General features: G+C 49.7%; 11 protein-coding genes, 1 long non-coding RNA gene, 1 other non-coding gene and 1 pseudogene across 25 annotated transcripts in view; 6 read left to right on the top strand and 8 right to left on the bottom strand.

The window, feature by feature from the left end:
- Positions 1-3,703, top strand: part of LOC141917488 (solute carrier family 25 member 36-like) — an 8,857-nt gene extending 5,154 nt beyond the window's left edge. The window contains exons 2-7 of the mRNA XM_074810696.1: positions 26-202; positions 656-733; positions 1,054-1,154; positions 1,699-1,765; positions 1,940-2,223; positions 2,323-3,703. Coding sequence (XP_074666797.1) covers positions 26-202; positions 656-733; positions 1,054-1,154; positions 1,699-1,765; positions 1,940-2,223; positions 2,323-2,522 — 907 coding nt within the window. The 3' untranslated portion in view covers positions 2,523-3,703. The remainder of the gene's footprint in view (positions 1-25; positions 203-655; positions 734-1,053; positions 1,155-1,698; positions 1,766-1,939; positions 2,224-2,322) is intronic.
- A 63-nt stretch (positions 3,704-3,766) lies between these two features.
- CLSTN3 (calsyntenin 3) lies at positions 3,767-18,897 on the bottom strand. The gene is made up of 18 exons (XM_074810456.1): positions 18,698-18,897; positions 15,932-16,054; positions 14,788-14,983; positions 14,098-14,306; positions 13,635-13,784; positions 12,800-12,985; positions 12,050-12,319; positions 11,672-11,784; positions 11,430-11,592; positions 10,550-10,606; positions 9,611-9,768; positions 9,280-9,428; positions 8,748-8,974; positions 7,471-7,641; positions 6,542-6,687; positions 6,276-6,411; positions 4,555-4,772; positions 3,767-4,470 (listed from the first exon to the last, which is right to left on the bottom strand). Exons 1-18 carry the CDS (start codon positions 18,789-18,791, stop codon positions 4,300-4,302), a joined length of 2,937 nt encoding a protein of 978 aa, XP_074666557.1. The 5' UTR covers positions 18,792-18,897; the 3' UTR covers positions 3,767-4,299.
- A 601-nt stretch (positions 18,898-19,498) lies between these two features.
- Positions 19,499-21,285, top strand: RBP5 (retinol binding protein 5). The gene is made up of 4 exons (XM_074816807.1): positions 19,499-19,747; positions 20,012-20,190; positions 20,652-20,753; positions 21,117-21,285. The coding sequence occupies exons 1-4, from the start codon at positions 19,675-19,677 to the stop codon at positions 21,168-21,170; spliced, it is 408 nt and encodes a 135-aa protein (XP_074672908.1). The 5' UTR covers positions 19,499-19,674; the 3' UTR covers positions 21,171-21,285.
- Positions 21,286-27,715: 6,430 nt separating this feature from the next.
- Positions 27,716-35,312, top strand: C1R (complement C1r). Its single transcript, XM_074810432.1, has 11 exons — positions 27,716-27,803; positions 28,582-28,810; positions 29,040-29,232; positions 29,414-29,557; positions 29,706-29,902; positions 30,378-30,525; positions 30,610-30,731; positions 31,325-31,403; positions 31,814-31,951; positions 33,710-33,784; positions 34,018-35,312. Exons 1-11 carry the CDS (start codon positions 27,796-27,798, stop codon positions 34,818-34,820), a joined length of 2,136 nt encoding a protein of 711 aa, XP_074666533.1. The 5' UTR covers positions 27,716-27,795; the 3' UTR covers positions 34,821-35,312.
- Positions 35,313-39,006: 3,694 nt separating this feature from the next.
- On the bottom strand, positions 39,007-48,270 carry C1S (complement C1s). 5 transcript variants are annotated; one of them, XM_074810395.1, is made up of 12 exons: positions 48,140-48,270; positions 47,616-47,680; positions 46,986-47,190; positions 45,546-45,723; positions 45,157-45,282; positions 44,293-44,492; positions 43,920-44,073; positions 43,569-43,684; positions 43,258-43,336; positions 42,870-43,007; positions 42,288-42,359; positions 39,007-40,250 (listed from the first exon to the last, which is right to left on the bottom strand). In XM_074810395.1, exons 2-12 carry the CDS (start codon positions 47,618-47,620, stop codon positions 39,457-39,459), a joined length of 2,067 nt encoding a protein of 688 aa, XP_074666496.1. In that variant the 5' UTR covers positions 47,621-47,680; positions 48,140-48,270; the 3' UTR covers positions 39,007-39,456. The 5 variants fall into 5 exon arrangements, with proteins under 5 accessions (XP_074666496.1, XP_074666489.1, XP_074666509.1 ...); XM_074810388.1 differs by having other exon boundaries at positions 42,288-42,362; positions 48,140-48,269; XM_074810408.1 differs by lacking the exon at positions 45,157-45,282 and having other exon boundaries at positions 42,288-42,362; positions 48,140-48,269.
- Positions 45,749-46,494, bottom strand: LOC141917312 (large ribosomal subunit protein eL39 pseudogene; annotated as a pseudogene).
- An 8,873-nt stretch (positions 48,271-57,143) lies between the features above and the next one.
- On the top strand, positions 57,144-72,144 carry LPCAT3 (lysophosphatidylcholine acyltransferase 3). The gene is given in 14 exon segments (XM_074810561.1): positions 57,144-57,185; positions 57,187-57,340; positions 66,201-66,308; positions 66,429-66,535; positions 66,687-66,780; positions 66,892-66,929; positions 68,000-68,178; positions 68,584-68,692; positions 69,402-69,488; positions 69,790-69,956; positions 70,598-70,745; positions 71,263-71,421; positions 71,536-71,662; positions 71,795-72,144. Coding segments are annotated over 13 exon segments (1,509 nt in total). The 3' UTR covers positions 71,653-71,662; positions 71,795-72,144.
- LOC141920111 (uncharacterized) lies at positions 61,545-63,932 on the top strand. The gene is made up of 2 exons (XR_012622209.1): positions 61,545-61,665; positions 62,236-63,932. It is a non-coding gene; the product is annotated as an uncharacterized LOC141920111 (long non-coding RNA).
- Positions 72,145-72,368: 224 nt separating the features above from the next.
- EMG1 (EMG1 N1-specific pseudouridine methyltransferase) lies at positions 72,369-74,653 on the bottom strand. The gene is made up of 6 exons (XM_074810776.1): positions 74,462-74,653; positions 74,280-74,381; positions 73,794-73,935; positions 73,360-73,418; positions 73,036-73,185; positions 72,369-72,693 (listed from the first exon to the last, which is right to left on the bottom strand). Exons 1-6 carry the CDS (start codon positions 74,594-74,596, stop codon positions 72,580-72,582), a joined length of 702 nt encoding a protein of 233 aa, XP_074666877.1. The 5' UTR covers positions 74,597-74,653; the 3' UTR covers positions 72,369-72,579.
- Positions 74,654-74,789: 136 nt separating this feature from the next.
- Positions 74,790-81,624, top strand: PHB2 (prohibitin 2). The gene is made up of 9 exons (XM_074810711.1): positions 74,790-75,000; positions 75,084-75,168; positions 75,270-75,349; positions 76,137-76,321; positions 78,165-78,294; positions 78,776-78,879; positions 79,317-79,394; positions 79,948-80,024; positions 80,240-81,624. The coding sequence occupies exons 1-9, from the start codon at positions 74,874-74,876 to the stop codon at positions 80,247-80,249; spliced, it is 876 nt and encodes a 291-aa protein (XP_074666812.1). The 5' UTR covers positions 74,790-74,873; the 3' UTR covers positions 80,250-81,624.
- A 6,423-nt stretch (positions 81,625-88,047) lies between these two features.
- PTPN6 (protein tyrosine phosphatase non-receptor type 6) lies at positions 88,048-103,116 on the bottom strand. Of its 2 annotated transcripts, XM_074810526.1 has the most exons (16): positions 103,005-103,116; positions 102,739-102,839; positions 97,519-97,641; positions 97,027-97,221; positions 93,636-93,858; positions 92,843-92,959; positions 92,564-92,677; positions 92,052-92,148; positions 91,558-91,637; positions 91,318-91,467; positions 91,067-91,198; positions 90,630-90,784; positions 90,261-90,328; positions 89,729-89,880; positions 88,893-88,990; positions 88,048-88,778 (listed from the first exon to the last, which is right to left on the bottom strand). In XM_074810526.1, exons 2-16 carry the CDS (start codon positions 102,750-102,752, stop codon positions 88,670-88,672), a joined length of 1,827 nt encoding a protein of 608 aa, XP_074666627.1. In that variant the 5' UTR covers positions 102,753-102,839; positions 103,005-103,116; the 3' UTR covers positions 88,048-88,669. The 2 variants fall into 2 exon arrangements, with proteins under 2 accessions (XP_074666627.1, XP_074666635.1); XM_074810534.1 differs by lacking the exons at positions 102,739-102,839; positions 103,005-103,116 and adding an exon at positions 97,863-101,047.
- Positions 103,117-104,042: 926 nt separating this feature from the next.
- C2H12orf57 (chromosome 2 C12orf57 homolog) lies at positions 104,043-104,867 on the bottom strand. Its single transcript, XM_074810377.1, has 3 exons — positions 104,719-104,867; positions 104,468-104,644; positions 104,043-104,372 (listed from the first exon to the last, which is right to left on the bottom strand). The coding sequence occupies exons 1-3, from the start codon at positions 104,765-104,767 to the stop codon at positions 104,224-104,226; spliced, it is 375 nt and encodes a 124-aa protein (XP_074666478.1). The 5' UTR covers positions 104,768-104,867; the 3' UTR covers positions 104,043-104,223.
- LOC141920349 (U7 small nuclear RNA) lies at positions 104,859-104,918 on the bottom strand. Its single transcript, XR_012622293.1, has one exon. It is a non-coding gene; the product is annotated as a U7 small nuclear RNA (small nuclear RNA).
- Positions 104,919-105,519: 601 nt separating this feature from the next.
- Positions 105,520-133,161, bottom strand: ATN1 (atrophin 1). 8 transcript variants are annotated; one of them, XM_074810345.1, is made up of 11 exons: positions 133,018-133,159; positions 115,050-115,177; positions 114,641-114,834; positions 114,306-114,443; positions 113,833-113,946; positions 110,480-112,518; positions 110,002-110,224; positions 109,177-109,894; positions 107,759-107,902; positions 107,317-107,497; positions 105,520-106,770 (listed from the first exon to the last, which is right to left on the bottom strand). In XM_074810345.1, exons 3-11 carry the CDS (start codon positions 114,716-114,718, stop codon positions 106,737-106,739), a joined length of 3,669 nt encoding a protein of 1,222 aa, XP_074666446.1. In that variant the 5' UTR covers positions 114,719-114,834; positions 115,050-115,177; positions 133,018-133,159; the 3' UTR covers positions 105,520-106,736. The 8 variants fall into 8 exon arrangements, with proteins under 8 accessions (XP_074666446.1, XP_074666435.1, XP_074666449.1 ...); XM_074810334.1 differs by lacking the exon at positions 133,018-133,159 and adding an exon at positions 132,532-132,825; XM_074810348.1 differs by lacking the exon at positions 133,018-133,159 and adding an exon at positions 132,532-132,825 and having other exon boundaries at positions 115,050-115,172.
- Positions 133,162-136,524: the final 3,363 nt, after the last annotated feature.

Raw genomic sequence — 136,524 nt, 5'->3', positions numbered from 1 at the left:
CTGTTATGCCCTTGTCATGCCCTAGATGTGGTGGCACAGCTGGAGCCATCCTGACCTGTCCTTTGGAAGTGGTGAAGACACGTCTGCAGTCATCCCAGCTGACACTGCGGCCTCTGTGTCTCTCAGAGGTGCAGCTGCCAGGGATGAGCGTGAGGCTGATGAACCCCACCCCACCATCTCCTGGAGTGCTCAAGTTGCTGAGGTGAGTAGGATAGGGCAGTGCATGTGTTAGCACCAGGGAGGTCAAGGTTTGGCCATTGGGTGGAGAAAGAGGGGTGGGGGGAGAGAGAGATGGAAGCTGAGGCTCTGGAAACCCCAAATGCAGTAGGAAGTTTCATCAGAGCACAGGTACATCTACTTCTCACAGTTGATCTGTGCTTTGAGACTACAAGGCAGCTTTTGGGACTGTGAGAAATTTCTCAGCTAGTGGTTTGATCAGACCCAGAGTGATAGTGTCAGCAAGAATAGGAAGAAATTACTGAAGGAAAGAGAAGTGCTTGAAGAGAAAATGAGAGTAGGGCAGAAAAAGGATAACACGGGAGGTGAAGAGAGGATGGTACAAGAAGTACTAAAGAACGAAGAAGGAGGAGGAACAGGAGAGCCCCCATCTTAGTTATTCTGATGATTTCTCTGTTCATTTCCTTCCCTTCTGCAGGGCCATCCTTGAGAAGGAAGGCATGCGATCCCTGTTCCGAGGTCTGGGTCCAAACCTTGTTGGGGTTGCTCCTTCCCGGTGAGTGTTGCTCTCTGAGGACAGCTCATGCTGTACACTTTTTTTAAGACCTCCGTGACAGCTATTGCTCCACATTCTGAAAGCAGTCTGGGCCTTGTGCTCATTGTGCCACAGGACCCCTTCACACAGACATTTTCTGGACCTTCTGATCATAGTTGTAAGATAAGATGATTGCTGTGGGTCTAGTATAAATGGTATCTGATGTCACATTAGACAAACCTATGCTGGGAATAAGAGAAGTTGGAGTGAGACCCCACAGCAGTACTGTCTCTGCTCCTCGTAGGTGAGCTGTAACCTATTCTGTATTTCTTTCCAAACAGGGCTATATATTTTGCTGCCTATTCTGGTGTTAAGGAGAGACTCAATGCTGTCCTTGTACCGGAGTCCAAGAAAGTACACATGCTATCAGCAGCCTGTGCAGGTGAGCCTCTTCTGTCGCAGATCAGAGCCAAGGGGTCCTTCTGTCTGTAAGTGTAAATGGGTTTCATCCTTCCCCTTTGCTGCTCCCATCAGTCCTGCTCTCTCTTCTGAAGTTTTCTCCCTTCTTGCCTGGACCAGTGAGTTCCTTGGGTAACCAAAATGTTTTCTCACTCTTTGTTCTTCTTAGGCTCATCTCTTTAAGTCGTGGATCTAGTCTTTACCCCTTCAGCTGCTATCAGGAAAAGAGCTCCATTCAGCTGTCAGAAGGAAAAGGCAGTGTGTAATGTAGACCATTCACAGGATCATTTCTCTAACAAAATCTTCCACTCTTGCAAGTTTAGCCCATTGTTTCCTGCCCCTTTTAAACACCAGGGCCTGTAGGAGGGTTATGTCAGCGGCAGAGGAGCTAATTACCACCAGACATTCTCAAATTGCAAACACCTGCGGTTTGCCAAGCAGAATTCAGAGCTGATGGATCAGCACCTCTTTACAAACTGTCAGCCTGATCCTGGTGCTCATGGCTGCCTTTCTCTTCTGTTCTCCAGGCATTACCTCTTCCACGCTCACCAACCCTATCTGGTTAGTGAAAACCAGGATGCAGCTGGAAGCCAGGTAATTCCATGTCAAATCAGGACTGGTTTGGGGGTGGGGGTCTGTGACTTAGTATCCTAAGTCCAGAACGTAGGTCTTCAAGGTGTGCTGGGGAAGAGCCATACAGTTGTGTTCACGGCAGCGTTTTAGGTCAGTGGAGCAGTGTGCCGTTCTCACCCCCCCTCCTCTTCACAGGGTGAAGGGGGAGATGGCCAGCAACGCTCTCCAGTGTGCCATGCACGTGTACCGCACTGAAGGCCTTTGTGGGTTTTACCGTGGTATCACCGCCTCCTACGCTGGAGTGTCAGAGACCATCATCCACTTTGTCATCTACGAAGCGCTGAAACAGCAGCTGAGGAACAGCCATCATTCCCTTTCCCCACCACTCACACTGTCAACGAACAGCCACGATTTCTTTGGACTAATGGGAGCTGCTGCTGTCTCCAAAACGTGTGCTTCATGCATCGCGTATCCACACGGTGAGTGGGTCCACTCTCCTTCCTTCTGTGCCCCTTGATGGGAGATGCTGTGCCTGTAGGATCAATCTACTGATACCACTTCCCTTTTTGTCTCTCCAGAGGTCATTCGGACACGGTTGCGAGAAGAAGGGTCACGATACCGTTCCTTTATACAGACACTGCAGCTTGTGGTCCGTGAAGAGGGACCCTTGGCTTTGTACCGAGGGCTCCTGGCTCACTTGATCCGCCAGATCCCAAACACAGCTATCATGATGGCTACCTACGAACTCATTGTACACCTGGCCTCTTCCACCTTGTAAGCACACTGTAGCACCTGGCTGAGACTCGGTCTTTTTCCATCCTCTGAGAGGTGGTGCTTTTTATTGCATATCAGAACTGGTCAGGCATAGCATTCTCAGGACATAAGACTATTTTGTGCAAAGTTTTTGGCTCCCGTGTGCACAATGTAGGCTTTCCAGAGACTTGAATTATTCCGGTGCTTCAAGATGTCAGGGCACTGGTTTGACAGTGCCTGCTGTAAGCTCCCTGTATGAAATAAGGGCATGGAACTTACTGGGAAGGAGACAAAGAAGAAAACATAAGAGTATCTTAGACAGCCTCAGCGTATTCACTACTTTTGGACCCAGTAACAACCATACATGGGCATAGTTGGACATGAAGACAGGCTAGAGCTGAGACATCTGAGAGAACTGCAGCAAGCAGAGATCTTGTGCTGAGGCCTTTCACACCCTCAGAGCAGCTCTTCCACTCTCACCTACTGTGCTGCCTTCCTGCCAACAGGGATTTCTCAACCCTGGCTGCCAGCAAATGTCCTATCGCAGAATCTTCTTTTGGGTCCTTAACATGTTGCAGCCACTGCCCTGAGACATGTCAGGCAGCTGACAGCCTCTTTTTGTCTGGCAGGGTCTAAATAATCAGACCAGTTAGATCAAGGGAAGAAGCACAGCCTGCTGTGAAGCACTACCCTAACAGCTCATGGTACTGGGCTCACAGCTGTGCTTTGCCAGTATCTGTTTTGTTTCCATCCCCTCTAGAAAGAGGAGGACACCTCCTTCCCTTAGAAGTGCTGAGGCTGCTCTACAAGCTGGCATCCCTGGTGTGAAAAATACTGTTATGCTGATAAAGTGGATCATGTGAAAAGATGGATGGAGCTGAGGGTTTGGCCTGTTTCTGTTGATGATACACTAAGTGTATGGAAAGAGCCTTATTTTTTTTCTGTTATCAAGAATTCAGTGTGCTGCATGTGTTACACTTGCCTGTGACAGGCTGGCGTGCCTTCTGTTCCTCTGGGTTCCTAGCCCCCTGTCCTGGGGAAGGCTACATTGTGTTTACAAAGAGTATTTTGACTCTCAAAAGGGCGGGTGTAGTAGGGGTGATGTGTTTTTCTTGTTCCAACACGCACACTAAAAAATGTAACCCTTCCCCTAGACGAGGCAGTAATTTCAGTAAATACATGCTCTGGACAATCTCCTGTCTCACATTAGAGGCTACACTGACTCTTTCTTTCCCTGATTGTTGTGAAAAACTGCAAAAGCCCTGAACATTTTATTTGAAATCCATTTATTTTAAAATCCACTTTGTTTCCTTATCCTTCTTACCTTCATTCATTTAGTTTAGGACTATCGACAATTTTACAAAGCGACACAAGCTGCAGTGGGGTTTTTTTTGCATGAAACGAGAATAAACCTCAAACAACAACATTGAAAAAATATACAATATATATATATAATATCTGGGAAGGGGTTGTGAGAGACCCCACTCTAAGCCCTATAGCTGGCTCCTTCCAAATTTCTGTTCTTTCCAAGCCCCTCCTTCCTCATCATAGTTTGACCTGTGCCGCTGGCGTGTGCAGGTGCCCTCACACGTGTTTCTAGAGAGCCAGATGGGGGGGTCAGCAATGTGGGGAATGTCCACAATGAGGATGGCAGAAGATGAAGGACCAGGGGAGGCAGAAATGACAAATGAGGGAGGAGCACGTGTGTACATGGTGAGGAAAGGAAGAAGTTAAAAGTAAGACACCTCCTCCTTCCAGCCATATGTTTTGGGGGGATCCATCGGACTGGTGTTTTAAAGCTCCTAGTAGCAGTGAGAGCCGTTGCTTTTGCCAATGATGTGTCGGTCATCCACGTCATTGCTGTCCAGGGAGTCCGATGTCTCCGAGTCGGTGCTGTCGTCTTCGTCCTCCATGCCCTCGGTAGCTCTGCCCTCGCTGCTTTCTCCTGCCCTCTCCTGGCAGCTCTGGTAGGACTGGGGGGGTGAGACATGGGGTGAGGGGAAGGATCTGGCAGCCCAGCTGCCTGCCCAGCCCCGGCTACTGAGGCTGCTCCTCACCTCCATGGGGTTGACAATGATGGTGAGGGCTGAGTCATCCCAGAACATGTCGCTCTCTTTGCCTCTGGTGCTCGTGTGCCCCCCGTCAGCAGCCCCAGGGACTTCTTGCCCCATTCCCCGCCGGTGCAGGGAGTGGATGCGCAGGATGCCCAGGATCACCATGAGTGCCAGGAAGCCCACACACACCACGATGATGACAGTGGCAGCGCTGGGGACCACTGTGAAGAAAGAAAATGAGAAGGTGTGGTTAAGAGTCTGTCACAAAAACATGCATTTCCAACCTGACCTGCAGGAACTGAGGTTTGTGGGCAGAGCTTGGGTTTTTGGTCTAGGCAGGAACACGTCCTGACTTTGCTGCTCCCCTGGGCACAGGCAGCTCCTGCCTTCAGCTGCTGTCTCTTCACTTAAGGCCTGCATGGTCTTCCAGGATGCCTAGGTCCAGGCGTCCTCGGATGTCAGCCTAGCCTGTAGACTCTGCACATCTTTACAGAAATCACCAGGACATGTTGCACAGCAGCCATTTGTATCCCCCTCTTGGGAGGAAGAACCGTATGCTGGGGAGGGCCTCTAAGGGCACGAGGATGACTTTCAGAGGGTGTGATTTCTGTGCAAGCAGTGGACAAGCCAAAAAAAATCTGCTTTGCACATGAGGCAGAGGTGAGGGCTACGATGGCCTTCTAATGAGTGCCACAGTCAAAGCCTGGCTTTTCCACAGGAGAAAGCTTGAAATTAATCAAAGACCCTTAGCCCAACTCTCACCCCTTTGTTCTAGGCCTGTAGGCCGAGCCTTGACTCCCCAGATAACCCCCTTCCCTACAAAATCTATCCAGGCCTCCATGGATTTGTTCTGGGTGATTCCATTCAGCAGGGACTTTTCATTTTCTGCTGCGATGAGGCAGAGCTGGGGAAGGGAGCGGCAAAGGCTGGTTTTTGGTGCTCTCCTAGCACATACCTGGGCTGCCCCTGCAGTGGCTCAGTGCCAGCTGCAGGACTGGACCAGCCTGGAATCAGCTGCTGCAGGAAGCCACAGCAAAAGCTGGCGCCAAAGGTGTTTTTCCATGTTCCCTACAACAGGGGACCAAAACCAACACAGGGTCCTCTGTAACAGTCCTAGAGCTTTCACAGCCCAGGAGGAGCCAGCTGGACTGCAGCCACACTTGTGGCACAGGGCTGCCAGCACAAACCAACAAATCTCATCTCTAGCCTAGCTTTCAGGCTTCTCTCCCCTCTGTTTTGGGGACAACAATCCTCCTCTTGTCTGTGTGGTGCCGTCTATATTTTTCTGCTTTGCTGGCCACCTCCTAGTCCCATCTCTTTTTTTTAGAGCAGTGGCAGTCTTGATTCTCTTGTTTCTCTCCTGCTGTTGAAGCTTCTTTCTGAAATTACAGTACCCAAGCCTCCATAGCACTCTTGCAAGGTGCACAAATGAAATCGTACCAGCTTACAGTTGTTCTTTTAAATCAGGTGTAGATTTCAGACTGCTTTTACATCAAGAAAACAACACACCAGAAGAGGATTGTTGCACCAAGCTCTAAAACACAATTTGACACAGACTGCAGTCGATTTGCTAATGACAAGTGGGACAGGACAGTATAATAAGAACTTGACAACATGGGTATAGAGAGTCTGAAAGGAATCCTCTGCTATAGGTTCTACCAGGGTATCAGAAAATCAGCATCCTGACTTAAAGGAATAAGCCCGAAGGATATAGCGTGACATACTTGGGTTTTTATGGGTGCTTGCCAAACTGTGCCCGGATAGCTCTGGGGGTAAATGATGGCCTCGGTGCATGAACTGCTGGGAACTCAGAATATGGTTAGGATGAGCAGCTCGGTTCATGTTGTGGAGGACATTCACCTGCAGAAAGACCAGAGTGAGAGAGACTCAGCCCTGTGTTCATGGTACATTCTGCATTGTGTGCATTCCCATCCACTACGTCCTCTCCACGCGTGCACAAGCACTATATGTGCATGTACTGATCTTGTACCTCAACAGTAAACTCGTTGCTGGAGTAGCGTCCGTTCATCTCAGTGCAGGACAGGTGAAACTTCCTTTCATAAAGAGCAGCGCCGTGGTTGATGTGGTATGAGACCTGGCGTAGTATTTCCTCGTAAACTGCAATGCTCTCCACACCTGGGACAAGAAGAGAGAATTGGTGTGGGGGGAGACTGGCTCTTAGGAAGTATTTCTTTCCAGAAGGGGTTGTTGGGCGTTGGAATGGGCTGCCCAGGGCAGGGGGGGAGTCCCCATCCCTGGAGGGGTTGAAGAGTCGGGTTGACCCAGCGCTGAGGGATCTGGTGGAGTTGAGAACGGTCAGTGTGAGGTTCATGGTTGGACTGGAGGATCTTCAAGGTCTTTTCCAACCGAGATGATTCTGTGATTCTGGGAGGAAGCTCCTGCTTCAAACTCATCTGGCATCATAACCCTGTAGCAACTAGGAGCCGTAGATGAATCCAAGGCAATGCTGGGCTCATTCATTTTAGGAAGGGAGCAGAGATAGAGCTGGCTGCAAAGGACCTGATGAAATCCCTGCCTGCACTGCTAAAACAAGTGGAAGGGAAGGAATGATCAAGAGCAACAGCCCTGTTAAGTTCTGGAGTACAATAGTGTTCCCCGAGTCATGTCACACAATGTGCACCTGAGAACACCAAACCCCATGGAATAAGTCAGGAGGAGTGATATAAGCCTGGGTGGGAGCTCAGACACCATGCCCTAGTACTGTGTGCTGGAGGAGGAGCCACCTCCCCAGGGAAACGGCCTGGGACTTCCAAAAGTTCAAAAAATGGTTACACCTCAGTCTCACAAAGTACGCCTACACATCTCTAATTAGCACTGGGTCCTGTGCTTCTCCCAGCAATGCCCGACAGGCAGTGAGAAAGGTGTGATCAGACCGCTGTGGCCAAGGGCAGGACATACCTGTGATGGTCAGGTACGCAGAGGTGTTAACAAGCTCCAGGCCCCGCTGCTGCAGCAGTGCCCCATCCAGGAGCAGGTACTCCCTCTCCGGGTCCAGGTCATCTCCTACCAGTGAGATCTCGCAGCCGTCCAGGTTGTGCACAATCTCATCTGACATTCGTGTGTCTGTCACTGAGATGCAAACGGAAAGAAGACAGGGCCAGGAAGCCAGTCAGCCATCAGGGAAGGCAGGAGCTGCTCAGACTGGTACTCACTTACTCCAAAGTGCTCACATCATATGTAATGACTTCTCTTTCTCTGGCTAGCACTGACCTTCAGTAAAATCACTGTCAGTCTAATTACTTGTTGGAGGAGGTCCCCTGGTTCTAATGACATTATTTATGCACATAATAAAGTCACTTTATTTTGGAACAACATACTGTTATCAGACTGGTTCATGATAACACATCTTGGCTGTAAGGACTCTGTTGACAATGACAATGTGCAAATTAGGAACAACTCTATCACACATTCCCAGACCCTGAGTGCTTTTGAAAGCTTTCCCCTGTCTCACAGCTGCTGGTTACCATGGTTGAGATCTTATCTTCTTTAAAACAGCAACCACATTCAATGACTAACTGCTTTCAGCAGGGCTAAGACCAACCTGCTCTAAGTCAAGAAACTCATCATTGTGTGAAGAAAGGCAAAGCTACTAAACAGAAAACTGTGAGCAAAAAATCCCATTACCAGAAGAGATATGAAAGAAGTGAAAGGACACGTAAAGCATAGAGTGCAAAGAAATAATCTGAGGATGATGGAGAAAAATTGAGGGACAAGCTCTTATAGGGTGTGAGGAAACTGACTGGGGAATTCACAGGAATAAGTGGTGCAGGAAGAGATGGGACGGGGTGAGAAATAAGGAAAGCAGGAGAGAAGGAAGCAGGAGGAGATTGAGTAAGTGCAGAAGTGGAGAGGGTAACAGGCTGGACATCCATCCAGTGCTGGCTTCAATAAAGGGAAATGTAGGCAAAATGTAAAAGGGATTAGGAATAAGCAGCCTGGGAAAGGAGGAGGAGAGAGTGAGGCAAAGGAAATGGGTGGATAAAAAAAGTCCAGGGAGGAGCAGAAAGGGATAAGAGCCGATTAGCCTACATATTGACAGACAATGTGCCTTGCTCCTATATTTGTAAACTCTCTCCTATTTCGGGTGTATTGAGAGGCTCTACTTCTCTGCAGGACAGCAACTCTTGGAGGTGTTCCCAGTTTGTCTCTTCTGCCTCGCCCTGTACTCCACTCACCGGTACCGTGCCAATTCTCATCCTTCTTGGCCTCCACCTGGTGAGAAATAGAGCAGGTGATCTGAAGGTTGGGGAACAGGGGAACCCCATCAGGAGCCTCAAAGTCAGATGCAGGATGAGCAAAGTGGGCATCGCCACTCAACAGGATCTGGGGGGCATCAGGCTGTAGCACCACCACATAACCTTCCACATCAGGAATGGAGACACAGGACTCTTCACTGAAACACCTGAAGGAGAGCAGTACAAAGCATCAGTTGGCCCAAGCTTCCACCAGCAACACTGTAAAAGAACACCTCCTACCCATTACTGCCAGTGAAGGGAATATCCTTTTCCTGGTAGTCTTCCATTTGGATATTGGATACTTTAACATTTATTTTCAGGAAGACTTTTACCACTTTTGAGACCATCAATTAGAATTAAAATACAGGGTGAGGGAGTGCAATTTTAGTCAAAAGAGAGGTAACCCTCTTGCTGAACTTAGCCAGAGGTGCTGCTCACCCATGCGTGCACTCACTCACAAGTGTCCACTCACTTGACAGTAGTGGTGAGTCTGAGTGGCCGGACTCCAGGGGTAGCAAAGCGCAGTGAATTCATGTAGGCCACGTGCTGTATTGCATGGTTGAAGGTTTCCACATCATCACCCTCCAAGGTGAGCAGGGACTGAGAGGGGTTCACATGAACCTAGGGGTGGAAGAGAAGAAAATACTCAGGGTTCCTTGGCAAATGCCAAGAGTCGAGGCTAAGAGAGACACAAAGGAGAAAGGTGGGAAGTTGTCTGAGGTGGGGGAGCAGGCAAAGTCCTGGGAAGCAAGGCTGGGGAGAGGAGTGGAGGAGACCCATGCAAGCTGGGCAGATGGGCATACCTTCATCCCTTTTCCCAGACTGTCGAAGTCACTGTAATCAAGACCCTCACGGCAGGCATAGAGGCATTCAATAACCTCCCGGCTCTCCAAGCTACCAGGGCGCACAGTGAAGCCAGCCAAGTAACCATGGAAGTAGTGGTGTATCGACAGAGGATCTCCTGAGGGAAACATGGGAGGTGAAGGGTGTGAGAGACACGGCGAGGAAGAGAGCAAAAATGACAAAAGCAACACTGTGAGGGACATACAGATGTTAAGGGAGGTAGGGAGAGACAGAGAGGGGTGCACGGGGCACGGAAAAGCCAAGACAACAAAAGCAACAGTGTGAGGGACATACAGATGTTAAGGGAGGTAGAGAGAGACAGAGGGGTGCACAGGACATGGAAAAGCAAAGACAACAAGAAGACAGGGGATGCTGAAGTAAGGAAATGACATTTTTTTTAATTCCAGATGGTGGAAAGTGAGAAAAACAAACCAACAGAAAGACTAGGGCAGTGAACAGTGGGTAGCGTAGAGAAGTTTCTGCCAAACTGCTGAATGCCAGCTGGAAACAATTTCTTCTCCCCTTCTCACTCTGCTTCCTGTGAGGGCTTTTAAAAGAAACTGTATGTTCCATAGATAGTTAGGGATGAGGTGACATCTCCTGATGTCTCTAATGGTTGTTGTGTTCTTCAGAGACCAATTTTAATGATCAGGCATGAGGATTCTTTCTCCACATGAAAAGCATACTCCATCTCTCAAAGCAGACTGTAGACCTCCTATCAGCCTTTTCATGCTCCACAGATTATCAAGGACCAATCTGCCAGATAAGGGTTTCCCTCCCAGGATGGTGGGAGGAGGCAGGACAGGATTAGGGGAGCTGTATGAGGAAGGCACCATGCAAGAAGTAGTAGTCATGCACGGTGAAGAGAGGAAAAGAAGCATCCTCTTTCTTTTCCCTACCTTGTACAGTGTCAGTGGAGTTCTCGTTTTCTTTGATTTTCTCTTTGTTTTTCTCTTCTGCAAAAGGAGAACATTCAGACAAGCAAAAAAGCATTGGAAGAGAGTAGTTACAGGGTCAGGCAAGTATCTATACAAGCACCTGTACTGGCCAGTCCAAAAGAACAGCTCTGGAGTCATGTGCCAAGCAGTGCACCCTTCAACCCCCGAGACCCTCTGCCCTCCAACCCTCTGCCGAAGGAGGGCAGAGACCCTCTCATGAAGGGCATGGTGAGACTGTAGGATCTGTAACTGATACAAGGGAGAAAGTATAGGGGTTTTTTCCTCCTTTCCCAATGATATCAGTTTTGGGAATTAATTGCTTCCCATTTATGGAATGTGGTCCTAGCCATGTTTGCAACAAGCCATGTTCTCAACATCCATTCAAAACTCAGATGGTTCCAGGAGGGTGTCCCAAGCTGATTAATATTTGTTTGTTGCAAAAGGCCAGTTGAGAGCACAGAGCTGTGGGAGAAGCAAGATTTGATCTTGCTAGAAATTTCCACTGGAGTGAAGGCAAGCAGCTGGCAAATTCTGTCCTGCTTCAGTCTTGCAGAAGAACTGAAAGACCTGGGAAATGCAGCCTTACATCTCCACAGAACAGGTTTTAATCTGGTAATGGCTTAACTATGTTCCTAACCTGAGCTATTGTTACTGTGGCCTGTTTGCGTGGTCCATAAGGAAGGAAGGAGCCATGTCGGCTTTGGTGCCAAGGAGGCAAGATGGATGCAACGTGGTTTGCATCAGTTAGTACTGGGTGGTGTTTCTTCTACCTCTTCTGGCTCTCCCTCCACTCCCTCATTTCCCATATGGGAAGAGCACGGTTCAGGGAGTGGGCACTCACCGGTCCAGCAGGCTCCAATCATGAGCGAGGGCTCCTGCCGCGGGGGGTGAATGAGGCCATTGTCATGGATGAGGGCAGGGTCGTAGGAGACACCATCCACATAGAGCGTGACGGTGGGGAACTCCAGGTTGAGGGCATAGTGGTGCCACTCATCATCGCAGACCTACGGCAGACAGCAGAGGAAGGGATCAGCGACGGGCAGACAGAGGAAGGACACGGGGAAGAGGCAAACGCTTCCTCACCTGCTCAAGCTTCCAGAGGAATTTCACAGGCCTTGCACTTTCCAGCAACGGCCAGTAGAGAAAAGCAATCCGGCAGCCATGCACAGCCAGAGAGTAATGCGAGTAGCCATCCTCTGCCAGGGACAAGCACAGGAGTTACATATCCCACCTCGGAGCAGTCTCACTAGCCAGAGCACAAGTTAGTCTGCAAGACTGGTGCTCAGCACCGCACGCTCACAGCGGGCTTCACTGGTCCCAGAAAAAGTGACACCTGAAGAAGCTGTGTTCCCAAGGAGGGACCCCTGCCCACATGAGAGATTTCCCCCTGGACAAACAATCCCTTTTAACAAGTTAGAGGTGGCGGGCAGAAGTGTCACCACCCCAGGAAAAGTGTCTCACCACTCTGCACTGTACTGCAGATGACCATCTCCTCTTCCCGCCTGCCTTTGCCAGGCACCACCGCGTGCTTCATCCACACAGACAAGGTGAAGTGGTCACTCAGCCCCTCGTGGGCATTCAGCCCATTCACCACAGGCACCTGGGCAGCCTGGCTGCCGTTGAACCAGTAGATGAGGCTGCTGTCCTGGCTGTAGTGCACCGACAGCCGCGCGGTCCAGTTCGCCATGGGGCTAGGCACCGGCAGCAGGTCAATCTCTCCTGAGGCAGCACCTACCGAGAAGGGAAGGAGTCAGGAATGTCAGCACCAGAGAATTCTGACACAGGAGTCAGAGAATAAAGACCCCGAGAACTGGGGAACAGATGGGCAGGGTGCTAGAGGGCCCAGACCGCAGGGAAAGGAGGAGTTGCCTACAGGCCTTCTCCTGTCTGGAGGATGGTGACTTTTCCATCTGTGCCGAGGGAAGTCCCACAGACTCTGCGTACTGGGGCAACGCACAGAAACCTCTGGCTCCCCAGCAAGGAAAGCACAGGGGGCCTCTTGTAAATACAGGCAGGGTGCCCACCGCTCCTCGATGAAGCATATGAGCTGGGCGTTCCCCCAGCCCCACGGACTACAGCAGAGGTGAGGGATGTGTACCCCAGCATCGCTGCTGTGCGAGGCACAGAGCTGCCACCACTGCGAACCCCTCCAGGGGAAGGGGCAGGGTGCTGTGCCACAGCTGCCCTCAGCCCAGGAAAGAATCGATTCACCACAGAGTTTGCGTAGCGACTTCTCGGAGTAGTTATCCCGGTCGCAGCCCTTGGCCACGTGGTTTGTCTGCAGCTCCACCGTGGCCTGAATGTTCCAGAGGGGCTCATCGCAGGTCTCCAGGTGAATGCTGGGGAAGAGCGCGAGGCTGCCTGCACCTGGGGTGTACTCAATCCTCTTGTTCCAGCCTAACGAAGAAGAGTGAAAGAGAGAGGGTTAGGTCTTCCCAAGGACCCAAGGCCAGAACATTTGGCACACACACAAGCGGCATCTATGGACTAGCCCAGAAACAGAGATTTTTGGCCCTTTCCATGTTGAAAAGACAACTTTATGCAGCTGGCATCAGTGCAAGGGAAGACTTCCTACAAGTACAGAGTCCAAATTCTCATCTTCTACAGCTAGTACCAGTGTAGCATCTCTCCTTGGATTGTCAACCTCTTATCAGGCAGAACAGATATTTAGCTGTGTTGACTTCCCCTTAATTCTGTTGACTAAGGTGAACCTGTCGGCATGCAACACCTCTGGAGAAGCCAAACATCCTCAAGATGAGCAGCCCCAAAACCAATCGACATTGAATATAGTCTGCAAGCCTCATCAAATACACAGTAGTTCACAGTAATGCAAGGAATGATTTTCCAACGTTAGAATCGTTTTTTGGTGGCTTTGCAACAGACTTAGATGTCTGCTGCATCCCCTTAGATGGGACTGATGGTTGGTGCCAGAACTGAGCCCTATGTATGGGCATACAAATTCGTATGCGTATATACAAACATTTGCATAGAGTAGTAGTTCAGCAAAAGCAAAGGAAAGACATAACTGTGTTTGGAGGTCTCATACCCTGCCAGCTGGGCTTGCAGGTGGGTTTCACCTGGATTTCCACTTCAGCATCATCAGAAGCCCGCTTCTTCCCACAGTCATAGGCTGTCACTGTGAATTTGTAGAGACGATCTCCACTGTACTGCAGTTTCTCCGTGTTCTCGATGTTCCCTGGTTAGCAGAACAAAGAGATCAAGGGAGAGGAAAGACAGTGTCCTCAAAGATGTTCCTTCTAGAAACCACTCTTATTTTTGATCAGCTACAAAAACAACCAAAAAGGGGTTGACTCCCCCCTCCCCCAGTGCCACTCTGAAACAAGCTATAGCATCCCACAAAATGGCTGCTGCCTCTCAGCACCAGGAGAGACGTATCAGCTGTGCTAGAAAATTCATATAACACAGCTCTGCCAGCAAATGGGACTGGCAGAGAGGGAGCAAAGCAGGAAAGGGGGAGTGATGTGCTTACAGTAGGTGCGAATTCTTACCGTCATTGTCAATCAGAAAGGGAATATTGGGGGTCAGGATCTCATAGTAGCAGATCTGGCTGTACTGTGGTGAGCAGTCTCCATCAATGGCCTCTACACGCAAGATGCGGTCATACAGCTTTCCCTCAGTCACCGCCACACGGTACAACTTCTCCACAAAGACGGGAGCAAACTCATTCACATCGTTTACTCGAACGTGCACTGTGGCCCTGATGCAGAGAGACATCAGTAAGAACTGATCAGCTGATTAAGAACCATACACCAGCTAAATTTCAGTGGAAGTCACTCCCCTAAAGTGCACCAGTCTGATTTCCAGCTGTCAAAATCAAGGATAGGGGAAGAGACCTTGGTTTCAACACAGCAATGCTGGCACACAGGAGCTTGGACAATGATTTCCCACCCCAGAGAAAGAGCAATAGGAACGATAACGTAATCTGGACCTCCCGCCTATATGCAGCAACATAAAACACCACCCTTAGACACAGCTGTCAAGCAGCTCTCATTTCTAGTGTATTCACTCATGTGACTCAGTGAACATTTCTCTTTGGATCTTATTAACACGTTAAGTTACAGTATCAGGGCTAGAGAAAAATACTTCTGGCTAAAGGAAGCATTCCCACAGCAATTTCCATCTGCGTTCCTGTGACAGATCACATTTTGTAACACGCAGCAATGACTGCAGGGACTTACTTGTGTGATTTCTTGGTATTTACTCCATCAGGTCCCTCTCCACAGTCATAAGCCTGGATGGTGAATGTGTGCTCCTTATGTGCCTCACAATCCACTGGTTCCTTGGCCCGGATCAGCCCCTCACCTGTAGCTTTGTCCAGGATCACAGCTTCAAAAGGTACCCCTGCCCCATGGATCCTAAAGCCACAGATTTCACCTGGTACCCACAAAGGCAGAGAGGAGAGAAAGAAAAGGACTGAAGAGAGCACATTACGCCCCCTTGCTTCCCTCTCCCATATTTTCTTCCCTTCTAACCTACACTCTCCTTTCTCCCCCATTATCACTTCTCATTTGGAGCAATTTTTTGTTCTCTAGGAGTTCCTCCTGCCATCTCTTACAGCCATTAACGGTGCAGATTGCCCTCTACAGGAGACTGCTCCTAAGGCAAGGAGTCTTGACCAGCATCAAGAAAGATTAAAGGTTACAAGGCTCCAGCTGGATTCAGTACTACACAGCCACAGCACTGAGGGAGCACCTTATTTCTCCTCTGCATCCCTCAGGAAGGCAAAACAGGCCATATATAGATAGACAGCCAAAGCATGAAGCTCCACGATGTCTCATCCACCCACCCACGCAGGATGTGCACAGTACCGCAGGGAACTGCAGATAGGGTCACCTAAATCCTAAAGTTCAGCTCACAGGGACCACTTTTCCTCTCCCAAAGCTGAGGGAGGAAAGCTCCAGGCATGGCCGAAGCAAGCACCAGGAATACAACCCTTGTAAAGCCTCGTCTGAGGCTTTGGGGATTTGTGCTTACTGTGAGGGGATGTAGCACTGCCAACGAAGTGTGCCCTACCAGCTTTCTCCAGCGCTCACAGACACAGAGCTGTGCATGTGATCTTTGGAAATAGCAGAACTGCGTCAAAAAGTAGCTGGCTCCACCCTCAATTTCTCTCCCTAAGGGAAACAGCTCACAGCATCCTAAATCAAGCTGTGCCCAAATTGCCTGAAGACTTCACTGAGGACCTCCTCCGGAACAAGGTTTGGAGGTGATCATTTCCTGGAGAGAGCTAGAATCCAGTGCAGGGACAAATGTCACTCCGTCTCTGCCTCTTTGGAAGTCTCTCCCTGCCTCCCACCCTGCCCAGAGCTGTCACCCACCTACCTGCATAGCGCAGCGGAGCATCTTTGTCCAGGGCAAATAGCGGTGGGTTGAGCAGGACTGTGTTGTCATTCTCCATGACAATGCCCTGATACTCAGCTTCGATCCAGGGTTTGTGCTTGTTTGCTGAGATGGATTTGTGGTAAGGGATAGAGCACAGGAGTGTATTAGCCACCAGTGACAGATGCAGTAGGACAAGAGCAGAATATCATCCAGTGGCAGGTAACAACCACCCCTCCCCACCTTCTTCTCTGGAAAAAAAGAAGTCTAAAATAGGCTGGGAGGAAGAAGTTATCTTTCTTTAGTTCTACTCTATATGGCTCTTGGGAGACCTCATCAGAAACAATGTGTTCCTTCTGGCCTCCTCATTACTATCTTATTAGAAATAAGTGGACAGGCATCTGGGTGTCCAGGAAGGCTGGAACAGTTAAAAAAAATAAAATTAAGAGGCAGAAGTAGCCTGATTCTGGAGACAGATTCCAAATGCTAAATCTCACTGAAGCCATAATTAAAGGATCCAGGATACATCTTCCCTTGGGATGTCCCCAGGGGACAAGTCTTGCCTGCAGATGTTATCACTTATGCCTCGCATCCTCGAGACTAAGGCCCAGGATCTACACACATGTACCCAGGTACACTTTCAGTCACTCAACCTGCACATATAACGACCTACTCTGAGAGCCCCTTGCTCCTTCCTTCCCCAGTCCATGGCGAGCACCATATTCCCTTGGCCCCTCCTTGCTCATCCCGTTGGCTGGAGCCCAGCCAGTCTTGGCATGGAGGCAGCAGCCAGCAGGAGGCTCTGAAAAATGTCACAGGCCCAGAAATAGCAAATTAATCTTTATCGCACAGGCTCCAGGGCAGGGAAAGGGAGAAATAAAGGGGGTGGGGGGGGAGGGAAGGGGAGGGAAGAGGGAGGTAAAATCATTACAAATTAAAAACCCCTCCCCCATGCCCACTCCCTGCCAAATGGGCCTCAGAGATTACATTACATGGCCTAGTTACAACCACCCATTCCCAGATAATCCCCCACTCTCCCACCCCCTGGAGAGCAAGATTTATTACAACCAAGCAATACTTTGAGCACAGCATGGCTGAGAGCTGGTGGGGAGTAGGATATCGAGTCTTTCCCCTCAAGGGCACGACTCCTGATATGTGAATTCATCCTCTGCAGCACAGAACCCTCTGAAACCATGGCGTGATGCGTTCCCTCAAGAGGGATGGCACCCCTTACCACCAAGCCCTTCTGGAAATGGGGGCCAGGGGCTGCTGCTGGAGCCGGGGGGTGGGCAGCGGACAGGGTGACAGGTCAGAGCGGGGACGCACCGGCAGGGCCGAGCGGGCAGCCCCAGCCTGGCGTAGAAGCGGAGAGCGTGGGTTGGCGTTCCTCCCTCACCGTAGTGATTAAGATTATAAAGCATTGCGTAGGAAATCCAGAGAAACATCCACCCTGCTCAGTATGCAGGTGGAATCCTCCCTCTGTGCAAGTGCCTGTGTTTCACCCCACCCCTCCGTTGCCCCCACCAGATTCCACTCTGTGACAGCTCCAGTGCATGCACCGCACCACCGAGGTGGGAATCCGTAGCTACAAATGCCAAATGTGCCCTGTTGCTGAGGTAACAAGCTGGTGGTAGAGAGAGAAATCCTTTGCTGCATCCACCTGCAACTTGGGAATCACCAATCTGATTTCTCAGGAAATGAGTTCCTGGAGATTAGAAAAACATTTTGCAACTATTTTTAGGCTAGAGACTCTTACCAGCTTCAAGAAATCTCCTGTAAATCTAAAATAATTTGCCAAAGGTGGGTAGATGTTTCAGAGTGTAAATTCACAAAGAGAGAAAATCCAGAGTGTAAGGGGCCTTGCCTCGCCGCTGGGCCCCTTGGCACCGGAGCAGTACAAATAAACGCCCCTGCCAACATCAGCATACACAGCTCCGCATCACGCTCACCCTCTAGCCCTACCTCTTCCGAAGCACAGAAAGCACCCCAAGGTGTCACAGTCCCTAACGACCCCCAAGTCCCTCGCGTGTGTTTTCAGATTCTCCCACCCTGTCAGATTATCGATGCGCTGGTTCCCCTTGGGTGAGTTTCTCACGCCTGTCTCTACAGCCACAGATCTAGAAACCTACATCTTTCTCCATTGCTCTGCGTGTTCAAAGAACATCTGCATTCAGAATGCTACTGCTGTAGCGTTGGGTTTTTTTTTTTTTTACATATTTAGCACATAAAATACTGTTTTATATAAGCAACCTGCATAGTTAACACATAACGGTACAGTAATTCCTATTGGCAGATTGTAGATGGATGAACAAGAACTGGAAGATGGAATTAGGGGATGTGTTTTGGGGAACCACAGGGGTCTGTGGAGAAGCAACACATTCTCTCTCACACACCAAGGGAGGGAAGAAAAGCAAAATCCACACAGAGACAACTGAAACAAAAGCAAGAGAAGCGGGTGGAAAAGGGGAAAGACGGTGGGAAAAAGGGTGGAAAAGAGAAGAAAGAACGGAGAAAAAAGCGGTGGCAGGAGGCAGATGGAGAAAGTAGAGAGAAGGGCTGGGACGAGGGCGCCCGGAGGGGCAACGGGAGCCGGAGCCGCCGGGGACCGCGGACATCCCCGACAAAACCGTGCGGGATGAAGGCGACGGGCAGCGCGGAGCCGCACCGCCGCCGCGGGGGCGGATGGACGAGCCCCGCCGCGACCGGAGGGTCCCAGCGAAGGGCCCCGCCGCCGCCCGGCACCGGCACCGGCCCCGTGCCCGCGCTCACCTTTGTTGGAGGCGCCGGCGGGCAGCGCGGCGCAGAGGCAGAGCAGAGGCAGGAGGACGGCGGCGGCGACGGCGCGGGGCCGAGGGTCGCCCATCGCGGTGGCGAGTCCCGGCCCGCCCGGGGCTACTGACCGGGCCCTGCCCACGCCCTCGCTCCCGCGGCGGCGGCGGCAGCGCGCGGGGACGGCGCGGTACCTCCGCCAGCGCGGCCCCGCCCCGCCACTGCAGCATGACGTCACGGGCGCGGCGGGGGCCGGTTCGGGGCCGGTAGCCAATGGCGAGGGGCCGCCGCGCCAGGTGCGGCGCGGGGGGGGGGGGGGACACGGGTACGCGGTGCGGTGCGGCCGCTGTTTTCCTTCTCACTGCAATCCGGGAGAGGGGCGAGGGCTCGGGGGCGGGGTGCGGCGGGGCCTGGCCTGGCCTTTGCGGGGGGCTTCAAAACCGTGGAAGCGTCCTCGCGGGCGCTGGGGGATGCGGGAGGGGATGGGGCTGTGGGGGCGTGGGTGCCGGGACCCGCCTCCGGAGCCCGCCGCCGTCCAGCCGTCGCCGGGTCTCCTCGACGGCTTGGCCGGGCCGGGGCACCGCTGTGAAGAAGCTCGCAGCTACCGGCCCCACGGTGTGAGAAAGGGCCGGCGGGGTGGGGGGGGCTGTGATGGCGCTGGTTGGCAGCCGAGAGTTTAACCCAAGCAGCCCCCGAAGAGGCGGAGGGTGAGGAGGTGCCCTGCTGCTCTCACTCCCCCGCCCCCGAGCCGAGGTGGAGGCGCTGGAAGCGGGGGCAGGCCCTGCCTTTTCCGCACCCCCCGACGCGGGGACTCTTACTGCGGCGGGTAGTCCGGGAGCCGGGCTGCCCCCCAGACCTCCACCCACCGCGGGGAGGGCACCGGCCCGCCCGGCGAGCAAGCTGGGTCCCAGCCCCGCGCCTCTCCCGCTCCTTGCCCGCTCTCCTCCGCGCAGCCGGCCCCGTCCCTCCGCCCCGGGATGCCTCCCAACCTCACCGGCTACTACCGCTTCGTCTCCCAGGAGAACATGGACAATTACTTGCGCGCTTTAGGTAACTCCCGCCTCCTCAACCCGCTCCTTCCTCCCCTTTCGCTCCGTTCTGCCTCCAAAAATGTCAGAAATCGGGAAGGGGAGGAAGGGGTTTGGGAACCCCCTGGTCCTTCTGTCTGTGCCCATCACTTTTGTGCTGTGGTGGAAGTGGGGAGGAGATATCACGGCTGGGGCTCCCTGGCCAAAAGCGGAGGAGCTCCGCGGAGATGCTGCTAGAGGGGGTGCCCAGGTCGCCCACAGATCTCCCCTCCCTCTCATCCTCCAGATATCAATGTGGTCCTGCGAAAACTGGTTTGCCTCCTGAAGCCCGATAAAGAGATCATCCACACGGGAGATCACATGGTCATCCGCACCATCACCTCCCTGCGGGACTATGTTATGGATTTTGACCTGGGAGTCCAGTTTGAGGAAGACCTGGGACCCGTGGATGGACGCAAGTGCCAGGTGAGAAGCCCAAACGGTGGGTGCAGTTTGGCATCGGACGGGGCTACACTAGAAGTTCAGGGACTTGATTAGCTTTTGTTTCATGAACCACATGAGAGCCCAGCCCCAGAGTTGGCGTGCCCCAGCAGGTCCAGGAATAAGTGGTTCTGCAAGTAAATCACTCACAGCAAAGGGTATGAGCACCAACAGCCAGAAACCCAGTGGTTTGGGACCCAGAGGGTGCTATCCTCTGGAGCAAAGCCCTGAAAAGACTCAGCCCACTTGGCAGTAGCACTTGGAAGCCAGAGGGTCATTCACCTCCCATGGAGAGCATCGGTCCCAACGAGGCACCAGAGACACCAGATCAGGGACTGCATTTGAAAATGTGTCTTAGAGGAACAGTCTGTCATCGCTGGAAATCTGTATTGCCAGCACCCTCTTGTCTTGGGACCGTGTCTTCCCCTCTCCTGCTTTCTTTTCAGACAACCGTCTCCTGGGAGGGGGATCAGCTGGTGTGTGAGCAGCTAGGAGAGAAGAGGAACCGAGGCTGGAGGCACTGGCTGGAGGGGGACCAGCTGCATCTGGTGAGGAGGGGTCTGGCGCAGCGTGCTAAATCCCAGTCACAGTGAGCTGGGGGGGGGACACACACACCCAGTGCGGGCGCTGCGGGCTGTGAGCCAGCTTCGCAGCTTCCTTCCAGCTCCTCTCAGACTTCAGCCCCGGCTCCTCGGGGGCAGCCAGCACTTCACACAAACATCCGCCTCCAGGGTTTAAAAGTTAACACAGCTCAACAAAGGCTCTGGCCCTTCCCTGCCCCGCAGCCTGACCCGCCGGGCCTTTGGAAGGGTCGGGAAGGGGCAGCAGCATGGGTCTATGACTCCAGCCAGCACCGGGAGGGCAGGCAGGGATCCAGCCTAACCTCCTCTTTCGCCCCTCCTTTTTCCCAGCGCATGACCGCTGAAGATGAGGTCTGTGTCCAGGTTTTCCAGAAAGTGAAGTGAGCGCTCCACCGGATGGATGCCCAGACGGGACCCCCCCTGCTCCTGAGTGCAAACTGCCCAGGATTGAAAAAGAAACAAGACCCGAGGGAGCCGAGCCCCCCCGCCCCCCCCCGCCCCGAGCCTGTAGCAGTGTGGTTTTTTTCTGCCTCGTCTGTCGCCCGACTGCGGGATGGGACGGGATGAGACGGGGCGGGCCGGGACCTCCCGCGGCCGGGGGTCACAGCGGGGCCGGGCCTGCGGGGAGCGGGAGGCGGGGAGAGGAGGCGGACAAGGGGGGGCCGAGGCGGGGAGGGCGATGGGCCGTCGGCTGCACGGAGGCTCCTTTCAGAATAAGAGCAGGGCGAGGGCTGCCCCACGGCCGGGCCGGCAACCCCCCAGCTCCCGCGCTTCTCCTGCCCGCCCCGCCCCCCCCCCCCACCCCCCCACCCCCACCCGACGAAGGGAAACCCGGCGCTCCCCCGTGGCTGCTCCACGGCTCACAACTCCGGGAAGCAGGAGTTGGTGCACGAGTGGGCAAGGGTGGCTGAGGCTGTCCCTTCTGTGGCCACCAACACCAGCCATCCTCTCCCGTCCCTTGGGGATGCCTCATTCTCAGGATCCTGGGATCCTCGAGCAGGATGCGGAGGAAACAGAACTTCGTCCTTCCGAGTCATGGATTTTCATGTAATGCTGTGAAATCCAAGGGCTGGGGCAAAGGAACTAGCTTCATTGTTCACTCCTGTGAAGGTCCCGAGAGTGAAGAAGGCTCAGGCTCTCCTCCTGGTATAAGAAACCTGTTGCATTTAGGGTGAGAATAAATTTGGTAAGAGATGAATCCCCTTGTGTTCTAGCCGATCCTCAAAGATTAGAGAGGCTAGGGGCGGCTGCACTTACCCCTTAATAGGTATGCCAATTGGGGCCGTAACTATAGGTCTGACTCAGATGCCCGAACAGCCCATATGCTGTAGGTCCGGTTGCGTTCAAAAGAAGCCGCCAGATTCATGAATAGAGCGGATTAGTGGCCGTCACTATAGGTCTGACCCAGCCCAAAGAGCCCATACACTGTAAGTCTGGTTGCATTCAAGAGAAGCAGTCAGATTCATGAATAGTACGGTTTATTGTTATGCAACATCTACAGATTCTTTAAGATTGCCTGCGATAAGTGCACAAACTGCAGGTTGGCTCTAGAGCACTACACAAAAGATAAAGGATTGCAATCACACACACTTAGTTCCCAGGTAAACACTCAGCGTAGCCAAGGGCTCAAATCTTACCAAAAGGCGTCCCTTCTGGGGGGGGCAAGAGCACAAACCCATCAATCTGTCCCTCCAGTTTGGTGTCGGATTATCGTCCCTCCGATTTGGGTACAAACTCAGGGTAGTATTTATCTTGTGTGAGCGGGTGGGACTGTAGTCAAGCCATTATCTTTTGAGTAACGACACAGCATGTTCCTTGGTGCGAGGGGTGCAGCTGGTTTGTGTGAGGGAGGATTTTTTTTTTTTAACGAAAAGGGAGGATGAGGAACAAGGCCGGCTTGCTACTGCAAAAATCATCCCTTGAGAGAAAAGGGTAGAGCAGGAGATAAATCTGTCCTTGAGAGGAGTGAAAGAATGGCACTGTGCGGCCTACACCTCGCTTCGCATTCCTCCTTGGCACCACAGCAGACACAAATCACTGGACCTCGATCCTATCCTGTGCTTGCTCTGGGCACCCTGTGTCAAGGAAATATGTGTGTTTACAGATTTCTCACTGTTTTGCTTTTCTCACGCTTCCAACACCTAACAAAACCCTAGCCACCGCCTCTAGCCCCAGTGCTCCTGGCGTCCCTGGAAGCATCTCCCCATGGCCATCATAGCTCCCCTGGTTCACAACTCCACTCTACAACTGGAGACCAAGGGGCAGAACTATAGGAGGTGAGTTCCCCTAAAAAGTCAGACCAGTGCCAAAGGCGTGGGTGTCCTTTACTGGAGACACCTGACGGGATGTGCACGAGCCCACTAGCAGTTATTTTTGAAGAACACTTGTGGTTGCCCCCTAACAAAAGGTTGAAGGGCAGGGTACACAGAAATGCGTAGCTACTGACATCACAGAGAATCAAAAGGTAGACAGATGTTGAAAACACAGGTCCTTTTCAAGCTGAGAAAACGCATTTTTTTCTTCCAGCAGCTCATCTAAAAAGTAGTCTTTTCCAAAGAGCTTCTTTTCAGAGAACTGCAAAGATGAGTGCTGTGAGAAAAGCATTACTTCAGAACATGTGATAAGGGGCTGGGGAGCTGCAGCTGTACCTATCATGCCGACCTCTGGCTCCTCAAGGTTGTCTCTGAGGACATTCCAGCCTGTAGCACCCCATCAATATCCACACAAACCCAATGAGCAATCATAGCCATGCCATACAGCATGTCATTTATCTGCTCTCTGCAGACGTCCACAACCCATCATTCCTTCTATCATAAGGAGCCTCTGCGTTATCTTTGTTGTATCACGAGGTTGCAAAAGGCAGAGCTTTGACTGACAGCAGCTGAAGTGGTTCAACTGTTGCCCTCTTCATACCGCTCCATACAAGGAGAGCCCTTCCGAGCTGCTTCTGATCCCCAACACCAAGCTCACTTCACCGTGTCCAGACTTATATCTTCCAGACTGTGTGAACAACAGCTAATCAACTCATTTCAGGCCCTGCACTAAAAGCTGATACGAACTTTCATTTTTGGAGCTTACATTCTGGTTTGATGGCAGACAGGTATTGCCTTGAGGTGGTTAGCCAGACTCTTCCACTAGCATGGCAATGTTACGGAGGCTTCCAAATAAGCAACCCACCACCAATTTAAAAAAATAAATAAATTTCTTTTTTTCTAAAACCACCAATCAGCCCTCCGTAGATTACAGATCTGGATGTCCGCAAGAGGAGGACAGAATAACTTTCTGGGGTTTAACAATAACCCCAGAAACTTTACAAAACCCCACTCCCCAGAGGTTTAACGAAAACCCAAACGCAAATTTCACTTCCTGGGGTTTAACAGGAACCCGAAACGTAAACAAAACCTCACACCCCAGGGGTTTAACGACAACCCCAAACGCAAACTTCACTTCGTGGGTTTAACGAGAACCCAAAACATAAAACAAAGCCTCACAGCCTAGGGGTTTAACGACAACCCCAAACGTAAACAAAACTTCACTACCTAGGGTTTAACGACAACCCAAAACGCGCTATCACTCACCTGGAAAGTGAGGGCTCTCAACCTCGAGGACCTGCTCAGGGCAGCGTCCCGACCCAAGGCACCTCGAGGAGTTTCCCTGGGCGGCGTCCTGAACCCAAGGGGAGAGTCCTCTGACCACAGCGTGCAGCTCCAGGGGACGAGCTCAAAATGGCTCCCCCAAGGGACTCCGTTTATACCCAGACCGAATCTGACCTGTAGTCAATAGTGGCTCCCATTGGTCAAAGGTCTCAACTACCGCGAGACCCTAAAAACAAAGACAGCCAAAAGCTGCCACGTTTCAACAACCAGGAAGCTCTGTTTTCACTGGGCGGATGCACCTGCCACAGGCAAACACCCACATAATTGTCATGTAAGCCTGTGAGGTGATATGCTGAGTCACAGAATCATCTCGGTTGGAAAAGACCTTGAAGATCATCTAGTCCAACCATTAACCTCACACTGACCATTCTCAACGATTGCTTCTGACCAGTTGCCAGCCATCATATATCTGTGACAGCCTCTTGTCTTCATGAAACATCCGGTTGTGCCAGAACCATAGATAGGAATCATACCCACTTGATGTGGTCCACAGTCATAATAATCATAAGGGATAGTATTCCAACCTATTCTACGGCTTCAGTTAGTAATTACCAGCACTACTAATTCTCTGGTTTTTCTTTTGTAATCATGCTGCAGGTGCGATGCCTAAGTCAGATGGTGAATTTGCACAACAGTACTATATTGCTGAGACATGAGCCTGTGGGAGGTGAGGATGCCAGCGTAAGGCAGGGGATAAGGTGTGATACTGGGACGACACTGTCTTCGCTCTTGCCCCTTGCTGAGTGGCTAGTGTTGCGGAGCTACACCCCTTCTGGTGTATTACATTTGGCTTTGATCCTTGACTTAGAAGCTGCAGAAACAGACTACCAAGACGATGATGCTTCTCACAATCTCACAGCAGGGGGAAGACCCACTCTTAGAGTCCTAAGCCTTCCTTTGGTGCAGGTCATCTTCCTATTGGTCAGAGCTGCAGGAGTGGCATGATTTGTCTGAAAAAATGGTAAGCCATTGGATAGCACAGGCCTGGCTGTGTGAAGCCAAGCCCTATGACTAGTGGTGGAGTCTCCCCAAAAGGCTGTGATGGGTAGTCAAACCAAAGGGTTGAAGGTAGAGTGCCCTGGGAAAGCAGCTCAGTGTTTACAGCTGAGCCTTGGTCTGTGGCCCTGGTGTACTGTAGGGTAGGTGGTGTAGCTGTAGGAGGCCCAAGAGAGGTATTTCTCTGTCCTCCTTGCTTCAGGTTTGAGGATAAAGTATCCAAGTCATCTTCTCCTCAGTGGGTGAGAGGGTCTGCACATCAGAGGATGATTCTAAGGCTGTAGAATGTCTTTCCAATGACCTCCTGCAACACACTGTATTCAAAGCAGGAGTCACTCTCCATGAGAGGATGTTGGCACCTTTGGCTGTGCTGAAGACCTACAGTTTCTTTACTTTGCTCTGATATTATCTGGATTTATTGTCCAGTCCTCTTGTAATCCAGCTGAGTCACACAGACAGCAAACAGGAGCTAGTTTTGGCGTTCTGTAGTCCTACATGTATTCCATGGTCCTACATGTATTCTGCCCTTAAGCAAAGAAAGACAGACATCCTCCCAAGGAAAAAATGGTACCAGGTATTTCCTCGCTCCTACCTATGCACAGAGCATCTGAAGGGGAACGCCACCAGTGGGAGCACTGGAGCAGGACTGAGGGCATTGTCCAAATCAGGTGGGTCTACGGGCCATGTATTAGAGGTGGGCTGCTCCAGTTAGGCATATCCCCAGCTAACCACCCTTGCTTTACCAGCTGAAGTACTCTCCCTAGTAGCCCAGATGATGTTATCGGGGTGGGAGGAGGAAATGAAGACGTGGGAGATGCGCCTTGAAAGCGCCACAGGGGGCTCCCAGTAGTGCCCTCTGGATAGAAGATTCCTTGCCAAGAGCACATGGAAATGTTCGGCTTCCTTACAAACGCTCCTCAGTCACCTCTGTCCACCCGTGCTTTGCCAGAGAACACTCTTCCCACCAATGACCTGCCCGCAGCAGATCTCTCAGAGAGTAGTTTCCTGTGCTTGCCGGCTACTTTCCAGATGTGGTCTCTGAGTAAAAGCTTCCCTTCTGGTGGGACAGTAAGCCAGCAGAACCTGCTCTGGCACAGCCTGCTCAAGGATGTTCGTCATGCAGGGGAGATATTTGGCTGTCAGGAAGTACTGGGGTAATGTCCCCCCTTAATCTTAATTCCAATGTGTGGGGCCATATGGTGTTATTCCAGAGCCACTAATTACATGTTGATGTGATCTTTTGCAGATAATAATTCAAAGACGTTTGATGAGCAGGTTCGCTAGCACATTTCCATAAATATCCCAAAGACGTTTTCTTCATTCTTTTTAACACTATTTTCATTCAACATATTTTTGTAGCTGTGAATTATTTCCTATGATTTCAATGCAAGAAACTTGCTAATTTCTCCGAAGCCACCCATAATTCTAAGGGAAAACATGAAAATGGTGGTTTACCTCTTACACCAAAGTCTGAAAGCAAAGAAATTTTAAACCTCACGAAGTTGGTGGCACACAATAGATGTCTTGGGCACTATGTTGATAAAAGCCTGAAATGTGTTTGAGGGTTGCTATCTTTTCTCATTTCCCCATTAAATACTGAAGGCCCTATCTGTATTGTTTCTCTTAAAAATGCTTGCAGAACAGCAAGAAGGGTCTTTCAAAAGGGACTTTTCTCAGAATGCTTTTAATTCCATAGGTTTGTTCACTTTTCTTAGCATCTATTCAACTCCAATGCCTGAGGTTTCTTGCTTTTCCTGAAGAAGCTCCCAGTTCCCACCCCAAAAAACCTCTGAAGTGCTCTTCAGCAAGCCAGAACTGAGAAAGCTTGACCTTTTTGACAGTTTTGGGGGGTTTTTAAAGTTTAAATTAATTTAATTTCTGGTCCTCCTACACCAGAGGGCTGCCCAGAAGGAGTGGGGGAGGCTTGCTGGGGAGGAGGTCTTTTGGGGGGACCAAACTCAGAGCAGCTGCCAGATTGCAGCTCAAACCCTAGGAAGGATCTCCAGCAATCCTTTTCCTGCCTTCTGGCCCAGAAGAGACCGATGGACCCTGCCTGGCTGGGGGGTAACAGCCCCCCAAAAGCACTCCCCGGCGCCCGGGTTTGCAGGGACGGGGCGCGGGGCGGCGGCCGGCGGCTCGGCAGCAGAGGGCAGCAGGCACCAGGCGGCGGGGGCTGCTTCCACCGGGCAGCTCTCCCCTCCTTCCCTCCCTCCCTTCCTCCCTCCCTCCCTCCCTCCCCCCCTCCGGCTCTCCCCTCCTACCTGCCCGCCCCCCGGGCTCGCCGCTGCCCGCCGCTCCGGAGCTCCGGCCGGGGCAGCGGGAGGACGGGCCGGGCTGCGGGCGCGGCAGGAGAGCGCATGGACATGTGAGTGGGGGGCGTTGGGGGGGGGGGCACATCATTGCGGGGCTGGAACGGGAGGGTTAGACCCCTCCAGGAAGGAGAAGAGGTCAAAGGGGTGAAGCTCATGCTCGCTGTCCCTCCATTACTTTGCTGACATATAGTATTGAGGAGGAAGGATCTTCCTGGCTGATGTTTTCATGAGATGCGGGCGGTGAGCTTGTCTGGGAAGAGCACTGATAGTCCCGTTCCCCAGAGGAGAAGAGGGCAGATCTGCAGAATGAGGAAAAAAATGAGTGCCAACTTCTGGAGGAAAGAGATCGAGGCAGGACTGGGTAGAGGGCTGCCCAGCACTCATGGCAGGGTTGCTCCTCAGCAGACTGAGCTTGAGATCTTCAGATTCTCACCAAATGAACTAGGCAATGGTCCTAAACTAGCAATAACCAGAAATGAACCCTGGCCCAGAGCCAAAAGGAACCAAACTTCCTCTGGTTGTAAGGGGTCCAGCCCCATGACTGCTGGGAACAAGCAGATGTTGGTCAGGGAATTCACCCATGCTCCTTCAAACTGCGTCCTGGGTTGATGAATATCTTTGGCTGGGTCACAGTGCCTTGCTGGAACCTGGGTAGTGCTTCATTTCAGCTGTCCTCCTTGTTCCTGAGTGATCCGAGCCAGAAGTTGGACCTGCAGCTAGGCCTCCCTTGTTTGGATTCCATTAGACAGTTCACAAGTCACTTGTGCAGTCTCCCCTGATTTCGGATGACCTGATTTTGTGCAATGTCACAGTTTCCTTCCATGTTCACAGGCACGTTCCTTTTCTCCTGTGGGCCTTCCTCTTTTTTGGAGTGATCAGTTCCAGTCCAGTCCCAGGAACGCTTTTTGGGGAGATCAGATCCCCGAGTTATCCCAAGCCATATCCCAACAATAACGTCAGCACCTGGGATATCCACATCCCAGAAGGCTATGTGGTGAAGCTGACCTTCAGATATTTTGACCTGGAGCCATCTGAGTCCTGCTTCTATGACTATGTTAAGGTATGTGCATAGATACCTGGGCCAAGGGGTGGCTGGAGATGGGAATCTAGTGGCCACCACACGCTCTTTGTTCACCATGGCTCCTCTCATGCTTTCCACAAAGGAAAGGGAAGGAGTTAAAGATAGAAATGGGTGGAGCAGATACTGGCAACTCATGGCTGGGTAATAGTGATGCATGGAGCAGACTAAATTTTATGAGGCTACAATGATTTCCCCTTAACCTTGACAGATCAAAGCAGACAAGAAGGACTTGGGCCGATACTGTGGCCAGCTTGGGTCAACCATGGGCAATCACCCAGGAAGAAAGGAGTTTGTATCCACAGGGAACAGGATGCACCTGGCGTTTCACTCGGATTTCTCCAACGAAGACAATGGCACAGTGATTCCCTACAGGGGCTTCCTGGCCTATTACCAAGCTGTGGGTGAGTAGGCAATACCCTCAGCATGCAGAAAGAAGCTTGTGTGGCTCCAACCAATTTTCCTCCTTGTCAGGCAAATAAAGAGAAGCTGCAAGCAAGGGTATGGATCTCTATGTACTTTTAGTGCACAGCAGAGAGGTTTAACACTTTCCTCCCCTTGCCCCTGCCTCTCCTATGTCTTCAGATCTTGATGAATGTGACCCTAAGAATGCTGTTGAGAAGGATGAAAGGCCTCAGTGCCAACACTTCTGCCACAACTATGTGGGTGGCTACTTCTGTTCTTGTCGGACTGGCTACCAGCTTCAGAGCGACCACCACTCCTGCAAAGGTAAATTGAAACTTTGAAAGATGAGAGGGTTCCAGGAAAGGACCCCTTCAGCCAGGAAGGGTGGGAGAAGTGACTTAGGGAGCAGCTGACAGGGCTGCAGAAGACACAACTCCACACTCCTGACCTCTACTTTCTTCCTGTACACCAGCGGAGTGCAGCAGTGAGTTGTTCACAGAGGCATCTGGGTACATGAGCAGCCCTGACTACCCCCAGCCCTATCCTGAAGACCTCCGGTGTAACTACAGCATCCGTCTGCAAAAGGGTCTGTCTATCATCCTCAAGTTCTTGGAACCCTTTGAGATTGATGACCACCAGCAAGTCCACTGTCCTTATGACCAGCTCAAGGTACTGGAGATTAGCAAACTCTACTTCCAACCCTGCTGCCAGACCTGGACAGGAATTGTGGGGACACCACTATTTGGATGAGAAATACGGGATCCGTACAGGGACAATCCCCCAGCGTGAAGGACTGAGCATTTCCCTAGTCCCTCCCGCAGTGCACTTAATTACCATTGTCCTGAGGTCAGAGGCTCTGGGTCACAGGCCCCTGTGAGTGGAGCCAAATAAATTGTCCTTCTCCCAGTTTTATTTCCTGTTGATTTAATCTCAGGATTCGAAGGGGTTGATAGCTCTGATTGCCATGATAAGGAAGAAGCAGAGCTCATGGTAGGTCAGCCCCTTGCTCTGATCAGCAAAGATAGGTCAGACAACCAGCCCTGTTCACCATCATAAGCACTGTGGCAAACTTGCCTGAAACAGGGATACTGGAGCAGAGAGGCCTGTGTGTTTCTGTCCCTGTGATATATGTTTTCCTCATCAGATCCAAGCACGAGGGAGAGAGATTGGTGAATTCTGTGGCAAGGAGTCACCTGGCAGCATTGAAACCAACAGCAATGAGGTGGACATACTCTTCCTCACCGATGAGTCAGGGTTCAGCCGTGGCTGGAAGATCCACTACACCTCAGAGAGTAAGACATTTCTTCCCCAGAGGCTACTACAGCCTATCTACACCATTTGTTAATCCCAACTTACTTTGTCCCATTCTCTAACAGAAATACGGTGCCCACAGCCTGTCCCACAGGATCAGTTTACTGTCATCAGAGACCTGCAGCCTGTGTATCAATTTCAGGACTATTTTGTTGTCAGCTGCAAGACTGGGTACAACCTGATGGAGGTGAGATCCCTTCTCCCACTCCCTTCAGCCATATTCTGACTTCACTTCAGTTTGTGTAAGTCTCTTACCTTTCAGTAAAACTTTCTTTGGAGATTTCAGTCTTGGCAACGTCTTGCAATTTCTGTTTCTTCCTTGCTTCTGTCGGCTTTCTTCCAGTGGTTTCTCCTTTCCTAGCTCCCTTCCTTATGTAGTTACTGTTTCATGAAGCCCTGGTAGAAGATGAGAGACGAAGATCCCAGGAAACATTGGTAAACAAGAATATCTCTTTGGAAGGATATGAAATCAGACTTGAAGCAGAAGATGTCACCTGCCTCCCTTGCCATCCGATTGCCAGGACTGGGTAGCACCCCAGACTTGTCATGGTTTTATGGTTGCTGGCTGCTGATACCTTGGCCTGCTATGAAGAATTTGTAGCCTGTGGCAAACACAGGATAGAGGGAAGGCAGCAAAGGGAGAGAACAGCAACTGGAGCAGACTGCAGAGGGGCAACTATTGGACAGTAGTGAAAAGATGGGCACGGAGAATATTTTAATATGGGGAAAGGAATGTAAGGCTCTGTACAACCAACAGAGATGTTTTTCTCTTCCATGCAGGGCAACCGAAAGCTGCTGTCCTTCACGGCTGTCTGCCAGGCTGATGGGACATGGCATCAATCCATGCCCCGCTGTGAAAGTGAGTGATCTGAGAATGGGGATTAAGCCCCCGCCATGGCTTTCCCCTTCCAAGAACATGGGGAGTTCAGCCTCTGACTCAATTTCTCTGTGGCCATAGACTCATGGATATGCTGGTTGGAAGGACCCATGGCAGTCCGCTGTTGACTTTCATTACATTTTTCTGCTTGCAAAAACTTAAATCTTTTTCCTCCCTTACAAAAATGCATAAAATATCGCTAAAGATTTGCTATGTTGTTGTAACATCTAAAAGCAAGAGATCCCAGTCCAGGATCCATTTTGGAACAATTTCTCTGTGCCCGCTGTACTAACTGGTCCTTCACATCATTGCTACAATTCAAGTCGAGCCTAAACCTGTAGGCAGTAAGGCTGTCATTGATTCATCTCTTTTTTTTTTTCTCTTTTCTGTAGTTGTAAACTGTGGCAACCCTACTGAGCTGACCAATGGGGCATTCAGCTATGTTAACAAACCTGCAAACGACTACCAGTCAGTGATCACATACCGATGCAATGAGCCATATTATCACATTGTCACTGGAACAGGCGGTGGTGAGTCCTAATCCCACACAGACATTGAAATCTGTGCGTGAAAAGCCCTCTCAGATTTCCAGTTAGAACTGTCTCTGCTCCCCAGGCTTAGGGCTCATGCTTTCCTCCTGTGAGGGCTCTCCAACCTTTCCTCAGCTCTGCAGCATAGCTCCTGAGGCTTGTTGTCTCAGCCTGTTCCCAGAGTCCCTCACATCCCTCCTCCATGCTCTCCTTAACTTTTGCAGAAGGTCTTACTCTCTCATCTGTAGTCATGATTTATTCTTCTCTCGTGGATTTCATTCTTTCACTGAAATTTGAGGCATAGTGTCTGGAAATCACCAAAGTTCTGAAACCTCGCCACAGCAGTCCTCCAAGTTGCTGCAGATGCAGATAAATAAACTCTCACTCCACTCCACTGTAACACTGTTTACCTCTTTGGGATATTGTTCAGCAGCAGAGACATCTAAGGGCAAAATAACATACAGACAGAAAAATCTATTTTTATGCATCAGGTCAGAAAAATTAAGGCAACGTTCAAAACCATTCACATGCCGCCTTTTTGCACCTGAGACGCAATTTGATGACACAGGAGCTTTGGTTACAAGAACAGTATAAGGAGTTCATTATTTCCTCGCTCTGGCTGCTCTTTTAGCTTCCACAAGAAAATGTGGATTTTTAAGCTGAATCAGTTCTGGATACAGTTGCCAGCATGGACACACAGTTGTTCAGCATGCCTAAGAGAGGTGACATGCTAGCACTGGGGCCAGGAGCAAGCAGCTATGGAGTTCTTTAAGTTGGTACTAACGTTTAATTTGGTTATTCTTGCATCTGAGTTTAACTCCTTCCTAAAAAAAGTCAGAGCTCAATCTCATCAGAAAAAATCAGGAGCAAGTAAATATCAGCACCAGACAAATTCTGATGGGGAGTCAAAAGAGCAAACACTTTCTTGGAAGCATTTGCTACCAGTATAAATTGTATATAAATTACTTTTAGTCACCAGCACAAACTTTCTAAGAAAAGCAAGGATGTTGGAGGTAGTGGAGTTTGTGTTGAGAGGTGACATGCAAATTAACTGACCTGCAATACAGCCTCAGAAAGAGATACTGAGCGTGTACAGTAACTAACTCATCTTTTTCCTGTTTCTGGAAGAAACCATCTTGTCCTACTCTCTGCAAACTACAGAGACCAAAAACTTGAATCTAAAATCCGTGTCTTTAGTTCTCTCCCTTCTTTGGGCTAAGTAAGATGAAACAGTGCTCCATAAGCACGTGGACTGAGTGAAGTTAAGACTTCACTCAGATGGCTCCTCAGGCTTTTCTTCTACAGAAGCAGTGTCTGAGCTTTACTGGTCCCCTGGAACAGAGGTGCTTCAAGATGTACTTGCTATCCCAGATGGAGACATTCCTGACTGTACCACAGGCAGCTTTTCCTGGGAAAGGGTGTCTTTGGGATGGAAGAGCTGAGTGCAGCATGTGGAACACCTTACAGAGAGGAACCCCTTAAAAACTCCTATTCTATTCTATTCTATTCTATTCTATTCTATTCTATTCTATTCTATTCTATTCTATTCTATTCTATTCTATTCTATTCTATTCTATTCTATTCTATTCTATTCTATTCCATTCCATTCCATTCCATTCCATCCTATCCTATCCTATCCTATCCTATCCTATCCTATCCTATCCTATCCTATCCTATCCTATCCTATCCTATCCTACTCTTTCTTCCCACCCCATGCCTGCAGGCCTGGGTCTCATTCATTTTCCTCTCATCCTATAGACAGATTCACCTGCTCCCCTGAGGGAACTTGGGTGGATCAAGATGGCCAGGTGAGGATTCCTGCCTGCTTGCCAGGTCAGTAAAAAATTTTGACTTTGTCTGGTATTTACCAATTTATGCTTACACTCAGTACAAAGCCAGTACAACATACGGGAAGGGGACTGAGGATAATGGTATCAGTGAGGGAGGACAGGGAAATCTGTCCAGGAAGGCAAAAATAAGGTGAAATCGAATAGCGATGGTATAGGAAAGAGAGAGACAATCCAGGGCAACAGAGGGTGTCATGATCTCCTTGCATTTCTCCACAGTGTGTGGGAAGCCTGTCAATCCTGTTACTGAAGTCCAGCGGATCTTGGGTGGGAAGTCAGCAAAGAGAGGCAATTTCCCTTGGCAGGCTCTGACCAGCATCCACGGACGAGGGGGTGGTGCGCTCCTGGGCGATCGCTGGATCCTGACTGCGGCCCACACCATCTTCCCCAAAGGGGCGGGAGGGAACAATGTAAGCCTGGAGCAGCTAGCAGAGGAGGCGAACATTTTCCTCGGCCACACCAAGGTAGAAGAGCTCCACAAGATGGGTAACCACCCTGTACGTAGGATCTTTATCCATCCAGATTACAACCCTAAAGACGAGCACAACTTCAATGGGGACATAGCCCTGCTGGAGCTGAAATACCCAGTAACCCTGGGCCCTACAGTCCTGCCCATCTGTCTCCCGGATACTACCAACACCACGTTCTACATGGATGGGCACATGGGCTACGTGAGTGGCTTTGGTGTGGAAAAAAACTTTATTTCAAATAATTTGAAGTATGTGAGCCTACCGGCAGTTGCTCAAGAGAAGTGTCAGAGTTGGCTGGACAGTAAGAAGGGAGATATCCCTATGGTTTTCTCTGAGAACATGTTCTGTGCTGGCTTCCTCACAGTCAAACGGGATACCTGCCAGGGGGATAGCGGGAGTGTCTTCACGGTATTAGACACAGCAAGTGGTCGCTGGGTGGCTACTGGTATTGTTTCTTGGGGTATCGGCTGTGCTGAAGGTTATGGCTTCTACACCAAGATCCTCAATTATTTGGACTGGATCAAAGGGATAGTAAGGGAGGATAGGCTCTGAATATTGCTGTCCTTCTAGCTCAAGAATCACTGATAGCATTTAAATCTCCAGACACAGCAAATCATATCTAAAGCTTTTGATGATATCCCAAAGGCTTTTCAAACATGCAGACCATGTAACCTTCATCATGAGCACTTCTGAAAGCCACCATACTCTTTGATGAATTCTTGGTGGTACCATCAAAACTTACCAAAGCTGCCGTACCATTGGCAGCTTGTAGGATGCCTTTGTGGATGTTGTAGTTCTTCCAAATCTTATCACTGGATGAAGCCTTAATAATATCAGGAAATCTCATGACAACAAACATGTTGTTGTTTGAAGTGGTAATGATATCATCGGACTACTGCAGTCTACTTTTGTACTCTATTGTGTGGGGAGGTGGCAGGGCAGCAGATTTTCTTGAAGGATGTGATACTTTGTGCAGAGTACAGCGTGAATATTCCCACTGGTACCAGTGAGATTCTATGAATATTAAAATCATTGCTGGAGAAACCAGGTGTGTTACGTTTTTCTGTCTTCGTTTTTAACAACTACTAAATATTCCCTGTCACTGAAAGCAACTTACAGACTTTATATAGGGATTGCTTTACCTACCACTGAAGTGTTTTCAGTTCTGCAGTGGCATGTGGCAGTTGCTCACCTGTCACAAAACTACCATTAGATTACCCAGTCTGAAACTCCAGGTGGCTTCAAGGGAGGCAAAAATAAGTTGTCTGTGTGATGACACATTCGAAAGACAGGGAAGACAACAACCAATCTCATGGAGAAAAGAGCCCAGGAACTTTTACTGATCAGAATTTGAGGACGCATTTTTTTATACTATATGAAATAAAGCTCTGACTGCAGGACAGCAGCTCTAAAATGATGCTGACTCAGAGAGAAGATTACCCATCTTATGTTGTGGCTATGCTCTGGAGTTGTCTCTTGATCAGTTTTGCTACTGCAGAACAACCTGCCTATTTCTTGTGAGTTACTGAGAGAACTGAAGTCTGCGAGAGCTTGACAGGGGAACTCTGGGGTTAAGGTCATAGTTGCCTTCTCACACTGTTTTCTGTGAGATCCAGCTCCAGATCTTCTCAGGTGTCAGTATCTCTCATTTCCTTTTGAGATAATGTACGCTGGGGAGTGATCTGTGAAATTGCACATCTGATACAAGTTCCTCCATGATCTCCAGGGGTCAGAATTCTGTTGATTTTTCCCATTTGTAGGGGTAAGAGGGGAGCATGAGAGACAACAAGATCATGGAAAAACAAGGTGTCCAGTTGTACAGGAGCAATGGATAAACCCTGGTCTGGGGGAAGGAAGAGAGAATGAGGTATTCCAGGTGAAGAACAGGGAATTTCTGGGATGCTCAGTGAGTGCAGGTGACAAGAACAACAAAATACCCAACTCTTCAGTCCCTGTAAAAATTGTGAAAAATTACTGAGAAGCCATCTTAAAGAATCTCCTGCTTTGCAGGAGACTAGGAAACTTTGGGAAGCTGAGGCATGGAGAATAGATGATTTGCCAAAAATCCCTGTAGGAATCTGTGACCCTCCTAAGAATAGCAATCCCAGCTAAGTAAGTGTTTCCTGCATCCTACTTATCAGCCATTCAGCCACACTTGGTTTTCTCTTCTCCTCTGCTGTCCTGAACTGATTTCAGCAGTTTGTCTTCCTGTCCTTTTCCAGAAAGACTGGAGTTAATCAGTGAGCTAGTGAGTAATAATTTATAGCTACTTGCCTGAGTGGCTTTGTGGTCACAGAAGCTAAGGAAATGTCTTACCTTAGTTTGAAGGTCATTTTTTGCAGAACCTTAAACGGGTTAATTTTCCCCAAATCGTACTTTGTTGAGCTATTTCTACTGCTGAAGTATCCATCACATAACCAAAGCAGAAGCTTCCTGATAGCCAGACATAGCAGTCTATAAGATTTCCAGTGGCATTTGCTCACGATTACTACAGATGTTTGGGCACACCTATATGATTATGAAATTCTAAAACATACTGTGAACTTTGAAAATACAGTTACAATGGCACCACTGCATCATTATTCTTTGCAGTATATAGTCACTTCTTTGCCCAAGAGGAACATGGGCCAAGATTGCAGCCTGGACTGGTTACCAGGGATGGATACTTCCCTTTTGTGCTCCAAAAGATGAAAGCTGACATGAGCCCACCTACTTAGCAACAAGAAGAAATGACTATCAAACTTCATACTAGATTAAAGTTGGCACATACAGATATAAAAGTAAAAAGCATTCAACACCCTGTGGGTCACGGTTCCTCAGGAATGTAGTATAAGATCCTTGGTTACTAGCCCAACAACAAAATAAACTTTTGCTTGTTACACAAAATTGAATGTGCTTGAGCTGAGGGCAGGAATCTATATGAACTCTTTCAAGAGCTGCACACATCCTCCTCACCATTTCCTAGACTCTCAGAACTTAGGCTGGAAGAGGAGGTCTCTAGTCCAATCCGCTGCTGACAGCAGGATTAACTGCAGAGCTTCAGGGCCTTGCCTGAGTGTTGTGGTTTGAGCCCAAGGGCCACTCAACTGCTTGCTTACTCCTTCCCCTCTCAGTGCTGGGAAGGAGAAAAATGAATCAAAAGGCTCAGGAATGGAGATAAGGACAGAGAGAGGTCACTCACCCATTATGGTCACAGGCAAAAGACAGGCTCCTTAGGGGAAGAAAAAAAAAGAACATCACTTTAATTCAAAACACTGACAACAGCAACACTTAACAGACAGAATGGGACAGTGAGAAGTGTTACCATATCTTAAAAAACACCTCACCCCCACCCCTCCCTTCTTCCCAGGCCCACCTTTGTTCCCGATATCTCCACCTCCTCCCCCAGTGGTGCAGGGCAGGGGATGGGGGCACGGTGCAGTCAGTGCTGCTGCTTCTTCCTCCAAGGAGGGGGCAGCACTCTCCTGCTCCACAGGGCGTCCTTCCCATGGCAGACAGCCGTCCGCAGCCTCTCTCCGCTGTGACTCCTCCCCACAGGATACATCCTCTGGAGATGCTCCGCCATGGGTCACCTCCACGTTTTGCTCCTCCCAGCACTGAACTACAACAGTGGGGTCTGCTTCTTCCCACAGAGTCCTGGGGGTCCCGCACAGGCAAATCTCTGCTCCTCTGCTGACCTCCATGGTGGTAGGGAGGTCCCTGCCGTCTCACCACGGGATACAGGGGGGTCTCTGCTCTGGCACACCTCCCCCTCTTCCTCCTCCTTCCTTCCACTGACCTCAGTGTTCGCACAGATGTCCTCTTCACAACTTCTTCCCACAAGTCCCAACCCCCTCCCAGGTTCCCCTTCTTAAATACGCTATCACAGAGGCGCAGCCACCATCGCTAATTGGCCCGGCCTTGGCCAGAGGTGGGTCTGACTTGGAGCCAGGGGAGCTTCGAGAAGCTTCTCACAGGGGGACATGGCTGTATCCCCCTCCCCTGCTACCAAAAACCCCACCACACAAACCCAGCACACTGGGCAAGTATGAAGATGTCCAAGGACTGAGATTCCCCAATCTTCTATGGCACTTGTTTCAGTGCTGACCCACACCCTGGAAAAAAGCCCAAATGGAAATTCCCTTATTGCAATTCATGTCTATTGTCTCTTGTCCCGTCACTGTTCACTTCTCTGAAGAGTCTTGCTCTGTGTTGTCTCTAGCTCCCCTTTAGGTATCTGAATACAGCAATTAGACCCCCCCTCTTAGTTTCCTCCTTTTAAAGCTGAACAAACCCAGCTTCCACCATCTTTCATCATATGCCACCTGCATCAGTTCCCTGAAGGATATCTGTGAGTCATATAGGACCTTCTGGAGCAGAAGACACCCTAATGCATGTCAAGTAATCTCCCACAACACTACTTCTCTAAATCAAGAAAGCTTTATTTTTTATCTAACACAACGTTTGAAAAATAAAGCCCTGAGGATAGGTGAATTAAGGGATTTTGAAGATGTCTCTTCTGCTCAGCTTGACTCAGAAGTCTTAAGTTCTCACTGCTAGCAATGGTTGGTCAATGAGATGCGACCATCTCAGAAGAACTTCATAAAGACTCTTAGGTAGGGAAGAGAGGTAGCACAAATTAAAGCTTGCTAAAAGCTGGCAGTGTAGTGGGTCAAAATGTCACTAGACATTTGATTTAGGGACTTTCAAGGAGAATTTGGTCTAAACTGGGAAGAAAAAAGGCAACACACACACAATAGCACATTGCACAAAAGGCAATTTGGACATTCTTTAATGCTGTTAGATACTCTGAACAATACAGGAAATACATAAATCAGAAATAGGGCTCTGAACCTACCCTGGGAACCAACAATTATTCCCTCTTGTCTTCATTGAAACCTGTCAGGTGGGGCATGGCTAGGTCTTCTCCGGGTGGGAAAAAATGGGATAGAAAAAAATGAGAGGAAGCAGAAGGAGCCTGTTTATCCAGAGTAGCATCTTACACTGATGCTACGACAAGTGGAAAAAAGAGAATTTCCCTTCCCAGATGCGATGACAGTGGGAGAAACAGATACATATTCCTGACTCTCCACTCAGCACAGACACAAAGAGTAGGCCCATTAAATACACAGAGCGAACAGGATCACAGCCAGCCTGAACGTGTAACCATCACATTTAGAAAGGGTGACTGTGCTGAATGGAGAAAGAGCTAATCCTGCCAAGCTTCTGCATCCTCATGCTTGCTCATGGTCTCTGTAATCCAGTCCAAATAACGCACTACCTTGGTGTAAAGACCAAAGGTACCACATCTTGGTCCCCAGGAGATCAGCCCAGCCACATAGTATCGTCCGTCATCCAGAGGATCTTGGATAGCGTAGGCTCCACCACTATCCCCTTTACAGCTGTCCTTGTCACCTCCAGCACAGATCATATTGTCAGTGAAGCGGTAAGCACTGGAATCAGCAGAGCCCTCTGGTTTCACAGATCGGCACTTATCCATGTCCACCACAGGAATCTGGGCCTTCCAAAGATAAATAGGCAGTCTTCCTTTCTCTCTCTGGCCCCAGCCAGCAATGTAGCCCAGAGTCCCTTCTTGCAGCTCATATTCAGCTGATTTACCAGGAAGACAGAGGGGTGAGATGTTTGGGCCCATCTTCACAGCATCCCTCAGCTTCACTAGCGCGATATCGTTATCAAAATCGGTCCTGGTTTCTATGGGCTGCTTCTTCCAGCCAGGATGGATGAATGAAGCCTCTGGGATCAGCTGCTGGGCCTCCCGGTACAGAGATTCTCTACCAACATTGATTACCCCAGCATACATGTTGGGTTTGTCAAAGCCCTCCAGCACATGAGCTGCAGTCATTACCCATCTTTCAGAGATGAGTACGCCACCTCCTCTTGGGTAATCGAAATACACCTGCCAGGGAAAGTTGCCCTTCTCTGCACGAGTGCCTCCAAAAATCTTTGCTTTCTCTCGGATGGGATTACTAGGCACCCCACAGACTGGAAAGAAAATAAAAAAAGAGAAACCAGATGGGAGAATTAGCAGTTACAAATAGGTGGGGGTCTTTGGTACTGCTAAAAAGCCCACAGTCCCCTCCTTCCTGTGTCCTCTAAATGATTTTTGATTCTGAGTAACCAATGTTTATATTCTATGTGATAGAGTTAGCAACTAGTGTTTACAAAGAAATTCAAGAAAATTCAAGCAAAACTACTATCAACATTCAATTTAGGCTGAAAATACTCATTCTCAAATTCTTGTTCTGGAAAGCAGTTGTCACCCTGCCACTGATTTAACTGCATTCTAGTCAGCATTTTACCCTTGCTGAATTACATCCTGTAGGTGAAAGGATTGTCTTTGAAAAAATATTTGCTTAAGTTCTTAGAAATATGACACTGCTCTTTAAAATTATTTTTTGTGTGTGTGAACTCCAGATAGTCTCAGGTCAAGTGTTCAGGTTTGCCACTGATGTTTTACCATTTTATCCTCTCCATTCTTTTAGTATGTAAAATCTTAAGCAGTAGGTTAATGGAGATCTTATCTGTGGGTTTTGTGGGTGCAGAGATGCTCCGTGCTCTTTGAGTAAAATGTTCTATAAGGTTTTGCGGAATGTGATCGCTAAGGGCATAAATAAGGCTGGACAATCTGACACAGCTAGGAAATTGATTTCTTATCACATTGTCTTGCTTATATTGAACCCTTAGTCATATAGTCAGATTAAGCAACTATATCCAGTAGGTAGTTTCCAATTTAAATGAAGCAGAGTTTGTTAAAGGTCTGTAGTTCAACCTGTTCATCCCTAACTGCACTTCCCCCTGCCCTCCTAACTGCAAAGCCAGGTTGCTCAGGGGCTTTGACAGATGACTTCTGATCATCTCCAAGGGTCATGATTAGCCAGCCTCTCTGGAAACGAGTTCCAGTGCTCTGGGGGAACACTTTTCCTTAAATACTGTCAGAATTTCCTTTGTTGCAACTTGTGCCCATTGCCCTTCAATGTCTTTTATTGCTGTGTCCCACTGAGAAGAGTCTGGCTTCATGTTCTTTGTAAACTCCTCTCGGGTAGTAAATTCCCTGAGCTTTATCTTACAATTTGCCTTTTCCACTGTACGCTTGTATAGTCCAAGTCACTGACTGAGCTGGACCTTAAGAGGGCTGAATCATCTTCAACTGGATCTTGTACTTTGCCAATGAGGATTTGGGGATTTGGAGTTAGTGAACAGGCAGCATGTACAACTAGCCCTAGGCATGCTGCCTCCTCTAAGAGGGTAAGTTGAACAGTGTGCAGAATATATAGGATTTAAAATTCTCTCTATCAGCTGGAAGTTAAGACCCAGCCATAACTATCAGCAGTCAGGAGCAGGAGTAGTACCCACGCACTTCCCTCCTCAGTGTCTCCCAAGTACACAGAGAGGATTAGAAGGTCCTTGACACGGATTTTGCTTGAGCTTTCAGACACAGTAAGTGTAGCTGAATACTGAAGGACACATAAGAACCTTAAGGGTTTAGGCTATGACTCCAGTGAGAGTAGTGCAAGACCTATCCCTATAGTGCTGCATTTGCAGTGCCCAGTGGATAGCTGGGCACTACCCCCAGGAGAGGTTTGAAGAGAAGCTACAGCTCTCGGTGTAGCTTGGGAGGGACCAAAGACAGAACGGTCCAGCATCGCTGGACATCTCTTCTGACCTGTCAGTCTTTTTGCTACCTGCAATGCAGACAGAGACTTAAAGCACTGAACAACTTGAGAATGTACACAATTGAAGGTGGGAAAACTGGTGCAGAAACACACACTGATACTTGAAGAGGTCCTATCATACCAGTTATCTTATTATGTTGCCCGCTTTTGTTTCCAGTTTCTTTCTGCTGCATCATTTGACCTTTCTTTGGGGCCCACAGCTTTCAGAAATACCCTGTCCGATGTGATTCAAACAACACAGAAAGTATCAACTGTACTTTCAGGCTTAACAGTTTAAAGACAGAGAGATGAAAGAAGCAGTGCTCTTCATATGCCGTGTGTACACATACACAGTTTTTGGTAGTACCTGGGACACATTTTGGGAGCTTTGTTCCCATCTCTTTGTTGACCCATTCTCCACTGGCTGAGCACTGATACACTGCTTGGAAAACACAAGAAAGAGGGAGTGCCATAAGGATACAATCAAGATTAAGAGAAAGTAGCATTACTGTATAAAATGATGTGTTAACCTTCTCATTTCCAAGGCAAGCACAGCTTGGTAAACATTGCTGAGATCTCCCCAGAACTACCCAACCCCACCAGGGTGCTTCTGCCCTATTTTGGAGGGACCCCATCTATTATATTTCTTGAGTCCATTACTTCTCCACCAGAACTGTGTGCTAGATGTGACAAAAATATCCATGGTTCACACACCAGGCAAATGGAGAGAGGACTTGCTAATGCATTTAAGGTCAACAGCCCAAGTACAGACATCATTAGAGTGTATTCAACACAAAAAGCATCACAAAACTACTGCCTGCAAGCCCACACCAATAAGATCTTTTTCCCAGTCTTGACCTGATATAATCCCAGCCCCATGACGATGCCGGTACAATTTCTTAGGCCTCCGATCAAAGAAATATGTTTGTATAGCAGAGGCAATGCTTACCATCCCCTTTGGTTTTTAGGGTATAGTAAGGTGCATCACACTGATATCGGAAAGCAGCTTTGTACAAAGGCTCATGAAGTTCGGAGACGTATACAGCTTGGGCATTGTCAATAGGAATGGGATCACCACAGTTCACGGCTGTAGAGAAGAAACAAAACTGATCAAATATAATCAAAGGGGCATCCTCACCCAACAATATGATTATTCTGTATGATGGGGAACCACTCAGCTCCTCCGGTCCCTGTACAGTCAGCGCTCACTTCCTCTGTCCCTTCAGCATGCTCACATCCAGTCCTTCAGCAGCCTCCTAACCTGGAGATACAGCGGATCTAGAGCCTAAAGGCTCCACTCCAGTCTGCTTCCCACAATACAGAGACAGTTCACTTACGAACACAGCTGAAATGGGAGTTGCTCCATTCACCATTGTCCTGACAGCTGGAGTGAAAACTCGGGATGCTGTCTCGTCCCTAGGGAAAAGAACACATAATCCATGCAAGTCACTGGCCATGAAATATATCTGACACAGGCACTCTAGTAGGGTCCTCAAAAGGCTGCAGTGGCTAGAAGAAGTTTCCAATTACTACAGCTGTGGTGAAAACTTTTGAGTCCCCACAGGTGCTCAGGACACCTGATGGGAAATGGCATCAGGAAGCTGCTGAGAAGGCCAGAGAGGATATATATTTTTTTTATTAAACTTACCCTCACAATTTCGTAGCCTTCCACACAGGTCACCTTCACACTGTCCTTGAAGATATACCTGTCCTTCTTTGGGTCAAGAACAGAGTTGGGGATGACACTTGGGGGACAGGTTACAGCTTTGAAGAGACAGGTGGAAATCAGTGATGAACTGGTTCAAGATTTACCCTCCTTCCACCTTCCAAGTTCTTTCTCCCCAGTGAGTTATTTTCCCCAGTAAACAGGCATTCTCTGTTTACTCAATACTAGTAGCTGTGAACATGTTGACATGCTGCTGTACCATGAACCTGACCTGGGACAAACTCTCTCCCTACCTCAGCAGCAGCAGGAATGCTTTCCCATGTGTTTACTCACGATCCCCGTAGTAGCGGATTTTCCAGCCTTTGTGCTGTACTGCATGGTCTGTCAGGAAGACTATGTCAAGAATGTTGTTCCTAGTTTTGATTTCAGGAGGACCTGTGAATTTGCTGCCACAATAGGGACCAAAACGCTGCTTTCCAGATACAATCTGGGAAAGTAACAAACAAGAAGAAATGAGAAATACCAAATGTATTCAGAGAGATATTCAAATATATATTCAATATATACATATTCAAATGTATTCCCAAGAACTTCAAAAGGCAACATAGCTGGAAATAAAGTTAAGCAGTCATAGAGTCTTCTGAACGTGACGACACTGAGAGGAGATCTAGAGCATCCTAACTCCCTTCCTAAGCCCCACACTTACTGTTAAGCTGTCGTGGCAACTCCCTTTTGAGTCGGCTGGTTCAATATCAAAGTCCCCACTGCGTATGGTCAACACCACAAAGTAGCCTGTCCTCAGAGCCACTCGGTACTCACACCGCGAGTTCTCTGGGTACTGCTTAGGATAGTTGGGGCTGGCAATCTCCCCTGATGGCTCAGTGAAGACCTTTCCACTGCAGTTCACTAGGATTAAGGAAGGAACACAGGTAGGACTCAGAAAGGAAATGATCCATGGATGAAGCTGACAGGCTTTCCCTCTTCCACTACATCTCCAGTCTCCCCAGTCACCTGCATTAACCATATCACAACACTGAATCTTTCCAAGAAACTGAAACCAGGGCCACTCTCTATCCAATTAGTCATGGACTTTAACTTCTACTGGCCTTCCTTTTTACCTTTCACCTGTGATTTAAGCCCCCTTCCCTCATGCTCAGGTCCTCATATTACACCCCTTTCTACATGCACTTTGCAATTTTTCGATTCAAGCCAAGCAGCCCCTTGGCCATTTTCGTGTCTTTATTGAACTGCCCTGTTTTGTCAGAGATTAAAAGTTTCACAGATATCAGTATGTTAAGAAGGGTCTCCATCACAGTCTTTAAAGAATGTCATTTAGTAGTTCCTTAACTCTCCTGACACAAAAAAGAAGAATGTTAAGAATATGTTAATAGAAATCCCCCAAAATCACAGTCTACTGCCAGTTCAGATTTGCACTGGGATGTGTTTTTCCCCAAAATATACCTGTCACAACTGGTTGAGAAAGTTGACAGAGAAGGTCTTCCATCCACAATACCTCACTTGGACTAAATTAAACTCTTGCTGTTGACCACAGCTCATGTAGATCTCTTACCTCCACATGTTTTCTTATCCTCATAGAGGAAAAAGTCTGGTGGACAGGTACAGAAGTAACCTCCTATATAATTATTACAGTAATGACTGCAAGGTTCGTCCACAAAATCCGTGCACTCATCCAAGTCTGCAAGTGTGAAAACATGAATCAGCCAAGATTAGGAGAGGGCCCCAAGTGCAGGAGCAAGATGAGAAAGCGAAGCAAACACTGGTGGACAACAAGGAAAAGGTATCTCTAAGACAGTGCTTATACTGGCCGTGTTGAAAGCAGTCCTGTCTGCTGGGATCTCTTTTCGATAAGGTATTCTTATAAGGAAAATCCTTCTCTCAGCTTTCCTCCCCCCTAGCCTGGACACTACGGAGATTCAGAGAAGACTGTTTTAACCTTACCCACTGCAACATAGTAGGCTGCAAAACCAGTGAAACGCTCCTCATTGGAAAAGTCTGATTGGAAGCTCATAGTGAGGGTGTTATAAGGGACATGAAATTCCTCCACAATCAAGGAGCCAGGGGCACGAGGTTTCTTCCGCCCACAAAGCAAGCCTTCAACATGGCCACCAGCCAGGATCTGCAAAAGAATGCAGAGAGGTCTTACCTCATTACTGGAATATGTGTAATTACCAACACTTGAGTCTTTTAGCTTACAGGTGGCTACCCAAAGGCTCCTGAATTGCATCCATTTCTCACAACATTCAGGTAGCTCTCCCAGGGCACAGTTATGTCACACAGCCAGCAGGAAGGCCCAAGGCTGCTGTGCCATCCACTGAGCTGGCCAAGGGTGGAAGACAGCCAGACAAGGTACGGCCAAATGGAGCCCCTAGACAACTGGTTCCATTACATTTGTAAGACACTTGAGGAGTGTTCCCTCCTACTGACTTCCCAGCTGTGAAAGACCTGTCTTAATTTCTCAGATGCAAATTAATCCAGAAAATTCTCTGTTAACATCTTTTCCTCAGGCCCACTTGTACAAAAAATCAACACCACGGTTCAAAATGGCAAAACCAATCACTGATGGTCTGCAAAGCAGTCTAACACGTTCGTCGGTTTGTTGCAAAAGGACACATGTTATTACAGCTCCCAGCAGAGCACATCCATCCTACTGTCCCACCTTGGTCCTTCTCCAAGGTCTCCTTCTGGTGCTGCACCTGATCTTATTGCCCCTTTTCACACATAGCTGTTGCAGGATAGGATGGTCTTGCATCTGTCTGTTTGTGTGGAAATGCTTGATCTTTTGTGCCTTGTGGGACAACATGAAGCAGAGCTAGTGGGTCTCAAAGTTTAAAGAAATCTGTGGTGCATAGATCATAGATCATAGAAAACTATGGTGCAATGGACCACAGCACTGAGTGCCCACTATTCATACACAGATCGCTTGTTTTTAACCTTCATCATTTCCAAGCAATTTCTGATTGCATTAAATCATCCATGCCCACTCATGGATTAATTCTGAATAATTTCAGGGACAGAAAAGCAATGCCCTAAGAAAATGGTCCTTTCATACCTACAGTTCACTGGCTAAGAATATGTCTTGCAATAGGGAGGTGTCGGTGACGGCTAAGAAGAATTTTCCTATGACTGTAGGAGAAACATGGGGAGGGAGGCATAGATGGGATGCTCAGTTGTCAGACAATGCTCATGTGGTTATGAGGCAAACAAATCGATTTAGTGACTGCTAGTGCAGATACACTCAGTCATTTGGGCTTCTTGGAGCTCAGAACAGGAAGGATGTGTGTATCTCCTCTTCCAGCCCCAAGCTTTGTACACAGCTTTGCTGTTCTGTGCTCTAATCTGCATTCTTGTCTTCTTCTCACTTGAGGATGGGGACAGTACCTTCACAAAGTCATACTCGCAGTTCTGCGACGGTTCAAGATCCATATGGGTGAAATAAAGGCGAATGCCATATCCCGAAGGGACCTGGATTTCCCAAGATTGCTGCACATCATTGGGATACACCTGAGGATAGTTGGGTGACAAGATCTCACCATACATGGAGGCTGCATCAGACCAGACAGGGAGACAGAAGAAGATAAGGTACCTGAGAAAAGAGGAAGGAAGATGACATTGCAGTAGTCTTCTCTGTCCGCATACACACACAGTCCCAAGTGACAAAGCTAGTTTGGCTGTACATAGCATGCAGCATAGCTCCTGGCTTTGGAGTTTTAATGACCAACACTGTGGCTGTGTGGGGCTTGTCTTTCTTCTGTAGCCTTTCATACAGAAAAAGTACAACCTCAATCATGCTCTCTGCCGCTCTCCAGCTCTACAGGAGCTGGTAATGCTGCAGGAGTTGAACACAGGGGTCTTAAGTGCTATTCCCTACTTCACTGCCTTGTTCTGGAGGCTACTTGGGCTGTAGATATCCGGATTTGAGAATCAGTGCAGTACTACAGGAAAAACACCTAATTTATAAAATGAAATTATTAATAAACCTGAATTTCCCTTGGAGATTCAATAACTCACCACATCTGGAAAAAGCAGATCTTCCTTTCTGAAAACTTTCAGGAATTGGACTTTGGAGCTATGGCCTGGGACAAAAAACAGTGTGATTGATTAATGTTGCCTGTGCTTCTGCGTGTCTGCTAGGCAGGTCAAAGACCCTAAAACCCCAGCTGCTGGAGAATACATCCATGTTTTGCCTCAAAAGCAAGTGTATATCTTTGTTCCTTCCTGCATACAGCAACCCCAAGCATCAAGAAGGGATACTACGCTCTGTACTGACAAAATGGAGACATGGTCTCTATCTTGGCACTCACTGGTACTCACGTTCTACCCTTATGACCACCAGTGTCTCCAAACACCAGCACAGCAAATTAAGACACAAAGCACCCCCCCTCCCCAGGGTATGAAATCCATTCTTCCCAGCACCTCAAAAATTATGCTCAGACCCTGGGGTTGGGGAGCAGCTTGTCCTGACACTTCTAGCTGTCAGACAGGAATGCTCAGGACTGTTTTCCTTTCTCATTTCTAATGCTTGCAATATTTACCTTCTCTCCCTAGTTCGTGCCTGGTTTTCTTCTCTCTTCCCTTCTCTTCTCTCTTTCTCTTTCTCTTTTTCCTTCCTGTGCACACCCTCCTCCCAACCTACCCAAGGCTGGGGTCTGGGGAACAGAGCCCTAATTTGCAATATAGCAGCACCCTCTGTCTGTGGGATGCAGCTTGCTAGCCCTCCCTCTCGGGTGAGATGCTGGGCTTGCCGGGTCTAGGCAGGACGGGGAATTTCCAGAAAGAAGTTGCACAATCCTGTTGGCTCAGGCTGCGAGGGGGAGCACGCAGATCTGGTCCGTATGAGGCATTTTCGGGAAATCAGATGACTTTTGGGAAAAGGGAGGGGAATCGAGTTTTCGGCTGCCTCCCCTCTCCTCCTCCTCCCCCTCCCTTTTAAAAGTTAGGAACAAAATTAAAAGGGTGTAGAAAAGGGAGAGTTCACATGAGAACTGGCCCAATGCTTTTGCATGGAAAAAAACTGATTATCCTGTCCCGAGACCACTTTGCCAGAGTCCACTCTGTTACTGCAACCTGGTGGCCACAGGGCTGCTGCTGCTCCTCCTCATCTGATGCTTCAGAGACCCTTTTTTAGGGGGAAAAAAAGGAAAAGATAGCGGCCAATGTTGTGCCTCTCTGAGGTTACCAGCAGGAGTTAAGAGCGCATTGTTTTGCTGGGTTTTGTTATGGGAGCACTCCTGTAAGAACTTGACTAAGAACTCATAACTATCTCTTTATTTACCAAGTGAACTCCATGTAAGAGCAACTCTTCATCAGACTTAGCCCTGGAGCAAGTTAGATCTTGAATAAGTTTCAAGACTTATGGCACGTAGGACCCTTAATCCATCCAGCGCCCACAAACCAAGACCAAAATACCACCGTACAAGCTAAAAGACCTGTCACTAATACTCTAGAAACCCCCTCCTCCTCACAAACCAGATTTGCTGGGACTGGACTATAAGTGAATGTAAAACTCATTATAACCTCTACCCTTTACAATCAGCACGGCACACTCCAGCTTGTTTTAGCCAGGAAAAAAATTATTCAAGTTTCAACAGGCCATAGGCAAAGTGTGTTAGCAAAGCCCAGCTGAAAGACTCCTTCATATTGTCAAGTGAGAGAAACACCTACATATGAATCATAACCGACTTCATTACAGTCAGGATAAAGGCTTTACTTGAAGAACATGCCTAGTCTGTTTTCGTTGTCAAACTGAGGATGGATAGAGAAAGAAAATAGAGTGTCATTTCACTTCTGATGTCTCTTGGGACCACAGCTTGATGTTTCTAACTGGAATTTTGAGAACCAGGAAAACAGTGATGAAAGATCCACAACAAATCATGGGAAAATGTTTCCTCCTCTGAACTGGGCAAAGGAAAGACCCTGCCGGTGACTCTTCAAGTCACAATCATATTTTAAAATGGTCACAGCAGAAGTAAAATGAGCGTGGGCTGATATATTATGCATGTCATTTCATTGCAAGGGAATTGTGTATTTTCATATAAACCTGACTCAACTTGTCTGTAGCAATGGTAAATTAATATGTGTGTGAATATTAATAATTCTTTAGAAGACATTCACCTATTAATTAAGAAAAAGATTGCTGAAGTTAAATAAAAAGGTAGCTGCATTTTGTCTGGGCACATATCTGCATAATTCTAACTATTTATGCAGAAGACCAGTGATATTGATGTCTATATTTACATTGAATAGACATAGATCATTTGATTGCATTTGCCTAGGTCTGTATTGTTTTTACAATTCATAAGATGAAACAGCTAGGTAATATATTTTACAATTCACTGAAACTGTGTCAGAAATTTTATTAAAATAATAATTTAAAAGAGGCAAAATCATGCCATTAAGGTTAATAAATGATAAAATTGTTTGCCAATGCAATATAATTCTGCTCAGAGGCACATGCATTCTCTTAAATTCCTAAATTACATGACCACATACTACTTTTCCCAAATTGCATAACACAACCTTTTTTTAAAATGACTCAGAGCTGCGTAGCTGTAACCTTTCTGCCAGATGTTATGAAGAACAGTAGTGTTCTGGTTTTCATAAAATTACCATCTAAAACAGGCTTGACTGGCTTGTCTTCCCCCAGGAAGCTGGGAGAAAAAAAGCTTTTCCTGAGTTCTTAAGAAAAGCCACACTTTCCCATCTGGAAACACTGAGTCAGTGCATAAAACAATGGGAGTAAATACCAAAAGAGAAAACATAACATTAACTAGGTTGAAATCCATCAGCAGGGAATCAAGGCTATGTAAGCAGCTAGTGAAATATCCTTGATCTACCAAGACCTTGGCAGTAATTTGCCTGTTTTGCGTTCTGCCAATAAGAGTATTCGGTGGGTTTCTTGCATGCCACACTTCCCCACCTCTCTCTTGTGACCCAGGCTGGTTGCGCTGCCAGTGGTTAAATTCAGAGCCTTGGGTAAGCCCAGGAAAACCTGTCTGTGCACTGGCTCAGAACTGCTTGGTATCACCCACTGATACCGCTGCAGACTGCACCAGGGGGCTTTTCACCAGAGTCTGTTCACCTCTTTTACTCCCTCCAGCACCGAGTCTGAATTCAAAGCTCCCCCAGCCTCCTAGTAAAACCTGGGACTTGAGACCATTCCACTCCGTGCACTGTACCACATGGAGACGCCTGCTGCCTTCTGAACTCCCTTCCCCTACACCCCTGGGGTGCACCACCTTTCCTACAAAACAGAAGCCTTATAGTCTTGTTTTCACCCCAGGCCTTCTTCCTGCGGTTAAGGGGCTCTGACTCACAGCTGGAGATGCCCCACCGTGGGATAACCGGCATGGGGTCTACCATGACCATCCCAGGGATGCCCATCCTCGCCACACGCATGGCTTCACCAGTGGTGAACCACTGGCTGAAGAGGAACAGTTTAGAGTTCCGCCTGTTAGAGGAAAACATTCCTGAATGCTTTGGCTTATTTTAAACTGCAAGGCTGTAAACTGCAGTGCCAGAGCAGCTGCACTTATTTGCCGCACCTCGATTACTGGGTTCAGTTTTGGGCCCCTCACCTCAAAAAGGCCATTGAATGACTCGAGCGTGTCCAGAGAAGGGCAACGAAGCTGGTGCAGGGTCTGGAGCACAGGTCTGATGGGGAGCGGCTGAGGGAACTGGGGGGGTTTAGTCTGGAGAAGAGGAGGCTGAGGGGAGACCTCATGGCCCTCTACAACTCCCTGAAAGGAGGGTGCAGAGAGGGGGGATGAGTCTCTTGAACCAAGGAACAAGCGATAGGACAAGAGGGAATGGCCTCAAGCTGCGCCAGGGCAGGGTCAGACTGGCTCTTAGGAAGTATTTCTTTGCAGAAGGGGTTGTTGGGCGTTGGAATGGGCTGCCCAGGGCAGGGGGGGAGTCCCCATCCCTGGAGGGGTTGAAGAGTCGGGTTGACCCAGCGCTGAGGGATCTGGTGAAGTTGAGAACGGTCAGTGTGAGGTTCATGGTTGGACTGGAGGAGCTTCAAGGTCTTTTCCAACCGAGATGGTTCTGTGATTCTGTGAAACCAGTGACTTCCAGAAGATGGCTGGCCTGGGACCGCAGGAGGAAGAAGATGCTCCCGCCACCCGGGGCAGAGCTGCCAGGCCAGGAGGGATGAGCATGGCGCTGCGGCCTTCCCCAGGCCCCAGGGACGGACGAGGGCCTCCTGCCCGCTCGCCCCGGTCGGAGACTGACGAAGGCCCAGCCCGCCGCAGCCATTCGCGGCGGCACCGAGAGGCGGCAGCAGAGACCGGCCGGCCCCGCCGAGCCGGCGCGTGTGGGGAGGCCCGGCCTGGCCTGGCGGGGGGCTGCCCCGCCCGGGCCTCCCGCGGACAAAATGGATGCCAGCGGGGTGTCCTGCCCGCCAGCCCTGGGCCCCCCGGGGGACGCCAGCGAGCGCCTCGTGTGCCAGCCACGGTGTGTTCGCCCACCGTAAACTGGGGACACCAGCGGCAACCTGCTAATTTCGTGAAGGTGGGGCAGGAGACAGTGTGAAAAACCAGCTCGGACATCACATTTATTTGTGCAGTAATTTACACACCAGAAAGGTGAATTGTTTTCAGCTATACCACTCCCTCTCTTTCTCAAATGTCCACTGAGTCCCAGTTTCTCCGACTCTCTCTGGTTTATCATTCACCCACTCCTGACTTTTTTCCCTACTGGCTCCAAGGCCTCCTATTCATCCTAATTAAAACTTATTTTCAGGTGTTCCCCTGCCTGTTATTCCAAGCACTCACCCTTCTCCCTCTGTACCCCATTTTTTGCTAGTGGTTATTTCTCTCCCCACCCTCTCTGTGCTCTTCCTTTGACGCAGTGATTCCCAGCTGCAGACTGCAATTGGATTTTATTCTGACTCTTGCTTTTCCAGTATCTTCCTCCTCCTCGTCCGTGTTCAAGCCTAAATTGCAGTCTCACCCACTCTCCAGATAGGCACCTTGCCCTTGGTAGCATGCTCCTCTCCCATGGCCGTTTCAATCAGGATAGGTTCCTTTGCCTGCCTGGGAGAAGAGGCACTAGCAAGGCAAGGCACAAGATTCCTGTTTCAGTTCCTCAGTGCAGAAGAAATGTTCCTGGAAGGAAAGTCCTGCAGGAGTTCTTGAAGAACCATCTGGGGCCTTGTGCAGCTGTGGTCTGTGGGAAAGCTATATGAACTTGTACATGGTCAATAAAAATGACTTTGCAGAAGCTTCAGCAGCTACATTCCCACGTTGCCACACTGAGCTCACGTGAACTTCAACTTTCACGCTAATACATATGTAATGTCATGAAACCACGGTATAGCTTCAGGACAGTAAATAAAGATTTTTGGTTACACCCCTTCCTCCCAAGCATAGCACTGCCCTGATTATTAATGAAATAATAATACTGAAAAATAATGGTACTCACCATGATCTCAGTCTCAAAACCAACTACTATGCTCTGACCCAAAGTGGCTACCTAGCATTTAATCTGAACAGGTCAAATATAGCGACATTTCAAGCAACTTTTCAGAACCTTGCAACGGAAACTGTTAAGCAATCTCAGGAGCAGATGCTGCTTCTGAAACCCTTCTCTGCCAATAGTAAATTACAATAGAATTAAATAAGTCTAAAGGTTCATAGGCACTCTGTTTCACTATACATGTAGATAACTGACCACAAGTGTATTTAAATACTACAGCATTTCAAAAATTTATTTTACAAATAGTGGACATTTCAAATAAGTTTCTCTTTGTACAAAAGGCGTGTGTCATGGGTTTGTTTCCTGAGCTATTCCAGAACACAAAGGACCTAGACCAGAATTTTGTCCAACCCAGCATATGGCCTCTAACTGTCCCTTTTTCTGCAGTCTCAGGTCAGAGTTGTGGATGGACTGCTGGAGGTCTACGGGAAGACACCACTTCAGAGAGACTGTGGTCCAAAGCCATTTTTGTTGCTACAAATGTGGCCTCCAAAACCAGACAGAGCACCTCACCTTTTCAAAAGCAGGAGTCTGTGTCTGCCAGGAGACAGAGGTCTACTTGGGCAGGAGATGTACCGGCACCTGTGGAATGCTAAGCCCAACGCCGTAAGCCCTCATGGCAAGCCCAACAGAGTACCAGTGGCCGCAGCAACAGTGGCGTAGTTGGTGCCAGGTTATAGTCTGACCTTCAAAGCAAGGCCATTGCCCACAGAATCTAAGTAATCTTCCAGGTGTGATCTAAATTTTTATACAAAGGGGATGAGAAAGGAAGGGGAAGGATGAGGGAAGGGGAAGCCAGATGTGGAGGTTTAAGGAAGGAGTCAAGCATATGGTGATACTTTCCTGGTATATTCTCCCATTTTTGGCTATCTGAGGCGTAGAGACTTACTGAGCCAGAAGTTGTACCTGTATCTTACTGTTTACATGTCCTCAGTGGATCTTTCTTACATGAACGTGCTCATCACTTTTTAACTCATTCCTGGAATTTTAATAAAATGGTAACGATGCTCCTCTGTCAGATAACAGCAGAGTTGAGCAGGATAGAGACTTTAAGAAGTTATAACCCCTGAAGTGTTAAATCTGTGGGATAATTTAATTGTATCAAACATGGGAGGAAGCTTTATTATGGAGTGAATTCCTTCAGCAGTGATGCTGACAAGCCTCTCTCCAATCCGAGTCTCCATTTTCATTAAAATTCTACAAACACAGAGGTTTGAGATGCTCTTTCCTTGTCAAACACAAGTGGGGGAAGGACAGACGGTCAGCATACTCACATAGGCCTCATTTACTTAGGAAACTGGCCTAAACACCATAAACACCCAACTAAACATGGAAACGAGAGATTGATATTCAGTCAGTCCTTGGACTTTGCAGAAAGTTTGGTAAACAGTGACCAGTTAGGGTGAACAAATACAGTAACCTGTTTGTAAAGTCTAATCTGATGGAGTCAGCTATCCAGGAGGGTTTTTAAACCCCTTCTAACCATCCTGGCCTGTCACTCTGCACCTTCCACTGCCTTCAGAGGACTTCTAGATGTCAAGGCCAAGATCTCCCCTTCTTCATGCAATTCCTTACTGCACTGATTAATCTTCATTTCCATTTTTCTCACCTTCTGTGAGCCTTGGGGCCTTGTCCAGGCATCTTCTGAGTATCTCCAATGCTGAAGATTTCCCAGCCTCTCTAAGCACCTGTTCCCATGGTGAACCACCCTTTGGTCCAATTGGAATTTCCTTGAGACCATTGCTTCTCGTGGTTTCACTATGGACCTCTGAAGTGACTGTCTCAGTTCTTCCTTAGCCCCATGTTATGTCAGGTGCATTTGTTTTTCTGAATTTTGTGAGGTTTCTGTCAAACCATTCCTTCATTCTTTTCATTCCTTATCTATTCTACTCTCTGCACTCCCTTCATCTTCAGCTGCACTGCCCAATGTGCAGTTAAACTGCTCTTTCAAGACTGTTTCCTCTTTCTTCTCTTTCTTGGCAAAAACACAGTCTAGACAAGATGTCCCAGCACCCTGTCCAGCTGAATCTTAAAAGTGTCCAATGTTGGGGAATCCACCACTTCACTGGGGAGATGATTCCAATGTCTGATTGTTCTCATTGTGGAAAATTTTCCTCTTGTGTCCAGTTGGAATGTCCCCAAGAGTAACTTGTACCCATTATCCCTCATCTTTTCCATGTGACTCCTTGTAAAAATGGAGTCTCCATCTTCATTGTAGTCACCTTTTAAATACTGGAACATGGTGATAAGCCCTCCCCTAACAAACTCTATTCTCTCAGCCTTTCCTCATAATGCATGGGAGGTTTTCATGTGGTCCAAAGCCATTTTTGCTGCTACAAATGTGGCCCCCAAAACCAGACAGAGCACTGTGGATCTGTGCCTTTGCCACTGTGAGGCAGGGAAAGGAAGATAGGAGAAAAAACACATCCTTTCAAGTGAAACTCATGCCCACCAAGGCCTGTTCCCAGCAGGTGAGCCCACCCCACAGCCACACCATAACCTCATGGTCAGAGCTGCACCTAAGGTGGAGTGATCTTACACACCAGCAGAGGCTGGGAGACAACAAGCTAAGGATCAGCTCAGCAGAAAGGATCCCAGTCATCCTGGCACACCAGCCCATGATGTACCCTTGTAGCAGTGAAAGCTAACAGCACACTAGGTGGCAAAAATGGCAGCATAGTCAACGGGTGGAGAGAAGTGATTATTTCCCTCTGTATGGCACAAAGTTGTATTTGGTATGCTGTGTCCATTATGGGCTTCCCAGCGCAAGAGAGGTGTGAACAAACTGGAAAGAACCCAGTGGAGGACCACTGGATAGGTAACTAGAGCACTGATACTGAGGAATTTGGATTTACTTAGCCTGGAAAAGGGCAAGGAAAAGCAAGGTTTTTAGCCTGGTCTCTTAAGTAAATGAGGTCTATGTGAGCATGTTAACAATCAGACCCTCTCCCAGTCAGATTTGACAAGGAATGGGATCTAATAGATGCTACTGCCTAAAGGGTGGTTTTAAAGAGGATGGAGTCAGACCCTTCCCAGGACAAGAGGCAATGGGCATAACTTGCGACAGAGGCAATTCAGAAAATAATCTGGACAAAAATACTTCCCCCAAAGCATGATTCAGCACTAGCTCAGGTGCCCAGGGAGGCTAGGAGCTCTCCACTCATGAAAATGTACAGCAATTGCCTGGGTAATGCTGTGAGCAACCTGATCCAGCTTTGGAGTCCTGCTTGTGAGCAGGGATTTGGATCAAAGACCTCCAGAGGTCTCTTTCCATATAAAGCTTTGTGTGAGTCAGTGTTTGCCCCTCCAGCTAAGCGTGGGCAATACTGCCCACCTGAATGACACAGCAGGAAAATGGGGACACAAACAAGGGGAAGAGGATCGCGCCCATTGCACCTGAAGCTTTTGCTGAGGAGAACTTGGGGTGCCCTCAGAATATCTGCATGAAAGAACACACCTAGGAGAAGGTCCTCTAACAGCTGAGTTACGAGGCAGCTGTGTAGGCAGAGCCACTCGGTGAGGACAGACGCTGTTGTAAGGCCGGGTATGGGAAGTGGGTCCCTCCGGGCCACGAGAGCCAAGCACCCTCCGTCCTCCGGGAGCCGTCGGGGTGGCGGGACCCAGCAGCACTAGAGAAGCTCCATGGCGTGCCTTGTCCCCAGCCAGCTGAGCAGCGCCCAAGACCCAGACCTAGACTCAGACCTAGGCCCAGGGCCTGCCCCTGCCCCGCCCTCACGACCGTTAGTCCCCGGCCGCCCGCCCCGCGCGCCTCGTGCCCGCGAATAACCCCTGCCCCGCCCCGTCCCCTACCCCTCCCTGCCAGGCTCTCTCCTGTCCCGCCACAGCCAATGGGAAGGCGGGCTCCGCCTGGCCCCGCCCCCGCCTCCTGGAGCGTGCCCCGCCCTCGGAAGCGCTTTCTCCAATCATTGGGTAGCGGGGACAGCCCGCGGCACCGCCCACTCGCGGGGTAACCTTTGCCTTAGTGAGCGCGGAGCCCCGCCCCGCCGCCGCCGGCTGTCCAATCGAAGGCGCAGTGGAGGCGTGGCCGGCTCGGCGCAGCCAATGGGCGCGGAGGGGGCCGCGAGCGGTGCGGGGGCCGCGGTGGCTGGTGCCGCTGCCGGGTTCGAGGAGCAACCGGCCGGCGGGGCGGCCGGGGGAGAAGATGGCGGTGGCAGGGTCCGGCTGGGGCCTGGCCCAGCTGGCCGAGGCCCTGGGCTCGTCAGAGCAGGCGCTGCGCCTCATCGTGTCCATCCTGATGGGTAAGGGAGGGCAGAGGGCGCGGCGGTCGGGGGTGACGGCACTGGTGCCCCGGGGCCGGGCGACCCCGCCGCTCCGCCGCCCTGCCGTGCCGCGCTGCGCCGGGGCCGGGACAGGGACCAGCACCGAGGCCGGGCAGCGCCTTGCCGGCGGGGAGCCGCACCTGTGTCAGCGCCGCCGTGCCAGGCCACGTGTGCGCGCGGAGCCGCCGGGCGAGCCCCCCGCCGACACCGGCCCCGCCCCGCCACGGCCCGGCCCGGCGGGTGACGTGCGCCCGGCTTGTGCCGCGGCGCGGCGGGGAGTTCGGGACGTGCCCCGCAGGAGCTGTCGGGCGGGGCGGGGGGGAGCCCGGGGGGACCCTCCGGCTCTCCCGCGGGAGAGGGGGAACCCGCTCTGAAGCGGGGCGGGCGCGCCGGTGGGTTCCCCCGCAGGAAGTCGGGGTGCGGCGCTGACAGGCTGCCTGCGAAAGGGGTGCAGGCACCCCGCGTCCGGGGGGCAGAGCTTGGCTTTGAGACCCGCGGAGCCAGTCGCCGCGGTGATGGCCCTCGGCGTGCTGCGAAATCAGTCCGGTTGCGGTGTGGGTCGCGAGCGGTGTTTTGGGTGCAAGAACTTTGCGATTGTCGCGCTGTCTTGGCGCTGGTGCCAGGTGCTGCATGTGCATCAAACTCCCCGTGAGCGTTTGTCGGGGGCGGGGGGGGGGGAGGCATGCGCTTAGAAACCTCCACAACTTCTCTGAGCTGTCGCCCTGTCCCGAGTACAGCGAGATCTCTGCCAAGAGACATTATTAGTGTCTACAGCAATCTTGGAACTATGCGGGAGTGGCATGTCGCCGCGGGGACTGCCAGGTAGGGCGAGGAAAACCTGCCAGCTAAGTGGCCAGAAGACCTGGGATGTTGTGCGGCGCTCCACCTGCAACGTGTAGCGTGTTGCAAAACGCATGCTGCTTATGCTTATCTAAACATGAGACGGTTAAGTCACATGTAAATTGTTAAGGCGGGGCTAGAATTGTGGGCTAACGATTGAAGGGTATGTTACAGCTTCCAAAACATTAATTCAAGCGTATGTACACATGCTATCTACATAAATCTCTGCAGATGCCCAATGAAATTTTGGGTTTTGAAAGCTTTTGGTAGCGTAGTCACCTAGCAGGATGGAAATACAAGCTTTGCTGTGAACCTAAAAGTATATTAGAAGTGACACAGCTGCTACTGAGTGATCTGTCAAAATAAAGTTGCTTTGGCTAACCAGAAGTACAATTTTTTAAAAAAGATGCAAGAAAAGTTGTGTCACTTCATAGCTGTGGTCTGGACCAGGATTATTTCTGCCTGATTTAATCTATGATGTGTAAGATCAAACTGAACCAAAACATTCTTCATGTCAAGAGTAGATATAAGGGACTGAACTGACTATCATTTTGAACTTAGAAGTTAGTTCAACCAAACTTTTTCTGTAGAACAAAAATGAAGTAATAGGAAACATATACAGGACATAAGTCAGCATGAATTAATCTAGCAGCTCCCCACAGCTAAAACGGAAAGGTCCTGCTTTCCTTTCTCCCCCGTCTGTCTCTGGTACTTTAATTGCAATCTCATTGAGTTTACCTGCCTGGCAGAAACCTAAACCAGAAAAAGCAGATAGTTTGCTACCAGGTTAGTCCACTGAACCAGCCAAGGGACTAGTCTAACAAGTACCAATGCAGAAAAGGTGTTGGGAAGTGTGTGTGGAGGCAGACACCTACAGCAGAGGGATGCCTTTGCAGAACGCACCTTGAACGTACTCTCAGAGTTCCTTCTTGCCTCTTACTAGCAGTAAGCCAGAACATGACATTGGGAGGCTGTTTCCTGCTTGGTGTCTTACGGGTGAGCAAAATCACTTCTTTGAAATGAACAGCAGATAGTTATCATCTAACTGATAAAAAGAGATGCCCACTGCAGTCAATAGATTCATTAAGTGTGAGATTTGTGTGTGTTGTTACAAATGTTCCATGCACAGTATTGGCACAGTGTCCCTTCCTGAGGTAGGCCACCATCTCTTGCATAAAGTCTTAATGGATCTTTATAATTTGTATTTAAAGTTGTATTAAAGAGGATCAGGGACTGGGAACCCACTGTCATCTCCTTCCTCTGCATACTTAAAATGCATACCAAACCAGGAGGCTAGAGCTGCACATTTCCCTGTCCTTTCTCCCTAGCTTAGTATCTCTTAATTACATGCAATTGAAGGCATAACTTCAGATGGAAGGCTTAGAGGCATGCGAATCAGCCTCGTCTGTAGTTTGGTACTCTTGCAGGTCGTGTACATCGAACCACTTGGGCAGAGGGGATTGACTCCAGCTTTCCTGCTTAATGGATGGGTAGTAAAGCATTATACCATTACATTAAAAGGAATGGCTAAGCACCACTCCAGAGCAACATGAGGAGTGGGAAGAGTTCCTTAACCCAGCACTAGCAAAGAAATGTTCATTTAATTGCAGCTTAGCTTACAATCCTTTTAATGTGACTGAAAGCCTTAAGCTGCTCGGTAATGTAACTAGTGCTGATGACTTCATAGGATGGCATGGCGTATAAATGAAAGGCATTTCTAGAAGCTGGAAATGGCATTAGGACAGGCAAGGTATCGCTTTTCCTTCCCTTCCTTCGTTTCAGGTGTTTGCATAGATTCAGGAAGAAAATTATTTTTGTTGGCTGCAGCTAATACTGCTGAATTATTTCAGAACAAGACCACGAGGATGAAGCGTGGTACTCTGTTCCAAATCTAGATTACGAAGTTGGTGCTTATTTCTCCCTCTGTGATGTAGTTTACCATCTACACTGTGCAGTTCTACTGTGACAACTTTTTCTAGGGCTTCACTGTTCAGGACATTACCAGAAACTGCTAAAAATAGCCTTCTGAAAAAGAGGAAGAATCGCAAAGGACTTTACAACTTCTTACATTCATTTCTAGAGAAAGCTGAATTATTGTTGAAAAAATAGTCTGAATGGACTCTCTTGATTCAGAATAAAAGTGTTCACTTAATCATGATCTGAAATAACCAAAAGAGGTCATTTAAAACTGTTAGCATTCTGCCGCTTCTGAAAAAAAATTAAATACAGGGGAGAATGAGAGGAGGAGAAAGGAGGAAGAAAGACCAAACAAGATTCAAAATTGGAGTAGTCCTAAAGGGCACCCACCACATTTTCTCAGTGAACAAGTGAAGACTGTAACAGCACATTGCTGAGCAAATTATGGGGATTTTAGTCACAGCTTTGTATTTAAAATAGAGATGCCTTTTATACATCCTGCAATTTTGAAGCAAAGAATACAACTAGAGTCCATTACTCAGATTGTACAAGATTAAAAACTTACTTCAGACTTCCTGTATGTGAAAATTTGTGATAAACAACCTTTGAAGAAATTAGGCTGCAATTTGGCAATATTATCAACAGCAGTAATACTTGAAGCATAGTTCTGGGCCCTGTCATTTGTCTAGTACACTAATGTCTGTCAATCATATGAAAATGTCTTTTGAGAGGTGTACTCTACCTTGCCTTATTCAGTAGGTCCAAGGCCCAGTGTTCCCCCAGGGGAAACTCTGTCTTTAGGTCAGTGTGGAAGCAGCAGTGACCTCAGCCCTGTACCTACAGTTACGTTCCAGTTGCTGGAGTAAGCGGTCTGAACCAGTGGTGTCCTAGGCTCTCGCAGAGAAAGGGGGAGCCCCTCCAGCGGGGCGGAGGAGAGAAGGTTTCTGTGCTGCTGCTCTTGTCCTCCCGTGAGAGGAGACATTTCTTTCCCGCTTTCACTGCTCGAAGGATACAGGAGGCCTTGTGCCACTGTGTATTTAAGACTTTAGGTTGGTCTTATTTCCTGCATGGCTGTATGATCCCAAAGAATTAAAACATACTTATCTGGCCATACTATTACACTGTGGCTTGCAAGCTATCTGGCATGTTCTGCTGCATAATATGGAAGGGGGCCAACATACTGTTTATAGCCCTGAGCCAGAACTGGCCCTGCTGATCTACCCAGACCTGCCAGGAAAAGCACTGGCGAAGTGTTCCCTCGTCTACAGACATAGCAGTGACCTGCAGAAAGTAACATGTTCCTACTGAACAGGTGTCAGAAACCAGCTGCTTTGCTTGCAAGTGGTCTTATCTCCTCCTCTTCTACCTCTCACCAATTTTTTTACATTCTCTGCTTATTTGTGTTCTCTGCATCCTGAAGATTTTTAGGCTCAGTGAAGTTCTCCCTGTGGTCACCCATAGCTGATGACTTATCCCAAATCAAGTCCCCAGCTGGTCAGCCAAGCAAGAACCTTACTGAAGGGGAGGCAAACAACTGGTTATAATGGGTAAGAGATGGGAGAAGTTGTAAGAGGCAGCACCATCCTGTCACAGGTGCTAAAAGCAGCCCTGTCATAGAGCACTCATGTGCTGCCTTGTTCAAACTGTTAACTTCAAATACATCTTATTCCTTAAATAATAAAAAGAGAGCTGCGTAGTGCTGCACACTGGCTGTGTCTACATTAGCAAGTAAAATGGTACAGCAAGAGCAGATCTGTAGAGCAAACTTGCTTGTGTGCAGTACCCGATGGGTTTTGGGCATTTACTTTGGATTTGCTTCAGTCAGGTCATACAGGCTGAGCACCCACTGGAGTGCCTTTTCAGTGCAGTTTCATCTGAAAAGAGGCCTGTTCACATGCTTTGAGACACTTATGCTGTGCAAACTAAAGCACCATAAGTGGATTTTAAAAGTACACTCATGAGCTGAATTAAAATACTCATGTATATGCACCCAGTGTTCAACAAGGTGTGGGACTTTTGCAGTATTATAGACAGAAAAAGAGAATACCTTTGAAGTCAAAATTTAGGCAAGGCTTATATTTTAACATGTCTTTTTCCTGTTGTCCCCTTCCTTTTAGTTTTAGCATTCTTATAAGAAAATGGAGGCAATTGATCTGCTAGATGTTACAAACGTGGAGTTAACAGGTCAGCAAAAGGAGAAGAGGAAAGCAGTCTGATCTGCTCTCTTGAAGATGAAACAGCTAACGCATATAGAAGGGGAAATAAAGGGAGCAGAGATGAAAAGAGTGTTTCTGGTGTTCTTATTTGCAGCTCTCTCTCCGGAAAAAGGCAGTCATCTTAATCACCCATTCCAGAAGATGGCAAACTTGACAGCGCTATTTTTGCTTGGAATTAGTAGAACTTTCTTCCTGCCTAATCCAGCCTCTTGATCATTTACTTCTTTTGCTCAATTAGATTCCTGTATCTGTGGACAAACTGGGTGTTGTGCGGTGGCCCATTACTGTTCCAAATGGCTGTAGCCAAGAAGCTGACCTTGTCCTTTCCTTCCAGCACCGGGGTTCTTTTAACCAGAGATCATCCTCTTGTTCCTGTGAATTTGGGGGGGGAAAAAAAAAAAAAAAAAAAAGGAGGAACTTATCTTGCATGTCTCGGCTAATTTGTCCCTCTTACATCAATTTCTAATTCCCTTCTGTAGAAGGTCTATCTAGAGGCAAAAATCAACTCTGCGTGCAGACTGCTTTTCAACTCCATGGTGCATAGAGGAGAATTACTTTGGATCAGGGGGTCGCCTTCTGTTTTCTCCAGGAGTATCACAGCTGGTTTCCTGCCTCAGTCCACTCTGCCTGAGGAAGCAGTGAAGGAGGAGTTTGGCAGACTGGGAGCTGCTGTGTAGGGTCCCTTGGCAGCAAGGAGCAGGGGCTCCAGCCCTGTTGCTTCTGAATGGCAAAAGCAAAGCAGCGCAGCATCCTGTGGCTGACGTACTCAAATGTGACAGCAAGCTTGCCAGGAGGCAACGATATCTTCAGAAACTGCTCTCCTGCTTTTTCTGTGCTAATTTGGGCTGCTTCAAGAACATAGTAGTGGGGTAGGAGTACTGCTGTTGTTATTGGTAGGAATAGCTCATTATTTAATAGTTTATGAGTGTTCAAAAGTGCACAGGCCACAGCAGAATGGCCGCTGATATTTAGTATCCACTGCCATTTGGGGGTTAAAGTTTATATCTGCAGTGTGGAACTGGCCCAGTTGTAAAACTGAGAAAATTATCTCCTGTGCAGCAAAATTGTAACTAAATTGCAGTCCAGAGTCTGCAATTTAGTAAATCAGTCTGGATATCAGAAGAATTTAGGCTGACGTTGTGACTTTTCAAGTGGAACAGCACCCATGTAGTGCAAGACCAGGATTTGAATTTGTGGCTTTCTAAAAACATGTATGCTGTGCATATTAGGAGCTCTCTATTTGCAAGGGCTTATAATTCTTTTTCCTTCATAGCAGCATTACCCAAACCACAGTATAATGTGTGTAGAGCTAAAAAGGTGTACATCTCACAAGGGGGACAGGTCTTTGAAAGAGTAGGAAAACTAGTTGGGAGTGGGAGAAAATAGATAAAATTTCTGGCTTTAAAATTTGAGGTACATTGTAGTGTTCAGTCATAATTTAATTCTGTCTACAGAAATGGCTAGAGCCAAAAAACAGATACTTTTTTTCTATGAAAATGGAATGTTTTGCAAGATTGTACTGATTTTTGAGGGAGTGGGGAAACCCTTGAAAATGTGGTTTGTGTCGACGAACAGCAATAAATTGTGCTTTGCCTGTATTTCTGATCTGATTTTTCTCCCCCTTGCTCAAAAGGGGGAAACATTTTTCCACAGTAAACCTCAGTACTTTTGATCTAAACTGATGGTAACACTTTATTTATTTTTTTTTACCATTTTCCATTTCACAAAGCCAGTTGTTATTAAACTTCAGCAAGAAAACTGGCATGTGAAAAAAGAATCCCTGTCTATGTTTCTGAGTAGAAGGCTGGTAGACGATATTACTTTTTTAAAAATTATTTTTAAAGCACATGAATTGCTCTAATTCTTTGAGTTACTCCTGTATCCCGAGAGAACCCATGTGATGAACTCTTTGCCAATTCCCTCTTTCCCCCTCAGGTGGTGTTCAGGGAAGCCGTGGGGGGAATGGGATGGAAGGACATGCTGGCTGACGAAAAGAAGGCTGTATAAAAAGCATGGGGGAGCAGGAAGGGAAAAGGATGGTTTGGGTACGGCATTTTGTAGGGGAATTTGGAGCCGCTGTTGCAGAAGGGAAGAGCAAGCTGGATGAACGGGAGCGAGGTTGCCAGGCTTTGCGGGCGAAGGGCCGTGGTATGTGGGGCTGGCCGGCCACTCAGACCAAGAAAGCAGCCTGTGGCGTGGAAACCGATGTGGGACACAAAAGGAGGAAGAAACAGGAACAAGTAGGCAGGGATGACCGAAAGAGGGGTGGCAAGAGGCTGAGGAAATGGCGAGCAGCAGGTACACATCTGAGCTCAGTAGAGCATGCCGCCACCTGGGATCTAGAAGGGGGACCAGGAGTCCCAAATTCGGGACTCCCTCCCGAAGGATTTGGGGGAATGGAGAGCGCCTCAAAATGGCTCCAGTCATGCCTCAGCCTGTTAGTGCTGACAGACTGCAAGACATGTACTTTACATAACATGACAGAGTTTCTCATTTCCTCTCACAGTAGTGACTAGATTTGGCCTTGCTTATTGGAAACCTTCCATCCATCAAACACTTCTTAACAAAATGTGCATTTCATCACCTTTTATTACTGCTCCATATAAAACGTGACTACCTACTGCTACTATTACTCTGTTAGTGCAAGTAGCAGAGATTTATACACTGCTACAGATTTCAGCTAGGTTAATAAGCTGTGTGGATGCCAGTATTGTGGTATGTGATGAATTTCCTTTTTTTTTGTTAGATTTGTTTTTAATTGGGGTAAAAGAACACAAGCTTGCAAAGTAAAGCAGTAAGTTATGAAATGCCAGAATTAAAGTTGCTTCTGCTATCCCAGTTCAGCTCGTTGTGCACATGCCTTTAGAAACACTAACTGCATGAACAGACTTCACATACTCATGAGAAGGTCAACACTTCCTGTGTCAATATGTATTAAAACATCATATATTTGTTGTCTAATATGTGGCAATGTTTATTGCACACTACAGGAACCTCGCCTAGATGACAGAATTTCATTTACTCATGTTTTTTCTGTGTGGTACTTCTCACTGTACTACCAGAGTGCTTCACAAACATTTGCTTCTCACTAGAGCCATAGATGAATAATCTGGAGGCGTTCCTAAATCAGACTAGGAGCTAACACACAGAAAACGCAAGGAAAATACTCCTTCCACTTAGCTTAGCTGCTCCGTATGAAATGCTTCTGACTTTGATTTTTTTCAAAAATACTACATGCATAGTCCCAGTTGATTTTAGTTACAGTTTTGTGTGCCCGGTAGCTCACAAATCAGATGTAAATCTGAAGTTGGAAAGTTAGAAAAGAAAGAGTATACTACCGGAGGCCACTGGTGGAACTCTGGGATTAAAGCTGGTCAGCATCATTTAAGAACTGGTTGAGGTGGGAACCCAGATTGAATTTTTTAGGACAGTGTAATGGTATTAACCATAAAATTCCCCCCCCCCTTTTTTTTTTGTTTTATTTTTTTAAAATCTAGCTTCTTGCCACATTCACTGTATGTGTCACAAAAGTTGGAAATTAATCAGAGACTAAAGTCTGATTCATGTATTTCAGCATTATCCATCTCATGTATTGAACGAGGCCAGAAACTGTAATCCTGGAATTTCTTGCACTTCAATGTCAACTTTGATATAATTATGTTCCTGTTAAAGTATTTTCTTCTGTATAATATACAGAGTAATTCATCGGGCATCTATCTCCCAAGAGGGAAATACAATGTTAGTGAATGTACGCTGTGACCTGTGTTGATAACTTTGTAAAGTACGTGTTCTAATAATCTGGACCATTACAAATGCTTGTCTACACTGATTTACAACTTCATCTTTTTTTTCCCTCCTCTACTCAGGATATCCTTTTGCCTTGTTCCAGCGCTATTTCCTCTTCCAGAAGGAGACCTACCTCATTCATCTCTACAACGTGTTCACGGGACTCTCAATTGCTTACTTCAATTTTGGTAAGATGAATTTGGGAAGAGAGAGCTGCCTGGCCCAGGGCATGCTGCGGTTTGGGAGGACCTGTAGTGGGAAAATGTCATGTCTACTTCAGCTTTCTCTCTTTCTTTCCTGTCCCACAGGGATGCAGTTCTTTCACTCCCTGCTATGTGTCCTAATCCAGTTCCTCATACTGAGACTAATGGGTCGCACAATCACTGCCGTCTTCACCACGTTCTTCTTTCAGATGGTAAAACTCTTTCTTACTGCATCGATTTGTAGAAGGGAGCCCGCTGTTCAGTTTTGCGCTTCCCAGTAGCAACTGTGGGTGGAAAAGTGGAGACAGATCAAAACCAGCTGGAGGAATTAGTTTGAATAACCCCAATAATGATTTCTTTCAGACATACCTTATGGCTGGATATTACTGCACAGCCACAGAGCATTATGACATCAAGTGGACAATGCCACATTGTGTCTTGACGCTCAAGTTGATTGGTGAGTGACACCTCCCGCCTATCTCTTGCGCTCTGCAAGCTGTGCCTCAGGGAAGAGAGGACTCTTGTTCACCCCATCGCAGGGCTTCAGATAATTGTTTCTCACCTCTAGGTCTGGCCATCGATTACTATGATGGAGGAAAAGATCCGGTGAGTAAGACACCATTTCTCCTTCATTCTTCCTCCCCTCCCCGCCATTCCAGTGAGCTAGAGGTCAGAAAATCAAGTTCAAAGGATGTGAGTTAGCAAGCTGCATTCATTGTCTGGTAAAAGCCATAGCTGAAAGGGGAGCCTCTATGAGTGTCTGAGGGCACTGAATTCTGGAATGGAAAGAAATAATTTGGAACAGAGACAGTAGTGATTAGAGATGGACAAAGTTGTTTCAGTCATGTCAGAACATTATTCTGTCCCCTTCCAAATGCCCCACCATCTCCTTCCTCCAAATCTGTTGCTTTAGATTCCCAATCCCCAATGCTCTGTGTCCTGTGGGTAGTGTACCTTTAACTTGCAAACGATCAGCACTGGACCTCAGTTCCCATCTTCCTTTCCTTTGTTTAGTCTTACCATATCCTTGTGAATGGTTGCCCGTTACCATTTGCTTGGATTTTAGAGCAGATGAAGCAGTGGGAGAAGTTGCACAGTACAATGTGTGGGAGAGGGCAGAACACTTGCTACAGTCTCTTAATCCTACTTCAAGTATCTGCATTCCCCATCACCTGTTTGGGGCCTGACCAAGTCTTCAGCATCCATGGAATCACTGCTGACTGCAAGAAAAGAAGGTTGAGCTGGAATTCCCTAAGCTGAAGTTTCAAGTATTTAAAGACAATGAATTCATGCATCAAGAAGTAGGAATTGTAGGATGTTACGGTCTTGGGAAAGTACCTGCAATCACAATCAGGGACTGAAATAGGTCAGATACAGTGTTTTTACTATGCCTACTATGCTGGCAGGGTTGCATGTCAATAGATCCCTTCCATGTTTTGAGCTTATTTGGGAAGAGAGATCTGTGCAACTCTTCTCAACCATTGGGTCTTGTTGCTATTTAGAGGGGCTGGGGATAGAGGGCTGGGGAGAGGAATGTACATGAAGTACGAAGCGGAAAGTTCCATATACATGGAGAACAAGAACTGAGTCCATTAAGGAGGTAGGCTGAGAACATAACATCCAGAGCTAGTGTGAGATCCCCTAGGATGATGTTAATGCCACTCCCTTTGGTGCAGGAGTTCCTGACCCCTGAGCAGCGGCGATTTGCTGTCCGGGGAGTTCCTACCTTGCTGGAGGTCTCAGGATTCTCCTATTTCTATGGTGCCTTCATGGTGGGGCCTCAGTTCTCCATGACAGACTATCAGAAACTGGCAAGGGGTGAGATGACTGACGTTCCAGGCCAGAGACCCAATAGGTAATAAAAAGCCACTCAGCTCCTCACCTTCCTAAGATCCCAGAATGCTGAATCCTCCACATGTTCCCTGCAGCAGAGTGCCTTTTCACCTGGACACTACAGTACTGTGACCAAAAGTGATTTGTAAAACAAGGCACTCATTCCAAAGCTGCTCATAATTCTCTGCTTAATGTCCTAGCATTGTTCCAGGGCATGAACCATTTGACATCTTTAGCACAGACTCGGTCCCATCCTGGTGATGTCAGCATCCCAGCTTCCAAATGGAGGCATCTGCAGCAGTGGAACATGGTGACTCCCTATCGCTATCTCCCCTACCTCCTCTTCTCCACTTTTGTTTTTTTAAATTATGAGTTTGACAGTCTCTTTCCAAGGCTTTTCTTTAACCTTCATATTTTTCTTTCTCAGTTTTGTGCCTGCTCTCAAGCGCCTGAGTTTGGGTCTCTTGTTTCTAGTAACCTATACCTTGTCAAGCCTGTACATCTCTGATGAGTACCTCATCTCGGATGATTACATGGTATGTATTCATTTGGCACTTCTGGGGTGTGGAAGAATTCCACTTCTCTGGTGGGCACTGGATCTGCCAGAGGGGATTTTTTTCTCCACTTTCGCATCAATTTAAAAATAAGTCAGCAAGTAGTGATAAGCCTTTCCACAACTGATTTGGCTTTACTGCCTGTCCTGTGGATTCCATCTGATGCAGAACAGGAACGTGTTAAGCTGACCCGAACCAAATGAAAAATTTTACAAATAGAGAATTAATCTTAGATGCTACTGTTGGTTTTGGGAACCTAACATATGCATTGTGACCTTTTAATGACCTTCCATATAACCATTACATGCAAAGAACTTCACTAGAGTAACTTGTAAGGCTCTCCAGAATCTTTGAGGTTTTTAGGAAACTGTTAACAAGTAATTCCTACCTGCAGCTTATCGGTGTTTCTGTGTCAGTATGAATAAATGAGGGTGTAAATTCCACAATGATTATGCTAATCCCAGAATCTTCCCAAAGTACCTATTTCAGTACAGCCAAATATTACCAGAGGAAGGAGAATGATGTATAAATTTGCATAAGCCAATAGGCTGGCAGTCCAGTCCTTATAGCAGCCTCAACATGTACATCAGATTAAAACAAAAGACAGTGATGAGATCTCATCTGCCTTGTCTCATTATTGCCACTCAACTCTGGTTTTTATTTTTGTTCTATTTCACTCTTATCTCTGCAGGAGAAGCCTTTCTGGTTCCGTTGTGGTTACATACTGATCTGGGGCAAAATTATACTCTACAAATACGTAACTTGCTGGCTTGTTACGGTGAGTCTAGATGTTGTTCCAGAAACAAAAGACAAATGAACAAAGGTTGCACCTTTGCAGCTACTTAGTATGCTCTTGGACCTAGCGCTAAATGGAAGTAATCCAAATATCTGGAGATCAGTGCTGGTCAGTTTAGCTTAATTTAAGTTAGCAAAGGCTAGCTAACTAAAAAGCAGGCAGTTTTTAATCCATCTGCAGTGGTGCTCTCCACTCAACACACATTGAGTCAGAGCTTCCCCAGCTCTGCCCCCTTTTTTTTTTGGAAAGGCAATGTTTTCCTCTCATGAATCTTTTTCCATAGGAAGGTGTCTGCATCCTTGTCGGTCTGGGTTACAATGGGAAGGACCAGAGTGGAAAGCCTTTGTGGGATGCCTGTGCCAACATGAAGGTCTGGCTGTATGAGACAACACCTTTGTTCACAGGGACCATTGCTTCTTTCAACATCAACACCAATGCTTGGGTGGCCCGGTGAGCAGGACAAAATTCCCCTTCTATAATGTCTTGGTAATGTCTGTGTCAACAGAACCGAGATCCTAGCCTGAGAGGGAGCAGTAGAGGAAGAATCTGCCAGTTTTTCTGGCACTCCTTCTTCCACGTTTTGCTGCTGTGCCATTTGAAACAGGTTAAGTTTCGGGGTTAAGTAGATCTTTTCATTCGATCTAAAAGGGCAGTTCATTAACGTAGGCAAGCAGTTGACGGCAGGAGAGGGGCAGAGGCTGCAACGGGACCACAGCGAGCCCTTGGACCTGCCTGCTCGAATGGCCACAGAACCGCTCTAACAGCTGGTTCCTACATCGTGCCTCTTGATGCTCCCTACACAAGAACTCAACCAGATTTTGGTTCAGCACTTGCTGAGACATGCAACTGAATCGTCAAATATCATTTCCCTGTGTGTTATTGGATGAAGCACCTCTCCCCATTAGCTGGGGTTTCTTTAAGACAAGGACTCGGGTACATTTTGCCCTGGTAAGGAGAGCCATCTTGCTGTTTCTGTCACCACAGGGTGTGCAAAGGTCTACAGTCCCCTGGGCCCTGCAGCTCTTGACATAGAGAGGGGAGGACAGACCATGAACTAGAAGCACTTTGAGTTTGTTTCTTTTCTGCTCTAGCTACATCTTCAAGCGTCTGAAGTTCCTGGGTAACAAACTGCTGTCACAGGCACTGGCCCTGTTCTTCCTGGCCATTTGGCACGGGCTGCACTCTGGCTACCTGGTGTGCTTTCAAATGGAGTTGCTTATAGTCATCGTTGAAAGACAGGTGCGCTTTGTCTGACTTACCTTAACCTTCCCCTGGAAGCCTGGAAACTGCCACACATAAGGCTTTACTTGGATTAAACGTGAAAAATAGCTGCTTGCTTTGGAATTGGTTTTCAAACGTGATACAGTTCTGTTCTCAAGAGTTCAGTAGGTTGATGGCTTCTGCATGGGCAAGCCATAAACTTATTGCAGAAGCTGACAGGAAGAAAAGTGGAGAACTTGGCCTATGAGTAGAGAGCAACTGAAGCAGCTGGAAAGGTTGGAAGACAAGCACAAGCTGAATGTCTCTGCTAAATCTCCCAGTACTGAGAGAACAACATTTCATATTTAAAATGTTTTGTTTTTTTTTTTTTTAATTAAAACTTTAAGCAGGATGGGCTGCTTAGTTACTTTTTTAGAGACTAACGGCTTACTAAAATTAATTTTGCACAGCTGGATAGATAACTTTGGCCCCAGAGCCTCCATATATAGCAATAGGACATCCAACTGATGAGAATTTTGTTTTTTCTTTAAATTAGGTCATAAACCTTGTTCGGGACAGTCCTCCACTAAGCACTTTGGCCTCCATCACTGCCTTGCAGCCCATCTTCTATGTGCTGCAGCAGGCTAACCATTGGATGTTTATGGGTTACTCTCTAGTGCCATTTTGCCTTTTCACCTGGGACAAATGGATGAAGGTATTTAGTAGCCACAGACAAGCCACACAACCCCCCTTTTTCCCTCCATCCTGTCTCTCATGTTCTTGGCTCAAAGCTGCTTGCTGATCCTTAACCCTGCCTTTCTCTTTACAGGTGTACAGGTCTATTTATTTCTTGGGCCATGTGTTGTTCTTCACCTTATTATTGGTGTTGCCTTACATTCGCAGATTAATTGTGCCACGAAAAGAAAAGCTAAAAAAAGCAGAGTAACAGCCAAAAGGTAAGTCTGTACTAGATAGAGAGAATCCCACACTTGGACTAGGAGGTGAAGTGGGGCAGCAGTGTTACATACCAAGGTGAAAGGCGAACATAAAAGCATCCAAAGCAAATCTAGCACTTTTCTCTTTTTCAGATTGTACCACCTGTGCATTTGTAGGAGTTGATTTGACACTCCAGAAGCAAAGCATCACCTGCCAAGTTTGCTGTGTTGAAGTATGACTTTTTTCAACGCGAGGAGGGGGAAAGAGAAAGCACAGGGTCCAAGACCCGAAAGGAGGGGAACGGAGTGAGTCTCCTTCCAGATCCTCCACCTTCTGTATGTTGCCTTATCTCTCTGCCACCCTCCAGTTGGACACTCGTGTCTCTCTGCTGATGTCAGATGATTGTAAAACACTCAAGGCAGGCACTGCATTGGTTTGGAGCCACCTTCTGACTTTTCTACGTTTGTCATCCAAGATAAAAATTGCTCCTGGTCTTTTTTCATATCTGCTTCATCTCCTTTCCTCTGGGGTGCCTCGGTGGGGAAGTGTGAACTGTCACACACCACTGAGCAAGGGAATTCTACAGACTGAGCAACGTCAGCTGCAGGGCGAGCAGGACACGGCTAAGAATTTCAGTTCCATGACAAATTTGGGCTGAGTTCCTGCTATAAAGGGATCAAGCCTGCCCACGTATGAAACATGAGGAAGCAAAATACACAAGCACTCTTACCAAAAGCAACATTTAATAGGAGGCAAAAGGCTCAGTAGGGCAGTCCATTTAAAGTCTCATTGATCCAGAAGCTACAAAGATGAAATTGAAGCCTTTTCCCTTCCAGGAGCCCAAAGTTCCACCAGATCCACACCCAAGTGAAAGAGCCTTTCCAGAATGTGGAGTCACTGTATAGAAGTCCACCATGACAACAGTAGCAGCAGAAGTTCATACTACTCCCCAGGCTTCCTCAAAGGCAGTAGTAATTTTAGCACATGTCAGGGCAGCAGAGAGGGGATAGTTGCTGATGGAGACCATCTTTTCTGTATAGTCCACACTGACCTGAGAGAAAGAGAGAAAAGAGAAAAAAAAAAAATAAAATCAAACTGCAGGTTTTCACTTACTCCCATCTATCGCCACTGCTTGGAGAGGTACAGTATTCCTCCAGCAAGACAACTGCTAGACCTCACTAGTGCCCTCTCTTGAGAGGGAGAAAATTCACAAGTGTTGCAGCATTGGGCCTTTTTTTGACAAGCCTACCTGGGGGAAAGAAAGGGGGGAGCGAGACAGGGATTACCAAGTGAAAAAAGAGCAGAAGAAGAAAAACCAACATACTCAGAACAAGACTGAAATCTGTGCTGATAAAGATTTATATAACTCCAAATAAGGGATACATGCACTTACCGAACCATGGGCAAAAGCTCCCACAACAATGGTAACTGGCTCCGCTTTAGGAATCAGTTCACGCAGATCTGACACTTTTGGAACTGCAAAAGAGGTACCTATCTTCATACAGCCCACAGGGAGATGATCACTGACTGGATTTTTAATCACCTATAGAAAGCAGGAAGTCAACAGGGGTGTAGAAGTAAGAGACCCTGCCACATAGCTAAGTCCATTGTTTGTACCAAAAAAAAAAAAAAAAAAAAAAAAAAAATCACTCCTACATCGCTAGCTGCAAAGGAGGAATCTTGCAACATTACCTGTGAACAGTCAAAGAATGTTTACCTTCAGCAATTTCTGGGGCCCATCAGCAGCTCGAACGCTGAGCTTATGCAGCAACTGAACTGACGAGAGAAGAAAATTACTTAAGTTGCCTGTTCTTTTGCTGGAGGAATCCTATCCTCTACCTAGTGATCAGAGCTGAAGTAGACAAAAAGGTCCATCTTTAGAGTTCTCAGCATTGTCTAAAGCAGTTCTAAGAAATGCTGAGCAGCAGATTATTTTGCTGCTACCAGAGTCTCATGCAAGCACTCCCCACTGTGCTAAGGAACACATAGTTGGACTATGCATCCTGGAACTCACAAAAAGACACTTTCACTGCACTTCTCACTTCTATGTGTTTAAAGTTGGTGCAACCTTTTGACTCTTCCCAAAGTTCTTCCAATCCTGACCACCTTCCTGCATTATTCTGTGGCTGGTATAAAGTCTGAATCACTTACCCATAAGACCACAGAATCGATCAAAAGTTCTTGGGATTCTGGTTTGGGGATTGACTTCAATTAGCACGTTCTTCTGGGTGTGGATATAAACCTGCAGGAGGCCAGCCCGATTCAGCGGACTGTCCATGAGCATCAGGAGACTCTGAAATAGAATAACACCCAGTAGAAAAGGTACAAGAGAGAGAACTCTTGGAAAAGTTGAGCATTGGGCCCTACGAATGCAGAAGGGACAGATGCTGAGACAGAAAGGAGTTCATCTGACTATGGGGGTTCTACCATAATGCTGACAGAAGGCAATCCTATACCCAAATAGACTAAACTTTCAAGCCACAAGCATGGCAGGTAAAGCCAAACTCGCCCCCGTTCCCGGGGCACAAGCAGACCCCCAGACCCGAGGGGAATCTCCTCAAGCCGGCTGCCGGGCTGCTCCACCGCCGTCCCGAGCAGCCCAGGCCAGCACTGACGCTGCCCGGATCCAGCCGGTACCTGGTGGGTGATGTCGGGTCGCACCTCCCCGGGGTCCCGGCCGTTCCGCAGCAGCAGCGCCTTGTGCTTGTCGCAATTGAGGAGCTCGAATGTCTTCCCCACCTACGGCCAAAGCACGGACAAGGTGGAGAAGGGCGCCCGCGGCCGCCTTCGGCCCGGCCGGACCCCCCCAGCACCCGCACCTTCACGGTCTCCAGACTTGCCCCCTCCAGCACCACCAAGAGACGCCTCTGCCCGCGGGGCCGCTTCGCCTCCACCGAAGCGTCTTCAGCAGCATCCTCCTCCTCCTCCTCACGAGGCCGCCTGGGCGCCGCCATTTTGCTGCGGCCACACCGGGCACGCGTCACCGAGCGCACCAGCACCGCCCCCGCCCCGCCCACCGCCCGCCCCCGCCACCCAAAATGGCGCCTGGGGCGCGCCCGTTATCTGGCTCCGGCCAGACCTACTTCCGGGGCGCGGAGCGGCCGCGCCGGAAGGCCGTGGCGGGGCGGGAAGGGGTAGGGACGGCTCCCGTGCTGCCGGTTTCCCGCCGGAGCGCCTTAGCGGCGGAGCTTCCGGTGTCCTTCCCGGTGGGGCGCGCGGCGCGGCGCGGCCATGGCGCAGAACCTGAAGGATCTGGCGGGACGGCTGCCGGCTGGGCCGCGCGGCGTCGGGACCGCCCTCAAACTGCTGCTGGGCGCCGGCGCCCTGGCTTATGGCGTCCGCGAGTCCGTCTTCATCGGTGAGTGCCTCCCGTCCCCTTTCCCGGCCCTCCGCGCCTGGTTCTGCCGCCTCCTGCGCTGACCGTGCCCCTTCTCCCCGCAGTGGAAGGCGGCCAGCGCGCCATCTTCTTCAACCGCATCGGCGGCGTGCAGCAGGACACCATCCTCGCCGAGGGGCTGCACTTCAGGTAGGGCCCAGCTCCCCCGCCCCGAGCCCGGCCCCGCAGGCCCCGGCCCCGGCCGCTGCGGGTGCACGCGCCGTAACGCGTCGCCTCCCGCCCCCCCGCAGGATCCCTTGGTTCCAGTACCCTATCATCTACGACATCCGAGCCCGGCCGCGGAAAATCTCCTCTCCCACCGGGTCCAAAGGTGAGAGCGGCCCCGCAGGCCGGAGCAGGAGGCCCAGGCGGCGCCTGGGGGGCGGGAGGGAGGGAGCAGTGTTACCCGAAAAGCAGGTTCGTGCCCCACATGCAATAACCCAATCTTAACGCGCTCAGGATAGATACTGTATTTATTCAGGCCTGGGTGCTCGGTGGACTTTTTCACAAATCAAGCACCACAACAGCAGGTTTCTGTGCTTCTTTTATACACAAAAGTCAGGGGTTAGTACTTGTCCAAACACTCCTGTTAGATACTGGTTGGTTAGAGATTAACATACAGTTACAATCCAGCTCACATAATGCTCCTACTACTACACATGCTCAGGGGAAGGGTCTTAACCTGGGCTGGGGTCTTCTCGACCTGTGGGTGTGTTTCTCAGTATGATAATGCAGGTAGTTCACTTTCAGGACACTCAGAAGTTAGTTTCATTGCCAAGTTCATTAATTGAAGAGTCGCTTTGCCAGGTTGTCTAATAACTCATCCTCAACACAGTCCCAGATACTCTCTTTTATGGTCCAGGATGTTCTACTTATTTTCTAGGGTTTGGAGATCAAAATCCATCCTTTATGAATTTCTTATTGCTTGTCAAGGTAATTTTGACCACGTTTCAAAGTCTGACTTGACCAAGCTTCAAAACCTCGTGATTGTCCCCATTTGTGCGGTACCTATTGCTGCCACCACAGTTACTAACCATGGCTACTAGCCAACGTGAAGTGCGCTCTATCAGGAGGAGTCCAGCTGCAGCGCTGGCCCTGCTCATCTCTCTCTTCTTCAGACTTGCAGATGGTGAACATTTCGCTGCGTGTTCTCACTCGGCCCAATGCTGCAGAGCTGCCCAGCATGTACCAGCGCCTGGGCCTGGACTATGAGGAGCGAGTCCTGCCTTCCATCGTTAACGAAGTGCTCAAGAGCGTGGTTGCCAAGTTTAATGCTTCACAGCTCATCACTCAGAGGGCCCAGGTAAGCTCTTGTGGAGGAGACTTAAACTCAGGTTACAAAGAAACGACTAAGCTGTGGATATGGGGAATGTTATAACACATCAAGATAAATGTATTGAGCTGGTAGATGGTGCATCCAAATGGAAAGGGCATGGAACTGTATCCCACTTACATTTTGATTCCAATACAGATACAAACACCAAGGCTGCATCACTAACTTCTGAGAAGAAAACTGTATTCGTTGGTATATAGAGTGTAAAACTGCACTGTAATGTAATGATGGGGAAGGGAGAGCTGATTTACATCATATCCCACAGGTAGCAGTAGAACTGGCTTTAAAAATAATTATTATCTGGCCCTTCATGGGTCTCAGAAGAGCTGTCAGAGCAAACTAAACAGTTTTAAAGGATCTGAAAAGTGAAGTGGATGAGCAGTCAACAAAGCAGTAAACTTATAGTAGTGGATGCTACAGAAGGGTAGTAAATATTTCTGTTTAGAAAAAGGTTAGAGGGTGTTTGGGGGGGGTGTTGCAAAATAATAGAAATATTTAGTTTTAAAAAGCCTATATCTGAAAGTTTGTGTTCTGATAATTTGATTGCCAGGGATTCTGAGAATATTCATCACCTGTCGCAGCTGAGGGAGAGAGTAGTTGCTGGTCTTATTTTAAAAGGCCTTAGAGGAGATCCTGCATGAGATTGCTAGCGGATAAGTTGTCAGATGAAATACAAGGCATCTCGTAACTAGTTTCTGATCCGTGACAAAAAAAAGCAAAGCGTAGAACTAAGTGTCCAGGTCTTGTTTTGAGAACTGATCCGTAGCAGGGACGTCAGGGTTTTGTGCTAGGCCTCATGGTGTGCACTGAAGGGACTTGTTAGTGGCCTTGTATAAAGAGAATGAGTGAAAGAGAGGATGTGACAGCAAAGAAACAATGTGTGCAAGGGATTTAGATTTATTGGAAGCAAAGATGACTGTTAAGTATCTCTGAAATTTCTGAACAAACTGAGTTGAATTTGCCTTCTTGTCATATATTCATCTAGTGTTCATTACTTTAAAGTGATGTATCTTGAAGCAGTTGATAATCAGAAGAAAATTAAGTGACTTTATGTAGTTAGGCACTCGCAGTTCACACAGTAAATGTTTCTGGTGTCGTTTTAGAATTCTGCAACAGCTGCAATAAAAGTAAAAGCAAATGCTAGACTGGTCAAGTGTGTGATACTGTAACAGTAATTTCTGTTTAAGTCAATATCTGGTGCAGGACTTGCCAGTACCTTTTCCAGGCAGGCTGACAAGTTAAAGGTAGAATAAATCAAAATACCTACCAACAGCACTCATCCAGAGAGACTACAGAAAGTGTAGTAGTCACATGAGAGGAGTAGCTACAGTAATTAAGAGACATGATAGATGGTAAAAAAAAAAAATCACGTGGTAATTTTTTTTTCTGTATCTAAATACAAATATGAGGAGACAGTTAAACTGCAAACAGTGGCAAATTCAAGGTGGAGAAGGAAATGCTTATTGGTAATACGTGGGAACTGTGGAACTGAATGTGTTAGGATGTGAAAGCAAAAAAAAAAAACCTTTCAAGAAGGTTCTTTTATTTTTGCAATATGAGTGATATGGTATAGTTAAGTAATAACCATAAGCTGTAATATATTTTTGAAAATGCAGTATGTAGCTATGGATATGCAACGTTATGTAGAGGCAGCAGATTCAGAGATGGTATTAACATTCAGGGTTTGTGTTAGGTAATCTCTTGGGCCCAATGTGAATGAACTGTGAAGATCAGTTGTGCTTCGCTTCTGGAGTGCACAGGAAGTGAGAAACAGCCTGTGTTTGCTACTTTTTTTGCTATATTTGTGTTTCAGGTGTCTCTGCTCATTAGGCGAGAGCTGACAGAGAGAGCCAAGGATTTCAGCCTCATCCTGGATGATGTGGCTATCACAGAGCTTAGTTTCAGTCGTGAATACACTGCGGCTGTGGAGGCTAAGCAAGTGGGTGAGTTCAGTTTATGCCTGAAAAGGGTGGGTTCGCTTTTCCTTTTCACCGAATTACTGAGCAAGGATGCAGAATTTGGGCTAGCATGATACTGCTTTCGCGTTGATACAGCTACAGAGTTATAAACCTCAGCCTCCTTAGTAACGGAGCTAAACAGGTTATTTTACAAGTATTGCCTGAAAACTTTGGGTCATAGCTAATGGGATAGGCCATCCGAGGGACTGAGTTCCCAAGACTAGGGCTCCTCTTCAGACTGGGACTCTATCCCTTCCTACGGGGATTATGTGTAGAGGGTCTGGATGCTGCTGATTTTGCTTATAAAAAAAAAGTACACTCAGATACATTTTGTACTTGTGGATATGGCTCCAGAATGCTGTCGGTTCTTTTGGAAGCAGAACCCCCAGGTCTCAGCTCTAGGGTTCTGGTGGGGGGCTCAGAAGCCAGGATCTGCCTCCAAAGCCTTTGGCTGTTCTTTCTGCAGCTCAGCAGGAGGCACAGCGCGCCCAGTTTCTGGTGGAGAAGGCCAAGCAGGAGCAGAAACAGAAGATTGTCCAGGCTGAAGGGGAAGCTACAGCTGCCAAGATGATATCCTGCTTTGGAAGATATTTGTGGGACGTTGCTTGTGAGCTTGACAGTCCTGAGAATCTGTCACACAGGGCTCATGCTTAAGAGACTGTTATCAGATGATAACTTCAAGTAGGTCACTGTCATTTATTCCTTTCCACCTACCCCCCTGTTGCCTGGAGTGAGGTTTGTCTGAGGTTACAGGTCAGAGCAGAGAAGGCCACAAGCCTTCACTCCCTGTTGTAAGGTTTAAATTTTATTGCCTGTGTGTGACTGTAATCCATAATGTTGTTCTTGATTTGGGGAAATAAAAATCTGTCTGCCCGAAGGCTCAAGCTACTGGGCTAGAGGTTGCTTTTTTCCCCCCTAAGATGTCTGATGGTGTGGCTTAGGAAGAATTCCTTGAGGGTAGGCAGCTTCTGTTAGCAGGTTTTTCCTTAACTTTTGCTCCCTGGTACCTCGGTGAAGCTCTCAGCAGGAATCCAGGCTACATCAAGCTACGTAAGATCCGAGCTGCTCAAAACATCTCAAAAACGGTGAGCACTGGGGTGCAGAATTTTCTTCATCCTTTTGCAGTCCTTGCGCTGTCTTCCCAGCCCAGTGGCCACATGAGGAATTTAAGGCGAATGTGACCTGCCCTGTCCTGATCTTTGTTCCTGCCCAGCCCTTCTCTCTGCTCAAGTAGAGCTTAAGATCTAGCTTGCAATGATCGGCAGTGAGATGGAGGCTAGGAGTTTGTGCCCTCCATGTGACGAGGCCAGATCCACATCAGACTCCACCCACACTCGGCTGCAGCCACCAAAAGCTCCTGGTTTCCTGCATGCTGAGAAAGGGGAACAGATAAGTGTGGGATCAAAGGTCTTTCTGACAGGGAGACAGAATGAGCACTTCTTTTAGAAAGTCTGATGGCGCTGGCATGGGAAGTCAGAAAGTTACAGAGTTGTTTTGGGGGATTGCCTTGATTTAACTGAGATCTTAATAAAACAAGAGTGCTGTATCTGGAGTGGGAGATAGGGTCTTTATTAGTGTTCTTCCTCCACGTGCATTTATACTCCTTTATGCTATCTCTGTAATGGATTTCTTTTTCAGATTGCTGGCTCACAAAACCGTGTATATCTCACAGCAGATAACTTGGTACTGAACCTGCAGGATGAGGGCTTCACCAGGTAAAGGGGCCAGATGGCTGGATTTATCTGCACCCTACCTGTGATCTGGAGCTCTCTCAGAATCTTTTCTCTGAGAGAAGCCTGATGCCAGAGGACACAGCCAAGTAGGGAGCAGTCTTACTGCTTGTGGAAATTGAGATTTCTGTTTATCTAATCAATTTATTGTTTTTCTTCCTTCCTCCCTCCTACTCCTTACTGCATCTCCTGACACACAGAGGAAGGTAAGGCACTGTTTATTTTGATCCTTTTGTTAGTACTTGGAAGGAGGGTGTTGATGTTTGCCTGGTGCCTGGGATGTTTCTGGCTTGGGCCTTTCTGGCCACAGGAAGTTTATTCCATCTCTACCTCCATTCCCATTTGTGATGTGAAGCTCGAAGCCTTCCTTGCACAGGCTGCACAAACATCTACATCAAGTAGGAGACGCTCAGTATTTGGAGCTTTGTGTGTGTCCCATAAGGAACCTGGCACAGGAGGGCAGGAGTAACTGAGGAGTGTCTTCCGATCTGTCCTGCACATACAGGGCATTTACGGCAGAGAGGGCTGTGAGAAGGCAGTTAGATGATCATAGGAATTTGTCTTGTTTTGGGGTAATGCTCTCTAGGAAGGATGCTTTTGTTACTCTCCAGAAGCTTTCCAGTCCATGCTAGAAAAGCCCATTCCCTGCTTTCAGAGTTGGCAGGAGTTTAGTGGCTTTGCATAATCTGACCAGTGTTTACTGAACAGGGCAGTGCCAGTTTGAGCTTAATCTAAAAGTTTAGATTTCCTAGAATCAAGAAGGGAAGACAGAGCTGGTTTCTCTTCTGTGGGATCTCTGGTTGCAAGATCGTTCTTCCTTATCTCTGACCAGATTCTGTCTTACTCACCCCAGAAGGCTTAAGGGGCTTTGAAAAAAGTACCTGGTAGGAAGGACTTGGAAGTCCAGATAGTTTGGGTGTGACACCCCACACCCCCAAGGCTGTCGTGAGGGTCTGGTTCAGCTTTGCTTGTGCTTTCTGGACTAACGACTCGCTTCTGTCTCCCTTTCAGTGACAGTCTCCTACTCAAACAAGGGAAGAAGTGAAAGAAGCTAAAGCCTACTAGAATCAGCAGTGCTGACCAGCAGAAGATAGGAGTGAGGAGCTTTGAACTCCCTCCATTAGTGTTGTTTGCCCTCACTTTGAAGTTGTTAATCCAGTAGCCAGGTTGGGTTCCTGTGCCCCTGCTCCTCTGTGGCAATCCAGTTCTGGGATTGGGCTCTGCCCCTGGGCAGCTGTAATTCCTTCCTCACCCTACCTGTTAAATTTGAAGAGGGGGCAAGGGGGCTTACTGGTATTAACCCATGTGGATATACTAATTCACCTCTAATCTTCATTAATCTTTAGACTTCTGTAGGGTAAAATCAGAATTCATTTTTGGCCAAGCGAGGGAGTTCTGCTGCCATCACTACCAGACTTTTTTTTCTAGTAAATTTTGTTTCACTCTTGATCCCAACAGAACCTGGGACTGAATTCAGGAAAATGTCATTCATTGGGTGCCTGTCACTGCTGGAATATCTATTTGTGTCACTGTCTGCTCAGTGATTCTTTCAAACATTTCTAAAAATTAAAACGCCCCAAATTTATACTGTGTCTTAGCATGCTTAGTGTCTGAAAAAGGTTATTTTGCACAGGGGGAGGTGGAACAGAGTTTATTTCGTTGAAGCCAGAATTGGGATGCTATGGAGAAAGGAGCAAGAGGAATATCCTCCTGTTCACTGAGAGATTACAGGGTGGGGAGAGAAGGAGAAGGTGTGGATGCTCCTCTAGATGTGATGGGCTCCTGGGCCGGTTCCTTGGCTGCCTGTAGGTGCTGGAGATGAGTGTAGGTTTCCCTGCTGTGTTCTGACCTCCATTGTTACACCTTGGTTTTTTCCCACCCTGCTTTCCTGGCCAAAAGTATAGGAGAAAGCTTCCTCCACTGACTAATCTCTCTTCTGTGCTTGGGTTTCAGAGGCAAAAGCTTGTCTGCTTCAGGGGGGAGCTTTTTCCCTGTCTCACTGGCCTGAAATCCCTGTGGGGATTTCACAGAATCTTAGAATATCCTGAGTTGGAAGGGACCCACAAGGATCACCAAGTCCAATTCCTCACTGCACACAGGTCAGCGTAGAATCACAGAATCATCAAGGTTGGAAAAGACCTTGAAGATCCTCCAGTCCAACCATTAACCTCACACTGACCGTTCTCAACTCCACCAGATCCTTCAGCGCTGGGTCAGCCCGACTCTTCAACCCCTCCAGGGATGGGGACTCCCCCCCTGCCCTGGGCAGCCCATTCCAACGCCCAACAACCCCTTCTGGAAAGAAATACTTCCTAAGAGCCAGTCTGACCCTGCCCTGGCGCAGCTTGAGGCCATTCCCTCTTGTCCTATTGCTTGTTCCTTGGTTCAAGAGACTCATCCCCCCTCTCTGCACCCTCCTTTCAGGGAGTTGTAGAGGGCCATGAGGTCTCCCCTCAGCCTCCTCTTCTCCAGACTAAACCCCCCCAGTTCCCTCAGCCGCTCCCCATCAGACCTGTGCTCCAGACCCTGCACCAGCTTCGTTGCCCTTCTCTGGACACGCTCGAGTCATTCAATGGCCTTTTTGTAGTGAGGGGCCCAAAACTGAACACAGTAATCGAGGTGCGGCCTCACCAGTGCCGAGTACAGGGGTAAGATCTCTTCCCTGTCCCAGCTGGCCACGCTAGTGCTGATACAAGCCAGGATACCATTGGCCACCTTGAAAATTGGAAGACATTTGCCATCTTCCAGTCAACTGGGACCTCTCCAGATTTGCAAGACTGTTGGTGGATGCGAGAGAGGTAATACCAGCCAACCCTTCAGTACCCTGGGGTGATCCTGCTGGGCCCCAAAGACTTGTGTGCAAATCCTGTTTAAGTTCAAAGTCAACTTGGAGCTTATCGTTTCCCCAGTTGTGGTCCTCCAACCCAGTCAAGGACATAGATGAAGGTGTCATTAAATGGCTCTGCTTTATCTTCATCCCTATTTGGAGATGGGGTCACGAACCTCATCAAGTAATGGACCAATGTTTTCTTCAGGCTTCCTTTTGCTGTTGACATACTTTAAAAAGCCTTTTTTTGTTACCCACCACAGTACCCTCCAGCTGCAACTCCAACCGAGCTTGGGCCATACAAATTTTCTCCCTACAGTGGTGAACAGCACACCTGTAGCCCTCCTGTGTAGCCTCCATATGCTCCTTCTCTGCCTCCATTGCAGAGGAGATCCCTGTTCAGTCAAGCCAGCCTTCTGCCTCGCTTGCTTGACTTCTGATGCATTGGAATTTCCTGCTCCTGTGCTCTTGAAAGAAGGCCCTTAAAAAGTGACCAGCATTTCTGTACCCCAGTATCCCCAAAAGCAGATTCCTAGGGAACCTTACCAACTAGTTCCTTGAGCAGCCTGAAGTCTGCTCTCCCAAAACCCAGGGTAGTAGTTCTACTGACAGTTTTTCTCATATCACCAAAGATTTTAAACTCAACTCTCATGATCGTGATGGCCAAGACCACCCACGATACCACCTCTATTTACAAACAACCATCTTTATTCACAAACAACTCCAACTTAAGCTCTCCAATGAAGAAGAGAGGCCTTTAGGGACCTCTTAACTCAGGTGAAGCAGAGCACAAGGTGTTTAAAGGAACAGATACAATCTGTGAATGCCTGGTTTTACAACTCACCGTTACTAGCCATACTAGCCATAACTAATACCCAGATGTCTTGACTTGCAACATCAAGGAAGCACCAGTTTTTTGAACCAGCTTTGAAGATGCCTTCTCAAATACCCAGAAGTAATCTGTATGTAACAGTGCCTAAGCATAAAGCAGAGTAGGCCGCTTATTTCAGCACTGCATTTCTTGATGCACAGTTGTGAAAGTTCTTGTTCAGTCTATGTTCTTTGCAGACAGTGGATATTATGGACACATTAAGCTCTGGAATTTAAACACAAATGAGGTTCTCTGAGTAACCCAATCTTGCTCCACAAGATGTCTTCATTTTCATGCTTTGGGTAGAGTTTAAGCTAACCGTTGGTGTGCGTTGCTTTAAGCTGGGGCAGCTTTTTAAGAAAGAAGTGAACTGGAGCTGGTCTGTTGAAGCTACTTGGGAGTGTTAAGCAAAGGTAGGTGTTTCCTTAGAGTAAGTCTACAGCCCATGGCTCTGAAGAGGATGTCTGGCATCGTTCATCCACCCATCTTCAATTCTCTGCCCGTCGTTCTCCCCACTGTCCCTTCTCTGCTTTTTCCTCTAGTGGCAGCAGCCAGCTGACAAATGCACATGCCTGTTGGTTCCCAGGCTGAGGGGATCTAAACTCCAGCACAGGGAAGCAGGGTCTGCTCACAAAGCATCTTCTGTCTTGCAAACATTTCCCACCAAGGTTCTTGCTGTATCAAATGACAGCAAGCAGTATCCTTCCTCCCAGTATGCCGTGTCTCAGGTACGTGTCCTTATCCCAGGCAGCTTTCTCAGCCGCGTGCTCCAGAACCAACTGCTGAACTCAAAAAGGGTGGGGTGGTTGCTGTGACGTTGTTTCTACTTTTGCTTGCTTGAGGCAGAGTTTGCAGCGAAAGAGGCAGAATTGCCCCCTAGTATGTGCAGGACGTCCTTGGTGCTGCCATTTATCCCTCATAAGCTTCCCTGTTCCCCAGACACAGGGTGAAGCAGCTTCTTCTAACAGGATGAGTTCTTTCAGCTTGGGAGTACGTTGTTGCTGTACCCGTGCCTTGCAGCATTGGCTTGAGGAATGCTGTTCTTGGCATTAGCACAGCTGAAACCACCCCAGCACCTATCAGTCTTGTCCACTCCTTTGTATGCTCTCCAGCCTTGCCTTAGCTCTGCTTATGCGTTTGACACTAGATCAAAGCAGGGAGCTCAGCTGGAGTCACCTAAATCATCCTGTCCATCGTCCTGCCACTGCCTTGCTGATGGGGTTCCTGCTCCCTCCCACAAAGCGTGTGAGCACGGGCACATCCCATGGCACGTCGCAGGGCTACGAGGGTGCAGCGCCTGTTCCCAGCTGGTTTGTACAGTGTGCTGGGTTTGTGTGGCAGGGTTTTTGTTAGCAGGGGAGGGGGCTACAGTGGTGGCCCCTAGGAGAAGCTTCTTGAAGCTCCTCCAGCTCCAAGGCCAAAACAGTATAGCGACGGTGATAACGTGTTTAGGAAGGGAAACCTGAGAGGGGGTTGGGGACTTTGAGGACAAGTTATGAGAAGGAGACCTGTGCAAACACTGAGGTCAGTGGAAGGAAGGTGGAGTAAGGGGGGAGGGAGGTGTGCAGGAGCAGAGACCCCCCTGTATCCTGTGGTGAGACGGCAGGGATGCCCCTGCCACCATGGAGGTCACCGGAGGAGCAGAGCTTTGCCTGCGGCCTGTGGGGGACCCCCGGGACTCTGTGGGAAGAAGCAGCCCCCACTGTTGTAGTTCAGTGCTGGGAGGAGCAACACGTGGAGGTGACCCACGGCGGAGCATCTCGGGAAGATGCATCCTGTGGGGAGGAGTCATGGCAGAGAGAGTCTGTGGAGGGCTGTCTGCCATGGGAGGGACACCCCGTGGAGCAGGGGGGATGCAGGAGAGTGCTTCCCCCCCACCCTGGAGGAAGAAGCAGCAGCACTGACTGCACCCCCCATCCCCTGCCCCTGTGCCACTGGGGGAGGCAGTAGAGGTATCCAGAACAAAGCTGGGCCTGAGAAGATGGGAGGGCTGGGGGGAGGTGTTTTAAGATGTGATAATGCTTCTCACTGTCCCATTCTGTCTGTTAAGTGTTGCTGTTGTCAGTGTTTTGAATTAGTGATGGGTTTTTTTCTTCTCCTAAGGAGCCTGTCTTTTGCCTGTGACCATAATGGGTGAGTGACCTCTCTCTGTCCTTATCTCCACTCCTGAGCCTTTTGATTCATTTTTCTCCTCCCCAGTGCTGGCAGGGAAGGGAGTAGTGAGTGGCTGCGTGGTGCTCAGCTGCCCTCTGGGCTCAAACCACGACCTACAGACCAGTAGCTGCCTTATCTCGCTGGCTCCCAGGCAGGTACGTCACCTTGCAGGCACATTGGCCATTGCCACCCGATTACAAGCTACATGGAACAGAGTTCAAGATATGCCTCATTCCTTCTCTTTTCTACCCCTTCTCTGCTCTGGATTTGTGCTCTAAACCGAGAGGGGAGAGCCCAGCCCTGTGATCCCCATGCCAAAGCAGGGGATGATTACAGCTGGCCTTTTAAAGTGCTCGGCAGGGTCCTGTGTCAGACAGCTGATGGTGATTGATAGTGCCATTATCTTCCCACATGGGGCCTAGATGTGGCTCAGGCCACACAAAATGTCCTGTCCCCCATTTCCAAGTGTTCTTGGTCTGGATCCTGGGTGACTTTGTGACCTAGCTCAGAGTTTTCCCTAAGTGGGACTGAGCTCTTCACAGAACCACAGAATCATCTCGGTTGGAAAAGACCTTGAAGCTCCTCCAGTCCAACCATTAACCTCACACTGACCGTTCCCAACTCCACCAGATCCCTCAGCGCTGGGTCAGCCCAACTCTTAAACACCTCCAGGGATGGGGACTCCCCCCCTGCCCTGGGCAGCCCATTCCAACGCCCAACAACCCCTTCTGGAAAGAAATCCTTCCTAAGAGCCAGTCTGACCCTGCCCTGGCGCAGCTTGAGGCCATTTCCTCTTGTCCTGTCGCTTGTTACTTGGTTCAGGAGACTCATCCCTCCCTCTCCGCAAGTTGTAGAGGGCGATGAGGTCTCCCCTCAGCCTCCTCTTCTCCAGACTAAACCCCCCCAGTTCCCTCAGCCGCTCCCCATCAGACCTGTGCCCCAGACCCTGCACCAGCTTCATTGCCCTTCTCTGGACACGCTCGAGATGCGTCTTCCTGCCATCAGCTCTACCAGATCCTAGTCCAGGACACCTGAGCTGTCTTTTTCTTTGAGTAGCAAATGCCCACGGCCTAAGCAGTACCTGTAAATTAAGGATTCCCCTGCTCAGTCCCTGCGATCTAAGCCAGCTGCCACAGAAAGGCTCAGATCTCCATGCTGTAGCTGTGGCTTTATCCAAACCCTCTCAGCATTCTCCCAAATGGTCTTTGGGTACAGTTCACAGCCTGGGGCCTAGTTTTAGCATCAAGACTTTACAAACCGTGCTGAGTCCCATTCTAACACCACCCAGGATAGGCTCCAGCGCTAAGGAATGCTCTCTGGCACTCACAGAATGGTGGGAAGGGACCTCTGGAGGTCTTTAGCCCCAGCTGCTGGTGTAAGTGGCACTACTGCCAGTACTAGCTAGGTCAGATCAGCCATGGCTTTGTCCATTCAAGTATTGAAAACTTGCAAGGACAGAGCTCCCCCTCTGAGCATCTGTTTGAATCATGTCTGATAAAACCAGTCTTAGTGTTCAGCCTGAACCTCCTAAGCTGCAATTTGGGACTGTTGCCTCTGGTTTCATTATCTGCCACTGCCATCATCTTACCACCGCTCTGTGGAGTTGTAGACGAGAATATCGTACCCCTCAGCCCCCTCTTTCCCAGACTAAACAACCCAGCTGCCTTAGCCCCTCCTTGTAGGTGACTGACTAGTCTCTGTGAAGCCACAATGTGGTCTACCTTCTCCATAAAGATGAAGTTTCATTTCTACCAAGCGATACCTACACCAGAGCAGTCAGGCACTACACTGTTTGCTGAAGCAGCCCTTGTGACTTATCCTCCAGCTCAGATTGGATCAAAGACAGAGGATGTCAAAATGACTCATGATTTGGGGGCATAAGGATGACTTTTCCAAAGACCAAAATTTAAATGCAAATGCCTGCATCTGAGTTTGTCCCAGCTCTGTGCTCAGACTTACCTGATGACTACCTCAAGCCTCACAGCAAGGAGCCACCATAATTGGTCACAGCTTCTGTTTAGGAGTCTGAAGACTGCAGGAAGTGATGAAAACTAAGCTAGAGCCATTCTTGTAGGTCTTTGCAGGGCTGCAAGTGAAGCCAGGAGTACAGCTATACTCAAAGAGAAATCATAGAAAAAAACTTTTGGGACTCAGCATTCAAACAAATACAAATTTATTTACAAAGAAAGAAGAAAACATGGCCATCCCATCAAATTCTGGTATATTTACAGCATCCAATCAAAGGATCAAATAGAAAAGGAATCGTAGGGCAGAAGGTTGGTATTAAGAGGAAGTTTCCTGTTGAATGGCAGAGGAGCTGAGCTGAAATGGGCCAAAACCTCTATACTTTAAAAGCTGAGGCTTCAGGCGCACTAGCAGGCTAAACCCTCACTCACAGCAGTGGGCAGAGCTGTAGCTCCTGTGAAGAGCTTCCTTAGCTCTTCCTCCAGGAGTCTGCTGAAGCTGACACAGTAGAGGTGAGTTTGGGCCCCAGTGCTTAGAGATCAAGGGAAGGAAGGGACATGAATTTTTCCTGTTAATGGATGATGAAGGGGCAGCAGGAGCCTCCGCTGGCCTGCACAGGCAAGGGACAGTGGTCAGCTGAGCTGGAAAGCAGTCTGGTTCAGGGCACTGGGAGGTGGCACGGAAGAGAAGGGGAAGGCCTAGTTGCAGTCCAGGAGCAAGGAACACAAGACAGGCCAATCTGGATGCAAGCTTCAGTCCTGCACCCCCACAGGGTGGTTCAAAACCCCCGCAGGGCTACCTGCAACTGTATGCTTATTTTTTCTTTAGTGAGCCTTTCAGTTTCTTCTCTGAGGAGCGCTGTTTCCGCACCTTTTCCTCCTTTTTTCCCAAGTTCTCATAAACCGTCGACTCCTCTTTCTGTCTGTGAGACCAGGGAAAAACAAGGGAAAAAATTAGCAAGAGGGAAAAGCCAGCCAAGCCAGCAGGGAGACTCTTGCCAGAAGCAGGCATAGCTGGGCTTTAGGTGAGCTCTTACTTGGAGGATTTTCGCGAAGCCTTGGCATGCACATTCCTCACTGCAGGGGGATAGGCAATGTTCCCATACTCAGACTCATTCGGCTTGCCTTTCTGAGACTACAGGAGAGAAAAACCAAGCTGAGGAGAGTGCGGTCTGAGGCATCGTGGAAGAGTTCTGGCTGTTTGACGATGCTCATGCCAGGATCTCAGTGGAGGCTGGAGAATCGCTGAAGTCCTCAGTGCACTCTGCCCGCTGCTGTGGCAGAGGTGAGAAGCAGGGACAGAAGTGGAACCTTGTGCAGGGGCGAACAGTGGGGCAACAGATTTCTGGAGGCACTGGAATGCCTGAGAGTGCTACTAAAGAATATTAAACAGATAGCAGCAGCTACTGGATGCTGCCAGAGGCTACAAGGAGAGATAAAAGATGCCACTTTTCAGCTAGCAGGAGAAAATCCTGCAACTGCAGAACCAGGATGGGAAAGGCAGAGAGCAAAGGAGAGGGCCACGTCTTTGCCTGTCCTAGATTTAGCTTGTAACAAAACAGCACTTGATGGAGATGTTATATAGAACATAGTTGAAATAACTCCATTAAAACTTACTGCTGTCTAGAAGTGTACAAGGGGTTGGTAATTGAACTGCTAACATTGAACAGTTGGTAATTGAACTGCCCCCTGAATTTTAAAGAGAGGAACAGGGACTCAAATCTCAGTGCACAACATTGTAGTCTAGGCAGGTCCCAGTGGTCCCTTTTCTAAGTTTTTTCTTAAAGCTTGGGAAACAGAGTGCTCGGTCTCAGAGCCAGCACCATGCAGGGCCTAGACTCACAGGACAGAAAAGCAGAATCGCCTTCCTCACCTGGATAACTTCCAGCTTTTTCTTGGTTGTCTCTATGAACTGGCAGATGGCCATGTAGATGAACTTGTACTGGGCCTCCGTCTGCACCATCCCCGAGCGCTGGGCCCTCACCATCTGGATGGTCTTCTGGATGTCAATGTCACAGTCCAGCCCTAGCAAGAGGCACCAGAAAAGCTTATGGCCACGTTCACTGCCCCCCTCTCCCAAAAGCAGTCACAGTGGAGGTCAGTCAAGAAGTTTCCACCTCCCTCCATACTCTTCACTTCCGTAGGGACCTCCTATCCCTCCTTCCTGCTCAGCATCTTTCAAGCCTGGCCCTGGAGAAAGATCCCAAGCTCCGGGAAGGCTGAAGCCCCAGTAAGTGGATATGGTGCAGAGATCTAGCAGCTGCCACGTAGCCAGGATCTCAGGATCCTCTCTCAGGATCTCACACACCAATACTTGAGAGTTCTCATCCATTTTCAGCTGGACTTAAGGGCACAGCCCTACTGGGCAGGCCAGTACACTTCAAGATACTTTGGGGTCCCCTTACCCTTGGTGGAGATGGTTTCCACTATCATATCAATGACGATGATAGTCCCAGTGCGGCCAATCCCAGCGCTGCAAGGAGAGGACAAGCAGAGGTCAGAGCAATATGGCTCCTGAAAAAAAATGTAACTCCTTCTGGGGAAGGATGCAGCACTTGCAGCAGCTGTTCAGCACTGCCACAAAAAAAAGAGTCACGGATTCAACAGGCAGAGAGTTTGGTTTGGGGGCACCGAAGAGGAAAAAGCAAATATCAGGGCTGGCATACGCTTCACTCGCAAGCCCTGGGGAAGAGCTGGTGCAGCAGGACAGACTTTCTATACCCCACCCTAGATAAGGAATGGAGAATGCTTCAAAGCCCAGCCTCTGTACCAACCTGCAATGCACCAGAACAGGCCCTGCATCTGGGATGCTCTCTTGCTTCTGGTTTATTTGGTCGAGGAAGCTCAGTACTCCTCCCGGCTCACTGGGTACACCGTGGTCAGGCCAGCTCAGGTACTGGTAGTGCCAGATCTCACGCACAGCCTTACCCTGATAATAACAAAACACCCCCCCAGTGAAACCGCAGCCCAGGCCTATCCCCTGGCCTCTGGCCCAGGGAGAGGTGGGTCTGAAGCCAGAGGGAATCTCTGTCTCCTGCGCACTTGTTGGTGATTCCACCAGTGTGATTCCAGCCCAAACCAGGTGGGAATTGCAGCCCCAAGAATGACCTAACAGCAGCATCCCCAGAGCACCCCGCGGTTCCCAGCCTCAGAGGTGCAGTGACTGTTAGACCCACGGGCTCGATGACAGCCCCTGACCAGGCCCACTCACATTATCCATCGGACACACGCAGAGGTGCCGGAGTTTGTACTCCAGTGCATCATGCTCCCCGGCGTTCTCCACAAGGTAGGGACCATATTCCTTCGTGCTGCCCACCTCTGGCCAGTAAGGCACACATTTGTTCTGTGCGGGCAGACAGGGCAGGGTGAGGATGGCAGAAGGCCAGAAAGAGAGAAAAAGCAGAGCGGTGGTTGAGGGGGGAAAAGAGGGCAGCTCCAACACACCTACAAACTGCTGCTTACCCGCCCTTTTTCTACCTCCCGCGTAGTCATCACAATAATGCGCGTGTTCTCCTGCCACACCATTTGCCAGAAGTCATTGACCGTGGCATCCAGGCAACCCTGGCTGGCAATGTAGGTCTTGGTGCACTCATCTGGGCTGATCAGGTTGTTCTGAGTGTGCACAGGGGAAGATCAGGAGGGCTGAGGACCAGGCAGGCCTTCCCCCATTTTGGGCATACAGCCATCTTTCAAGAGTCTCACCTTGACGTAGTTGGCATTGATATAGTCAGATCCAGGTATATTTGGGTCCCTTCCTTGCAGGATGACTCTGGAGTGATCAACTGGGGATGCAGTGAAAGAATAAACAGAGCAATGAGATACTTTGTGCCCAGCCACATGAAGCTCCTTCACTGCCCCATGTCACCTCATTCATGCTACCCATCACGCTCCATATTTTCACCTCTCCTCTGGGGTCAGACCCATCTCACCCCATCCTCCCATCTCTCTAACCCTATGATGAGCCATCAGAAGCTAATGAGTCTGATGCAACCCTCCCTCTTTCCTTCAAGGACATGAAAAAGCTGTGACCTCTCTCATCAGCTCTTAAATCTTCAGTGCCGTACACCTTGTAACCTGCTCTGGAGGATAGAGCGGGCTGAGGCAGGGCCAGGGATGACTCAGATGGCTCTTCATTGCCTGTCTGTGTCTATTTATTGGTTGTTGGGGTTTTTTTATAGTGGAGAAGCAAGACTCACAGGGCAAGATATTCTTGTATCGGTTCTTGCTCTTGTTTTCGGGTCTCTGACCCTCATGACGGTCAAATAGCTGCTTGGCTTCCTGCTTTTGCAGACTCTGAGACCAGAAGAAAGAATAGTCATGGCAAGGTCACAATGTATGAGAGGGGAGGTGGGCACTCAGCGGAACAGCGGTGACTCAGGGGACACACAGGCATGCTTGTGGGGGAGCAGAGGTGTGAAGAAAAGCAAACCTAGACTTGAAAAGTCCAAGGTTCATGCCCTTACTGTCTTGGTGACTCATTCTCCCAACCATGAAAAAGCACATTTCTGCCTCACTGGATTCACTTAAAGATGACACTCACTCCCCAGAGGAACAGGTTCCAAACAGAGACTTCTTTCAGAGATAACTTGACAAAAATTTACATGACACCTGAGAAGTTCATGTCCAGGAAGAAATCAAGGTTGGAGAATGAGGTGGTGCACACGGACTTCCCAAAAAGCCAGGACTATGTCCCCCAGCAGTTTCTTACATCAAATTCCTCCCAGAATCCAGCCTTGGATGTCTCCTCAGATAGACTCTTCTTGTTCAGTTCCTGCACTCTATTCTCAATGTCAGCAGCATTCACCCTCGTAGCATAGTAAGGCTGGGGATGGGAAAACACAATGGGTTGGCATGAGAGAGAGATGCTGCTGGAGAGAAAAGCCTCCTCTGTGCTGGGGAGAAAAGGAGGAGAGGGACACAAAGCAGAAACAAAGAGCAAGTGGGTCCCTCCAAAGGATCCCTAAGAAACAGAGGAAATGGGATTTACCTGCTTCAGGTACACAAAGCAGCCAGACACCTCCTCAATTCCAATCTTCTTGAAGTGTTCCACCAGATCTGCCAAGCTGTCAAACATTTCAGCACCTCCAACTGTGTAGCGTCCATTCTAAATGGAAGAAGAATGTCCCACTCATGACACTCCTATAGACAAAGCTGGTAACACTCAGGGAAAAGGTAACGCTGGGGTGCAAAGCCATAGGCACCACCCTGTGCCATCGAGAAAAGCATGTCCTCTGGCAGGGAAGTCAAATGGTAGTTTGCCCTGAGAACACTAAGCTCATAGCATGGTGAACTGACTCCTGTTCTCAGCAGATGGAAGCCCAGAGAAGGTATATTGCCCTCAGCTCTCATTTAAGGTCAGCTGCTTTCTGTCCTTGAAATTTCCCTCCACTTTGCATTGTCCCACATGAAAGAAACAGAACTAGTGACAGCCAGGTTGGTAACATCCTTCAGATGCCCCTCCTCCTCCATCTCATCTTTTGATGAACTCATAGTTAGATTGTGAATCCTCCTCTCTCTTTCACCACAGACTCCCTGTACTGGAGTTCCGGGTCACACCAAGCCCTGCTTCCTCCCGCGTCTGAGCACCCAGCACTGCCCGTGGTCACCCAGGCTGGGGCGAGGACTTAAGGAACCTGCAAGGTGACAGCACTTTGATCCAAATTCAGAAACACTGCTGGTGGTAATCAAGCTGACAGGACCCATGTTTTTGAGGACATGATCAGCAGAGATTGGCAGAGACCTCTTCCACTCCCTTTTCTTTTGCTCTCCCAACTGCTCACCTCACACATGATCTTGATGTGCGTGACTTTGAGCCGGGCCCCAGAGGCGCTGGTTGCCCCAGCTGGTGGAGCATCAGACCCAGGTTTAGGCTGGTCAGTGAGGACAGACAAGACAAAATCCCCAGGTTTGCTGAGGCTCTCCCGCACCAAGAAGGTCCAAGGGGTGGCTTTGGCCTGGAGAAGTGACTCAGCTGCAGGGCCTGACAGATGCCCATGGTACCATCTAGGAAAAAGCAAGAGATGGTCACAAGAGAGGTGGAGACGCAGGTAAGCTGATAAGTGAGGGACAGCAACACTGGGGAAGGCTGAGGGAGGAAGAAAGAAAGGGAGAGACAGAGAGGAGAGAAAGAGAGAGGGAAGAAAATCAAGGGAGGAGCAGGATCTTGGGAAAAGCAGATGAGACGGAAAGAAGTAGAGAGCAAGAAAAGGAAAGGGCAAGGGATAAGGTAGAGGTAGAACGGACCCAGAGAGCAGAATGCCGGTACCAGAGGACACAGCGGGAAAGCACCAAGTGTGATCCAGCTGTGTGACACACACAAGCATAGGTAAGCAATACTCGCCAGCTCGAAGACCAGCTAGGGGAGGGTAGTCTGTGGGTTTCAGCACCTCCCAGCATTATTGGGATTGTAGCCTTACTGCTGCAAGGTGCTTTGGAAACTCAAACACCAGGGAAACAAAAATAAACCCCCAGTGAGTCAGAAACTCTCCCATTGCATTTAGTAGCACTCAGATGGCTGTGTTGAGGTCAGATGCATTAAAGAACCATCCCAGTAACCTGTCTTTCTGAAACTCAGTCACCTCTTCATTCAAAGGATAATTCCCATTCTCTGGGCACATCACACTGCAGCAATCAGCCTAGTCATGGGAGCGAACACCAGGAGCCCATATTCTGCTCCTGGTACTTAGCACTGTTGTTGATCCATGTGCACTTTCCTGTCCTCAATGCAAACACCCAGCCAGCAGCTCCTTCTCTCTGCTCAGCACAAGGTGAGGAGCACCCCCATTTGACTGAGGTGCTCTCCGCTTTGCTGCCAGGACTGGGGCCAGGGCGCAGGGGGACACAAGCAGGGTGCAAATGGCACAGCTGGTGCAGACAGCACAGCTGCTGCCAAGTCCCTTCCCACCTACAAAGGGCAGGTGCATGTGCCTGCCTGGTGGGATCTCACCACGCTGGGTGGTATGGTGTGGTGGTTTAGCCCCTGCCAGGGTCTGAGACCACGCAGCCATGACCCCTCCCCCACAAAGGGAGTGAAATACAAAGCCCCAAGACTGAAATAGTTAAACCAGGACATATGGGTACAAGTGAGGGTTACCACAAGTGAGACAACCCTGGAGCCCAGGGCTGTTGGCCCTGCAGACACTCCAGATGTGACCCAGGTTGTCTCTGCAGATCCTCTACTTCCTCATGCCTGTCCCAAGCTCCACAGTCTCTCTGGATCACACCAGAAGGTCCTGGGGGACACTGCTGAGCTGCCAAGTAGAGATGCAGAAGGCCATGTCCACTGCAGCTCTGTCCTGCTTCCACTTGGAAGCTGGAGCTGGAGATCCAAATTATAGAAAGTTGAGAGCTGTGAGGTGATCTGAGCATTGGGAAATTCTCTGAATCATTCCCCTCCTCCTGGTATCCATTTTCTGGTGAACCCATCTCAGCCCAAGGGCCACCACAGCCCTGGTGCCCCTGCCCCGGTCCCTTCACTCCTTCCCAGCTCGGTGTCAGGGAGGGGATTTGGGCCCTTCTCCTCCAGCAGGGATGGGCCTGGCTCAAACAGGCCCCTCTGGTCCCGGGACATTCCCGTCTCCAGCTGGAGCCCTGTGCTGGGCTCTGTGTTCAGAGCACGGCAGCCAAAGGCCGTGTTCGCTTCAGCTCTGTCCCGCTTCCACAGAGCTGCCTCAGTGGCTGGAGGCACAGCCGGTTTTGGCCATCGCCCCCTGTGAACAGCATTTCAAAAGCAGGTAGATGTTGCATCAGACTGACTTGCAAACGTCCCTCCCTGCTCCTGATTGTTGCAGGTACCGCAGCAAGCACCGGCCGCACTCCATGTGTTGCTGTGCATGAGGCCATCAAGGCCAGGCTGGTGCTCGGTAGACGAGCCAGTGCAGTTAGAGCTGTGGGAGCAGGTTTTTGCTGCCCACGGAGTAACCACCAGTACCACCCCAGGCTTCCACTGTTGTCTGTGGTGAACTTCACATTGTTAGGAGTATCTGTTCCCAAGAACTGAGTTCAGGAGGCCATGCCCCAGTCACAGAGCCACACATTCCTCTACACTACATCTAGGAACCATTTTGACAGCAAGATGTGCAGTTATTGTTTCTTGGCAAGTAACTTCTGATGATACTCTCCTCAAACACTGCGAGAAGTAGCTGGTGACTTTCATGGCATGGCAGTCAATAATTTCTGAACCTCCTCCCAAAGAAGTGTTCAGCTGCCATGTGCCAGTGCTCAGATGCACCCCCAGGGAACGGTTGATCACTCCTGCTCATCAAAGAGGTCTCCGGGCCTCCCCTCCACAGGTAGGAAAGGGTTAATGGGTCCCGTTTCCCCCTCCCTTCCCCCAGTAGAGCCAAGCTCTTAAAAGCCACGTGATGGAAAATCACTTGGGGAGACAGCAGCGGAGCTTTCGTAAGAGCTTGTCAAGGGGGGAGAAGTTTCCAACCGCAGGGAGGAAGGGAGGAAACTGCAAGGCCACAACCCAACGGCCTTGAGTGGAGAGGACAGCTGGGGCAGGCGGGCACGGGCCCCTCTGCAGCCAGACCCCAGAGTAAGCAGGGGTGTACCCCAGCGCTTCACCCAGGGTGTCATTGTTCCCCATTTCCAGGTGCACAAGGAGGACGTGTCCGCCCCAGATCACAGCACGACTGTTCCCCGAGCTGCATCAAAGAGCCTGAATGCACAGCAGGAGGGCAAAACCACCTGATTTGATTTAGGAACTTGGTGTCAGAGACGTATGCAAAACAGGGACAGGAAGGAAACTGAGCAGGCCAGGAATAGCAGGGGAACATGGTCCTGCTCTGTTAGGTGAGTCACCCAGGCCCAGAATAACCAAGGTGGTTTGGGGCAAGACTGAGGGCTTCCACATAACATATCACTCTATGGACCACTGCAGACCTGTAACTAATGCCACAACCTTTGCTTTTAGGAACAGGACATAAATAGCAAAGGCAACAGGAAATCAGAAGTATAAATAGAGCCCCATTAGGTCTGCTGTGATGGCTCAAGGTACATCCAGCTATTCCTGGGGATGCTGCCCCCCCAGAAGCACAGGAGGCTGCGGGAGGCAGGAGACACATTTTGCAGGGTTTGCCCTGGGCACGCAGGCAGGGCAGAAAGGCGGACATGAAACACAGAGGAGATCTCATCTCTGACACACCAGCTGCTTTGCTTTCTCCATACCTCTCTGTAGTGGGGTCGGAACAGTTGAGTGGGTATCGCAAGTCGATGATGGTTCCATCTTTGTCCTGCAGCGAGCCCTGTTGCTGCGTGTAGTACTCCACCAGTTCTGACAAGGTGGCAAACTTCTCTCCTCCATACAGGTCATAGAAATCTCCAGTATTCTGGATGCGGATGTGGGTTACCTGATCACCAACCCTGTGGGATGATGCAGTCCAGTGAGGCAGTTGGAAAAGAGCCAGGAAGTGTTCTGTGTTACCTCCTGCCACAGAACCAGAGCAAACCATTCCAGTGAGAGGAGATGACTGGAAAGGGAAGCTCCTGGTGCAATTTGAGGGAGGGTCTAGAAGATGCTGGTAAGCTCAGGTCCTTTTACAGCTTGCAAAGAACTCAAAGAAGTAAGGACAGGATGAAGATGCCACAGGACTTGTGAGGATCTAAGCATTCTGCAAACGTAACCCTGGAAAGACAGAAGTTGGAGACCCAGTTACTTACCGGACTGAAAGAGAAAAATCGCCCTGATTCTTCCGACTGGGTCTGGCCAGAAAGCTCCCATGGACACCTCGTCCCTTCAGTAAGGCTTCAGCTTCCAGCCCACTCAGGTCACGATGAAACCACCTAGCAGAGGCGATAGAAACAAGACCAAGTGAATAAAAGATTGTACAGTGAAGAACGGTCCCCAGTCAGCATCCCTAGAGATGCCCGTACAGGTGACAGCCAGCAGCAGCATCCCTTCCTACCTGATGCCTCCCCCAGACTATGAAAGATTTCCACTGAGATACAGCTTCCAGGATGATCCCCCCTCCTCTGATCTGTCCTACTTCCCTGACCCCTCTTACCTCACCATCGTGGAGGATGAAAGAAGAGGGGGCCAAGCGGCTACCACCAAAGCAACTCAGAAAACACAGAGGAAAAATCAGTTTGCGCTGGCAAGAAAAAGGAAGTCGGAGGTCTGTGCTGGAGCGCCCAACGCCAAGCTGTTTCTGCGCCTCTTGGGAGCTGGCCATGTATCTCTCCTGGCGTCTACCATCAGTCCATTCGGCCCCTCTCCATCTGCCTGTTTCTGGGTACGTGCCCTGATCTCTGGCCCTCTGAGACTTGGGCACAGGCAGGCGCAAGCCCGTGTGCAGCTGGGCACACGCAGCTCCAGGAACAGGAAGCGCTCTGAGCCATCAACTCCCCAGCCCCAAGCTGCTTTGCTCACTTCTGCTTCTCCTTTTGTGTCTTTCCTCCCCATCCCCCCTGTTATTCTTGGGTCCTCGTCTTCTTTCACACCAGGGTTGACTCTAACAAGTGCATCTTGGGTGCCGGCCGTGCTCATAAAATTCAGTTTTGCACATTCTCCATTCCCCTTCTTCCACAAAAGGCCAGTGGGAGACACGAGTGCTCGCCACCCCCAAGCCTGTGCTGTGGGGGTCACCCACACACCTGCCAGGCTGAAGCAGGCAGTACATCTTAGCATCCATCGAGCTATGAAGCAACCTACTACAGGTTGTGACTGCCCAGCCACACTGCTTGGCTCTGCCAGGCTGCCCTCAACTACTCTGCAGAAACCACCATACTCCAGCTCTCTGATGAACCCTCTGGGCAGGTAAATACTCCACGTACAGCCACAGCGGAAATCTCTGCAAGCCAGAGCTGCAGATTTTGAGGTCCAGGCACACCTAAGCACAGTGCTGCCTTCCCCAAAACAGCCTGCTGGACAGGAGGGACGTAGCTGGGAAGGGATGGGGTGGGAGGTGGTGTCAAAGCTGCCCAGAAGAGCAAGTAGAGAGCAGGACAAACAGCTAGGACCTACAGTGCCCCCCCCCCAGCACCAAGAGAGCTTAGCCTAGGCCCTTTAAGATCCCAGTACAGCATACTGAGGCCAAAGCTGTCAACCTGGACTAGATACAAAGAGGGAAAGCTAACCATTTCCAGTTACCTAGCCATTTCCAGCTACAGCCCAGGACTGCCCTTTCCCAGAGTACTGGTTTCAAGGTCTGCAGGTTTCATGAAAGAATGGGAGCTAAGCAGTGGCCAAACAGGGCAATCCAGCTGGCAAAGGAGCCTGACTTTTCCCTGGGGCCTTCTCAGCTACCCTGTGTGGTGGCGTGGGCAGCAGGAACAGCAAGAGACTCGCTCATTTCAAGTATCAGCAGCTGCAGACTTCCCCGCACACCACCAGACTAGGAAATCTTGCAAAAAAACTGAACAGGCTGCTAGCAATGGCCAAAACAAAACTCGTGGCCAAGACAGAAACTCGCAACAAAGGGAAGTACAAGAGAGATGAGTGGGAAACTGAACTTCGTTGCTAGAAAGGCAACCCAGGGACCTACATCAGCTTCCTTTGAAATGCTTCTAGTTTCACACACATTATGAGCTGGGATGTGGTGAGCTGCAGGGATCCAGCTGTACTGACTTAAAACTGATATTAAAAAAAAAAAAAAAAAAGGAGACTTTAAAGGCACAGAGACCTGTGGCTCAAGGGAACAACTTCTACACAAAGTTGTAGAAGTTGCACCTAAAAGACTGTACCTAAATCAGAGCCAGTCTAGCACTGGAAAAGAAATACTGTTTAGTGGTAGGAGAGAAATGACAGAACTTCTGGGCAGAGGTCCTAAAAGATAAATCCTGATATCAAAAGAATATTAGATTAGGTAGGGTCAATAAGAAGCCACGGCAGACAAAAAATAAAACCTAGCCATCCATACACCTTACGAACTGACTGGAGAAGAAAATCTGTTCGAGGAAGAGAACATTAGTGTGATGCAGGGGAACAGGGAAAGAACAAGGTAGGAAAGAGCCCAGCTCAGAATAGAAGGGGTGAGTTAGCACTAAACCCGTGTAATTCCCTGTCCTCCAGTAGGACATGCCGCAGGGTGCAGTGTAACCCACGTTTGTGTGGATACAAATCCCAAATCATGTAATTTACAGGATGAATTCATATTTCTGATCGCTTTCAGCTCAGGAAGGGAGCGGATGCATCCAGCTGCCTCTGTGCCTTTGATCCAGACCATCTAATTAAAAACTACCAGGGAGGAGCTCCGGCTGGTAAGGGAGGGAAAATGTCACAGTAGAGATGCGATTGGTTAGTATCTTTGAGGTTGCTCTCCCAAAAGGCTGCAGCATGGAACAGCAGACTGTAATTGAGCCACTAAAATACTTTCTTAATATAATTAACAGGTCAAGAGATTTAAGCAAAGAGACTACTCTTATGCTGTTGTTTGGCTTTCAGTACAACACAGGTGGTAGAACCTCATCTTGTAAATCCTGTGGGGAGCCAAGCCACAGCTAGCACAGGAACAAATTTAGAGAAGATAAATAAAATAGCCAATTAAAAGACACATACATCTGGACTGCTGCAAAAAAAATACTGAGAAACTGGACAGAATCCCACACAAGGCCACTAAGGCAGAGACAAGCCTGGGGCACAGCAGAGACAGAGGAAGCTGGGTTTGTCCAGCTTGGAGAAAAGATGCTTAAGGAGGTGTTTAACGGCTGTCTGAGACTACTGAAAAGGGGACTGAGGTTTTTAGAGACGATGAGCCAGATTCTTCTCTGTGGGACACAGAAAAAGGACGAGAGGCAACAGGCCTAACTTGCAGCGAGGGAAATTCTGATTAACCATCAGGAAAAGTGACACACGCGCTCCACCCCAAGGGCGGTTCAGCAATTGCCGCAGGTGCCCAGGGAGGCTGCAGAGTCTCCGCGCTTAGAGATGTCCAGGACTCACCGAACAAGGCCCTGGGCAACCCGATGCAGCTTTGGGGTTAGGTCTGCTGTGAGCAGGGGGTTGGACTAGGTGACCCACAGGTCAAAATGGTTGGCAAAGGAAGAGGTTACGTATAGTTTCTTTTCCCCCTATACTCCCTAAGCCTCTGTTTGCAGCTACTTGCAGTCAACCATCAAATCCATACAAATTTAGCATCCTTTGGCAAGAAGTTCCACTGCTCAGCTACAGAAACACCCCCTCCTTTGGCGTGCTTATAACCCACTCCCTGCCTCAATTTTATTAACTGGTTGTTGTAAAAGACAGACAAATTAATGACTGATTCCCGATTCCTATTCACCCCCTCCAAGCTGTTCGTGATACAGGTCTGTAACGTCCATACAGGTCTTTGCCAGGCTGAAGGCTCCAGCCCTATTAAGGTGTTCTTTGTACAGAACCGTTCTACACCTCTGACCACCTTTGCTGTCCCTCTTGGAGATATTTCCAACTCCGGTGTATTGTTCTGGAGATAAGAGTGAAGGGTGGCACAGAACTGCGGTGTTCAAGATACTGGTTTGTCATGGACATAGATGGAGACAGTGATGATTTCTGCTGTTTTTTCACCACAACCAAGCATTAATTGCACAGACTTAATGTATGATCACAGTCTTACTCCAGAGAGGTTACAATTAGTTCACAGTTCATTGTTTTGTATGTAAATTTTGAATTCTTTTTTCTGCATGAACATTGTTTTATATACGCCTATATGGAATTTAATCTGCTGTTCTATTGCCCACTCATTCACTGTGATCAGGTCCTGCTGCAATTATTCAGTCAGCTCCCACCCTATTATCCTGAGTAACTTTCTACCATCAGCCAACTTCCTCACCTCACCAAGCTCTATTTCCAGGTCACTTGGATATACTGAACACCGTATAGTTCAGGTTAGGCCCCTGTGACCTGGCCACTGACAACTTCCCTTCGCTGTAAAAAATGGATGTTTATTCCCATCTTCCATTTTCTATTTTATTTACCCAAGAAAAACTTCATCTTCTTTCTTATGCCATGACTTTAGCTTTATTTAAAGACTTTGATGAGAAAATCTTGTCAAATCATTTTTTTGGAAATCCAAGGACACTGTATCAGCCAGACCTGCCTTATCCACAAGCTTGCTAAGTCCCTCCAAAGCTCCAGTTTTACACAACAGCATGTTCCTTTGCAAAAGCAGATGCTGGCTGTTTAATATCACACTCGTTCCTTTCTCCGTTATACTGTCTACCCTCCTGCCCAGACATCAACTTTGTTGTTCTGTGCTTCCCTCGCGTTTGGGGGATCTCATTTGGAGCCCCTTTTGAGAATCGGCATTGCACTTGTTACTTGCAATACTCAGCACTGAGATGATTTTACGTAGGAGGTTTTGCTGTTGTGCACAGAACTGCATCACAGCTCAGCTGCTAACACGGAGTGAAAGCCGTCTGGGCTTGGGGGGTGGGCAGACGGACCCTGTTCCTGTGACCTGCCTAAGCCAGATGCTCTCTGTCAGGCCACAGGACCCCAGGTCAGTGCGGGCCACCGCGGTTGCCCAGATCCTTACCACAGAGCAATGCCGGTGCGAATCCCGATGCCTTACCCCACGCCACTGCTGTCTCCAGAACAGAGCACCCGTTTGGAGTGACCGGGAAGATTTTACATCCTGCTATTCCATGAAGGGCTAGAAAGACTGTATGACTCAAGAAATACCCAGGTTTTAAAAGGTCAGCCACCTGACCTCTCTCTGTACAAAACCATTCAGAGGTGCTGCAGCGGAGAGCACCTGTAGCAGACTGGGCATCGCAAACCCTGCTTGCTCTCTGTCAAAGCGGGGAGGACCAATGGTAACAGCAGTAACAACATAAAACACTGCGAACTCCAGTCCTCTGGCTATCCTGTAGCTCCTCTTAGAAAGTGGGTTTTTTTCCCTTCTGTGCCCAATTCCTACTGCCAACTGTTGTTTTATTCCGCTGACTAGCACGCACAGCACTCACCCACAGGATGGCATCAGGATCTTGACTCTCAGACCCCCACTGATGGGGGACTGGCAGCAACTGGTGGAGGAAGTACCACAGCCCTTAATCAGGGGGTCCTACTAAAGAAAATAAAGCAACGTTGGAATTATCAAGACAGAATCTTGAGACGGACTTGGGAGAGAGATCAAAGACCTCGCCAGAGGAGGGGTGGACTCGCACCCTCCTGCCAGGGCTGGATGCTCACGCCGGGGAGCACCTGGGCCGCGGCACCTCCCGTGACTCACCTGTGTCTGATCCACACAGGCACAGTCCGGAACTCCGCCTGCTCCTAAGGCGGTGGTAGCTTCAGGTCAGGCAAACTGAAGGCCTCAAGCAGAGGCCTTAATTTTCACCATTTGCAAAGCACTTCCTGGGCTGCAGTTAATGAATAATTAGAGGCGTGGGGGAAAGCCAAGGCCAAGCAGGGAGAGGTAGAGGGAGGCGGAAGGGACTGCTCTTCCTGCCTCCTATCCACCGAGCTCACGCCCTTGCTGGCTGTGTTCCCACCTGGTTTGTCGCTGAAAGGCACAGAAGGCAAAACTGGACGCAGCTCTCTCACACCTGGCTTGCAGCTCCCTGCTCTCCCGGGCCTGGCTTTCTCGCCCCCGGCCCTGCCACCATCACCCTCCCCAGAGACCTCAAACCGCTTCCGAGGGCAACAGGCACACGAGGCAGGAGGCTGTAAGCAGCGACATATCTGACCTCCCTTTGTTCCAATCAACGAACGCTTGGAAATCAGTTTCAACACGGCAACATGAAACGTCACCCTGGAGCGAGGCCGCTCCGTTAGGTTTGGCTCTCTCCAGCCCCAAAATAAAATTTTACGTTTATGTTGTTCTAATCCAGGCTGCAGCCGCATGGGGCAGGCCCAGCCCTCCCACACTGTGCTGCTCCCTGCTGCACCTATTGCATTAGGGCTAACACGTCTTATCGCACACTCGGCCAGAAAACAACGTGGCCACAGGTTTGGGTTAGCTGCACCCACCCTGCTGTGGACAGGGGTCTCAGCAGCATTTACGGCACTTCAAAGAGCCATTTGTAAATGCTTGCTCAGAGACGGGGCTCAGCACCTCCGAAATGGTTAAAAAAAAAGTCCCTTTGATGCCAAGTCCTAGGGCTTCACACTATTGCATAAACTACCTTTTTGCAGAACTTGGTGCCTGCTGGGCCCCTCAAAACACTAGCACAGGTTTCATCAGGCACTGCTGTAACCATGCACCAGGGAAAAGCATCTGTGCCTGACGAGGACCGCTGAGCTCCCCTTCATTCACAAAACAAAGGCGTTTTCAAGACATTTTTTTATTCACAAGCAGACACACAAGCAGGCACAAAGCATCATCCCCCACTCCTTCCAGGTCAGTGTCTCCCTTGTTCAAGCTCCACTCCCGGGGCTGACGGGACCCACACCTTGGAAAGGGGGCACCAGCCCGAGCACCGCGACCCGGCGGGGGAGGAGGAGGGGTCTCAGGAGGTCGCCACTCCGCCGGTCCCGGCCCCGTGCGGCGGTAGCGTCATGGGCGGCAAGAACATGGTCTTGAGCTTGCCTGACATGCTGGCGATCTCCGGGTCCTGCGACTCGTAGGACTTGATCAACCGGGCGAACTTCAGGACCCCTGCAAGACAGCGGGTGGGAAGGAAGCACCCGCCCGCCGCCGCCGCCGCCCCCGCGGCGGGCCCGGAGCTCCCCGCCCGGCGGGGAACCACCCACCTTCGCCGTCGTTGCTGAAGCCGTAGGCTTTGATCACGTCCTGCTGGATCTGGGTGGCCACGGGCAGCAGGAACTGCAGCATCTTGCCCATGTCGTTGCAGGCGTTGTCCCGAGCCTCCTCCATCCGCTGCGCGTTCTCGGGCACCCCGAAGGCCTTGATCACCTCGGCCAGCACCGCTGCGGGAGACGGGCACACGGCTGCCAGCCCGCCCGCGGGGCGCCACCGCCTCCCGCCGCCCGCCGCCACTCACCCTTGGCCTGCTCCGCGCTCAGCGCCGCCGCCTGCGCGGACGCCGCCATGGGCCCCGCCGCAGCGGACCCGCTCCCTCACCGCCGCGCAGCCCCTCCCGCGCAAGCGCGGCCCCGCCCCCTGCTGCCATTACACCACTGGGGAGGCTTCCCGCGCCGCGGGAAACCTGCTGGACAAATACTAAAAGAGCTGAAATCACTGTAAGGTTTCTCCGCCGCGCCGGGCGCCGCCCGCGCCGCCCCGCCCCGAGGTGAGGGCGAGGGCAGTGACAGACACCGCCGCCCCAACCCGCCTCCCGCCCGGATTCCCGGCGCCGCGCCGCGCCTCCCCGGCCCGGCCCAGCGCCGGCAGCAGCGGCGGCCCCCGTGAAAAGCGGCCCGGCCGCGCCGTCCTAGCGGTATGCAGATCTGCCGCTTCCCATTGGCCCCGCGAGCGCACGCCCCGCCCCTCGGGGGGGTGGGCGCTGCGTTGCCGCCTCCAGGGCTGACAGAGGCGGCGGCGGCTCCCGCCACCGGCCCCTCCGCCCGGGGCCTGCTCCCCGCTGCCGGCCGCCCCCGGGGCCCTCGCAGGCCTCTGTCCCCGCCGCCGAGCCGTCCGGGCCTGCTCACCAGCTCCTCCGCGGCGTTTCCGGAGGCGGCGCCTGGTCCCTGCGGCCCCGCGGCGGGTACCGACTCCACAACGCGTCTCAGCAGCCGCGATTTTCACGCCCCTGCCTGCGGAGTGGTTTTGCCCGCGCCCAAGGCGAGCCCCACATGGCCAGGTGCCCTCCTGGCCCCAGGAAAGAGAAATTAACACAACGGAGTCTGTTTCTGGAAGGGTTTTTTTTTTTGTTTGTGTTTTTTTTTTTTCCTTTTTTAAGAGCTTCATATATATATTTATATATATAAATTATTAGAATGTGTGTTGGGGCTTGGGAGTGCGTGGGAACATCATTTGGGTGTTTTTTCCATAGCTGGGTTGTTGGTTGGTTTTCTTTTCCTTTTAATGGTTAAGTAAATATATATATGGGGACCAATCGAGAGATACAACTGTGAAATCAGACACGCACGCGGGGGGCAAGGGAGTCACAAGTTGCTACATAAAACTGCCACGTCTAATAGGATGTGCATGAGTTAAAGTACATCAATTAGAATGGGTGAGGGGAAAGGGGCAGCCGCCATCTTAAAGACAGTCCCAGGATGCAGTATCGCCCGGCCACATCAGCTCTCCCCGCGGGGCTCAAAGGGGTCATGGGTAGTGATTTGCAGTCTTGGAAAGTCTCCTGGTGCTTTGCACCTTTGTGGCCATGCCCGTTCCTGTCGGCCGTGGGAAAGCACAGCCATCATCTTGCAAACAGTCTCACGGGGCGCTTTGCACCCTGACGGCTGGGACCAGTCCCTCTGCAGGCAGGAGTGGCCGCTTTTGAAGGGGTCCCGTAATGCTTCGTTTGCATCCGAAGGGATGTTGGAGAATGGGAAGCTGCTCCGGCTAATCTGAAAAAGTTCCACGTTGCTTTTCTGTATCGCTAAGCAGTATCTTACACCTAAAGGGGGGTGGGGCGTGAGGAAGCATCTTGAAAAAAAGGCTCTGTTGGGTTTTGAGTTACTTCTTGCTGCACCTCCTCCTCGCAGAAAAGGCAGCAGCATCACGTCCACGAAGTCCTGCAATGCTCTGCACTTTGTATTTAATGCAACTGTTCCCCCGAAACAAAGGTTGGAGCTGCTGCCACCCTGAATTCATGTCAGTCTTTGTCTTTCTGAGCTCTGTGCAATGCTGATTCTGTTTTCCTCAGAGCTCTGCTGAAATCACGTACCGATCGTTTCATATCCGTTAGTGGTGTTTCAGTCCCTCCCCAGTTCTCTCCTCCACTTTGCTCCCAGGATGCCATCCTGTACTTCACGTCCGTTTTCTCTTGCACTCTACTGCATGGTGGGATCAGGATGTGTCACTCTGCAGCTTCCCCTCCCCCAGGATTTGGTTGATCAATTGCTCCTCTTGAGAGAAAGACATGATGATGTCACGTTGACAGTAGAAGTCCATTTAAAGGGGTTTGTCACTTTCTTTCTTCAGGTGGCTAGGAAAAGAAGAGGAACAAGGTGATTGTGAGAGAGGAAAAGGCTATTTAGTATCTCCCACTGCCTTTTGTTAGTCTAGAACCACACAACACTGCTTGGAAAGCTTCACAAATCCTTGGAGTAGGAGGTGCTATCGAAATGGTACAGCACACCTCTCTTTCCCAACGTGCTTCCCCATGCATTTGTGAAAGCCTCATCTTGGCAAAAGCATCCAACCCTTGCGAATGTTTGGCATTTTGCCAGGGGCATCAGTTAGTTGTAACTGTATTAAGCGTGTGTGAAACATGCAAGTTTACCCCCTGCCCCAGAGGAGAGCAGCTGAGACCCCAGATGAGATTAGCCACTGAACAGCCCAGTTGCCAAGATCACCCTTCCTGGTGGCCAACACACAGTGGCAAGGCATCCCTGCTCCCAGGTGTGGGCTCAAGCCAAATCACCCACTTCAGGGCCAACGCTTCCCTGTTCCCACTGCCTCTGCCACCCCCAGGCCAGGGACAGAGTGCTCTGCTCGCCCCGCGCCGCGGAGAGAGCGCAGGTCTGTGCACCTGTAGTAATCCTCCTGCGTCGGGAGCGGCACGCCGTGCAGAGGGTGGTGGGCGTGAAGCCACTGCTGCTGCTCCAGAGCCAGGCGCTGCAGCTCAGCTGACTGCGCGTGCATGGCCTGGAGCTGATGTGCTGCTGACATGGGAGCCGAGAGAGAGCCTGGCAGGTCCCTGTAGGGTGCAGCTGCAACAAAACAGAGGATAAACAAGTTAATGTAACGCCATCCTCACACACGGCCCCGTAGCTTTGTCGAGACTCTGCGGCACTTCCTTTCCAGCCCTGCCCCTGCGCAGGACTTGCTCGTCCCCTGGCAGTGTAGGCCCGTCCTCTGCCATGCCAGAGCTCTGTTTAATGGACCTCAGAGGTTGGTCCTGTGACCCCCGCCATGACCACACTGCCCCTTGGAGCTCTTTAGAGACCAGCAGTCCTTGTGAGCACCCTTACCAAAAAGCTGGTGGCGCAGCACTTCATTCTCATGTAGAGGGTGAGGCAAGAGAGGGTTGGGGATGGTTCCAGCTGGGTATGGTATCCGGGTGAGGTGAGATCCCGAGGCGAGTGGGTCAATAAGAGGGTGAACAGAGGCTGAGGCTGGGAAGAAAAAGACATCACAAGATAATTGTCCCAGGCTTTGTAAGAGGTAACGCAGAGAAAGGCTCAAGGCACAACAGTCATGGAGAGGGTTGTTGTGTGTTAGGGATGGGATGATTTCAAGGCTAGACAACACAGTACCATGTCCTTCTGAGTGTTACTCTTTTTGCCTGCATTGAATTTCATGTAAGCCAGTCTGGCGTAGCTCTGTCCCTACACTCCTCAGGGAGAAGGTACTGCTCCTTAAAGTCGATTCTGCAAGGACCTGCTCTGCAATCACGTCTGTACCCAGCACCGTGCCTATCTATCTGCCAACCTGGCTGTCACACATGTGCATGTTCATATTGGGTGCTTCCATTTCCAGGTCTCACCCAGTACAGACGCTCAGTGCCAGGCACTTAAGTTCGTAAGCACTATCTAAGGCTGAAATGCAAGGTACTATTTATATGAAAACTGCTCTTTTCAGTGTTTTGGAATCGCTGCCAGAGTGCTGGCTGGAGGCGCCCAGCTATGGAGTGTAAGGGAACGGATGTTCATTTGTACCTGATGTACCCCATACAAATGTACCTCTACTCTGAGTAGTGGCGACTGCTGGGTGTCTGTGACTCTGCCATCAGATCCCACTGACCGCTTAGAGTACCTGAGCGGGCACAGCACTTTTCCCTATCGTATTGTAGTTTAACTGTTGATTCCCTGAGATTTTCATCCCTAAACTTTTTTACTTTGCTTTCCTATAGGATGTGGAAATGGAAGGGACCACCACTCAGTTCCAAAGGACAGCAGCCTTACAATTAGCCCATCTTCTCTCCCATCCCATCCCACCATCTGCAGCAAGAGCCACAGGAGCAAACTAGAGAACCAACAGTTCATTAGTCCTAAGGATACTGTTGAAACTGTTGTTAGCAGAGCTCCCGCTCCCGCTGCGGACCACAGCGCAAGGGATGCAGTTTACAGCACCTGCATCCTGGTAGCCAGTGGGACGCCAGCACCCATCCTGCGTCCCCGGAGATCCAGAACTAAAGGTCATGGGGCAAACAACTCTGCTTGCCACTAAGCAGCAAACTCCCAGACACCCCAATACCTGCAACAGATGTCCATGTCTTTAGAAGGATGAGAGCGAGGGCAAGGCTGCATGGCCTCTTCTGGCTGAAGAGGTAGGTCTGGGGGGCTCAAAGTCTAGTCTCAGCAGCTTTTGGGCTTTCCCCAGGGCCAGAGGGAGTGGAAGGAGGGGGAGCAAGGCTTTGTGCAGGGCACCACAGCCATAAGGTCCTTACCTGCATGTATGGCATCCTGCTGGTGGAGATGGAGGTGGGAGTGGATGTGGGAATGCTGATGATGATGAGGTGTCACATTGAGCATCTGCAGCCGGGCCAGAGGATCATTGCTGAGAGCAGCCACCCGCTCGGCGTGCTGGCGCTCCGCCGCCAAGCGCTCGGCGTAGGACATGTCGGGACGAAGGGTCGGGCCGGCTGCCAGCGCCAGCCTCTCCCGCTCCAAGTGGCCCAGCCCTGGGTGGAAGGGAAAAGCGGGATGAAGGCCGGGGGCTGTCTGCAGACTCAGCCCGCCGTGGCGTGGGAACGGATCCATGGCAGCAGCTGGCACAGCATGGAGCTGCTCCAACTCAGCTGGCTTGACTTCAAAGCCAGGCTTGAGACGTTCACGCAGGTCCCGGTCCCTCAGGTCTCGCTCACGGGCTTCCCGCTCTCTCAGCTCTCGCTCCCGTGTCGCTGGATCACTGCTGTAGATGGCCGGCACGTTGTAACCCAGCAAGCCTGGGTCGACTGCACCCAGCGGCACATAGAAAGGGTGGTTGCGGTTGCTGGGGGACATGACGTGGGGCCGTGCATATTCGCTGAGGGTGCGCAGAGCTGGGGTGTCGGGGCCCAGGTAGGGGGGAACAGTCGCTACAGCACTGCCCTGCTCGAAGGAGGGACGGTGGGGAACTGGCCCGAGAGATGAGCACTCAACCGGCCGGCCCTCCTGAGCCATCTTCTGCAAGAGAGCAGAGAGACCAATGTCAAGTTCCAGCGGGGAGCGGCTGAGGGGATCCTTGAGCACCCCCCCGAGCTGCGCTGTGGCAGTGAGACCCCCAGACCTACCACGCTCCTCTCCAGCTCCCGCTCCTTCTCCCGCTCCCGCTCCTTCTCCCGCTCCCGCTCCCGTTCCCGCTCCTTCTCTTCCCGCGCCTTCTGCTCAGCCTCTCGCCGCACTTTCTCCACCAGGTCTGCCCTTTTCTTGGCCAGCTTGGAGCCGTCGAGTGGCACGAAGTACAGATCTGTGCGGGAGCAGGAGTTGAAGCCACGGTCCAGGTGTTTGTTGAATCTGGGGGCAAGAGGCAAAGCCTGTCAGCACGGGAGGGGGCTGGAAGGCTGGGATGGGGACAGAGATGTGGACAGGGATGGAGACAGGGGCAGGCAAAGCCGAGCTGGGCACTGTGGAAAAGGGAAGAGCATCACGGGAACGGCAAAAGGGCGCAGCTGCACTCCACGCTTGGGGTGACCTCCTCTTCCCTGCCTCATACGTCCCTCCCCAGCCTGGGGAAACCCCCCCCAGACCCCCCCTACAGCTGCCCCTCACCTGGCTGACTGGCTGGCGTGGCTCGGCACGTCCACCACCTTGGGGGGCGGTGAGGGGCTGCGAGCGGGCGGCACGGGGCTCTCGGGGGGCTCGTACTCCTCCGATGGCTCCTGCTTGATCTGCGCGGCGCTGAGGGGGAGCGGGGGTGGTGGGGGGGCCGGGGCAGCCATGCTCCCCGGCAGGGCCGGTGGGGCAGAGGGGGCGGGCGAGGGGGCTTTGTAGCCCCCTGCTACAGGGGAGGAGGCCACCCGGTAGCCAGGAGGGGTGGCTGCCCGGAAAGGGGCGGCTGAGGAAGCGGGGGGCGAGCCTGGCTTGTATGGGGCTGGGGGCTGGAAGGTGGGGATGGGGGAGGCTGCCCGCTTCCCGTAGGGAGCCACGGCTGAGGGGGGTACCGGGGGAGAGACTGTCTTGTAGGGGGCTGTGGAGGGGGAGGCCATGGTGGCGATGACAGTGGAGAGGGTGGTGGCAGCGGAGGTGACCGGAGGGCCAGCACCATGGGCAGGGGAGGGGGGTGGTGGCGGGGGGAAGGTGTAGGTGGCAGGACTCTGCCCCGGGGGGTGAGCACACATGCCGGGGTAGCTTCCCTGGGAAGAGGCAGCAGAGGAGGATGAGGAGGAAGAGGAGGAGGAGGAAGAGGAAGAAGAGGAGGCGGAGGAGGAGGAAGAAGAGGAGGATGAGGAGGAAGAGGGGGCTGCAGCGGAGGCCAAGGGAGCCTGGCTGTAAGCAGCCTGGCTGTGAGGAGGGTAGAGGCGCAGCCCGTAAGCGGCGTGGGAAGGGTGATGGCTGCTTGACTCCAGGCCGTGCGGGTAACCCCCGGGGGGCTGGGGGGGAGCTGCGGCTGCCGGGGAAACACCCCCGCCACTCCCATGGCCGTGGTGGTGCTGCTGGGGTGGCTGCTGGTGATGGGGAGGCTGGCCAGGGAAGGGGGCTGCAGGGTGGGAGCTGGCGTTGCCCAAGGGGCGGCTGTAGGGGGGTGGCCCCTGGCTCCAGACGGGCTGGGAGGGCAGGGAGGGCTGGGTGTACTTGGGGGGCTGGCTGGACACGGAGAGCCCGCTGGGCGGGGGGAAGGAGTGGCCGTAGGAGGCACTGTAACTGGGCAGGGGCTGGGCCGGGGAGGGCTGGGGGTACTGGGCCGAGGAGCTGGAGGGCGGCAGTGGCGGCGGGGCGTAAGGGTAGCGGGAGGGCGCCAGGGCCGGTGCCTTGTCCTGCCCCATCCCATGCGGTGATGGAAGGTGGCCGCTCAGGGCCTGCCCCACCATCCCCGGGGAGCTGGAGGCGGCCACCGCGTTGTTGAGCGGGCGCAGGGCCGGCGGCGGAGGCAGATTGGCAGAGACGTGGGGGAAGGATGGGGCCGAAGCCGGGGGGGCGGCTGGAGGGTTGGCTGGGGGTGTCTTTTGAGGGGGGAGCCCCCCAACCACCGATGCCAGGGAGATGGGGGTGGTGGGTGGTGGATTGTGCTTGGCGCTGAGGGTCTGCTCACGACCCCCTGGTGCTGGGAGTCCCCCCACTCCACCGGCCATTTTGGCCCCAACCTGGACCACATTGGCTGTAGGGTAAAGAGGAGTGTGGGAAGAGGAGGAGGAGGAAGAGGAGGAAGAGGAGGAGGAGGAGGAAGGGGGAGCAGATGGGGCAGCAACAGCAGAGGAGGAAGAGGCGGGTGTCTGTGGGGCTTGAGCCTGGAAAATGCGGGAGGCCTGGCCCTCCAGCTGGGAGTGGTAGCTCCCTGCGGGGGGTCCCTGGGGGTGCACCTCGCTCGGGAGCCCAAAGCTGGGCTCAGGTGGACGGGCCAGGCTGTCGGGAGGGGGAGCTACCGGCGGGCTCTGGGGGAAGAGCGGAGGGTGGTGGTAGGAGTGAGATGGCCCCTGGGACAGCACAGAGGAGGAATCGGAGTCATTCTCCACACTGCCAGGGCTGTAGACGCTGGGTGAGGTGCTCCTGTTATCCTGGTCAATGTCCCGTGGGTCACTGCTCATCTCATCGTTGAAGCTGTGGCCATCAAGGCTGTCAACATCGGATGGGGATGGAGGGCAGGGCAACTCCTGAAGTAGGAATGAGAGAGACGTTATGTGGCCTCTCAGACCATGCACAATACTTTTCAATTTCCCAGAGAACTTGCTTTCTGACCTTTCTCCACCAGCACTAGAAAACTCCAAAGAGGGAAGAAGGCATCGTCTGGCAAGGTATAAATAACACCAGTCCTCCTGCCTCCCCTCGGAGGAACCTCAGTGCTCTCAGGTCCTTCATGAGCATCACACGCTCAGGGAGGAGGTAACGATGGGCACCTTGTGTACAAAGGGAGGGCAGGGAACTGCTACAGATGAAGCTGAGAGTGAATAGATAGGTCCTAGCCAGCACCACCACCACCAGCAATGGGCCGTTGGCCAGGGTACGATACCACAGTGTACCCAACACAGCCCCCAGACCCAGAATTGCTCTTCTTGTCCCTGCAGAGCTCTCCTGGGCCCGCTCCCCTCCAGCCCCCTCTCACTGCCCCACTCCTTACCTCCTGGAGTCCTGTGCTTCCCAATCCCTGCTCCTCCCAATCCCTGCCCCTCCCCACCACCTCTTGCCTCAGGCAATGAAGTACTGGACAATTAACAAGTGCCACTCTTGAGCCTCAGGGCTTACAAAAGAGGCTAAACTGAAAAAAGATCACTGTTGAACTGAACAGACGGAGTGTCCACGCAGAGAAATTACGGACTGTCCACGTGGAGAAATTACACAGGTGTAACCACAGTAGTTTAATTACAACGACCTCATAACGCAAGCAACATCCCCATGTTTGCAGACCTTTAAGGCCAGTTCCCTGAACAGGCTAACAGGGAACTGAGAAGCGCAAGAGCTGAGTCTTCCTCCAACCATCCAACTCCCTATCCAGTCTGGTGGGATTTCCACACAGCCCTGCCACAATTATGTGGCGTGCGCACGAGTGGGTTTTGCACGACTGTCACCTGGAACCCACCACGACTTGAGCACCTCCATTTCACACTGCTGTGGGGGAGCAAAAAAGGCCAAGTCTAACCCGACTGGCAGCTGTGCGTGGAGCCAGGCTCTTGCCACTGAGCCAGGAAAGGCAGGGCACGTGCCCAGCTCTGAGAGTGAGGCAGTGCCCTGCAGACAAGGCAAAAGAGATGGAGAGCCTCCATCTGCTCAGTCGTCACTCCTGGTGGCAATTTTGTAGCCTGGCAGATGCCATTTAGGTTAGAAGAGCTGCAGGGTGAAACCTGAGGTGCCAGAGCTGCCAAGCAGCAGGAACCTCAAGCTGGGCAGGCACGAGCAGCGCAGGTAGGGAACAGAAGACTCCTTTGCCCTGGACCCAGGACATGCCAGCAATCACAGCAGGGAGAACTCACCTCAGTTTTGGTTTTTTTGGGAGCATTGCTGTCTTCCCCTTCACTTTCTGAGATCTCTTCTGTTCGGCCCTGCTTGCTGCCCTTTGGGGTGCAGGATTCCTCCACCCGGCCTTTCTGCAAGGGAGAGAAGAACAGGGAGCTGGCAGCGTCCTGGGGAAATTTCACACCCTGCCAGGCCTTCACAGACTGCAGCAGGCGAGACACAGCCACCACGGCACGTGTGTTGAAGATCTTCACAGAGCAACACTGAGACAGGATATCACAAAAATTAGCACTAAAAAGGGCTGGTGAGACTGAAAATCAGTGCTTGGGAGATGGTAGGAAGTGCAAGATGCTGAGGATGAGAGGAAAGAGGGATCCCACCCATTTCAGAGAGCTAATCCAGCATGGGTTCCTCGGTGGATCCCTTCTGGTCTGCGTCCCTGGATCCCCAAACAGATTCCACCCCACACTTGAGTACTAGCTTATACTACCTTTGTTGCTTGTCGGGATTTCTCCGCTTTGCCATCACTGCTGGAGGTGCTGACGCCGCCGGGGGAAGCTCGACCCCGTGACCTGAGCTCCTCTCGGGGCCCTGGAGTCTCTTTCTTCCGTCCACTCCGCATTGACATCTAAGAGAGGGATCACTGGATCAGTCCTGCTTTGCATCTCCCTCCACTCCTGCCCTGTCCCCAGCCTCCCAAAGCCCCTGAACCCCTAGCACTCCCACTGTGCCAAACATGTCCACAAGCTTTGCTATGAGCCTCAGTCCCAACCCACAGCTTCTGCTCGGCTCTGGTGTCCCACCCCCGTCTCCCATCTCACGTACTGAGTCCTTGTTCTGTCGTGTCTTCATTCTTTTGAGTGTGGGACCCCCATTCTCTTTGGCCCGGTTTGATGAAAACATAAATTTTTATCACTCTGCACCCCCCTTCGGCTATTCCCGGGGAGATGGAGACGGGCAAGAGCAGTTCTTCTGGAAGGGAAGCTTACACCAGCAACACAACAAGATCACGGTGAATCCTGAAAGAAAGACAAGGAGATAAGAGAGGAGAAGGACTGAGTGGACATCCTTTGTTGATTTGCTATAGAAATATGACAAAATTATTACTGTTTCCTTAATTATTATTTACAGACGCAAGGATCTTTACCAAGAATGTAATAAACTTTCCGATCAGAAGGTAAAAAGATTTGGCCACTGTCACCTCTGATTTCCAACTTCTAGGAGTGATACTTACACAATGTGAGGCAGTCAGCACCCAACAATAATTTTTTGGAGGAAGCAGGAAGTAATGGTTATCAGTATGTTGATTTTAGTATTTCCTCTGAAATCATTTTAGTATTTCCATTTCCTTGTTTATCTGATCTTCAGAGAGAGAGAGGGAGAAAGATAATGGGAAAGTGCTTTAAAATGGTTGTAATGACAATTTTCCCAACTTCTTAAGTTCCTCTTTGCACTTTTGTCAGTGCAGTAAGTCACACTATCCCTAACTGGCCATGTGCTGTCATTAGCTAGCTCTGCATAATGAGCCCCCAGTGGCCTTTGCTGAAGGGATATTGTACAGCCCTGCCCTCTCCAGAGCATACACACATGCATACATGCACCATCAAGTCTTGCTTAGGCTGTTCGATGCCCAAGGTATACAAATAGGTGCGAGAAAATGCATTTAGCTTTGATTTTGCATGACGCAAACAGAATCAACTCTGTTTAGCTTGGAGTGCCTGCCTACAGTCTCTTCCTTCTCCACATGCTGGACTGTTTCTCGGGGTACCAGATAGAATCATGCCCAGAGATGCAGAGTACACCCTTACACTCTGCAGCAGCAGGAAGATTTCTGCGATCCCTCTGAATAAATGTACAGCTGTGTGCCATGTCCAAAAGCACCGTAGGTATTTAACACCCTGTCATGCCACACAGTTCCTAGTTTAGAGTATGAAAGCACCATGATTGTGTTAGCCTGGAAACTTGACTGAAGTGACTCAGAGATGCTGCTCCTGAAGCTAGTTTGCTTGGCTCCATCCATCTTAAGATCTGCTGCACTGCACTGCACAGATTCACCAAAAAGAGACTGTCCTTCCCCAGCCTGTCATTCAAGCTCCTATACTCAGCCTCTGGAATGGTCAATCTGCAAGACAAAGAAACGTGTCCTGTGGATGAGGCATCAGGAGAAAAGAGATGCATCTCTTGGGTTGTATCCTCTGATCTGGAAGCACAGAGTTTTGTGAATAAGACTTGAGATTTGGGACTCCTAAAGACCTGGGAAGATAAGCACAGTCTGGATGCACTTTCATTTCTCTGAGAAGGGAGCTGAAAGCAGGGATCAGAGCAAAGGCACCAGATGGGAGAACTCTTGGACCTCCTGTGTAGTGTAGCTCTGCTGCTGGACTGTGTGGCCCTGGGGTCACTGCTTTCTACCACCTCTGTGAAAAGGGAGTAATGACACTGGCCTGTCTCTTCTGGGGCTCCACATCATCCCTAACCAATGCTTAGAGAAACCCATCCGGAAGGTACGTGGGAAGAGCAGGGGATTGTTTGTTTTAATTTCATTAATATTTTATTTGACCCTCATCATGAAAGCCACAGGGGACTCATCCAGCATTAATTCCCACACAAAACAATTCATTAACTGAGCCCTCTTCTTTAATAGAAAAATAGCTCACAATGGTTTATAACTGACCTAATGGAGGCAGAGCACTCTCCTAATCCCTACCAGCTGACGTGTTTTACAGCCTTACATTTCATATTTGGGCCTTCAGTTGCTAATTCAGCCAGTTACATTGATGCTATTCTAGATAAGCATCTAGAATTAACATTTCTTACACGAAACAAACACTGTAAGTAAGGCGATCCTAATTTAACTCAACTTCAACACACACCATGTTGGCAACCTTCAAGTATTAGCTCAGCTCTGAACACACAGAAGCAGCAACAGCACATTACCAATATGTCACTGCTCTTTACATTCAACAGGGATGCCACCCACACCTCCCACACCAAAGAACCGAACATCATAACACAGCGCACAGGTCTCGCTTCAGCTTTTCATTAACCCTGTAATGACAATTATGGTCTTCTTTCTAGAGGAGTAAGTCAGAGAAAAAATATGCAGCCAACCACATACTGAAACTTCCCTTTTTAAAAGAGATACCAGCTCGGTACTTATGTCAACCGCTGAATATGCAGTACCAAACAAAGCCAGAAACAAACAGGTATGTTTCAGTAGACATAAGTTTGTATCATTTTAGAGAGCGAAGACTTTTCTAAAATATATTAACAGAACTGACACACACATTATTAGGCTCAGTACAGCAACTGTTATGTGAGAGGCCAGATGAGAGGACCACAACATCGCCTTCTAATTTTAACATCTATGAAATAAAAGCTTGCAATGTGAGCCTTGACAATTAACAAAGTTACACCTAACCCCTCCTGTCACTGAAGATCCCTGTAAATGTCTCTGAAGAGTTCTTAGGGCTCTGTGGTTTTGGAAAGGAAATGAGATATTTGGCAGGACTGCTGTCGAAGGGATAACCTTTTCCTGGCCCTGTGAAGCCCTTTACAGGTTTGATTGAGTTATGAGGCATTGCAAATTGCTATTTTCTGTTTGTGTTTCATACGACCCAGCTTGGTTTGGCTTACTGCCCAAAGCCCTCCATATTCTCATGTACGCCCTGGTGCAGTCTCCTGTAAGCAACGCACACTCAACAGGCATCCCCACATAGGATCCAAAATGGATCCCGCTCCTCCTCCTCCCCAGCTCCAAGTAACTCTCCTTGCCAAAGTTGGACTGTCCTGCACGGGCAGCCAGGAGATCATGGGCTCCAGTTCCTCTTCTATTGAAGAATGCAGTTAAGCTCTCTCCTTCCTAGGCTGTAGTGCAGAGCAACTCTTCACAGGTAACAAAACTGGAATCAAGTCCATCCCAAACGAGGTGCACTCAAGTTTTACCTACTTAAGTATACACCCTTGGTCTCTCTTAGAAAGTTGGGTAAATGTTTGTCCTTGGCTCAGGATAGCATTTACACATTAGATTGAGGGTCTGAGAAAATAAATTTTCCTAGATGGCAACAGAAGCAGAAGAAATGGGAACAGGACTGAGTGGTCTGGGATGGTGTTCGAAGGCTTGGCCAGGACTGTAAATGACAAATGAATCACGTGCCCCAAAGATTTGCACATGCTGGGGCTGCACCCACAGGTACACCCAGCACATGTCCCAACAGCAGGGAGGAAATTTCCAGTGAGACAGGGATGTCTGGGAGGTGCCTCCAAATCCACAAAGAGATGAAGGTTTTTGCTACTTCAGCTGGTGCTAATGGCAGAGCAGGATGGGCAGCCGGAGTCCAGGGCTCCAGTCTGCTTGAGAAGGTTAAAAGCCAGCCAAGGTCCAGCTAGTCCTCCCTGGGGCCAGTGAGAGGAAAAGGGAAAGCTGAAGGCTCCCAGTATCCATGTCACTTACAAAAAGAGCTAACACTATCATTACTTCAGCAGACATTTAAGGCCTGATCCAGTCCTCACTGAGGTTGGCTGCTGGTACTCAGTTGTCAATAGTTACCATCGCCTCTTCCCCTTCTTTTGTATTACTCCTCTCTTGGTGAAAAAAATAAAATACCTCTGCTTGGTTTTATTATCTGCTACTCCTGATCTTCTCTGATTGTAACATTCCAGTAATCTTCGGCAGATTCAGACCTGGTCCAAGCAGGAGGGGAGGTGCAGCAGGCAGAACGTGACTATGGTACGTGACACAGGAGCCCACGCTGAGCTAGCCAGTGATGATTTGGGGGTGGAGGGGAATAGCACTGATATAGCCTCCTCTCTCCACTGAAGCTCTGCCTAGGCACCGCTTGGTAGACCACATACCAGTTGGAGGCACTGAGTGCAAAGACGTCGAGGTGCACGGCTCGATCATTCAGTCTCAAAGAAGAAATTAATTAAAAACTCTGCCACTCATCAGGACCACAAATGCTGCAAGAAGGGGCAACTTGACAGCATCTGTACTTTTAAACAAAACGGGACAGCACCCATTCTCTGGTCCCGGGGGTGACTGGAATTACACAGCTTGCACCTGGATGGCAAAATTTTCCTGCCCTCCAAAGGGGGATGGACACATCTAACCTGGTCACTGGCAATCAGTATGTTCCTACACTAGCTCCTAAACCATGCTCGGGCATCACCTGGGAGAGCACTTGTTGGCACAGACCACAGACCATACAAAGGAGCCATCGTCCTAATGGACAGTGCTGTGCACCAGTGATGAGGCCCCTTTCGTGTGTTACTAGAGATGTAGCCAGCGTTATCTTCCACTAGATGTTAGTCCACAGAAAATAAGTTTGGAGTAAGGAGTCAGGGAAGTTCCTTCTTTACTCTAAGTACAGATGTTCAGAAGTTCAAACCTCTTGTTTTCTTCAGTCGGGAACTGTTGAAAGTACACAGTGACTATTCCTTAAGTCATATTTTGAAATGTAGGAACTACATCCAAAATCCTGCGTGAAATCAAAGGCATTTGGTATGCAAAGGCAGGGACTGAGAAGTCAGAAGATGTGAGAATTAAACTGAGTCTGCTTCTCTGCCAATTCATTAGCTCTGTGTTCCCATCCTGGTTGTTCTCTTCCCTCTTCTGCAAAGGGACAGGTTAGCACTGGAGGGAGGAACCAGGGTGGCAAAGCAAACACAGCTTCTTTCTAACACATTGCAGATGCATATGCATGTAAGAGAAGAGCAGGTTCATGATCCCATCATAAGAGAAGAGCAAGTTCAAGATCACCTGAGGAACCTGACCATACACAAATCCATAGCACCCAATGAGATGCATCCCAGGGTCTTGAGGGAACTGTCCTGAAAGTAAGGAGAGATGATAACTGATGGACCCCTCTTGACAGGTAAAGATCCCTCAGAAGGGAGTGCCCATCTGCAGCAGCACAGCCAGGGGACACACACCATGGATGGGAAGTCAGAAGCTGCCATACATACATATATATATATATATATATATATATATATATACTGGCCAGTCCCAGGCATTTTTAATTCCCGTCTCCATTTCCCTCATTTTAGAAAAGGAAGGCAAAATTCCCAGAAATGTAATCGAGTTTAACAACTGTGTAGTATCTTGAAAACACAAAGTTTCATCCAAAATACTGCTATCAGACAACCTGAAGTACACCACTTCCAGTGGCTAATTACCTGACTTCACGCTTGAACCCTGGCATCTTACTGTAGGGCATGGTGGAGAAAGAGAGGGAAGGGCGCCACATTCAGTGTTAGATGGCAACGAACAAACAGGTCAGGTTCAAGTTGCACGTCACAGTCTTACTGTCAGTCTTTTGATATGTACGTGGAGAGTGACATTACTGTAAAAGGGAAAAATGATTGTGTGAGCAATGGAATTAGGATGCCAAAATGGCTGAATACCAAGATGGCAGTGGGCAAATGCTTGTGACTAATACTATCTTGGGTGTGAATATTCCCATGACTTGCAAATTGTTTTTCTTGGTAAATTTTGTGAAGAATAAATGTATTTATGCGACACCAAATGAAAGGTAGTTTTGAAACACAGCCATTTTTCTGTCTCCCACAAAATAATTACAACGTTGGGAGGAGGCAGGGGCTGTGAACTCAGGCTGGAAGATGGATTAATTAAGGAGTAAGACTGTAGACCTGGTCAAATAGTCATACTCCAGTTAAAACTTTTGCCTGCCCAATGGATGAAATTTAACTACATCTCTCTTACAATACTAATGTGAAGCTGGAGGATCTCAGGAGACTGAAATACTCATGAGCCCAAGCTCATGTGAGCACTAGCTAAATCCTTCTCTACCTGCTCGCCCTGCTCCTGCAGGCCACTCCTGCACGGCTGCCCACAGGCACACCACAATCAGAGCACACACCTCCCTGTCCTCCACAGCCTCCCCCCTCAACACTGTGACGGTGACAGGAGCATCCAGCCACCAGCAGCTATCAGACACAGCCGGGCAGGACTGAGACCTGCCCTGCTAGGGAAGCTTAGCAGCACGGTGTTACACGGCAGACGGAAATGCCTGCAACTCAACTGAAAGCTGCTATTACTGTTCAGAAATCAAAACAGAATTTCAGTATAAAAAATAGTTCAGTATAAAAATGGTGATAGTTGTCAATTTTTGTCATCTTCTATAAATAAATTGATTTTATATTGGCAACGTACTGGAAATTTCACTGGATTCTTCTGTCTTCAAAATATTGCAAAAAATGGGTCACTATGAAATATTTTAAAATAAGTTTAATCAATAAATATAAATATACACTTCAAAAACTCCGTTCTGTACCTAAGGGCAAATTACACACACTTTAATATACAAGCTGAATGAACTCTCTTGATATGTATGTAAGAGAAGAGCAGGTTCATGATCCCATCATAAGAGAAGAGCAAGTTCAAGATCACCTGAGGAACCTGACCATACACAAATCCATAGCACCCAATGAGATGCATCCCAGGGTCTTGAGGGAATTGGCTGATGTAGTTGCCAAACCACTCCCCATGGTATTTGACAATACTCATGGCATTCAGGCAAAGTCCCCAGTGACGAGAAAAGGGAATATTGGACCCATTTCTAAAAAGGGTAATAAGGAGGACCCTGCGAACTACTAACCAGTCAGCCTCACCTCAGTGCTTGGTAAGATCATGGAGCAGCTTCTCCTGGAAGACATGTCAAAACATAAAGAAGACAGGGAGGTGATTCCTTGGCTTCACCAACGGCAAATCGGGCCTGACTAATCTAATGGCCTTCTACAATAGAGTGACTGCATCAGTGGACACAGGAAGAGCTACAGATGTCATCTACCCAGCCCCTGTAAGGCCTTTGATACGGTCCCCCACAACATTCTTGCCACTAAATTGGAGAGATATGGGTTTGATGGACAAGGAATTGGATGGACGGCCCTGTCCAAAGAGTTACAGTCAACAGCTCAATGTCCACATGGAAGCCAGTAATAAGTGGTGTCCCTCAAGGATCCGTACTGGGACCAATACTATTTAGTATCTTCATCAGTGACACAGACAGTCAGGGATGGAGTGCACCCTCATCAAGTCTGCAGATGACACCAAGCTGAGTGGTGTGGTTGATGATACACTTGAGGGAAGGGATGCCATCCAGAGGGACCCTGACAGGCTTGAGGAGTTGCCCCATGTGAACCTCAGGAAGTTCAACACGGTCAAGTGCAAGGTCCTGCACCTGGGTCAGCACAATCACCAGGATCAATACAGGCTGCGGAGTGAAGAAATTGAGAGTAGCCCTAGAGAAGGACTTGGGGATACTGGCGGACAAAAAATTGGACATGAGCTGGCAGTGTGTGCTTGCAGCCCAGAAAGCCAATCGTACCCTGAGCAGCATAAAGAGAAGTGTGGCCAGCACGTCGAGGGAGGTGATTCTGCCCCTCTACTCTGCTCTGCTGAGACCCCACTTGGAGCGCTGCGTCCAGCTTTGGGATGCCCAGTACAAGAGAGACATGGACCTGTTAGAGAGGGTCCAGAGGAGGCCACAAAAATGGTCAGAGGGCTGGAACACCTCTGCTAATGAAGGAAGGCTGAGAGAGTTGGCACTGTTCACCCTGAAGAAGAGAAGGCTCCAGGGACACCTTATTGTGGCCTTTCAATATATAAAGGGGGCTTACAAAAGGGAAGACTTTTTACAAGAAGGATGGAGAGATACTTTTTACCTGTAGTGACAGGACAAGGGGCAATGGTTTTAAACTGAAAGAGGGTAGGTTTAGATTGGATATAAGGAAGACATTTTTCACAATGAGGGTGGTGAGACACCGGAGCAGGTTGCCCAGAGAAGTTGTGGATGGCCCATCACAGCAAGTGTTTAAAGTCAGGCTGGATGATCTTTAAAGGTCCCTTGAAACCAAACCATTCTGTGATTCTATGATTCTAGGCCTAAAATACCTCCCATGCAAAACAGGGACTTAACCTGATCCAACAGCTTTAATCCTTTTCTTATATGTACTTGTCAACTTATCTGTCAACAGTACTTGTTGACAAATTCACTTGTCATGCTACCTAGGTGCTCCTTCACCCCAGTAAAATAATAAATAAAAATTAAAAAGCTCACGTTTCAGGGAAGGGTGCGAAATAAGAGAACTAAAAATAAACTTGCAGAGTGCTAGCAGTCGTAGGAGATAAAGCCAGTTTACATTTTTTTAAGCCTATATTAATGTTTTGTTTTCTTAATTCTGCACAACCATGAGGAGTAAGAATGTTATTTTGAGTATGAAAGCTGTAATTCTGGAACCTCCATTCAATGAAAAAAGCATCTGAGAAAAAAATATTTTCTGATGAGCAGAGTGAAATAAAAACAATTAGAGATAAAGCAAAGTAATAAATAATCAAAATATTCATGCATTTAACAATAGCTTAATTTACAGCATAGAAGATATTAATTTTTGCAGAAGCAACTGAAAATAAGGTTTGATTCGCTAAATGAAGGTTAGATGTACTAAAGAAGGTTACGTTAATCATAAAACGATTCCTGAGGGCACACTAAAATGACTGTAAGTATGTAACAGATTTACTTAAAAATCTCAGAAGAATCATTCAGTCTCCCCAGAGGAGGGCCTCTGGATCTCTTGGAGACACAGGCTAGCAGAGCCCAGTGGAGGATCACAAAATGCAACACACTGGGCTCTCCCCTCCGCGAGCGGAATGGAGGCCTACGGACACGTGATGCAGAGGAAGGACGCATCACACTCTCCATACTCACTATTTTAAGAAGTGCAGCATCTTCTGTATTTGCAATGCCTGAGCACATCTTACCTGTGGAGCTGTTTGGGGTTAAGGGTCTATTGTAATGCTTAACACCCCTCTTTTTATACATAGGTGTCCCTTTACTAAGGAGTGCAAAGTGAATTACTCAATGATATCACACGCTAGTTGCCCAGAGACTCAAAGGAAGATGTCAGCTCTAAGGGACACCTGCAGGTCTCTGCTCCAAACTCCTGCTCGCAGCTGGGCTGACCCCAAATCTCGATGGGGTTGCTCACGGCCTTGTCTAGGCAAGTCCTGAACATCTCAAAGAGCGAATCTTCCCCAGCTGACCTGGGACACCCATTCCAGTACAGAAACACCCATTACCAGTCATAATTTCCTTGCTGCAACTTGTGACCGTGACTCCGTGTACCAGCTCCTCGCTGCTGGTACATGGAAGTTATTCACCTGTCAACCCAGCATGGTTCCACACTTCTGCTGCAAGTCTTTACTGGGGAAGGCTGTTGGCAACTTTACAGCTGCAGGACATAGGTAATAATAGAGGAAACTAGAATCTGAATCCAAAGTCAGGGTGGACACACCATCCATCCCTCCCTTCAGTAACAGACCAGTGAAGAGCAAGCATGGTCTTCCCTTTCTGCCAAGGCCCGTATCATTCTGAAGCTCTGCTCAGAGCCCTCAACCCCAGGAAAACTACAAAGAGCGTAGGGAAGAACCAGAGAGAAGCTCAGTAGCTAGAAGGATCAAACTCTGTAAATGGATTTGAATGGATGAAGTGCTGAAAGTATCAGGCTAGGTGGAAGAAAGCCTGCTGGATCCTGACAAGGATCAATGTCCTACCCCCCAATGGCATTAAGATAGGAGACACTGTCAGTACCGCTGATGATCACAATTTAAGAGAGAACTTAAGAGAATAAAACACTAAAGAAGCAAAAACGGGATGGATACAGAGAAAGGGCAAAGGGAAGCCAATGTGGCTGACCAAAATAAATTAATGAGGGTAACAATGAGGATGAGAACTGAGGAGAACTGTAGGAGGACTTTCCAAGAGGAGTGACTGGGCAGTTAAGAGGCATGTAAACTTCCATGTAGATAAATATAAAGCAATGCACACAGAGAAAAAAACAACTCCATCTCCACATATAAAATGATGGAGTCTGAGCTGACAGGTGCCACTCACAAGTGATACCCTTGGGAATCGAGGCACCATCAAGAAAGTGAACCACATACTAGAAATTCCTGAGAAAGGAACTGAAAACAAAACACAAAATATCATGTCCTACCACAAACCCATGGCTCTCCCACATCTTGAAACGTGTGTGCAGTTCTGCTCCTTCCACAGGAACTAGAAAGGGCAACGAAGAGGCATGACTGAGTGGGTTAGACATCTGTGTCTAGAGAAAAGGTTATTAAGTGAGGATGTGATCAAGGACTGTAAAACCGTGTATGAAAAGGTTGGGTAGGAAATATTTTTTTACTCTCTTTTCCAGTACAAGAACTGAGGGTCATCAAATACTACTACAAAGAAACAAGTTCAAAATCAACAAAAAGAGGTAGTTCTTGAAATGGGTGGCTGCAGAATTTCCAGTCAAAGGACACTTACAGGTGCTAGAAGTTTGCACAGGTCTGATGGGAGACTGGAGAGTTTCATGCAAGACAGAATAACTGGTGCTTTCTGAATAGTGAGAAACCCCATCCAGCTATGGTAGTCCCTTTGCTGAAAAGTCAGAAGCTGTAGGAGTATCAGAGGAAAACAGCACGTAAGCTTGCCTTAACTCACCCTCTTTCCTAGCTGGAGCAGCGGGCTCTGGACCAGAGGGACCTACTAGAGTCACTGGCATGTTTTTATCAAGTTCAATAGCACAAAGTGCTGAGTGATACACTGAAGAGAAGTGACACGCAGATCTGCCATAAGAACTTCTGCTCATCAGTAGGGAGCGCTAAGGAGAGGGATTTACTAATCCCAGGACAGCTACGGGCACCATTGTTATTTCAAAGGCATCAGGCAGGTACTATCAAGCAACACGAAGAGGTATTAATGCTACTGAACACTGCACTTGTCAGACATCCTCTGGTAGACCATGTAATGCTTCGGTTACCCAACATCAGGAAAGATCAGAGTGGATAGGAAAAGGTGCAGGAAGCAGTTTCCAGAACGCTGAGGGACACAAAGAGTCTCTCTGTTCTGTACAAGACCTATAAAGACTACTTTCTTTAACCTCACAAAATAAAAACTGATTACTGTCTGTAGAACACCAGAAACTAAACACAAAGGAGTCAGAAGGGATATTTAAGCTAACGGAGAAGGTTGGTATAAGAACAAATGGGTATAAAAAGGCCACCAACGATTTTAAGATGGAAATGAGAAGACTCCTGGCCACATGGTGAGGCTCTGGGACAGCTGTCCCTGGACCATAAGAGGGGCAAAAGAAAATCATTATTATTAAGACAGATTCGCTACGTTTGCAACAGAAGGTAGGTGGCATGGTACCCAGAGGGACTTTGCAGCCCGTGACCCAAGGGACACCCTTTTGATTCTCTGTTTCTAGGAATTCATGACAGCGAAGCCAATGCAAGAGCCATGTGGGCAAAGAGCAAGACTCTGAACAGGATGAAGATGGACAGACAGATCCAGAAGGAAAGGAGTGAACTGAGGCCAGGGAGGTGGGCACAGGAACAGCAGACCCGAGACTGATAAGCTTTGAGTCACACCCTTGCTTAGGATCCCACAGCTTTTCCTGCCTGGGGCTGAGGGAAGGGAAACCCAACAGTGTGTCCAGAAGAGATCGCTGGAGGTCTCCCACTCACACCCCCTGTTCATAGTAAACTGCAAAGCCAGAGGAGGTTGTCACGAACGCCTTGGAGAACAGCGTTCCCAGCCGCCCTGGGAACCTGTGCCAGTGCTGAACCACCCTTGGGAGGAAGGAGAGGTTTTGTCTTCACCAAGTTCACGGTGAAGTATGATTTTAGTACTTATGATTTTATGAAATCAGAAAACATGTTTATGGCTAAATTAAGGTCTTCCTGTCATAATACAATGAAGGATTAAAAGTCACAAGTATTCAAAATTCTCCCCAATCTCCAGAGAATTCAAAGCAAGCAATTCATGCCAAAGTGCTACCACTTACAGACACATAACCTGCCTTAATGACCACAGATATGGGCCTCCACCTCTCAAGCAAGCACCTGAGTCCAGAGACCGAGCCCTGATTAGGCTCAGACTGGACTGCCAGGAGAAAGGGCATGATGGCAAGTTAAACCACTGCCCGAGATACTTTTAATGCCTTGAGTAATCTCTGTAAAGCAGCACTCGACAACCTGTGGGCTGAAGCCCAGTGCACAGCTATGGCGCAAGCATGACTTGTCCCAAAAGACCTCACGAATGGATCTGCTGTCAAAAAGCAAGTTACCCAAAGCTTGCTGTTGAGAGGCAATGGTGGCCCATCATGGAATATCTCTGGTAGCTGGTGAAGGCACCGGCTGAACAAAGTTTGCAGAAATATAGGTAAAGTTTGCAGGTGGTGCTGAGGCAGGGCAGACGGTAAACAATTAAATGGAAACTTTGGCACAGACCAGTTGGTGTTACTGCTGCAACAGGGTTGCACAGAAAGACAAGTGGTTTAATTATGGCAGATTTTTACATTCAGAACAGAAGAATGCAGAGTGCTTTCAAGGATGAAGATCAAAGGATAAAGAAGAGCTCAGAAAAGGCCTTGCAATTAATGGCTGATAGCAAATGGAACACGAGTTCCCAGCACAAGACTTCTAAGGGGGCTATTCCTGAATGAATGACACCCACCAGTGCATAAAGAGAGGAATACTCTTCAGGAGCACAAATAGAGAGATGATTTTTCTACCTGACTATATACAGGACCGGTGGGACCATTACGGGAGTAGTGTGTCCATGTTTCACCCGTGTACTCCAAAGAGGATGCTGACAAATTGAAAATTTCCAAAAAAGGACAAGAAGGAAGTCTGGTAACTCCTACCCTGAGCTTTAAGAAGCTCAACATATAGCTCATCAGAGAGAAGGTTAAATGGCAACTTGAAGATGGGCTAAGAATACTACAAATGGAGATGATTTCTGACAGCAGAGGGCCCTTTAAACCTCCAAGACAAAGACCCCAGACCCAATGGATCTAGCTGAAGTTAGTCAAATTGTACACTGAAATAGTGCAAAATCTGAAAAGTGGGAGAAATCAATCACTTGAAAAACTTGCGTATGGATCTAGTGTATCACTGGAAACCTAAGTTTTGGGGTTTTTTTTAATTCTAAAATAAATACTCTTAATATTTTCTGCAAAGACCCCCCAGGTGACACTCCCTGCCACGTACTGTGCAGGGGAGAGGACCAGCCAGTTGATCAGAACAGGTTCTTCAACACTAAAGTCATTAGCAGTCATAGAGAGGTTGGCCAAGAGGTGATGGGGTCTAGCTCTGGGCGAACATGTACTTTGAAAACAATGGTCTAGCAATGTATGAGGAAAGCTTGATAAGATAATCACGACTGGATAAACCACTCTTCATAGAGGGTGGACCCTCTCCATGTGTCTGGTAAACTCTGAATAATTCTGAGGAAAATGACTTCATCTGTTGCACTGCCTGAAAGAAAGACAGTAGTGTATCCAAAGTAGTATGCTACAGATACACTTTATATCCAATACACTACGCTATATATATCAATATAAAATTCAATATGATGTAACATTATGTAGCATATAAGATATATTATATTATATGGACTATTATATATATAGTGATATATACACACACACATAAATATATATATATATATACACAGTATATCCAATCCACTGTCCAAAGCGATGAAGGTTGCTCAAATGCAACCTTCACTTAAGTGATCTATAGCACAGAGAGACCTTGCGGAAGAAAGAGGGTATCGCCAAGTGCTTTGAAAGGCAGGGAAGTACAAAACTAAAATTTTCCAGCTAAACTGATCTATGATGAACAATGTCACCAGGGCAAGAGACATGAAGGAAGATTGAAAGCAGGCAGCTACCCTTCTTCAGCAAAGCCGAGACAGACCATCATTGGCTGAAATTGCTCAGAGAAGATATTGCAGTTACCCTTTGGTTTGTAGGTGAAAATACTGCCACAACCGTCAATCAAACATTGATATTTTTACAGGAGACAATAACAAATCAGTGTTTGCTGCCACAACAAACACAGAAACCGACCATCAGAGATTTCTGCAGGAGTACTATCAGACTGGAAGCAAGGCAATGCTTCTGAAGGGATCGCTTCCTTGCAAAGCTGACCTGTGTTAAACTTTTAATACGTGCCAAATCCTCACCCCCCAGCACTTGAAGCCCACATCAGCCAACTAGACTAAGGTAGAGAGATGAAGTTCAAACCGCTTCAGCTGGAAACATCCCCTTCTGTCTCATCATTCTCCACACACATCTCACTGAGGACATGGGCTGCAGGCCCACGACTGCCCACCACACGACTGGAAGGACAAAAAGATTGTCCAGCGTTCAGGTCAGCGTGACACAAAGAGCAATGGAACATGTTCCTGGGCAACCTCGCAACAGACACATGTCTCGGGCACTGCTGCAGCTTCAGTAACTTAGGCAAGGCACTGAGATGGAGCATCCAATGTTCACGTTAAACCATCCACTGTGACCAGACTCAGGCAGTGATCACACGACTTAATTCTGCAGAGCATACATACCCTAGGTGTAGCTCACTTGGTTAAGAGCATGACTTTCAGAGATGCCTCCACTTTTAAACACACTCAGAACTGTGTTGCCTTCTCTTTTGGCCTTTAAGAAATTTGTAAAGCATTACTATTCTGTACTTCAATAGGAACAGTCCTCAAGAAGTACAGATGGAAGAGATGAAGTGATAAACGCAGGAAATGTACTTCATAGTTCCAAAGCATCTCCTAATGGAGGAAGAAAGAGATCAGAAAATCCACTGGAGGCAAGAAAGTAGTTTATTTGTCCAAAAGAGAATGAGAGAAAGAAAAAAAACAGAACTGGGGAAGATACAGCCTGACAGAGGAGGAAAGCATGTTATCAGGAGAAAAGACAGACACCCAATGAGGAAAAAATGTAAGACTGGGTAAACATTCATGTAGATATTTAAAGAGGGGCACAGGTGAATAAATGTTCAGACCAATTCCAGAGACTGCATTTGCAAAGGTATTATACCCCAGAGCTGGTAAATAAATAATCCTTCCCTACACAGCCACTGCTCCCCTTGGCTCCACCTCACCCTCCAGAAAAATGCTGATGAACACGAGGGAGCTTCAGGAGGAATCAGGAAGGTATACACAGAGTGACAGAGGCTGAAATTTGGGAAGAGGAAAACCTGCCTCTTTCATCTCAGCTACAAATAGAAACAGAATGGAGTATTTCAGTTGGAGGGGATCTACAACGATCATCTAGTCCAGACGGACTAGATGCTCCCCCTCTTGAAATAAAATACAGATCAGATTGCTTTCAGTATAGTGATCCCACTATGCTATAGAATCCTTGCACACCCATTATTATTTTGGAATACAAGTATGCCCACAAGTAACCTTATTGTAATTTCTTGTGCAGACAAACCTAAAGGTGAGACTGCCAGAACCTTTCAGAGGTATCCAAGGGGTACAAAATCTGGGGGAGGAGGTAAATGAATACGAAGAGAGGTAAAGGCAGGCCATCACAGCAGGTTAAACCTGTTAATCTTCTTCATTAGGATTCACTACACATTTAATCTCCTAATGTTTGGAGGGGTTTCATCGTTTCCAGCCCGAACCATGGTACTACGTGTTCACTTCTTAATGGCCATACTTGAAAAGCTCCATCATGAATCACAATTGGAAAAGTCTGGTTTGAAAGACCAAATCATTCCCAAGAAGTTGGGAAATACGGAAACGATTGGTTGTGCAGTCACCGATACGAAACATAAAAATAAGAACTTGGCCAAGAAACAAGGAAAAAAGGATGAAATTCATTCCAACAAACAATTTGACCACTCATATTTACAAGTGTCCCATCCATGGGTGATGATCTTGGCGCTCCAGCCCCTCAGGGATGCCTGTGCAGCACAGCAGTGATGCACAACACCCTCGAGTTTAGAAGAAAGGAGGGTCCAGCTTTCAACTCAACGACTGTGGGATTTGGGTTATGTAACTGAGGTAACCAGGCACGTAGTTGGCTGATGCGCTGACACCGCCGCGCTGGCTCTGGTGGGAAGTCAGGGCTGAACTCTGAAGATCAGGCATATGCACACCCGCAGGGTGTGTAACCATGCTCCATCGTTCAGGCGGACACAGAATGGATGGCATTTCCAACTCCTTCTCCTCTGCTGTCCCGCTACGCCTCAGGATAATGGCCCACTAGTTTCTCCTCACTTTTTCAACACTGGAAAGCGTAGTGATTCCTATGCAATCCACCCAATACAACCAGAAATAACAAAACCAGATTTGAGCGGCTAGCTCGGTAATGACATGCTGCTCTTCAAGAACCATAGCACACTGCAAAACAGATCCTGCAGACAAAAGCCACAGAAATTCTTACAGTAGCCATCCTGGCAACTAAGTAACTCGCCACATAAAAGTCAAGGCAGCCACAGCACCAAGACCAACGCAAAGAGAGACACTGCCCTCTTCGAAAGCAACTTCAGGAACGTACAATAGCTACAAAGGCAGAACTCAACGGCGAGCAAAGGCAGTGTGTAAAGTAATGCCACGGTGACCAAATGGCTGCCACTTCAACAGCACAGCGGCCACTCGGCAAAATACAACCGGCAATTCGCTGGGCAACAACAGCCGAGGCAGGCACAGGCCGTCAGCCTGCAGAAGCCAGCCAGGCAGAGCCGCCACCACCTTGATGGCAGAGCCAGAAGGACAGCGTGGGAAATACAGGTACCACTTCTCCAAAAAAAACCACTAAATAGCAAAGGGACAACCAGCCCAACGCACCGGGGGATCTTAGCCAGAGCGCAAACGCCATCCTAGTGCCGCCCAAGCGAACGGGTCTTGTCTGTGCCCTGGTCCCCAAGTATTTGGCATTTCAGAGGAGAGGGTTCCCAGGCTGAGGGTGGCACCAGGGTGGGGGGGTGGGTGTGAATCCCACCCGCGCCCGCCACAGAAACAGAGGGGGAGCAAACACACTTCTTGGTACCCCGATACCCCCGGTCAGGTCCCGACGAAAACATTATTTCCAAATACTCCTGCCGGGTCCCCGGCCGCACCTGGGAAAGCGGGGACAATACGAGCCCCCCCCCCCCCGCCCCGGGAGGAAGGGGTGGCTTTGGGGGCGGGCAGCGTGCCAGCTCAACACCCCCCCCCCAGCGCTGCGGTGCCTTCCCCCCCCCGACCGGGCTGCGAACTCACAACTCCCGCCTCGCCCCGGACCCCCGCGCCCCCCCCTCCTCATCCCCCCCCCCCGCCGGGCACTCACCCCCCCTGCCCCTACCGAACTTTCTGCAGCAGGGAAGGGGGGGGCTCGGCGGGCGGTGACGTCACGCCGACCGCGCAGCAGGGGGTGTCCCCGCCCCGGGACCCCCGCGGTGGGCGCGGAGCCCCCCCTGCCCGCCGCTCCCCGCCCACCCCCCCAACTTTCCGGAGGGAAGGCGCCGTCCAAAGCAAACAAGCCTCGGGCGGGCTGAGGCGGGCAGTGCCCCCCGGTGAGGTACGAGCGCTCCCGCGGGAGGCGGGACGGGGCCGATGGGGCCCCCCCGAGCCGAGCCGAACCTCCGTAACCCACGGCCTCCCGGCCCGCGCCGCATCCACGCCGGGACAGGCACCGCCGGGGGCCCTTCCCCAGCGCCGCGGGGGTTAACCGCCATCCCGCCCTTGCCCCCCCCCAACTTTGCTGTCGTGTGTCCCCCACCCCCCCGCCGCCTCACCCCCCTCCCGACAGACGGACCGGAGGGAAAAAAAAAAAACCCACCCGCGGAAGAATGCAGCGAGGGGGCGAAAATGACAAGCGGAGCGGGAGCGGCTGTGAGCGGGCGAGGGACTCACCGGCGGCTCCGGAGGGGAGGTCGAATGAAGGGAGGAATGGAGGCGGCGAGGAGCGGGGGGAAGGGATTTAAACGCTGCGCCCCCCCCCCCCTTTTTTTTTTTTTTTCTTTTCCTCCCTCCTCCTTTTCCGCGCTCCCTCGTTTCCTCTCGCGTCTCCGGAATAACCGGTCGGTGGCGCGGGGGCAGCGGCTCCGGGGGGGGTGCGGCGGGGAGCGGGGCCCCCCCCGCCCCGCGGCTCTGTCGCCCCCTCTCCCGCCGCGCACCCCGCGCTCAGGCGCCGCCGCCGCCTCTGCCCCGCCGCCCTCCCGTCGCTCCGACCGCTGCCCGCCTTAGCCACCTCCCATTTCCGAAGAGCCCAGAACAAGCCCCCCTCCCCCGCCCCTCCGCTCTGTCACCCCCCAGCCGCGCTCGCCGCCGCCCCTCCCCACCACCCTTCCCCGCGGGCCCCCCCCCAAACACACCCCACACACCCCCCGCACAACCCACCCGAGGGGTCGGGAACGGGCCCGCGGGGAGCGTGGGACGACGGGGGGAGGAGAAGACCCGGCCGCGGGGCGAGCAGCCAGCCCGGCCCCGGCCGCGCCCCGCGCCGCCGGGCCCCGCTCCCCGGGCTCTCCGCCTCCCCGCCCCGGCGCCGGCACAAAGGCCGGGGAAGGGGGAAGGGGCGGGGGGGTGGGGGGGGAGAGCCCGGAGGAGTCTTTTTAGCAGGACGGGCCCGGGGCGGAATGGAGCGGGGGGGGGGGGGGGGGGGGCCGGCTCCCCGCGGCTGCGGGCGGGGATGAGGCGGGGAGCGGGGCCGGGGCCTGCGGCGAGGCCTCCCGGGGGGGGGGGGGGGGGGGGGCGGAGAGGGAGGGGGGGCCTCATCAACATGCAGCGCGGGGCGGGAGCGCGCCCCAACCGCCCCCCCCCCCTTTCCCCATCCCCCGCCCGGTTACCAGGCAACGGCACAAAGGGAGAGCCTCGTGCGGGGGCCGGCGGAAGGGGGGGGCGCCCCGTGGGCGGGGCGGGGGGTGTCCCCGTTCCTTCCCCCCCACCACCCGCCCGCCGCAAAGCGCGGGCAGGGCAGCGGCGGGGAGGCGGCTGGCGGGGGCCTCGCCCGGGCGGCGCCGCATCGCCCCCCCCCACCCCCCACCCCCCCTCCAACTCGCCGCCGCCGCCGGGAAGGCGGCCGTGCGAGGCGGGGGGAGCGCCGGGTCACCCGAATGTTAAAAATGTGAAACCTCCTCCCCCCCCACCGTGTGCTTCGGCAACCGGCTGCCTCCCGTGGCTGGCGAAGTTCAGCCCCACCGAGGGCGCGCATGGCCATCTTGGAAAAGTTGCCGTCGAAGGAAGACTTCAGAAAAAGGGGGAGCCGCCGGGTGTTGTGACCCGGTAAATGGGGGAAGGGCCCGATCCAACCGCAGCCGCCGGTTTCCTCGGGAGCACGGCCAGCGGGAGCTGGGGAGCGGGAGCCGCGGAGAAGCCACCGGTGCCCAAACGCCCTTACCGACCGGTTTAGAGGCAGAAACGAAGGCTGGTCGGATAAGCAAACCCCAGGCTGCGTTGTAGAGAGGCCGGCGCGTCTGTCCGCGCAGTTAAATGGGAGAGACTTTGTGTGCGTATGGGCAAGTCCTCATGCTGTGCTCTGGTAGCCTTGAAGTACAATCGCAAAACAGCTCCTCAGCAGGACCCTTCGGTGAGCAGGCTGGATGGTGCTCTCTCAACGGGTTTTTATTCAGTAATTCTCATTGTCCGTTACATGGCTCCAAGCACTGTTACTGTACGGCGTCCAAACTCGGCGCTGACTACAGATGGGTTCATCTCCTCGTGGGTTTTTCTGTAGTGCTAATCACCCGAACACTTTAAAGACATTAATAACAGTGTCCCTGCAACACCCTCGTAAGCCAATGGCTCCCAACACGTTTGTTCCACACCCTCTTCCCAGGGGTGCTGTGCCATTTCAGGGCCTCCCTGTTTACCCTGGATGCAGCATTGCTCTTGGTGCCTCTCGTTCCTGAGCCAGCCCTGTTGGCACACAGCACCCCATTGCACAATATAATCACGCCTCATGTCTCCAGCCCTCATTCATTCTTTCATCCACCCTTCTCCCCAACCCACCGCTTTGTGTTGACCCTCGCCCAGAGCCTCCGCCCTGTCAGCAGTAATCCCAGGGTGCTATTGTTCCCTAGGACTTTCTGGCTTCCACATGTGGAGTGGGGGATTGAAAAAGCCGTGGCTAACATTTGCAAAAACGCTCACTGATTTTGAGTGGTCAGTCTGAAACTGTTCAGAATAGGATTTTGCAGAGGTGCTATGTTGAAGAGAACACTCCGCTGATCCCAAGCCCAGAGGTAAGCTGCTTCACAAAATGTCTCAACAAGCTGAAAACCAGAAATACTATTATTATTGCTGTTGAGGTAGTGGCGTTTGCTGCTGTCACGGCTGCTTCAAACTCTTACCTTCAGAGTTGACAGCCTTGTGTCCTGAGCTCATAATGACTGTGACCCTTAGAGGCCAAAGTGATGATTCATGAAGGAGGAAGATCTTGTCAAAATCCCTGTTTTCTGGATGCTAAACAAAATATCCAGATCCCTAAGGTTTGTGATTCAGGGAAAAGCCTCTGAAAGCTACAGTGGTTGATACTGCTTCAGTCCCAGGGTCTTCTGGATCAGTAAACATGTAACACCAAGTTTATTTAACCACAAAATCAAGTCCCAAATGGTTTTCATGTCATCATCTCCCATAACCAGGTCAGCTACTTGAGTTCAAAAATTTGACTTAACCAAATGTTAAATTTACTAGCAGGATTTTAGTGTAATTTATTATTTCAATGAGAGAAGAGGCAGACACCCCAATGCCTCATGAAAATCTTACTAGGTTTAGCATCATTTCAAGAAGCCAGCCAAAGGTGGCCTGTCTCCTGTCAAGCCTGCCATCTTAGTTTATGAAAAGACGTCGGCGGTGATTCACAAGAGAAGCAGGACCAGAGGGGCAGGGTAACAATTTGCATTGGTGTAATCCTGACCTCTGAGGGATTACTTGTGGACAAAAAGCATCATGACCACTAATGGCCAAGGGTTTTGGCCAGAGGGATGAAAAATGATGAGTGATTGAAGACAAGTGCAGCTGGTCAGGACCTTTTCTCGGTCTATGGCTGGCTGAGGACAAGCCGTGGGGGACGTGACCAGGAGCAGGGTTCCAGAGGGCTGTGATGAGGGTCAACATAGGTGCTGTCAGCCTTCCCGAAGGCAACAAACCATTTCCCCTTCCTCACTCAAAAATCCTCATAGCCAAATTGCTGCTAGGTAAAACCACACTCTACTCTGATTCAGGTCGGTTAGCATAAATGGAAAATAGACAAGAGAAACACAAGCAGTTGTGTGTGCTCATGAGGAGAGACCAAGATGGACTGGTTGCAGAACATGAGAAATAAAACTATCTCACCTTTGAAATCAAGAGATTGAAGACCTTGGACAAATCACAAGCATTATGAGCTGTATCTTTTCAGGATGCATAAATGACCTGGGGAGTCTGAGCCAGCTAGGAGGCTTGGCAAGCAGATACCAAGCTTGCCGGGGTGCTGCTGGTCCGCCCTCAGAGCGGGAGATGGGTCACGCCATCACCCGAGATCTCTTCAGCCACATTTGCAACAAGGGAGATTCTGACTAGATAAAGAGAAAACCTCTTCCCAGAGTGTGGTGCAGCACTGGCACAGGTGCCTGGAGGGGCTGGGGAATCTTCCCGTTGGAGATGTTTGGGAACTGCCAGGTCCTGAGCAGCCTGATCAAGGTCTGGGGCCAGCTGTGCCATGAGCAGTTTGGAGTGGAGACCTCCAGTCATCCCTTCCCATCTCAATCTTCCCATGAAACTCTGTTTCTGAAAATACACAGAGCCCTGTTTCCCTTTTTGAGACACAGCACATAGTAGTCTCCTCGATTAAAAGAATAAGCAAGCAAGCCCTCTAGTCTGCGCTAGGCCTGGGGAAAGCCTTTCTCCAAGCCAGAACCCAGCCAG

Source organism: Strix aluco, chromosome 2 (assembly GCF_031877795.1).
Source record: "Strix aluco isolate bStrAlu1 chromosome 2, bStrAlu1.hap1, whole genome shotgun sequence".
Lineage (NCBI taxonomy): Eukaryota > Metazoa > Chordata > Aves > Strigiformes > Strigidae > Strix > Strix aluco.
This window is presented reverse-complemented; position numbering and strand designations above follow the sequence as displayed.

Bases quoted from the DNA above. Each gene is read 5' to 3' on its own strand.
- CLSTN3 (XM_074810456.1), bottom strand. From the start codon at position 18,791: ATGGGCGACCCTCGGCCCCGCGCCGTCGCCGCCGCCGTCCTCCTGCCT. The intron at 8,975-9,279 runs GTGAGTGGACAC...GCTCTCCTTCAG, and splicing joins AGACTCACCACTACTGTCAA to GTGTTTCAGTGAAGAGTCCT. The intron at 6,688-7,470 runs GTATGTCCTGCC...TTCTTGTCCCAG, and splicing joins TGCGTACCTGACCATCACAG to GTGTGGAGAGCATTGCAGTT.
- C2H12orf57 (XM_074810377.1), bottom strand. From the start codon at position 104,767: ATGGCGGCGTCCGCGCAGGCGGCGGCGCTGAGCGCGGAGCAGGCCAAG. The intron at 104,645-104,718 runs GTGAGTGGCGGC...CGTCTCCCGCAG, and splicing joins GAGCGCGGAGCAGGCCAAGG to CGGTGCTGGCCGAGGTGATC. The intron at 104,373-104,467 runs GTGGGTGGTTCC...GCTGTCTTGCAG, and splicing joins CTTCAGCAACGACGGCGAAG to GGGTCCTGAAGTTCGCCCGG.
- RBP5 (XM_074816807.1), top strand. From the start codon at position 19,675: ATGCCTCCCAACCTCACCGGCTACTACCGCTTCGTCTCCCAGGAGAAC. The intron at 20,191-20,651 runs GTGAGAAGCCCA...CTTTCTTTTCAG, and splicing joins TGGATGGACGCAAGTGCCAG to ACAACCGTCTCCTGGGAGGG. The intron at 20,754-21,116 runs GTGAGGAGGGGT...CCTTTTTCCCAG, and splicing joins AGGGGGACCAGCTGCATCTG to CGCATGACCGCTGAAGATGA.
- EMG1 (XM_074810776.1), bottom strand. From the start codon at position 74,596: ATGGCGGCGCCCAGGCGGCCTCGTGAGGAGGAGGAGGAGGATGCTGCT. The intron at 73,419-73,793 runs GTAAGTGATTCA...TTCTCTCGTCAG, and splicing joins TCGATTCTGTGGTCTTATGG to TTCAGTTGCTGCATAAGCTC. The intron at 72,694-73,035 runs GTAAGTGCATGT...TCTTTCTCTCAG, and splicing joins GAGCTTTTGCCCATGGTTCG to GTCAGTGTGGACTATACAGA.
- C1S (XM_074810388.1), bottom strand. The intron at 45,724-46,985 runs GTACTGTCCCCA...ATTCTTTTGCAG, and splicing joins GCGAGTATGACTTTGTGAAG to ATCCTGGCTGGTGGCCATGT. The intron at 43,337-43,568 runs GTAAGTTTAATA...TCTTTTCCCTAG, and splicing joins AAGGCTACGAAATTGTGAGG to GGACGAGACAGCATCCCGAG.
- PHB2 (XM_074810711.1), top strand. From the start codon at position 74,874: ATGGCGCAGAACCTGAAGGATCTGGCGGGACGGCTGCCGGCTGGGCCG. The intron at 75,169-75,269 runs GTAGGGCCCAGC...GCCCCCCCGCAG, and splicing joins GCCGAGGGGCTGCACTTCAG to GATCCCTTGGTTCCAGTACC. The intron at 78,295-78,775 runs GTGAGTTCAGTT...TTCTTTCTGCAG, and splicing joins TGTGGAGGCTAAGCAAGTGG to CTCAGCAGGAGGCACAGCGC.
- C1R (XM_074810432.1), top strand. The intron at 29,233-29,413 runs GTGAGTAGGCAA...CTATGTCTTCAG, and splicing joins GGCCTATTACCAAGCTGTGG to ATCTTGATGAATGTGACCCT. The intron at 30,526-30,609 runs GTAAGACATTTC...ATTCTCTAACAG, and splicing joins GATCCACTACACCTCAGAGA to AAATACGGTGCCCACAGCCT.
- ATN1 (XM_074810358.1), bottom strand. From the start codon at position 114,718: ATGTTTTCATCAAACCGGGCCAAAGAGAATGGGGGTCCCACACTCAAA. The intron at 107,903-109,176 runs GTAAGGACCTTA...TTTTCTTCCCAG, and splicing joins GCAGGATGCCATACATGCAG to CCTCAGCCTCTGTTCACCCT. The intron at 106,771-107,316 runs GTGCACAGACCT...TTCTTTTCCTAG, and splicing joins ACGCAGGAGGATTACTACAG to CCACCTGAAGAAAGAAAGTG.
- PTPN6 (XM_074810526.1), bottom strand. The intron at 92,678-92,842 runs GTAAATCCCATT...TCCCATCCCCAG, and splicing joins GCTTTGTGTACCTGAAGCAG to CCTTACTATGCTACGAGGGT. The intron at 88,991-89,728 runs GTGAGGAAGGCG...TCTCTCCTGTAG, and splicing joins AAAAGCTGGAAGTTATCCAG to TCTCAGAAAGGCAAGCCGAA.